Below are 144,179 nucleotides of genomic sequence, written 5' to 3' on the forward strand. Positions count from 1 at the left end.
GAGAAGTCAACGAAGCAATAAAAGACCTAAAAAATTGGAAATCACCAGGATCAGACGAAATACCAGCTGAACTCATTAAATATGGTGGAAAAGAGATGCAAAACCTCCTCTTTAGGTTTTGCCAGAAGATCTGGAAAGATGAGAGTATGCCAAGAAGCTGGAACGAAGCCATAATTATTCCGATTCACAAAAAAGGTGATAAGTCAATTTGTGAAAACTATAGAGGAATATCACTGCTTAACTCAGCTTACAAAGTGTTTGCCAGAATACTCTTAAAACGGCTAACGCCGTACGTAGAAGAAAACTTAGGCAGATATCAGTGCGGATTCCGAAAAGGGAAATCAACAATAGAACAACTCACTATCATAGGCCAATTAATAGAAAAAAAGTATGAATTCCGCCAAAACATCTGGCAGCTATTTGTTGATTTCAAAAAGGCCTACGATAGTATACACCGACAAAGTCTCTACAATATAATGGAGGAGTTCGGGATCCCACAAAAATTAGTGACGCTAACAAAAATGTGCATGGAAAATACACAGTATAAAATAAGGGTTGAATCTACGGTGTCAGAAGCCTTTGAAGTAAGAACTGGATTGAAACAGGGAGATTCGTTATCACCTTCCCTATTCAATATAGCTCTAGAAAAAGTTATAAGAGAATTGCAATCAGAAACAACTGGAGTGGAAGTCGGTCAGCAACACATACAAGTATTGGGATTTGCAGATGATTTAAATATACTAGGAAACTCCCTAGAGGAGACAATAAAAGCAGCCCAAGCCCTTGAACAAGCAGCTAGCAAGATAGGTTTGAAAATCAATGCAGAAAAAACCAAAGTAATGGAGTTGCTAAAAAATGGAGACAACCCTGACACGGGGCCCCTAACCTTCGAAAAAGTAGATGAATTTCGATATTTAGGAGCTATGCTGAGCGCTAAAAATGATTGGTCGAAGGAAATAGGAGTGAGGATCGCCAAGGCGGAAAGAGCGGCATTTGCCTTAAATAAGTTCTTAAAATCAAAATTATTTTCAAAAAAGACGAAAACTAGACTATATACTGCAATAATAAGACCAACGCTCACCTATGGCTGTGAAGCTTGGACTACCACCAGCACAACTGAAAGAAGACTTAGGACCTTTGAAAACAGAATTTGGAGGACAATTTGTGGACCAATTTATGATAGCGTTAATTTAACTTGGAGAAGAAAATACAACAAAGAACTACAAGACGAATTGGGAATTGCATCAGTTATCAGCTTTATAAGAGGGCAAAGGATCCAGTGGTTAGGACACGCGATGCGAAGAAGTGAAGAGGATATAAGTAGAACAATCCTAAACTGGAAACCAATGGGGAAAAGACCGCGAGGAAGACCCAGGAAAAGGTGGTTGGATGTTGTGGAAGAAGACCTTGAAAGATTGGGAGTACAAGAGTGGAGGGAAATAGTACAGGACCGTGAAAAATGGAGAGATATTGTGATGGCGGCCAAAACTCTTAGAGAGTACTAAGTGCCAGAGGAAGAAGAAGAAGGAGATTATCCATTTTTTGGATTGCTTAATTTTGGTTATTTAAATGATTTTTTTTTAGCGTTTGATTTGAGGTTTCTTTTAGCCTTGAACCCTGTTCACGACAAAATTCCTCACATTTTATACTGATATTATTATGAACTATTAAACAATTTTACTTAAATAAGCCTAGGACTATGAAAAACCTATTTCAAAATGATGATACAGTTTAATCTAAATGTTCGTTTTGCAGTTAATATGCAAAATATGAGTAAAGATAAAACATGTATTCAAAAAATTAAAATAAACTTTTCGATCACCCCAAACTTAAAAAGCAAAATTTAAAAATGGTGTTAATAATATTCTAACTTGAATTTAGTACTAATTATTATTTGGTGACAACACCAATCATTGACACAAATTATTTAGTATTTAATATCATTATGACATTATACAATGTAGCACAGTAGACTAATGTTTTTGGATGTTTAAATTATTATATCTATTTTGCTAAAGGACTTGTCCGTAAAAAAAAAAATTTAAAATAAAATTACTATTAATCACATAGCCACCTAAAAATTCTTAATTTGATTTAGGGCATAATCTACATATTAAGCATAAAATATATATATCTACATCTATGTATATTATCTTAGTATTATATATTATCTTATTTAAGTTGTAATGATTGATGTTGTCACCTAATTTAAATTATTTATAAACTAGCATATAAATTATAAAGCATTAACATTAGCACAATTTTTGGTTTTCGATACATTATTTTATTTTTTTTCATTCCAAAGATCGGTTAAATGATTATTGATGTTTCTCTCCACTTAAATTCATCTTCAACTCCCAGTATGTTCCTATTCTGATAGCTTCCATCACTTGCTTCAGAAATGGAGTTCTAGGCCTTTCTCTTCCAGGTTTCTTCCTTATTACGTGTCCGATCCATGCTTTTCTTCTCAATCTTAGCATATTCCATATTGATTTTTGGGTATTTATTCTCCTGAAAACCTCAACATTTTTAATTTTTTCTGTCTATTGAAATTTTAGTGTTTTCCAACACCATACTATAAAAGCTTCTATTTTGGCTTTCTCAGTCTTCAGTATTGTCCAAATCTCTGTTCCATATAGATCTAAATTCCACACAAAGCCTTTTATAACTGATTTTCTGCTGTCCAAACTTATTCTATTTGAGGTAAAAAGATTAATTTTTTTATAGTAGGCCTGTTTGGTATGCGCTATTCTACATACTGGATCTGTATGACTTTTCCCATCGCTTGTGATTGAATAGGTATGTGAAGCTTAAGTGTTCTTTAAGCATGTCGTTCATTTTTTCGAACATGTTAGTAATGTCTTTTTCACTTCCTGCGATTACAACAACATCATCTTTTCAATAAATATCATTGGTAATGTGTAGTTATAGTCCAACTAGATTTTTTCTACTTCTTTGCAATTATCCTGATAATCTAAAATATTTGTATGTCTATATAATAATTAAATAATATTACAGTTAAAAATATTAATACTTACTTAATTTATTTTGTAGTGTGTTGAAATATTTTAATTGAATATGTATAATAAAGATTTTCCTGATTTACATATTTCATAGTGAAATCTACTATTAGACAACATTTTAAAGACCCAGTTTATGCTTCAAATCATCTGTCTTAATAGACTATCAATATGCCACGTTTAATTGTGCAAGTAAAACACTAAAGCAACTCTCAGGTACATCTTAGATGGTTGTAACTATAATTACTATAGTAATATTTATTTTTGTGTTTACTAAGTACCAGTGTTTCATTGGTTAGGTAGAAATTTGAACAAAAATTGTATAATATGTATAAATGATCGAACTGAAATCAAAATGTCTTAAGTTAATGCGATATATTGTTTTATTAATTTTAATTTTCGCAACTACCAACCAGTAAAACTTACCAATAGGTACTTTGCAAAGTATCCAATTCACGTGTGACTAACCAATTTAGGTACTTAAATGTTTGATTAAATTACTAAATAAAATACAATATGTGGTAAATATTATAATTTAAGTATAAACAAGAACTAATAATATTATAAATTCACCATCAATATTTGAACACTTAAATTTGTTAAGTATTAAAAAATAAAATACCCTTTTAGTTATTACTTATTACTTATTAACGACTCACGATTCAAATATTGTTCTTATGACTTATCAGTTATCTTATAAAATTATAACCTAAATTATAACCGTTTATTCACTCCACATATATTGTTAGTATGTGATTAACGTTAACCAGGTATAGGATTTACTTCCATATCATGTGACCATGGAACCATGATATCAATATAATAGACTTTAATCGTCCACAGCGAACAAAACAAATAACAGCTGATCAAAATTAGTTTTACGGTTTTACCCACGATTCACCTAATCGCAATTCAGCCTAATAAATCATATCGTATTACCCGTATTGTTCTGTCTTCTCTGTCCGTAGGTAGTCCGTTACGGCGTACTCCATAGGTAATGAGTGGGTCGAGGGTATTACGCGGGGATACGTGAGTAGGTATGCCACCACGACAGATACTAATGGTCCGATTACTTAAAATATGACATTATGACAATAAGTTAATGTAGGGAGTAGGTACAATGATTATCATTTATCACTATTAGCATTGATTTTATAATATACAGATGAGCCATACTATAGGAGTTATTGGAAACATGTTTTTAGTTAAATTAAAATCCGAGAGGTATCGTTATTATATTTGTAAACAATTATATTTTATTTAATAAGAAATCTATTTATATAAACGATAGACGCCTTGAAACTTGTGCAGGTTATACCGGTATGCCACTATTTACGAATTGGCCGGCTTCGCGTATTATCAGTTTATTACAGCCAGTAATATTGTGTAAACAGGAATAATAACACCAATAAAAGATATAGAATACAAGTAGGTTATTTATTTTTCAAAAAAATTACACATAAATCAATTTACAGTATAATTTGTTGTAATTTGATATTTTTATTAAATTACAAAAGGTACAATAATAAAATACAATTTACTTTGCATAATTATAATAATAATATTAATAATTACGCTTAAACTAAAAATTACTTTCAATTTATAATTAAATAACAATAATTGTAATTTGTAGGTATATAAAAAATATTGATAGATTGCGTTAAATAATATTGTCATTTATTTAATAATAATAATATATATTTATTGCATTTAAAGAAATATACAGATACAATTTAAAGAATATTATACAACCAAATATAAAGTTTAATTAAATTAAATATTACCAACATTAATTTTTATAAGTTTACAAATTATGTACACAATTTAAAATTACAATATAATAAATCTAAAAATATGTATTGTATTATTACAATGTTTATTATAAAATAATAATAGAATATAACTTTAACAAATAAATAATTTAAAAAAATATATAAAATTTAATTTTTTTAAACATGACTTAAAATTTTTAATTTTTCAATCTTTGCTAATTTAGATGTTGTTGCATATAGTTGAGTTTTTTTAAATATTTTACAAATTAAAAGTAAGTGTATGATATATAATTTATGATCAACACAATTAATATTAATATTAATCCATGTATTTATAATATCACAATTTTGAATTTTTTTAGTTAAATGTTGCCTAATTTTTTTTCTATGCTGTAGATTATCAAATTTTTTTTCAAAAATATTTAATATTCTATCAATTATATGATTGAAATCTTTTGTCGGAGCCTTAAGTCCAGTGTCCAAAGAAGAATAGTTTTTGTTCAATATTAACAGTTGATTTTTTTCATCTAATAATTTTTCAGTTATTAATTCACATTCACAATATTTACAATTAAATTTATTAATACATTTATATGCTAAATAGCCAGCAAAATATGTAACGGAACAATCTTCTAAACTCACTGTCGATTTTGAATATTCTTCACTTGATGAATTTAAACTGGATGTTGAATTTTCAGAAATTGAAAGAGATTCTTCAGTATCTGAAGAATTTTCATTTATTTTCGACTGGTCTGTATTTAATAAAATCAACTCATGATGGTTGTTTGGTTCTTCTTCGCCATCATCAATATCTTCGCAGTTCGCTCCTTTAGAAGTACACAATGAAAAAATGCAAGTACTTCTAATAGATGTTCTTATTGTTCTTGCAGTCGGGTTTTTATTGAAACCACCTTTTTGTCTTATTACACTAACCAAATTTTCCAATGCGTCTTGATTTAATCTATTAGTAAAAATAAAAGTTACTCCATTACCCAATTTTTCTTCTTCAAAAAAATATAAAATTCCATTAATTGTCTGTGTAAGACCTTTAAAACATGGAGGTGTCGTTTTCTTTCCGTTTTTTACTTTTTGTGTATTTTGAAAATATCGTCGGTTAAAAGGCTATTTGCTGTAAGCGACACTTTTGTTGTAAGCGACACTAGGTACCCAGCGTTGTAGACGACGTTCTATCGGATCCATAGATAGTTTTCATGCAGTGATATCATTATTTTATATCGTGTTATCAATGATCAAACTTTATGCTGTAAGCGACAGGTATGAAAAAAGTGCTGTGTAAGCGACAACATTTGATTTAGGTGACATTCTTATTTATTGAATGAGCAGTAAACGACATAATAATTATGTGTTAAACGTCCAATTTTTTTTTAGTAATGATGTATACGCCATATTGTCGCTTATAACAGTTTAATTTGTCGCTTACAGCATTGTTGTTGTATAAACAAATGCGTGGTATGTAATAGATAAGAAAAAAAATGCGGTAAGGGATATTGATTTTTAGGTTAGTTCAATTTGATCATAATAATCACAGATAATGTAAGACAGCTGCTGTATAATATTTTGGAGGTAGTATATTATAACGATTAAAACCGCCAAATAATTTATGATAATAAATAATAATTATTATATTATTGTTTATATTGATGATAATAATAAAGTAATCGTCAAGTTTGTTGAAGAGAACGTGGATAGTGGATCCACTATCACATAAGATAATATTTTATTATTACCTATTAGTGTTTGTGTCATTTAATTCGCTTTTAACACACGAAGGGTTTCAACTATTTTTCGGTAAGTACCTACACCATAAAATACCTATTGTTTTCAATGCATACTTATAAATACAGTACGGTATTTGAAGCCGAAAACTTGATGTAGGTACCAAATGAAACCACGTATAAATAAACTTATTGAGATCGAATATTTATCTACATTTTTCGATGGCGCTTGAAGCATTTTATTAGTAAATAACGTAAGCGACAAAAGTACAAGTAAGCAAATTAAAATGTGGCAAACGCCAAAAATAAAATGTAGGTATTTACTAAAAAATCAAAAAGTTATATTACTCTATGGAATTAGATTTATCTTAAAGATAAATATAATACGTATATGTGAAAAAAAAATTGAAGGATTATCTATAAAACAAAAAAAGTTATACCATTTTGAAAATAAAAAAAAAGATAAAATCGTTTTTGGGTTCTCCTTAACAGTTTGAAATGTGTCGCTTACAGCAAATAGCCTTTTAACCGACGATATGTTGATGCTTCAATTAAAAATGATTTTACAATACCTGAGTCAGACAATGCACAGTTGTATGGATTTTTACTAAATAATGTTCTACTATTTAAACAGTCAAATAATTTATTAACAAATTCTATAAATTCTGCTGTGTTGTTTGCTGTTGTACTTAGTAATTGGTTTGTTCCAATACACGTTCGTATAGTGGATGCCATTGTGTGACTCAGTAATTGAACAGCTAATTTTACTCGCATTTTTTGGAATGAACTTGGATTGATATGAGCATCCGTTATTTTTAAAAGAGCTCTACTTTTTGTATTTTTTTTATCTATTTGATACGTTTCCGCTATATCACTGAATGAAATTATATCATCGCCCTTTTTAAAACAAGAACTAATTAAGTTGTTTCGAATACTCTTGAATAGGTGTGGAACGTCAAAAATTGAAAATATTTTATGTTCTTCGACGAAAAAAAATGGTTTATTTTCATTGATTCCTAATGATTTTAATGCACTTTGGTTATTTGTGCCTTGATCACAGACTAACATTTTTGGACATAAACCTATTTTTAATAATTCACTTATGACATCAACTATTAAATTCTTTAGCAATTTATGATTTACCCCTGAGTGCGCTAAAAAATAAGCTACTGAAAATTTCCATGAGGTATATATTCCTCGAGCCATGAATACCATCACCGAATTAGCGGTTTTTTTTGATCGACCGTAATGTCCAAAATCTTCGAATCCTTCGATAAAATCGTAGTCTTTCGAATACTCCAAAAATTATTTTATATATATTTCATCAAAACTTACACTGCATATTTTATCGATGGTTGATTTATTTTCAAATTTTTTTTGTATATGACTAAAAAATGATGTACTAAATCCAGGTAAAAATTTTGACTCGCCTATCCAACGACGAATTGTAGATGGACCGGGTAAATTAATATTTTGAAGTCTTAAAAATTTGTAGGCTGCAGGTGATTTATAAAATAAAGTTAGAGCTAAATTTTTTTCTTCTGATGTCCAAGGAGTTCGTTTTTTTTTTAAGTTGCATTGTAACTATTGCTCGAGAATTTTTGGAATGGAATTTGTGTGAATACATGAGACTTCGTAATGTGTTGCGTGTTTTAAATCGAGTTACACGCCCTTTTAACTTGCTTATTTGAACCATTTTATTGCGCAATTTATTCTTCTGTTCATTTATTATTTTATTTTATTTTATTTTCCTTGGGGTGTCATCATTTGTAAACATAATTGTTTTTGAACATGAGCTAGGCATATCTATTATGTCATTAATTCTAGTTCGTTTTGGAGTGTCACATATAGAAGACGGGCTAGGAAAAATAAGTTCAGCAACATCACTTCTAGTTCTGTTGTATATTTTAGTTGGAGTAAGTGTTTTTAATTGTAAATCTATTTCATCTATATCTTTATTTTCAATAACTGCTGGTAAAATATTACCTATAAAAAAAAAAAAAAAGAATTGTATTAGTATTTATATTTTATTTGCATTTTATCTCACAGTGATTTTTATTTATTAATCATTTTTAAATTATTATATATTATTAAATCTGATTTTTTCAATATAGGTACAAATAAGTTACAATTTTTCATTTCATATTAGTACCTATAATAGGACCCTATAAACTTAAAAAAGCGAGGTCAAGTGGGTTACTGTAATGGATGGAATTAAATTTGAATCCAATGATATATCATTGTATACGAAAAACGATTCTGAGCGGAGACGGTTTATCTGTAAGGTTAGGTTAAATCTAGTGAATCTTGGCTCAGAGATGATTAATTTAATTTGACTTTCCAGTGGACATTTCTTTTATTTTGCAACTGCAATTGTAAAAATATGTTAGGAGCCTTGTATTAAATTTTTAAATCTTAGAATTAAAAAGAAAACTTTAATGAATTTCTATCTAAGATAATTTGAACATTGCCGTAATTTTTACGTATTTAGTCAAAATTTGAACTTTAAATACTTATAAATAAAAATTTTGACAATATATTCCTTTTATTTTGCAACTGCTATTGTAAAAATATGTTAGGATCCTTGAAATTAAATTTTGAAATCCTAGATATAAAAGGAAAATTTTTTATGAATTTCTAGCTTAAAATAATTTGTGAATTTTCGTGATTTTTACATAATATGTTGTCAAAATTTGAACTTTAAATGCTTATAAATAAAAATTGTGACTATGTATTTCTTTTATTTTGCAACTGTTATTGTAAAAATATGTTAGGAGCCTTCTATTAAATTTTCAAATCTTAGAATTAAAAAGAAAAACTTTTATGAATTTCTATCAAAGATAATTTGAACATTGCCGTAATTTTTACGTATTTAGTCAAAATTTGAACTTTAAATGCTTATAAAAAAAATCGTGCCTACGAATTTTGAATATTTTTTAACTGCTATTGTAACAATATTTTAAGATGTATTAAATTTCCAAGCTTTTCTGCCTAACAAATAAATTTTTATCGATATTAATTAAAAAACTAATAATGATCGAAAATTTCAAATGCCTATGAATAGTTCAACTTAAGTCAACATTTTTTGAAAATTGCATGGTGGATAGAATATACTTATATAAACATTCGGTGAAAATTTCATGTATCTATGGTCATTCGTTTTAATGGTACATCAAAAACCAAATTCGATTTTGTCGAAAAATGAGTGTGCGTAAAATTTCCCGTTTTTCCCTTAATTTTTAGTTTGTTTTTCTCGATTATTTAGAAAAGTATTAAGAATTTTTTACTTTTGACCCCCCAAAGTACCAACTAGATTCACTTTCTGATCGAACGAGGTACTGAAGTCAAAAATCGAAGCATTTTTTACTGCCCGAAAACGTGATGACAGACACAAAAAAAAAAAAAAAATAAAAACACATCATGGTAAAATCAATACATTCATCGCTCATCCGCTCAGAATCTAAAACTAAAATAAAACGAATATTTCAAATGCCTATAAATAGCATTAAAATAAGCGAAATATTTTGAAAATTAAACCATGTAAAAAAAATGTCTATCCTTATAACTGATGAAAATTTCAAGTATCTGGGACTTATACTTTTAATAATAACAAATATTTAAAATCGTTTGGAGATAAATTGTTATCGTTACGCAATTTCGTATAAATTTTAAATTCAAACGCACATACAATTTTTCCTATAATTATGTTTCGAGTTTTCTTTATAGCTATTTGAAGAAAAACTTATGAAAAACTTGGTGTTGAATTTTTTAACCTTAGATATAAATACAAACAATTTTATGATTTTTCAATTACAAAATTACTTGAAAATTTTCGCGATATTGACATATTTCGTAAAAATTTGAGCTTATAAAAAAATTGTGACCATCGATTTTTGATTTTTTTTTAACTATAATAAGAACATCTCATGAGGAACCTTGTATTAAACATTTTTTGGCAGCAAGAAATTTTTTTATCAAGACTTCAAAAAAAAAATCGAAAAATCGAAAATTTCAGTTATCTATAAGTAGCTCAAATAAAGTCAAAATATTTTGAAAATTTAACCGTGTACAGATAACGCTAGTATAAACATATGGTAAAAATTTTAAGTATTTATAGTGATTCGTTTTTGAGTTACAACAAAATTTTAACAAAAACTGGTTTAGCGTATAAATTTCCGTTTTTCTGTCACTTTTTTTTGTATTTTCCGACTTTTTTTAAAACTACTGTAAAATTTTTAGATTTTACCTCTATAATGCACTATGGATATTTACTTTGCCATTGGAAACTACCCACCGAAATTTGAAATTGAAGCATTATTTCGATAAATTATGTTGTACACACACACACACACACAAAACACAAATCACTTCGTTCAGAAAGGATTTATTAGGTATGAAGCATTTTTTATAATTATTGGGCATTTTAATATTATTATAAATTATTAAAAATTTATAAATCAAACTTCTAAAAATATAGTTTTTGAATGTTCTAAAAAACTATCATTCATAAATATTAAATACCTATATATTATTATCAAATAGTGAAAGACTAAATATATTACATTAAAAACAAATTTATTAGAATAATAAAAATCTCTTACCAGATGATGTAGATGACTGCGGTTGTTCAGAATTATGTTTATAAGGGTGTAACAATTATAATATGTTACATGATACCTAAATATATATATATATGTACTACACGTCTACACACTTAACATTATGTACGATGAACTGCTGACCAATACAATAATATTAACACACACTCATAACTGTAAGACCTATGGTCAATACACACCATGTATGAAGTAAGTTAGTTCACTATGTACCTTAGACCTCAACACTCAACAAACATCGAACTCCGTATAACTACGATACAGTCAGATAGTTGGATAGAATATAATTTATATAGCTTGTGAGTATTATTATTTGTAAGTGTTTAATCTATAATAAAACTTAATGATAACTGAAACGGAATCCTAGTTATTTAAATATATTTAAGATCCTGTTATATATATATATATATCTACCCCTGGCTACGGTAATTATATCTATAGAGTCCTACGACTCTCACTGGATATCTTATATTTAACTGGTCGTTCCCCCGACCACGTTACAAGGGATTGCCGTTGGTTTCAAATTTTTATTTGAATTATTCATGAATGACTCTGGAGAAAAATGCTCTTGACATATATATCTATTATATAGCTGTGTCTTGTCTAAAGACAATAAATTTACGTTTCCTATAAAATATTATTATAATATAATTAAAATATTAATACTTTAAAAATAAATATGTATAGGTATATATTTTATGCAATTTATTTCTTACCTGAATTAATTATCCATGTTTGATGTCTTTCATCTTTTGGAATCCGAAACATTGATAAATTAGGAAATTTTGTTGTTGTTTTAAAACAGTTAAAATATTGACATTTATTGCCAGGCATTTTGTATATAAAGATAATATACTTTAAAAGTGCCAAAGTAAAATAATGTAATCGTAGGTACACTATTCAATATATTATAACAAATTAAAACGCTAATGCAATAATTTTATACACTCGTAGTAGTCGTAGTTCCGTACACGTATACGCAATGACAGATGAACAGGGACTAAAATTTGGTCAGGATAATCGATAAAATGTATTAAGCCAATATACCTACCTATTTTGTATAGCTACCTATATTAAATCACCTCATTGGCATTCCTTTTCGGTTTGTTTGGGTGTCCAAAGTCCCATGTCCTAAGCCCAACAAGTGCCCTTAACCATAGCTATGTTCATGCATTGTTATAAACATAACAGAATAGATCACAAATACGCAACATGTACACAATATACATGTAGGTACACACGATGATGTATGGTGTGTTATAGACGTTAGTTGTTTAGAATAAGTTAAGATATATTCAGATAAAATTATAAAATGCTCAAATTAAACTATTTTTTTACGGCTGGTATTGGTAGAAATTTATTGATATGAATGTATACATCATGCTATTCAAATATACTAATTTCATAGGTACTTAATTTTAAAATATGTAATACTACTACAAATGGTACACAAATACTTTAAAATGGTTATAACTTATAGGTAAGGAGGCCCATAACTTATTTTTTTTGTTTCTGAAATTTACCAAAGTAGTTAAAACTAGTATATAATTCAAAGAAATAGATTTTCATTGATTTTATATTTTTCAGGGAGGCATATTGTCATTATTGTCCCCCTTGCCAATTATTTTGCGCTCATCGTGAATAACAATATCAATATTATGCAATATGTGTTTTTGGTAATAAAATGTTACTATATGATCCATCTACTTATTTATAAGCAGCTAATTACATATAACATTAATTTTAAAATATGTTTTGCATAAATTATATCTTGGCATCGAAGAAAATATACTCTATTCAGAATAAGAATTCCCACTCGCTTGACGAAAACTCGTTTCGTTCGCGCATGTTTGTTGCCACCAGCTGGCGTTCATGTCGGCAGCCCCGCCGCCGCCGACATTCCGCAGATGTATACGTAGTGAGCTATAATATCACATGCGTCTATGCCACAAGTGGCTTACACGTTCATTCCGCAACATACCAAAACACCGCGCACCCTCCGATATTTGCTCTGTTTTTTTTCTTAGTATATTGTGAATTATTTATCCAACATGGCAGACAGTGCTAGTGAGGATAATCCTGAATATGGCCCATCACCAATTAAAAAGGGAAAAAGTGGAAAAGTGAGTATTATATAATATAATATATAAATCTGTTATAATTCTCAATTTCAAATACGCAGACTTTGGTAAAATACTTTTAAAAAGTATTTGGAATAAATACTCAAACACTTATGAAAAATAGTATTCTGGATAAAGTATTTTAAATACATCAGAAATATTACAAATACTTTTTAAATTTTTGTTTTAAATATTAAAATTAAAATTTGTCAATATATAAATATATATAATTTTAAAATGTGTATGGTAGTGTAGAAATATCCAGGAAAACAATAAAACAATTATTATCGTAGTTATTCCGAATACTGTCGAGAAAAGTATTCTAAATACTTAAAAAGTATTTCTGAATACTGTATTTGCAGGAACACATCATTCAGAATACTAGCCAAGACTGCAAATACGTCCTCCAAGACAGCAATTTTATTAAGACTTATATTTTTAAATATTTTTATTTCAGATTATAAGTGAGGATTTAAGAATCCGTGTTATAAATATGTACAAATGTATTATACAAGACGAACCTAACATGTCCATGAGAAGAATTCGAGACCAAATATCTGAAATATTGTGTATTAGCGACCGTTCAATACACAACATTATTAAGACGTACAAGGAAACAAACACTGTGCCTGTTCCAAAACAAACAAGAAAAAAAAATCATTTCGTGATCTTTTTGATGATTTTGCAAAAAACGCGGTACGTAGGCATGTTCACAGCATATGGTTTCGCCGTGAAATTCCTACGGTTGATAAAATCTACCAAGCCGTATCCGCCGACAACAGTTTGCCACCGATATCGAGAACAAATTTATTTCACCTTATGAAAGACTTAGATTTCCGGTATAGTAAAAGAAGTAGGAACAGTGCTATGACCGAAAAAAATGAAATTGTCGTGTGGCGAAGAATGTATTTGGACAACATCAAAAAATACCGGGAAGAGGGTCGACATATTTATTTCCTCGACGAGACATGGGTGAATGCTGGCGACTGTACTACGAAAACGTGGGTCGACGAAACAATCAAATCTCACCGTGACGCATTTCTAAAAGGTCTATCGACAGGTGCTGTTAATCCATCGGGCAAAGGAAAACGGCTCATTGTACTCCACATCGGCTCAGAAGACGGTTTTCTACCCGGAGGTTTGCTGTGTTTCGAATCAAAAAAAAACACAAATGACTACCATGATGAAATGAATGGGGACACATTTCGTGAATGGATGGAGGGAATTCTACCTCGCCTAAAACCGAACTCCGTTATTGTCATGGACAACGCTTCCTACCATTCAGTTAAAATCGACAAAGCCCCAACATCAAATACAAGAAAGGCGGATATTATAAAGTGGTTAGAGGATAAGGGAGAAGTCATAGACCGATCTATGGTTATCCCTCAACTATTGCACATGGTGAAACGATTGAAGCCACTACATACTAAGTATGTTATTGACGAGCTTGTTAAAGCAAATAATCATACAGTGTTACGAATCCCGCCATACCACTGCGAGCTTAACCCCATTGAGCTCGCTTGGTCATCGGTGAAGAACCACGTCCGGATGAATAATACTACATTCAAGCTTCCAGACGTCAAAAATTTATTAATAGAGGGCATCAATAGAGTTGACGCAGAAATGTGGAAAAATTTTATAAGCCACACCAAAAAGGAGGAGATTAAGTTTTACGAAGTTGATAATATTATAGACGAGGTCTTGTCGGCGGAAAAAACGGATTTGTTGATGACCATTACGGGAGACACGTCATCGTCTGAAACGGATTCAGATTCTGATTAGTAATTTAAAATGTACCTTAATTTTTGTAAATAATTGTTTTGAAATAATAATTTTAAAAAATATTAGTTACTTTTGTATATATGAATTTGTATTTATTTATTAGTTTTAATTTCCTATTTAAATTATATGTGTTGGTATATTTGGTCTGATAATAATTTTATGTGACTTAGGCATTGTGTCTGGTGTAGAACAATAAGATAAAAGTACGAAAAAAAATGGTAAAGAAAACAAACTATACATTATAAATTTATAACATAATAATATGTAATAATTATTACGATCTTGTTAGTTGTTTTTATGATCATCTGTATACACGGCGGCAGCTGTCGATGGCGACGGGTGACGGCAGACGTCGACAACTGGCGACCAATCACAGCGCGGCAGTAACTCGCCAGGGGGGTTTGACGGATGCCGGCGGCTCAGTTGCATGCGCGAAAGTGGGAATTCTTATTCTGAATAGAGTATAGAAATAAACAATTTAAGGACCAAAATAGTAAATTGTATGCACCCATGAATTAATAAATCAGGCGCTGCAGTAGGTAATATAGAAACATTAGAAACTATTAATCATTAAGTATTCTATGGCAATTTATGTATAATAAATAATAAATTAATAATATTAGAGAATAAATTACCTTATATTTTTCAATAACAACATAGGCTTCACAATAAACAATAATATTAACGTTAAAGTTTTGTACTTTTTTATAATCGTATTTTTTCAGTACAAAAAAAATGTGCTTTTTAAAAAGTCAATAAGTTCTCATTTTTTTAATGATATTGAATTTTAATTCTACAATACTCAAGTAAAGAAAAATACAAATTGTATTTCCAAACAGCGACAAAAGTGTTTAAAGAACAAATTTTATGTCTTGCGTCCTATTAAATAATATTGCTTATTTGGTCACACTTCTTGAAAGCGGACCACTACTCTCTCCTTACCAATGTATGATGGAGCTAACCCCCCGTGACAGCGACTGCTAGCCTTCTTTCACCCGCCTTTCATACCTATGACGGGGCCTAACACCGCGTGACAGCAGCCGCCGACAGCGCTCTGCAGTGGTCGCCAGCAATTAGCTGTTACCGGTTTTTTCTACGGTATGGCTTATCTGTATATTATAAAATCAATGCTATTAGGTATATCTTGTGTTCGAACTATATCGAATTTATTACTTTTAACTTCTGGTCTTTATATTAGATAAGTATTATTATGACCAGTGGCGAGATCACATTCAGTGGGGCGAACTGCATGACACCCAGTCAAATGGGTATTATAAAATACATTTAGGGGCACGACTTACGCTTGCTGTACCTACTACTTGAATTAATTTGAAAAGTGTAATATCTTTTACCTTGACACATAAAAATCCTGATAGCGGGGTATCTACTGACAAGGTATAATACATTTACACACAATAACTGCCTCCCAAAACCTCCCAACTTTAGGCAGCTATAACTCGCCAATGGATTAACGAAAATGAAAATTTAAACGTGATAATTCATAAAAAAATAGCTTTGTTAGTTTATAACAATTTTTGTATGGGTTGCTATTTGAAAATCAAAACTTGATAGTGGTTTACCTAATAAATATAAGGGTGTAAAAAATTTAAATGTTATACAATTGTAGAAATGCATGAATCTAAAAATTTGAAAAAAATTAATTACTTTTTGAAATAATGAGTGTTCAACGATAAAAAAATCACCCTGTATAAAAAAAAAAAATGTTAAGTTGTACAACCCGGATTTAGCCGAAATATAAGTTAAAGGAAATCAAAATGATTAAAATAAGTATTTATTCACGAATATTTTTTTTTTCCCATTATAATTTTTTTATTTATTAAAATTTTATATTATATAAGAAACACGTGGACTAAATAGCCCCTATGTTTCATTTAAGTTAGGGGGTGTTAAGAACCACTGTTTTAGCTAGTATATGTATATGTTAATATTAGTATAATATGTATATGTTAATATTATTATATGTATATGTGTAAGCCGTCGTCGGGTTCAAGGAATGTGCTGATGAAGCCATCGAGACAAATACACAAAGTTAATCAGTCCTAAAGTGTTTGTGAATTTATTTGTGAGGACATCTCAGGATCGTCCATAATAGTAATAACTTATTACCAAGCGACAAACACGTGGTGCTTGGGCCCCTCTATTATCGCTTATCACCTTTTATAATATGGATAATAATATTATGAGATTTTTTTATCAAAATCAGTTACAGTTGTGACTGCTCGGGAATATTTCTCATGCACCGAGAGTCAAATGGCCGCCTTAAACACTTCTCACGGTCGCCAAACACGGACCGAGGCTCGAGAGCCGGAGTGCCGTGGATTTTTAGTAATTTTAAAAAATAAGATAGGTAGTGTGCTTGGACCAGTAACATGGGTGACCGGCAATAAAAAAACAAACCTCAATTTAGGGAAAAATTATAGATTTTATTTTATTATAGGTATATTTGTTTTTTTTTTTTAAGTTGGGCGCCGAGAAAGCCCATGGTCGGTCAGAAAAGAAATTTATAAAAATAATAATAATTGACCCATAATAAATAATGATCAATAATAATAAGAACAATAATAATAATAATAATTGCACACATTAAATGCCAGCCGGTTCCGACATAGCGGTTACCGGCGGTTGATATAATATTTAAACCAATATAACACACATTATAATATATATTATAATAAATAAATACCTAAGTACCAGCCACGGTGAAACCATAATAAAATAATAATCAAAAAAGTAAAACGTTACAATACCAATACTTCGGTCTGCTCAGGTGTCGCCCTTCGGCGCATCTGCGAAAGCGGGGTCTACTCGTCGCTCATTTAGTTACGACGGGAAAAAATGGAGTGAGTTCCGTTGCTCTGTCGGCCGACCTAACCTAACCAAGCTATGGTGGTTGGCACGAACAGGCGGACGCGACAGAGAGGGTCAATGATAGGTTTAATAATAATAGGAGTGTGTGAGAATGTGAGGTTTTTTACACCCCACAAACCACCCACGGTTCCAAGGGGCATTGAAACCGTGACCTGCAAGCCGTACCGCGTGAGACTTACATCGGTAGAACTGACAGGTTTTGATACACGCATCGACAAATGAATGTCGAAGATTAATAATATAATGACATAGGGTACCCTGAATAAATAATTTAAAATATGGCTGGGATTTCGGTAATAAAGAATAATATATTTTAACATAGCACATTTGAATAATAAAGATTACATTTTTTAAAGAATAATAATTAGTATTTTGGCAATAAGATACAGAATAATATGGGGCACATGACAGGTAGACAAATAATAAGAATACAACTTGGAAAATAATAAAAGGACAACATTCGCAGTGACGCTAAGCGATAATACGTCATAATAATAATAATGTGTCTTTCGATCACATCCGACCAATAATATAATACTAAAAATTACGCAGCTCCTGCCAGGTTCGCGTCAGAGCAAGCCGCTCGTGAACCGGCCATGCCGTCTAAGCATGTGAATAGTATAAATATGGAGCGCGAATAATAATAATAATATTAGGATGTTTTGTAATAATGATAATAATGTTAAACAATAGACGTTTGCAAATATTGCAATTGAGGGAAATGAGAGGGAAAAGGGAAAAGGGGAATTAAATAATAAATACGATACATGGTCACATGGTTGTAGTATACAATAAGAAGCCGGCGTCTTCGGCCCATGACAGTGTCCTAGCCCATCATGGCAGTTGAAAACCCAGTTTGGTGGAAAAAAATACGAGTGATGTCGGTTGACGGTGCCAAGTGGTTGGATAAAAACGAGTGATGTCGGTCGACGGAGTAAAGAATGGCGACTTCGGTTTTTTGTGCTCGGCTTATTGCTCAGTGTGCGGGAAGGGGGACTTTTTGTACGATGTAATATAATAATTGGGTTACAGGTGGCTTTGCCTCTGACGGCACGGCCGCCTCGACCGACAGTGCAAATCCGGGCACAGCTGTTGTTGCGGGGACTGAACCTTGCGGAGGGGAAGAGGTGGGGTGTACAGGTGACATAACATTGTAGTCCAGCAGGTTATTGTCGCGCGCAATGGGCATTATATAATATAATAACAATAAATAAATAGGTGAAAAATTCTGTGACGTTACAAGTAGCTGATACTGGGGGTCACATGGTATGGTGATTGTCGGTGTGAGTTGACCTTTGTATTTCTACCTAAATCATGGGTACAAGGAGAGGAGCATGTGTGTGCTACTGCCACACATGCGGTGTGGTCATCGATCAGCGGAGACTGAGGTACGCGGGAAAAGTTGTCTTATCGCACACCGCGCTCAATGTACCTGTAATACCTAAATAATAATATTATACCGTATAGGATATTTGCGTAGGACGTCACACAGTATAATATATTTTATTTACTACACTAAAGAATGAAACAAAATCAGAAGGTAAGCATAATAATAATATATATTAATCATTAGTAGTATTGAAGTTTAATTATTTTATGCCTGCACATTTCACATAGATTGTTATGTTTGTGACACACATCAATATTGTACACTTTAGTCAGAATCAAATAATTAATAATTATTACCTAAGCATAATAATTTTTATAAATAATATTGTAATTCTTTTACATAGCTTTAAATAAATACAGAAAAAAGTGTTTTTTTTTTAAATGTATTACCTACATTAAATGAATTTGTATTAAATGTTAAAACAACATATTGATATAATATTTTCAGTGAAAAATCCCTTTAGAATCTAGCAAAATTTTAAATTGTATTTAGTGTTTGTTAATAACTATGATAATAATTTCTGTAATCTAAATTTAAAATTATCTCTTAAAATTTGGATTGAAGCAAAGTAAAGCTGCAATTTTACTTTATAACTATTTATTTTATTAATTTTAGTTTCTAATATACATTTATTTTATTATTTATTATTAGTTACTCAACATTTTAAAGGTTTGAAAAAAAAATAGGTATTTATTAAAACTAATGATATTATTATTGCTATTTAAATAAGGATACAAGCACCCTTCATTGCATATGAAAAAGCAAAAAAATCAGAGCTAAGAGCCAAAAAGTGGTAAGTTTTAATAAAATTAATTGTGTTTAAAAATTAACGAGATATTTCAGTATAACTAGTATCAAGCCATCAAGATAGCATAAAATCAAATGAAAATATACAATAACCTCATTCCTAGAGCTTAATTAAACACCAAAGCCCCAACGCCAAAGTTGAGAAAACATGAAAATTTTGTTTTTGCACTCCTGAAAAGTTGTAAAAATGTCGCTTGGCACCTTTTTTCTTATATAACAGTCGATATATCTAGTATCAGGTCATGCATAGAATTAAACGTTATAAAACGTAGTTTAAGGTTGATATTTAATTTTTTTTTTTATTGATATAAAGCCCGGCGACTAAGGTTAGGTTAGCTATACGCCTATACATAGGCCATTGGGTGTGAGGTGGTATGGTAGGGGTTCATTTTGTGTATTGAGTTTGTAGGTTTATTAAGTGGGTAGGGTTGTAACACGTGTTTGTGTATGTGTGGCAAGGTTATGTTGCTAAAAATACCGGGAAGTCACCCATCCGGGAGCTTGCAACTTCGGCCAGTACGTACACTCAGTGCGTTTCCATAGATAGAGCGTACGACCACGCCTCACCAAGCTACGAAATATTTAATTATAATAGATTATAACTAACAGTAAACATAAGATTAAACTTCAAACATAATTTAGATGCAAATTATAAAACGTGTCAAATTAAATTATTATTTAAAATTAAATCATCATACTATTTGCTGTAATAAACGGATATTATCAGATAATAATTAATAAGTGTATAATATATTTTATAATTATAAAATATTCATCAAATGTTATGATTAAAGTGGAAAATCAAGTGATTTATTTGAAATTTTAAGAATTAATTTTCAAGGTTTACAGTAGAATATAAATTTCAAAACATAGTAATTAGTGAAAAATATCATATGAACTTTAGTTGAATAGAGTTGTTCGCACTAGATGCTCCTGTCTCTGCGGTTGGCACCTAGAACTCGCACACCCTGGACCTTCAACAAGAGCTAATATAAATATATATACAAGATGGTTATCACAATACCAACACTGGTTTATTACACATGAATAACGGTATTAACTCAACCGAGGTGATCAGTCTCTAGTGAGCTTAATACAATGACAAATATTATTAATTATCAAAGAAAAACAATATATTAATACAACAATAACATAATATGGCTAACTGGTCAGTACAATAGTGAAAAGGGGGTTAATGACTTGAAATGTTGAGCTGCAGTTGTCGAGCTGACAAGGCGACCATGTAGTTTGATCCGAACTGGATCTGCTAACGGCGATCTGCACTTAAACTTGCGCACAGTATGTGTAAATTGTGTCGTTCACGAGCGCGATTGAGAAAGATCAATGAATATAAAGACAACGAGCTGTTTCAGTTGACCTTATTATAATACTCGATCGGAGTATATTGTGACAACGAGCTGTTCAAAAAAAAAATAACAACAGTACGGCTGCATCCGAGTTGGGTCCGAAAATAATACTAGTTTTAAATTTTGTACGAATTGGGTCCGTGTGAATAAAATGTTTTGTCTGAATTGGGTCCGGGCATATCAAATGATGCGTTTAAATTGGGTCCACGTATTCATTATACGTATTATGAAGTTATAAAGTACGAATATATAAAATATAAAATAATATAAAATACGAATGCGAATCCTTTCACTCACACTTCAATTCTATATTTTATTCTGCTCACCCAAATATATATCAATTTATACACGTTTTAAAAAATATTCAAATAGATGTTTATATTAAAATGAGAAGTCCAGAGGGAAAAAGAAGAAACTGTATAATATCTAAGGAAGAATTCGTAAAAGAAAAAATGACAGAAAAAAAATTAATTGCTACGGATTCGTAAAAACTATGTCTTATAAATTTCAATCCTTAAATTAAAATATTATTTATCATTAAAAATCAGATGGACGACAATGACGACGACGAACGATTGTAAATCAGGAAAAAATTAGAAAAAAAACATTTTTAATCATACCTGTAGTGACTATAGATGTTATTATAGACAGTCCTAAATCTGTAAAAATGGGAAGGAAAATGTTTTTTATAGGACCCAACTCGTACAGTAGGCTATTTTACACGGGACCCAACTCGTACAGTAGGATATTTTACACGGGACCCAATTAGTGAACAATCTGAATTATGGGACCCAACTAGTATGTGCCGAACAGAACAACACACAACAAAACTGTGTTCTTACGAGTGACGAGCGGTCACGTACACCTGTACACACACACCTTCGATGATAACAACATAGTGACCGTTGCGCGCCTCATATAGACGACCCATAGACCTATGAGACAACCGGTCGAAGAAAAGTGTCCCTTCACCAGTGTTGCCAACCTGGGGTAGTGGGACTGGTGGACGTAGAACAGATTCACGAAGTCTGAACAAGAGTTCTTATTTATAATATATTCATATTTTTATGTCTAATGTCAGGCCATGCATAGAATTAAAAATTACAAACACGTAGTTTAAGGTTAATATTTAGTTATAATAGATTCTAACAAATGGCTTTATTTTTTTAGAATGCAGATATTTAAAAAAAATCACCCTACTTATTGAAATTATGTTGGATATTATATAAACATAAGATTAAACTTTAAACATAATTTAGATGAAAATTGTAATTTGTGTAAAATTAAATTATTATTTAAAATTCAATCATCTTACTATTTGCTATAACAGACAGATATTATCAGATAATAATTAATAAGTGTATAATATATTTTATAATTATAAAATATTCATTAAATATTATGATTAAAGTGTAAAATCAAATGATTTATTTGAAATGTTTGTAATGAATTTTCAAGTTTTTCGGTAAAATATAAATTTCGAAACATAATAATTAGGGTACAAAAATCATTTGAACTTAATTTGAAATAAAATTCTTAGTTGTAAGTGTTCGACATATTCAGGGTGTTCGTGAGGATTTACCCATTGCGATATCTCCCGAAATAATGGTGATATCGAAATTCTGGTTTTGTAATAAGACTCACAGGGATAAGAACTAAAATTATTTCATATTATAATTTATTTTAATGTTTTGATAAAAAAGTTAAAAAATATATTTTTTTATTTAATTATTTCAAAAAAAATTAAAGATGGCCATTTTGTTGAGTTTATTTTTCTGAAAATATTGGCGTTTCAAAATATTATTTTCATTAATTTCCTGATTTTTAATATTTTTTTTAGTTTCAAGAAAAATTGCGACTTATTTAACACCGTAATGTAATCAAACATGTGACCCGCCGCGCCACGCGCATTCCCATACAGCCGGCCGAATACTTTCCGTGTACCTAATAGTAATAAATTTATAATCATACTAGCTGCCTGTGTAACTCGATTCCGGGCATTGTGGAAGCCGCCTCCGGCGCCTTCGTGGTGGTCAAGCGAAAATCGTTTCACCGGAAATTCAAAAAGAAATTAAGCCAAACCGAAAACTGTGACTTTGAGTGGCTAGCGGTCTTTCTTCTTCTGGTGTAATATACTAATACCGTGTCCTTTCGCATGCCCGGTTCTGTTTTGACTGTATAAGCAATTAGGAAATGCGAATAATTGTATTCGAATGTCTAGCTATCAATCATCACTGTATGCAAATCTTTGCGGGATATGGCATCCACGTATGGCGGATTGCATGCATGTCCCGTCGCATGCAAGATGTAAGTGAAAATCGGGGGCCTGTGGCTTTGAGTGGGTACCGATTTCGGTGCAAGTCTTTTGTGATAAGGATTATAGGGAACAAATGCAGTTTACAAAATTATCAAGTATAGTGGCTCCCTTCACCCGCCGGCTCCGGTCGCCAAACTCCGGAGGACCTCGAGTTAGATGGGGATCGTGGGGGGGGGCGAGCATCCCTGCTCTTCGGGCAGACGGGTAACCTAACTTCACCACCCTTATCCCTTAACTTAACCTAACCGGCCGCCAGATTCAACTGCCTGTTAAAGTAACATATTAAGTATTATTATATAGTGGCTACCTCGTGATCGATCCTAGTAATCATAAATCATCAAACAGTAATATTTAAGGTTAGGTTATTTAAATTAATATTTAAAATAAAACATTATCAGTTCTATTACCTTTTGAAAGTCGTTAATTATAATAATCTTAATAATAACAAAATAAAATAACATAATTAATAATAGGCGACAATCCAATACGAAAACGTAGGAAAGCAAAGTATACAGCGTTTGGCGAATGCATGGGCGTAAATGCGTAAATGCGTAAAATCGTAACCTCTGGTAAGATATAACTTTCAAAATAATGATTTGCGAGAATTTTGGAATAAGACTTTTGTATTCAGTGCTTTAAAACACACATTTGGGGGGGGGGGAGGGGAATCGAAAAAATCGCGTGGGAACTAAACTGCATTTAAACCGACTGAAAAATTTGTTACGTTTGTCTGCTGCTTTTGGTTGTTGAAAATTGTAGAGTCGATAGCTGTATTTGATTGTCTAGCTATCAGTCATCAAATCACTTAGGTAGGCAATCCGATTGCGTCGGATTGCAGACAATGTGCGAATCCTATAATATCCGGTAGGCAATCCATTTGCGATGGATTGCAGACCCTGTTACAGAGCCGGCCTTAGGGTAAAGCGAGGCCTAGGGCAATTTTTTTTAGATGAGGCCTATAGTAAAGACTTTTTTTTTATTATTTGTAAGTCGACAAACAGTAATTATAATGTTTTAGTTGGTAAATTGTTGAGACCGTCTCCGCCCAATAATAATATGGTGCTTTTGGCATCAGAATCTAAATAATAAATAATATAATACATCATTAAAAATTATAATTTCAATAAATATTTTATTATTAGATATTAGTTTATTTAAAATATTATAATATTATACACACTAAAAAGTAAAAATACACTGAACGTTGACGCTTATAGCTAAGTTAAACAAAGTTCACTTTCCTTGCTTTATTTCTCGCAAATTCATTTATTATTTCATTGTAGTCCAAATTTGAAGCTATGTCTTCTTCAATAGATAATATTGCAAGTGAAGTTAGCCTTTCTTGAGTCATTGATGTCCTTAAATATGATTTTATTAGTTTTAATTTAGAAAGAAACATAGAAGAACACAGAAGGAACCCACGGCTATTTTTCGGAAAATGCAGATCTATCAAGGAGGGTTTTAAAGCCAAAACCAACATAGTTAAAGATGCTCATGGCTGTTTGATTACTGAGGAATCAAATATAGTTGAAAAATTCCGGAAACATTTCAAAGAATTACTGAGTACTACTAACGAGGTTGTACACTCAGAGGAATATCAAGAACATACCACTAACTACTCGGTACAGCCAGAATTACCAGAACCAGAATATGAAGAAATAACACAGATAATTAAATCTCTAAAAAACAATAAGGCACCGGGGGAGGACAATATCAATGCGGAATTAATTAAAGCAGCTAACCCAAAATTAATATCAAAGATTTGGCTATTGATCAAGGAAATATGGGTAAGTGGAAAAGTCCCGAACGACTGGAAAACAGCGATCATTTGCCCGATATACAAAAAAGGAGATCCGATGGAAACATCAAACTATAGAGGAATCTCACTTTTAGACACCTGCTATAAAGTTCTGTCGAAAGCAATCCTGCGAAGGCTTGAAGTCTATACTAACGACATAATTGGAGACTACCAAAGCGGCTTTATGAGAGGGAAATCTACAACATATCCCATTTTTAGTACCAGACAATTGTTAGAAAGGTACTATGAGTATGGTAGAGAAGTGCATCTTTGCTTCGTGGACTTCAAACAGGCGTACGACAGTATTATAAGAAGAAAACTATGGGAAGCACTGGAGGAATTTGGTATACCAAAACTAATCCAGCTGATAAAAGAGTGCAATACCGAAACAAAATGTAGAGTAAAATTTGCAAATACACTGTCAGAAAGTTTTGAAGTCAGGGCTGGCCTAAGACAGGGAGATGCGCTTTCTCCAATACTTTTCAATTTGGCTTTAGAAAAAGTAATTAGATCTCTCCCTGCTAGACAAAATATGGAAATTCTGGAACAGAACACTATTTTAGCATACGCAGATGATATCGTAATAATTGGTAGTTCTCGAATTGATGTGGAAATGAGAACTGCAGACCTAATCAAAGCAGCAGAACCTATAGGATTAAAAGTCAATCGAGAAAAGACCAAATACCTAGTAGTATCAAGAGAAGAGAGGGCTCTGGATGATATGCTAGTGGATGGATATGTTTTCCAACAAGTAACAGATTTCAAGTATCTAGGAACTAATATAAACAACCGTAATAATATGCACAACGAAATCAAATTGAGAATTGCATCAGGAAACAAGGGATATTATGCACTTGCGAAATTGTTTAAGTCGAAACTTTTGTCCAGGAAGTCAAAGGAATATTTATATTCCAGCTTTTTACGACCGGTCTTGACGTATGGCTGTGAAACCTGGTCGGTAACTAAGGGAGATGAGGAGAAGTTAAACATATTTGAAAGAAAAGTACTACGTCGAATATATGGCCCTGTAATTGAGAATGGAGAATATAGAAGAAGAACTAACCAAGAAATATACCAAATGTTCAATAAACCCATTATAAGTTCGTATCTAAAAAGCAAAAGGTTAGAATGGGCGGGTCATATTTGGAGATCGGACGGTATTGCAAAAAATATTTTCGTTGGAAGATTAAACGGTAAAAGACCTAGGGGCCGACCAAGACAAAGATGGGAGGACAGAGTGAAAACGGATCTCACGGAAGTATCAGAAGAATTAATAAGGATTGAAGATAGTGAAGACAGAGATAGGTGGAAAGATGTGGTTGAGGCAGCGAAGGTCCTAAACGGACTGTAAAAGCTAAAAAAAAAAAAAAGTTTTAATTTAGAAAAAGATCGTTCTGCACTGGCTACAGTTATTTAAGATTTTAGAACTATTATTTACTATAATTTAATAATTATCATATTTGTATAGTATTACACATATAATATTAATATCAATAAGAATTAGTACTTAATAAATGACGAAATGAAGATTCTGATTACTAGAACGAATGCGCCACGCAAAATGAACGATTTCCTAAATGTCAAATTAAATTTTATCCGAGCGGCATAACGATTAATATGTGAACTTTGGAACAGATATAAGCCGGGTTTCGTGATATTGTCACAATAACACGATAACATTATAACAATATAATAAATTAGTATTGTTTGAAATCGTTTTCGTTGACAAAATGATTTTATTACAATAATATACGTATTACGTATAGCATCGGAATCTCCAACACAAGTATACATCAATCGATAAGTCAATCAATAATGTATAGTATATGGTATAAACTAATAATAATAAAACTCATAACGACATCTGTTTCTTTGTTTACTGTATGTAATCTGTCCATTAAATTTAAATCGTATATTTTTTTATTTATTTTTTTTTAATTTCGCCGAAAAATTATAGTATAAAATAATGAATAATTTCATTTACGCGAGGCCCAAAATGTCATACAAAAGCGCGAGGCCCGGGGCAGGGGCCCCGCTAGCCCCTGCCTAAGGCCGGCACTGCCCTGTTACGTGCGTAGGTATAAGTGAAGGAAGGAAATAAAGTTTATGGTCAATATATATTATGTACCTAATAATAATAATGATAAAATCCGCGCGAAAACACGAAAAGTGATAGCGGTAAGAAGGAGAAAAGAGGTTAGGTTATAGTCGTGGTGGTCAAGTGAAAATCGTTTCACCGGAAATTCAAAAAGTTAAGTCATACCGAAAACTGTGACTTTGAGTGTCTAACGGTCTTTTCTCATCTGGTGTAATACCGTGTCTTGCTGCATGCCCAGTTCTTTTTTGAATGTATATACAATAAGGAAACACGAATAATTCAAATAATTGTAATCGAATGTCTAGCTATCAATCATCACTGTATGCAAATCTGTGCGGGATAGAACATCCGCGTATGGCGGATTGGATGCATGTAACGTCGCTTGTCTGGTTCTTTTGTGCGTGCAAAAAGAATAAACGCATAACGTAAAGTATAATTGTGTGTCTAGCTTTCAGTTATCAACCGGTAAAAATGTATACGTGTGCTGGGCATACCTCCTAACGTCGATAGTCTGATATTGTATTATTGTAGGAAAAAATGTTAAAGCCAAATCTCAAGTGAATAAAAAGGTTAAGGCAACCAGGTATTTAGGTGTCTGGTTGCGAACGACGTGTGCGTAGTAAGTATAATTGAAGTGTTCCATAAACTTGATAATAAATGCTATACATTATTTATATAGACACCTGGTTAGGTGTATCACAACATTATTATTGTTTATAGGTAATTAAGTACATAGTTGTTAGATGCATATAAAATGTAGCCTATAAAACATCAATTAAATGTAATGTATCCTATTGCTATTATATATTATATAATATTATATGTGTGTTGTACACATGCTTATAGTTTTTGGTTTTAAAATATTATCAATCACAATCTTTTACAATTTTAGTTTTAATAAGAAGTACCTACTACCTAATAGAATAATAATAATAATAATAATAATAATAATAATAATAATGATAAATATGATCATTGTTGATTTGATAGACATTTTGAACAATATTAAAATACATAAATTAAACACTGTACTTAACGTTGCAATTCTTATAGTCATTAGTTAGGTACCTATATTTAAAAAAATAAAAATAATAATTCTAATTAATTAACCAACTTGTGCGTTGACAGCAATACATAGAAATCAATCATAATATTAGACATATACAATGAAATTGAAAATCAGTTACATCGACCATAGTAGCTTTTGAAATTATAATAATTTGTGTATGAAACTTACTATATTTTAAGATACCTAACAAAAATTAGTTATTTAATCAATTTGAATTTATATATATACATATATGTATATGCATGTGTGTGACATCAGTTAGAAATTCACGATGAATAATAATAAAGTATTAAGTGAATTAAGAAATTAATGAATATCACAAATAAAATGGTGTGCATGCCGTGTAGAAATTCTTATGATTAACAGAGTATGGTTTAGTCACAAATTAGTAATAAGTATTAATACAATGATGATTTTTTTTATTGTGTTTCTGTTACATTTGCATTGATGAAATGAGTAATATAAAAGATATTCCTTTTATATATGTGTTTTTCTTCAAGGTGTTCCTATATAATAAATTTTTTTTATATACCTATATAATCGAACCTAACTTATATTAAAATTATATATGTCATCATAAGTTCGAACAAATTACTGCTGGTAGTTGTGTAGCCTATAGGTTATTGAATAATACTGAAGACAACATATTGTATGTTTTAAGGAATTGGAATTTATTTAGTGTAACCAATGGCTTATTTTATATACTACTATATACTATTTTGTATACTAAACAGTATACACACACATAGCTTAATTAAATGGTTTTTTTTTTTTGAAAACGGTTTATTATGGAAGACGGTAAAAGATCGTAAATGGTTAGGTACCTATCAATTATCATTTGTCGTCGTCGTGGGATATCCAAATACCTAAAGGCATATAGCTGTAATTGGTGATCAGTGATGGTGGAGCAACCTTCACTAAAAAAAGAACTTAGTAATAATATAACAAAAAATAATAAAATACAATTTGAAAAAAATGCAAAAGATCTCAGGTGGCTATGTTGAATTTAAATGAGCCACCGCAATAACTTAGCTACTCCTACAACTAACAATTTTATTATTAATAATAATTAATTAATAATATGATGTACACGTAGATATAAGATGCGGAGTGATTAACGGTACTAAGCGATATCCAGAGACCACAGTTTTTCAAAAACACTTTTATCGATATCAATAAATAGATCACGCGTAGTTATTATTTGTAATAATGAAATATAACAGACTAAAAACACGGACTACCTAGTATTTAAGTATTTATTGTAGGTATAATATGCAACAGTAATTCGGGTGACAAAATATGATCATTAAAACATTGAAAAATTACGTAAAAAAAAAAAAAAACGAAAAAAACTGGACGGTAACCAGGGACACGACAGTGTATAACAATCGGTATATTTATGTATTTATTGTACATTTATACAACAATAACATAATCATTAGGACATCGGGAAATTAAAAAAATAGGTACGAAAAAAAGAAAAAAGATCAATCAATTATTATTATTATTTATATTTTGTTGTCATTACTACTCCTCTTTACTTACGCAGTAGGAAAAAAATCTATCAAATTAATTATTCTACGCCGCCGGATTCGAACCCTATGCCCTAACATCTAATGCCTAACGCCTAACCTACTGGGACTTCCTACCGAAAAACTTCAGCATTTAAACCGTTTTTATTTAGCGGCAATTAATACTAAAAACGTTTAAACGTGTGAATTATGTGTCAGTTAACCTTATAATATAGTAGGTATGTTTGTTTTTAATCGATGTGTTTATACTATTTGTCCATCTATGATTCTGTTCATATTGTACTAAGTTATGTTTCTATTCACTGCTTAGTCATAACATTTAGTAAACCTACCATTATTTTATTGCATATTGTAATTAACAAAATTAATCAAGAAGTCATGTGAATACAGCATTCATACAGCCGTTAATAAATAAAACTGTCCATATTATTACCAAAAAATATGCTACTACTGGTGTAATTTAGTAATTAATTAATTAATTAATTAATTAGTAATTAATTAACTATTTAATTACCACAAATTAATAAAAACTACATTACCTATAAGTAATGATATTTAATAATGCATCCGTAGCAGTACATACTCACTTTTATAACACCGTCAATGAACTACATTATTTACATTACCACCAAAATATTCTTTCATGGTATAACCAAGTAGTTATTTAATCAATTTAAACATAAAAACCCTAAAGAGATTATATATGTAAAGAACATATTATAATTCTTTAAATTGTATTTAACCGCGCTCTGCACGGTTAGTGTGGTTATAAGGTGATTAGTGATAACAATAATAATGATAAGCAAGATATGATAAAATAAATTAATTGTAATTTGTAATAAGATATTAAGATGTAATAATATTATGAAATATGTAATATGAAATATTATGAAATATGTAATATCTAGTTAGTAGTTATAATATAGTAGTTTAGGAATTGACATTTAATTGAATAACAAACATTTATTGTCGTTTCTTTATATTTAGGTAAGTTCTGTATATAATATAAATAATATGTAAAATAATAATAAATAAAAACTTTATATTTAGAGCAACACATTATTGGTTTGATTTGTTTGTGGTCAATTCCTGAGTAAATAAAATAGAAGTCTTATAAAACGACAATTTCGTTTAAGCAATATGAAGAAGCTACAATTTGAATTTATGATAAAACCATCAAGCGATGGAAAATCAAATTTGATGACCATCACCTCGATTACCACTGAAGCTAAAGAAACATATGCCATACCGGAAGAATTACAACAAATAAGTTTCCATAAAGAGGTGAGTACAACTACTATGTATAATATGGTGAAAAGTGCATTAAAAAAAAGACACCAATTCAGAAAAGTTTGGATACCACTGACTGAGGAATTAAAAAAAGTTTACATGGATGACTATGATAACATGTTATTTGCTGGCCAGTGCTTAGAAGAAATAACAGGTAAACCTGCTAACACTATGATTCAAGAAGAAAAAGATAGTTTCAATGCTTTAAATTTAAATACTTTAAAACTATTAGAGAAATTAGTTGGAAACGCACAGATACCAAGAGATCAAAATTTAAAGACAATTTCAGAAAAATTTGTGCTTGAAAAATTTACAAGCAAGGACATAAATGCAAGTCATTGGATAAATAATTTTGAAAAAGAATGTATTCACTTTGATGTTAACGAGGATCACAAAAAAATTGAAATACTCTGATTATTTATGGACAAATCTTGTACAGATTGGTATAGCTCTATGATAATAAAATTAACATGTGACTCAGAATGGAAAATTTGGAAAAACAAATTTTGTGAAACATTTTCAAGCAAAGGTTGGAACCCAGTAACTTATGCATTATTATACAAATACAGAGATGGTTCGTTACTGGACTATGCAATAAAAAAAGAAAAGCTTTTGTTGGATATGAGAACAATTGATACAGGTACCTTGATAGATCTTATTGCAGCTGGTTTACCAGAGTTTATACTTAATAGAATTGATAGAGAGGTATTGAAAGACACTGTGGATTTGTTTAGTGAAATCAGCAACTATGAACACATGGTAATAAAAAAAAAAGTTTTTTTGAGAAAAAAGAATTCCAAGCATGACCCATAAAGAAAAAAGTGAAGAAAAAAAAACCATGTAAAAATTGTGAAAAACTTAATAAAGGCACTCGTTACCATCCTGAATCAGTATGTTGGTTCAACACAAGAGAAAATGATAGAGAGAAAAAAAATTACATCAAACATGTAAATAATTCAATAGTTGAAGCTGAATTAAATGACACGGATCAAAAAAACTAATTGTTACACCATTAATTAAAGTCAAACTGCTATTAGATAATAAATTAGAAATATTTGGTATATATGACTCTGGGTCTAATGTTTCATTAATAAACTCTAAATTATTAAAAATAAAATACAGAAAAATGAATAACATAAAGGCAAGAAAAAACCAAAGATTTATCTGCTCGATAGAGTGTCATAAAGCATTTGAAAATATAAAAAAATACTGTGCTCACAACCAATTTTAGAAATTTTTGATAAAGATTTACCAATCAAGATTTACACAGATGCATCTTTGGAAGGTGTAGGAGCAATTCTCAAACAAACACAGCTTAATGGAAAAGAAAAACCAGTGGCATACTTCTCAAAAAAACTGAATGCAGCCCAAAGAAAAAAGAAAGCAATATATTTGGAATATTTAGCTATCAAAGAAGCAGTAAGATACTGGCTTATAGGTAAATCATTTACAGTATATTCTGATCACAAACCGTTAGAGAACATGAACATTAAATCTAGGACTGATGAGGAGCTAGGGGATTTCACCTACTACCTGTCACAATATGACTTTCAAATTAAATATGCTCCAGGGAAAGACAATTTGGAGGCAGATTGCCTAAGCAGAAACCCGGTATTGGAGACAAATGAGAATAAAGAAGAGCAATTGAAAATAATAAATCTAATAAAACTGGATGATATTCTAACAGATCAAAAAAATAATGAAGAGATAAGAAAAAAAAACAATCTGATAAAAAAAAACAATGTATATTTTAAGAAGTATAGAAATAGAAAAAAAATTATGTTATCAGAGGAGTTCAGCATTAAACTCATAAAGAACATACATGAAAACCTATGCCATATTGGTATTAAACAAATGCAAAAGAAGATTGGTACAGTATACACAGCGAAAAACTTGACAAAAAACATAATACAATTTTGTAAAAACTGTGGGATATGTATGAAAAACAAATCAAGAGGAAATGACAAATTTGGTTTAATGTCTCATCTGGGTCCAGCCACAAAGCCTTTTGAGATAATCTCAATAGACACGATTGGTGGATTTGGAGGTTCGAAATCCAAAAAAAAATATCTATATCTTCTAGTGGATCATTTCACAAGATACGCATTCATTTTAACATCAAAAACACAGAGTGCGAATGATTTTGTAAATTTAGTCAACAATATAGTAAACACAGATGAAATAGGTATCCTTCTCACCGATCAATATCCGGGAATTAATTCAAAAGAGTTTAAACGTTTTTTGAGTGAAAAGTCGATACAGATGGTTTTTACTGCCATAAATACCCCTTTCTCAAATGGAATAAATGAAAGACTTAATCAAACACTGGTAAATAAAATTCGATGTAAAATCAATGAAAAAAATAAAAAATTAGCTTGGACAACAATAGCACAAGAATGTGTAAATAGGTATAATGATACTGATCATTCAGTTACGGGGTTTGCGCCAAGATATTTGCTATATGGTACAGATGTTTCAATATTGCCACAGGAATTAAAAGAAGGAAACAAAACAGAAATGGATTGGAAATGTGATAGAAAAATAGCATATGAGAATACAATAAAATCAAATGATTATAACAAAAAGCTATTTGATAAAAATCGGAAAGACATGGAATTCAACGTAGGAGATATGGTTTATGTGGAAAATGGAAACAAACTATACAGGAGAAAACTGGATGAACTGAAGATTGGACCGTACAAGAGTATAGAGAGGATTTCAAATTCAATCTACAGGATTAACACAGGTCACAAAAAAACGGAATCAAATAATTTCCATATAACGAAACTTATTTCGGCTTCCGCATTGGATAGAGTAGAACCTAGCTGGTTAGGGACTTGCCTTCAAGATGAAAATTTTTATGGAAAATTGTCTGCCCCAGTGGGGGAGATGTAAAGAATATATTATAATTCTTTAAATTGTATTTAACCGCGCTCTGCACGGTTAGTGTGGTTATAAGGTGATTAGTGATAACAATAATAATGATAAGCAAGATATTATAAAATAAATTAATTGTAATTTGTAATAAGATATTAAGATGTAATAATAGTATGAAATATGTAATATGAAATATTATGAAATATGTAATATCTAGTTAGTAGTTATAATATAGTAGTTTAGGAATTGACATTTAATTGAATAACAAACATTTATTGTCGTTTCTTTATATTTAGGTAAGTTCTGTATATAATATAAATAATATGTAAAATAATAATAAATAAAAACTTTATATTTAGAGCAACACATTATTGGTTTGATTTGTTTGTGGTCAATTCCTGAGTAAATAAAATAGAAGTCTTATATATATACCCAGATACTACCGTTGTCGATTAACCACCGTCGTAGACTATTTATTACACCTATCTCACCTATCGACAGCAATTAATATTAAACACCTTATCCGTAGCATCATATGATTACGTTCTTTGATCCGTCGACGAACAAAAGTGTAAATAATCACACAAACAATAATACATATTATTATATCACATGTAGTCGCAGCTTTTATGTGCTGTTTTAAATATTTGGCTACTAACCGAGTAGCCGTTTTTGTAATTTATAAAAAGTAGGAACACTCGAACACCGTCGACATGAGCTTAAAATAAGGATTTCGAACAGACAAAAGACAGAATTAAACGTATTTAAAACAATATTTATTGAATCAAACAAAAACAGTATAATATTTATTATTATCAGTAAAATACATCAAATCCGAGTCGTTTTTAAACGCGATTTCGAAGCGTACGGACCGAATCGGTGCGAGAACCGCACGTCTACGGGTTCGAAAATAAGTATACTACGCGAAAAAAAGAGCAGTTGGCGCTATTAAAGACGAAAAAACCGATAAAAACGAACGTCGGCCGCGTCGGAAACGGAACGGAAAGACGAAGCGTTCGGGGGGATTTCGAGTGAAAACCGATTTTAAAAAAAACACACTACACTTTTAACAGTTTAAACGTAAAAAAAGGCGACGGAAAAGGGCGTAAAAGTAGAAAAATCGAGTAAAAACGTTGATTTTTTTTCGAAAACGGTACGAACGTACGGATTCGATGTTTATTGATAACGATGAATAGTATATAGAAAAATAAATGATAAACGCCCGCCCGGCGAGGAAGTAACGCGATTGGCCGGTCTTAAAGAACCCGTAGAACAGGGGTTCTTAACCGGTGGTTCATGGACCCCTAGGGGGTCCGTAGATGGTTAGCCGGGGGTCCACGGACTGATATGCATTTTTGTTTTTTTTTTTTTTTAAATACACAAAATTAAATTTATGTAAGAGTAATTCAAATTATTAAATGAATCAAGATTGTCGGTTGATGTAGAAATTATTTTATTTATTTTATACATTTTAAATTTCAACCGTAAACTATTTAATTTTTCCTATCGATGTATAATATATTAAAAACCACAATGTTTTATTTGCGGAAAAGTCCTTGCAAATGGAAGCATGAAACCAGCTAAACTCAAAGAACATTTGGTTTCATTGCAGAAGTTTCAATTATGGACGCAGCCGAAAAAATAAGTTCATTTGTAAATAAAATTCCTCTGTGGAAAAGAAGATTGCAGTCGGATAATTTACCAAAAATTGAACACGAACTTTCAAAAAACAATATTATTTTGTCCAGCTCCATAAAAATACAAATTTGTGAACATCTTGATAAACTTAAAAATTAATTTAACGATTATTTTAATCCTAAATATTCAAAATCAGACATATGGTTACGTAATCCTTTTTGTCGTGGACTTAAATTCAATTGATGATTCCGACCTGGTAAAAGACGAATTAATTGATTTAAGATCGAAAGAAATAACACGTCAAGATTTTCAAACCAAAAATTTAATTTAATTTTGGTGTACATTGACGCAGGCTTATCCTCGAGCTGTATCCAAGGCAATGCAATTTTTGATTCCGTTCGCCACTACATATCTCTGCGAGTCTGGATTTTCTTCAACGATCACAATCAAAACAAAATCATGAAACCGATTGGACATCAAAGATGATATGCGTATTGCCTTGTTCAATATAGTCCCAGATTTCAAAAAAATAATTCTATCAAAACAGCAACAAACCTCACACTAATCTCTCTTATGTATCCACTATGTCAGTAAATATGTACGTATGTAACTTAAAGTTTTTTTATTATCATTAATATTATAATATTAATATCATAATATCAAAATTATTAAAATGAAAAATGTAATTGTTTTTTTTTTGTTTTTTAGGGAGGGGGGTCCGTGGTTATACCTTTTACTTGAAAGGGGTCCATGGCCCAAAAAAGGCTAAGAACCCCTGCCGTAGAAGAAAAACGGAATTCTTCTATGGGTGGCTTAGAGCGATATATATAGGGATTCACCTTTTATTATATAAGAGACTAGCCCTCCGTGCTAGCTGGGGGAGACCCCCAGACCCCCTTGGTCAGTGGAAAGTGGGTACCGATGGCGGACGTAGAGTCGTTTGAATTATTAAAATCATTGCTGTACTCGCCGGTCAATCAATAATCAAAAGTCGTAGCAGGTGATAACGATTTATGATGAGGCGTGGAGGTATCGTTTCGAAAGCGGCAAATTTGAAATCCCAGTTCAACAGTCGATACGGTCCAGTCTTGTGCTGTTATGAATGTCGAAACGAAAAGCGTAAAGCCGAATGCCGTATTTAAATGTCTAGCAAGTCAGTCACGTCAAGTGAATACCGATTTCGGAGACTATATGGTTAGAATTATGTACATAGCGCCTGTAATGTTGCACTACCATAATGGTAGACGATATGAGTAGGTAATACGATTGACGTCGCGATATGTGGATTTATAATAAAAGGTTTTTGTGGTAACCCATCGAAGGCGGCAATATTTGAAAACCGTGTTCGAGCGTCTATCAATTCGTATTAGAGAGTCGGTAATCAAAAGTCGACCCACATGAAACGTAAAATATAATATCATATACAATATCTCAATATCATAATTAATCAATTAATCAGCCACACTGTCATTTTTGTCGAGTGCACTAAAACAATACAAATTAAAGGATAAATGTTAAAAATTACCAATAACAATGAAATGAAACCGACGGACTACTTGTGTTGGTAAGAATGAACGTAAAAATGTCCGACGTGCCAATGACATAAAGTGAATTACACACATACCTTCTTCTTCTTCTTCTTCTTCTTCTTCTTCTTCTTCTTCTTCTTCTTCTTCTTCTTCGGTAAACTCGGCCCTAGGACCATCCCGACATACATCCTTGCCTCCAGTTTTCTCTATTCGATGCCTGTAATCTCCAATCTTACGACTTTCTTTACTACTATATTAAATAAGATTGGTGACAATGATTGGGTCTGAGTTTGTATTTCCAACCTTAACTTTGACAAATGTATCCAAAATGCTTATCCCAACCAATTTTATAAGCTTGTCCTGGAAATGGAATTCTCTCAAGATGTTTATTAAGCTTTCTCTATGGATGCTATCATACGCCTTCTTAAAATCTATGAAAAGAACGTGTATTTCTCTATCGAACTCCCAGATTTTTTGAAATATTTGTCTTAAAATAAATATCTGGTCTGTGGTCGATCTTCCCGGTCTGAAGCCACCTTGGTAATTGCCAATAATTTGCTCTGCTTTTGTTTTTATTCTTGTTAATAAATTGTTAATAAAAAATTTTATACGCCACGTTTAAGAGGGCTATCCCACGATAGTTATTGCAGTCTTGTTTACTTCCCTTTTTATGAATTGGACAGATCACCGCTGTCTTCCACTCTTTAGGCATTTTTTCAGTTGTCCAGACTTCGTGAATTACCTTCCATAACCACATTACCATTTCCTCTCCGCCTTCCTTTAAGAGCTCTGATTGAATGTCATCCTCTCCGGGGGATTTGTTATTCTTTAGCATGTTTATCTGTAATTTTATTTCTTCCAAGGTCGGTTCTTCACAATCCCGTGATTCTTGGATTTCCTGATTAAAATTAAAATTAAAGGTTTCATTCGGTTCTTCACAGTTTAGCAAGTTTTCAAAGTAGCTAGCACATTTCTTTGCCAACTCTTCATTTGTAGTTATCATCCCTTAGAAATCTTTCTTTCTTTTTGTATCCACCTCTGAGATCATTCACTCGCTTATACATATCCCTAGTTCTGTGTGTTTTATAATCGAGTTCTGCTGTTTCTAATATGTTTTGAACGTATTTTCTCTTTTCACATCTCAATATCTTGCTGGCTTCTTTTTGGCGAGTTCTAAATCTTCTCAGTGTTACTTCGTTGTTAGTGTCAATTAACCACTCTTGTCTTGCTAATTTTCTTCTTTGTACAGCTTCTTCACAAATCGTATTGAACCATGGTTTTGTTTTCGATACTTTTTTTCCCAAGACTTTCGATGATGCTTCATTTATGCTTTCTTTTACATGTTCCCATGTTTTATTAACATTTAAGTTTCTTTCTATATCTAGTTGATTACTTTTAATAATATTCTGAAAGCACTCTACATACTCTTTGCATATTTGTTTGTCCTTTAGTTTATTTATATCGGTACGTCCTTTGTTTGTTAGATTACCTTTCTTATACTTCTTAATTTTTACTTTCATCCATATATCAACCAATAGGTGGTCCGAGTCCATATCAGCTCCCCGTAAAGTTCTTATATTCAGGATACTATTTTTGAATCTATTATTTATTAGGACATGGTCAATTTGGTTTTTATGTCTCCCATTCGGCGAGATCCATGTATATTTATGTATGTCTTTTCGTTGGAACATAGTACTTTTGACCACCAAACCCTTTCCTAAAGCGAAGTCGATTAATTTAGTACCATTATCGTTGGTGCTGGAATGTAGGCTGTAGTTTCCAATAGTCGATTTGTAGCACTCTTCCCTTCCTATTTTTGCATTGAAATCACCTAGTACTAATTTTATATCACCTTTTGACGTGCTAAACGTATCTTCTAGTGTTGCATAAAACAGCTCTTTTTCTTCTTCATTCTTATCCTCAGTTGGAGCATGCGCGTTGATTAATACCATGTCAAAATTGTCTGTTTTAATTGTTAAAGTTGTAATTCTCGGATTTATATCTCTAAACTCCTTTACTGAATGTATAATTGATTCGTGCACAGCAAAACCGGTTCCCAGTTTATGACCTTTTTCGCATTTTCCGTTAAACATACCTAAACAATACCTACATCATCAAGAGTGTATAGTGTAGGTACATGATAAATACCCACGCATGGAACGCCATCGACACCGTCAACGTTTATACAGATCACACAAAGTCGAACCAAAAGTGACATTTTAACATTTTAAAAGCAAACAGAAACAGTTGTTTTTAAATATTATTTGTACATGGTACATTATTATTATTATTGCATTACTATTATTTTAACGTCAAAAGTAACATGACATCATAATATTATGGTGGTATAGAGAGTGGAAAATAACTTCTAAAAGGCAGTGATTGAAAAATATATGTGAGGGGCTGAAGGCCTCCCAATTTTTTTACTCTAATTGCGTCTATGTGCAATACAATTGAAGTACGGTTAGGTTAAAATACAGATATAAGAAGATGAGTTGATTAGTTTGTACATTCATATTTATAAAAGTAAGTGTAGATACTATAAATTATATGGTAAGTCTGAGCCATCTGAGGTGAATATTTGTATCATGTGAGTACTATGTAATTGTATGAAAGAAAGTCCATTATAAACTATACTGTGAAAATGTATAAGTGTTTTGTTCATTTGTTAAAAGTACAATAACTGTAACTCTATCTTTTATTGAGTGCGTGTGTGAACTATGCAATAGAAACATAGTTCAATATCAATACGGTCAAATTATTCAATTGTATTTTGTTTTGAGCAGTAAAACAAAAAAGAAGAACTACTTTTTTGACCACTGATAACTTGCTTTATCTTACATATAAAATCAGCAATTTTCACGGCGTATATAGTAATAAACGTTATATAACAACATTAAGTTATATGTACATTATACATTAAACATTATTTTTTCAATTCTTATCTTATAAATGGCGTGTTTAAGACAACAAAAAATACAATGTGAATAATATATTGTTATGAAATATGATATTAATATGTTAATAGCAATTCATGGTGATACATAATAATAAGTTAACTTAAGCATATACGATGTACAGTTAGTTCTAAAGTATAGGGAGCATTGATAAGAGTATAGCATGTGGAATGATGAAATCCGTAGTACACATCTTACAATTAATAAAGAATTCAGTAGAAAGCCATTTAGCAGAACTCAACTGTTTGTAGTTAAAATACCTAGGTACCGATGTGTTATGTATGTAGGTACAGACAAACAACTGTTTAAGAAAACATATAAGTATAAGTTGATATAGTTGTGAGTTGTAACACATTTAGTGTAGGTGTAAGTGTGTGTGTCTGTCATAGGCGCTGTAATGGGGGAGGGGCTGTAGGGGCTAAGCCCCCTAAAAAACATTCAAAGTCCCCCTAAAAACCACGCAAAGCTTTATATTAAAAAAACAATAAGTGATTACCATTGAAAAAACGAATAATAGAAAACTTGTTAACTTTGAAGGATCATCATTACTTATAAATCAATATTTGTTTGAAGTTATACCTTATGAATTGAAATGTGAGATGATTGTTTTGAAAAATATGATGATATGAGTTACTATAATATATCTAAGAATATAAAATGTAAAAACTGTATTAAATCTGTTACCTATACTTATAAAAGTTCATTATTTTTTTATTTTTTATTTTTAATTTTTACTTGCCTGGCAATTAGCACATTTTTATAGAGGATAAAGGATAACTTCTGATAGTCAGTGATTGTAAAATATATGTGAGGGGCTGTGGTGTGTGTGTATGTTCGTATGTACACAGTTTTACCTAATTAACACTAATACAATCATAATGTTGGTTAATCTACTTGTGACAGTAAATTTGAGACAAAAATTGTTGAATGTTCTCATGTGTTGTTAACTGTACAGTATAGTCTATACTATATGCATTAACCCTTTCCAGCCCAGTGATGATTTTATACATCATGACATTTAGCCATTTTTCTGTTTTTCTGTGATAACCATGGATTATTGTGAGTTGCATAATTAAATAAAGTAATATTATTACTTATAACTGGCACCACTGTTATTTAGTGTATGATTTGATTTTCCCTCGAAAAAAATAATTTCTTATCACTCATTATTCAAAACACCCAGCGTCCCTGATTTTGAAACTTTGGCCACATTTTAAGGTAAGTAATTTTAATAATACATTAGAAAAAAAAATAGTTACGTTTCAATTAGTTGTTTATCTATCAGAAAATATTATAAGCATATAATTTAGTTTATGTTTACGATTTTTACAAGGTCTTATATCATATGACTCAAAAAATTATCAATAGGCATATATGAATTATATCGTTTTATGTTTACTATTACGTAGACGCCCAATGATACTTTTATGCATCATCAATTTATTTTATTAAAAATATTTTTTTCTAGTCTAAAATGAATAATTTAAACGACGAACAAATTGCTGAGCTACTTGTGGGTGATGTGTCTGATATTGAAGAATTAAATGAAGAAGACGAAGATGATAATTTGGATGAATTTTTTAATGTTGTTGAACAAAATTTCCATGATGAAGTAATCCATTTTTTAATTTTTTTTTTTTGTAAATAGACTCAAAAGTGGTTAAGTTAGTGAATAAAAATTAACTTTAATTAGTAATGTTTAGTCAACCTTTAGACAGTTAAACTATAAGATTATAAATAATAAAAATGAAAACCATAATACAATTTGGAACTTTGATGAATCCCAACAAAACAATTTCTTTAACTAGCTAAGTTATCAAGTCAATAAGAAAATTAACTAACTAAAGAAGTTGAAAAGTTAAAATAAATTAACTTTTTAACTTAGCTTTCAATTGTTGACTAGTTTGCACATCTTTGAATAGAGATACTCAAATATTATATTATATATATATATGTATATTTTTTGTTGTTGTTTGTATAGGTATTGCATTTATATAATATTTTTGATCTAAAATAGGTCAATAAATAATATATTATTATATTTTATAGTATGCATCTAAAACCTTTTATGTAGGTATATGTAATAGTACATCTACTATTTATGGATATAATACTATAAATTGAGTACAAAAATTTAGTTTTAATAAATTTAAAAATAATTAAATGTAATTATTTTCTTTATATTATATGTACTTTTCAATTATAATATATTATTTACTGTATGTCTTATACTGTAATTTATGCATTAGATTTATTTCTTATTTCTTATATAGGTAACAAATATGAACCAAACTGAAAATAACGATGAAATCACTTTGGATATGCTTGATGAAGCCTTAGAAAGCAATTTAATTGATGAGGTATTTGAATTTTCAGAAGGTACAGTAAGTACTAATAACAATGATGATGATATTGATTTACAAATTCCTCCTGAAGTTTTTGGAAATGATTTTGATGAGACTATACCTATTAGAGATCCAAAATGGGAAGATACTGATTGGATTGAAGAAGATGTTACATGGCTTGATAAATTACCTGATCCCCCTGATAGTTTAAAATCTCCATATTCTTATTTCAAAATGTTTATAGATGATGCTATTATAAAAAATTTAAGTGAACAGACTAATTTATATTCTGCTCAAAATAATGGATTTAGTTTAAATACCACACCACAAGAAATGGAACAGTTTCTTGGCATACATTTGTTCATGAGTATTGTAAAAATGCCTTCATACCGTATGTTCTGGTCAAACCGAACTAGATTTAATCCTGTTTTTGAAACTATGTCACGGAATCGGTTTGACAATCTTCGAACTAATTTTCACATATCTGACAATGATTTAATGCTTCCCAGAGACGATCCATTGCATGATAAATTGTTTAAAATAAGACCGTTCATTAGTTCTGTTCAAAACAATTTTAAGAAAATTCAAGCTGATGAATTTTGTGCAATCGATGAAATTATAATTCCATTTAAAGGACGATCTCAAATGAAGCAATACAATCAAAATAAACCCCATAAATGGGGTATAAAAGTTTTCGCCATTGCATCTATTAGTGGTTTTATACACGACTTCGAAATTTATGTGGGTAAAGGTACCCTGCCTGCAACAGGATCGGGCTTAGGTATTAGTGGTGATATTGTTATACGTTTATTAGAAACTGTACCTAAATTTAAGAACTATAAAGTAGCAACTGATAATTGGTTCAATTCGTACAATTTACAATGTCATTTAAAATTTTCTGGGATGTTGGGTATTGGTACAGTTCGAACAAATCGACTGTCAGGTTGCACATTTAAAAATGAGAAAGACATGAAGAAATCAGGTCGTGGAACATATGACACCAAAGTTGACACTACTAATAAAATTGTTGCTACAAAGTGGTATGATAATAAATTTGTCCATGTTGTTTCCAATTATAAAGGCATTCAACCATTAGATGAAGTGGAAAGATGGTCTACAGCAAAAAAAGAAAGAGTTGTTGTACCTAGACCAGCATCAATTAAAGAGTACAACAGGTTTATGGGTGGTGTTGACTTGCACGACATGCTCGTTGAGTTGTATAGAACTGATATTCGCGTTCGAAGATATTATTTACGTATAGTTTTTCATATTGTTGACATGTGTGTTGTTAATTCTTGGCTGTTATATCGAAGACATTGCGCTCAAATAAAACAAAACAAATGTATGCCTCTTTTAAAATTTAAAATGGATATTGCTTATAGTTTACTCCTTGCTGGAAAAGTTAAACCTTCTTCAAAACGAGGAAGACCTTCTAAAACACCATCACCATCCAGTAAAAAAAGAAGGCTTTTTGCTCAACGACCAGTAGATGAGGTTCGGTATGACCAAGTAGGGCATTGGCCAATACCAGTTGAAGTATCCAAACGACAACGCTGTAAGCATTGCATTAAAGCATATACAACAACATCATGCTCAAAATGCAATGTTTTCTTGTGTTATACGTTGAATAGAAATTGTTTTGTTGGATTTCATCAAAGTTCCTAATTCATTTTATTAATTAAATTGTTTTTCATTTTTATTATTTATTTTGTATATTGTTTAAATTATAATTTTTAAAAGAAATTGTTATGTTGGCTATCATCAAAGTTGATAATTTTATTATGTTTTTCATTTCATTATTTAAATTGTTTTTCATTTTTATTATTTATATTGTATATTGTTTAAATTATAATTTTTAAAAGAAATTGTTATGTTGGCTATCATCAAAGTTGATAATTTTATTATGTTTTTCATTTCATTATTTAAATTGTTTTTCATTTTTATTATTTATATTGTATATTGTTTAAATTAAAATTGTTAATTAAACAAAAGGAAATACATTGAAAATAAATTGTATTGTTGACTATCATCAAAGTTGATAATTTAATCATGGTTTTCATTTTATGGTCCATAATGTTTTTCATTTTAATTATTCATATCTTATTATAATATTATTGTTTTTAACTAAACAAAAGAAAAAAAAATTGTTATAATAACATCTTATGTAAAATAGAATTATAATTTTTTTAAGTTAAGTAAGTTGCCTATTAGTAAGGGGCAATGTTGCAAAATTAGTTCATTGATGCCCAATGATTCATTTATACATCATACATTTTTTAGAAAGATGTATTTAAAAAAAATTTTATATTTTGATAATTTTCCCTTAATTTAGCTATTAGAAGTAAGGTTCAAGCAAAAAAAAATTTTTATTCAAAAATTATAAATACGGGCTTGAAAGGGTTAAGTGGGTAAGATTTATGTTTTGCAGAATATTTATATCAGTTACTTGTAGTATCATGAGAGTACCTACAGTGTACTTATATGAAAGAAAGTCCATTTTAATATACTGTGAAATGTATAAGTGTTTTGTTCATTTGTTAAAGGTACATTTAAAATAAAAGTGAGCTATAACTTATAAATAACTGTAACTCTACTTATTGTGTGTGTGTGTGTGTGTGTGTGTGAACTATGCAAAAGAAACATAGTTCCATACAGTTATACCTCAACAACATATTATTAGGTACTTTAACAACATACAATTTTCAATTGTATTTTATACTGAGCAGTAGAACAAATAGAAGAATGTTTAATTGGTGTGTTCATACATACATATTCATAATCTTTATAATAATTTACTTATAAGTGTTTAATATGCCTATGAGTTTTGCAGAAACAAAATTTGTTGTTGACTCTACAACATTAAGTGTAGGCACCCATATGTAGTGTTATGTAATTAACTTTCAACAGTATGATTGGAGTGAGAAATGTTTATGTCTTGAGTACAGAATTTGGAATTATGAAATCCCTAGTACACGTCTCACAAATAAAGATTTTAGTAGAAAGCCATTTAGCAGAACACAACAGGTGGTTTTAACTGTTTGTAGTTAAAGTACCTATAGATACCAATGTGTTATGAGTAACATTAAAATTGTGTAACACTATTTAATGTAGATGTGTATGTGTGCGTTAGTATGTACAATACAATTAAAACATGGTTTTACCTAATTAACATTAATGCAATCCATAGCCAAAACTGCTTGAATATTCAATTGTATATTGTTTTGAGCAGTAGAACAAAACAGAAGAATGTTTAATTGGTGTATTCATACATGCATATTTATAATCTTTATATTAATTAATTTATGTTGATTAGGCTGAAACAATAAGTGTTAATATGCCTGTGTGTTTCGCAGTTACAAACGTGTTGTTGACTCTACAACAGTAAGTGTAGGCACTGATAACTATCGACTGCATGATCTACATTTATGTTTTAAACAAAGTTAGTTGGATAGATTGTTTTGACAAAAACATTATTGCAGCAGCATGTTAGTGTAAAACTTACAAATACAGAATTTAAAAGTGTCAATTTGGAATAATTGTTAAGCAGTAAAAATGAAATGAAATTGACATAATTTATTATTTGTGTGACTTGCATTTGAATAACGAAATACATTTGAAACCACTGCCTAGATGATAATCTTGAATAATAATTTATTAAACTTTATGCAACCGAGTTACCGTGGTAATAAGTCATAATTCTATAAACATTTTCAACCGATTTAATGATATACTTATATGGTATTATATATAAGACGTGTGTCACCCCGTGATGTAGTAAATGCAAAAATTTAGCCCACAGTACAATAATTATCATTTATGTTTCCATTTCGTCGCGTTTTAAACCCGGCATAATAATGTACGGTAATGTCGTACACGCAATATATTATTAGAAGACGTAGGTACGATATGGATGGCTTTGAAACAGACTCGCGGCCAATTAAATATTTTTTTTTTAAAACGTTTCCAATGAAAAATTCGAAAAATATCGAAAAAAAATGCAAAAATACACCGATCGCACGGTTATCATTGCCGCCGCCAAATCGAAGCTCACGGTTTCGTTCTATACACCTACGGATTACTATGCCTAACGCTTAACGGGACCTACCTACAAATTGAGTTGTTAATGTCTGTAGAAACTACTACTGTTAAGCTGTTGTTTGATGTAATTAATAATGAATCATATTATTCCATTTAACCCATTAAAATCATATATTCTTACCTCTCGTGAATATATATATATATATATATATATATATACCGTTGTTTTCATCAATTTATGTGTACTCAAAACACTATAAATCATTGCATAAATACTCGATGCGAATATATTGCAATGTCCTGATGTGTTTAATAAAGAATAAATGTCATGTACCTGCTACTATTACTACTTTAACAATATATAAGAACAGTGGAACATTAACGACGCTTACCAAATGAGTACACTATGAAATCCAGAATATTACAGTAGAGTTTATGTACCGTGTTTGGGTGAAATCATATCACAGACAACAGAAAGCACATCAAGCATAAAAAAAACCTGACATGTCATAATAATATACCTAGTAATATGGTGATGGTCACTGGCCAGTTGTTAGGCATCATTTATTATATATATATATTGTATTTTATTCGTAATGCACCGTGCGTGTGTTAAGTAAAACAGAATTGAGTAATTCTACAACGATATACAGCTGTTAAAGTAAGAACAATTTGTTATGTTAAGCTGTGTACGTTCATTTGTATTCGGTGATGTACGATGTATCATATCACAGAATTGTGTGTAGGTAGGTACATCAGTTATTACAACGTACAATAATTACTGTTACTTATAATGCTTTATTTATTAAAGTTATTATTCTACCGACAGTATCAACCCATAGGTATGGTACGCGTTAATTATGCAGTATGTTTGTAACAACACACATTATATTGATGTAATTTATTGAATTCAAAGTTCAAACAAAGTCGTGTACAGGCGTAGGTAAGTAAACGCCCGCGGGGAAGGCTGCGAACCGAATTCGAACGAAAACCGCACGCGCGCGGCTCTGAAAAGACGTCGGCCGGCGAAAAAAAGCACGCGCGGCCTTTAAAGAGACGAAACGGATCGGGGAAAAACAAAAACGTCTGGAAATCAGGGCGACGGACGACGGGCGGCGACGGTTCTGGCGATCGACGTCTCGGCCCCGTCGGACGGCGGACGGGAGAAGAGCGGACCGCACGGACGGTAAAAACTCGCGGGGAACGTCAGACGCGTCGGAAACGGAACGGAAAGGCGAAGTGTTCGGACCGATCTCGAGCGAAAACCGTATACGGACGGATTTTAAAAGAAATAAATAACACTTTAAGAGTAAAAAAGTCGACGGAAAAGTCGAAAAATCAAGAAATAAGGTAATTTTTTCGAAAAACGGTACGATAAAACGGATTTTGATATTTTGATAACGAAAAAAGGCTTGATAACCGGACCGGCCCGAGGAAAATACCCGATTGGACGGTATAAGAAACCCGTGGATGAAATAAGAATCCCGTGGAAGACACGGCAAAGTTCCTAAACTCCAGGTAGCGCCACACATTTAGCGTTTTATAATATAAGTAGATAGATTTTATTTCTTTAAAATTAGGAAAAATATTAAAAATCGGGAAATTAATGAAAATAAAATGTAGAAACGTCAATATTTTCAGAAAAAATAAACTCTACAAAATGGCTATCTTTAATTTTTTTGGAAATAATTAAATAAAAAAATATATTTTTTAACTTTTTTACCCAAACATTAAAATAAATTTAAAAATGAAATAATTGTAGTTTTTATGTAAATCTTATTAAAAAACCAGAGTTTTGATATCTCCATTATTTCGTTAGATATCGCAATGGGTAAATCTTCGCGGGACACCCTGTATGTCTACTATCAAACCATGCATAGAATTAAGCATTATAAACACGTAGTTTAAGGTTAATATTTAATCATAATAGATTATAACTAACAGTTTTTTTTTTAAACTCATAAAATGGAACACCTAACCTAACCTAAGTTTTTCAGTAGAATATAAATTTCGAAACATAAAAATTATAGTAGAAAAGTCATTTGCAATAAATTTGAAATGGAGTTCAGAGATATAACATTTTCATACTTATATCTCACTATCAGGACATGCATAGAATTCAACATTATAAATACGTAGTTTAAGGTTAATATTTAATTATAATAGATTATAGCTAACGACTTTTTTTTAGAATCTCGGAAAATTGAATGCAGATATTTAAAAAAAAATCACACTACTCATTGAAATTATGTTGAATATCATATAAACATAAGATTAAACTTTAAACATAATTTAGATGTAAATTATAAATCGTGTAAAATTAATAATTATTTAAAATTAAATCAACTTACCTTGTACTATAATAGACATAGAATACCCAATAATAATTAATAAATCTATAATATATTTTATATTTATAAAATATTCATAAAATGTTACGATTAAAGTGGAAAATCAAATGATTTATTTGAAATGTTTGCAATAAATTTTAAAGTTTTTCAGTAGAATATAAATTCCGAAACATAAAAACTATAATAGAAAAATCATTTGAACTTAATTTGAAATAGAACTCTTAGTTATAAAATATCCATACTTATATGTCTACTATCAGGACATGCATAGAATTAAACATTATAAATACGTCGTTTATGGTTAATATATAATTATACATCATTGATTATAAATAATAGTTTTTTTTTTTTAAAACTCGGAAAATGGAATGCAGATATTCGAAAAATAAAATCACACTTCTTATCTAAATTATGGTGAATATTATATAAACATAAGATTAAACTTTAAATATATTTAATATTCATATTATAAATCGTATAAAATTAATAATTATTTAAAATCAAATCAACTTACGTTTCTCTATTAATGACAGAGAATACCCGATAATAATTAATAAGTGTATAATGTATTTTATATTTATAAAATATTCATCAAATGTTACGATTAAAGTGGAAAATCAAATGATTTATTTGAAATGTTTGCAATGAATTTTTAAGGTTTTGGTAGAATATAAATTTCGAAACATATAAATTAGGATAGAAAAATCATTTAAACTTAATTTGAAATAGAATTCTTAGTTATAACTTTTTAGTATTACAACATATTCATCATTATATGTCTACTATCAAGCCATGCATAGAATTCAACATTATAAACACGTAGTTTAAGGTTTACAATTTGTAATTCCGTTGAAAAATTACATTTTGATGCCAGATTCTTTACTCTTCCTCCCCATTCAGCTACAGTTTCGTCTGGTCTCTGCTTTGCATTGTAAAATGCGTGTCTTGATGCGAAGTATGATTTCACTGGCTTGTAATAATTGTTTAACAAACCTAATAGTAGGTCATATGTCTGAACGTCTGGTTTGGCTGGAACGCATAAACTGAATAATATTTTGTGAACTTCTTCACTAATTGAAGATAGTAGTATAGCTCTCGTCTGGACTTCGTTACTTATTCCATTTGCAACGAAAAAATTTGTAAGTCTTGATTCAAATATTGTTATGTCGTTTCCAGGTTCAAATGTTCCCAAAGAACCTATTATATTATGGAATTGAGTTATATTTTTGTTATCCTAACCCATTTTATAAATATTTTAATTTAATATGAGATGAGTTTAAAAATTTTCTTTGTCGCCAATTTGTTGGATCGTTGCATTAATATAAATTCAGCAATTAAATGTTAATCAGTATAACTACAGTATATAGGTATGAATGATTATGACGTGTTTATTGTAGAAACAACATACGCAATCTAAAATACTATATGTCGTGCGAGACATATACGTCGCGTATGGTAGGACAATCCCCCACCATATATATATAAACATTATTTAATACGTAACAATATTCATCAAATATTATGATTTAAGTGGAAAATAAAGGGATTTATTTTAAATGTTTGCGATGAATTTTCAAGTTTTTCGGTAGAATATACATTTCGAAACATATTAATTAGGATAGAAAAATCATTTAAACTTAATTTGAAATAGAGTTCTTAGTAATAACATATTCATCCTTATATGTCTACTATCAAGCCATGCATATAATTCAACATTATAAACACGTAGTTTAAGGTTAATATTTAATTTTAATAGATTTTAGAATCTATCCTAACCTAACGGGGGTTTTTTTTTTTTAGAATCTCAGAAAATTGAATGCAGATATATGGTTTTTTTATCATGAACCACTCATTATTTCAAAAAGTATCAATGTTTTTGAAAATATTTTTTTACAAAGTTTTTATTGAAAAATTATGTTTCTTAATATTTTTGATCCTTATATTTTTTTAAGTTTTTTACTTTTTTTAATGACAACCTAGAGTTTTAATTTCATATTCCCAAGCAGAATATTTTCCTAAGTATTTTGATATGTAAAAATCGAATTAAGTTTATAGAAGTGGAGGAGTGGAAAAACATTTTGCGGGGTAACCCCGTACCACTCCAGTATACCAATCTAAACTTTAAATACTTATAACTCATAAGCTACTCGTCCAAAATTTGATTTTTACGTATCAAAATACATAGAAAAATATTTTGGTTTGAAATATAAAATTAAAACTCTAAGTTGTCATTCAAAAAAGTAAAACACTTAAAAAATTATAAGGATAAAAATATTAAAAAAAATAATTTCTTAGTAAAAACGTTACTTTTTTAACAACAGACAACTTTGTAAAAAAATATTTTCAAAAACATTGATACTTTTTGAAATAATGAGTGGTTCATGATAAAAAAATTAACCTATATAAAAAATAAAATCACACTTCTTATCTAAATTATGATGAATATTATATAAACACAAGATTAAACTTCAAACATAATTTAGATGCAAATTATAAAACGTGTCAAATTAAATTATTATTTAAAATTAAATCATCTTACTATTTGCTGTAATAAACGGATATTATCAGATAATAATTAATAAGTGTATTATATATTTTATAATTTTAAAATATGTATCAAATGTTATGATGAACGTAGAAAATCAAATGATTTATTAGAAATGTTTGCAATGAATTTTCAAGGTTTTCGGTAGAATATGAATTTCGAAACATATTAATTAGGATAGAAAAATCATTTTAATTTGGAATAGAATTTTTAATTATAACATATTCATCCTTATATGTCTACTATCAAGCCATGCATAGACTTAAACATTATAAACACGTAGTTTAAGGTTAATATTTAATCATAATAGATTATAACTAACAGTTTTTTTTTTCAAACTCGTAAAATGGAATGCAGATATTTAAAAAATAAAAATCACAGTTCTTATCTAAATTATGTTAAATATTGTATAAACATAAGATTAAACTTTAAACATAATTTAAATGAATATTATAATTCGTGTAAAATTAAATTATTCTTTAAAATTAAATCATCTTACTATTTGCTATAACAGACAGATATTATCAGATAATAATTAATAAGTTTATAATATATTTTATAATTATAAAATATTTGTTGGATCGTTGCATTAATATAAATGCAGCAATTAAATATTAATCAGTATAACTACAGTATATAGGTATGAATGATTATGAAGTGTTTATTGTAGAAACAACATACATAAACTAATATACTATATGTCTATATGTCGTTCGAGACATATACGTCGCGTATGGTAGGACAATCCCCCACCATATATACAGGGTGATTCTTTTATCAAACAACACTCATTATTTGAAAAAGTATTGACTTTTTTCAAATTTTTTTTTTTTCAAAATTGTAGATTTATGCTGTTCTAGAATTGTATATCTTTTTTATATTTTTCACCCTTATATTTATTAGGTAAACCACTGTCAACTTTTGATTTTCAAATGGTAACCTATACTTAAAATTTCATAATTGAATAAAACTATTTTTTTCATTAATTAATACGTTCTAATTTTCATTTTTCGTTAATCCGTTGATGAGATATTGCTCCTCAAAGTTAGGTGGTTTTGGGAGATAGTTATAGTGTGTAAATGTGTTATACCACTTATATCTTGTCAGTAGATACCGCAGCTATCAGGATTTTTATGTCCCAGGGCAAAAGATATCACACTTTTCAAATCAATTCAAGTAGTAGGTACAGTAAGCTTAAGTTGTGCCCCTAAATGTATTTTATAATACCCATTTGACTGGGTGTAATATAGTTCGCCCCACTGGTCATAATAATACTTATCTAATATAAAGACCAGAAGTTAAAAGTAATAAATTCGATATCATTTGAACCCAAGATATACCTAATAGTGATAAATGATATTAATTGTACCTACTAACTCGCTACATTAACTTATTGTCATGATGTCATATTTTAAGTAATCGGACCATTAGTGTCACTCGTGGTGCCGTGGTGGCATACCTACTCACGTCGTATACCCCCGACGACCCCCCTCCATATCTCTGGAGTACGCCGTAACCATAGACATAACATTATGTCTATGGCCGTGACGGACTACGGATAAGAAGACAGAACAACACGGGTAATACGATATGGTTTATTAGGCTGATTTGCGATTAGGTAAAATCGTGAGTAAAACTAATTTTGATCAGCTGTTATTTGTTTTGTACGCTGTGGACGATTAAAGTCTGGTACCATGGTTACATGATATGGAAGTAAACCTTATACCTGGTTAACGTAAATCAAATGCCAACAATACGTTGAGTGAATAAACGGTTATAATTTAGGTTAAAATTTTATAAGACAAGTCATAACAACAATATTTGAATCGTGAGTCGGTAATAAGTAATAACTAATAAAGTATTTTATTTGTTAATACTTAACAATTTTAAATGTTTAAATTTTAATGGTGAATTTATAATATTATTAGTTCTTGTATATACTTAAATTATAATATTTACCACATATTGTATTTTATTTAGTAATTTAATTAAACATTTAAGTACCTAAATTGGTTAATCACACGTGAATTGGATACTTTGCAAGTGCATTTGTACAATGTACCTATTGGTAAGTTTTACTAGTTGATAAATGCAAGCAAAAATTAAAATTAATAAAACAATCTATCTCATTAGCTTAAAGAACACTTAAACTTCACATACCTATTCAATCACAAGCGATGAGAAAAGTTGTACAGATGCAGTATGTAGAATAGCGCATGCCAAACAGGCCTACTATAAAAAAATAAATCTTTTACCTCAAATAGATTAAGTTTGGACAACAGAAAATCACTTATAAAAGGCTTTGTGTGGAATGTAGATCTACATATATGGAGCAGATATTGGGACACTACTGAAGACTGAGAAAGCCAAAATAAAAGCTTTTAAAGTATTATTGTTGGAAAACGCTGAAATTCAATAGACAGAAATGATAAAAAAATTTTGAGGTATTTAGGAGAATCAAAAATCAATACGGAGTACGCTAAGATTGAGAAGAAAAGCATGGATCGGACACGTTATAAGGAGGAAACCTGTAAAAGGAAGGGCTAGAACTCCATTTCTGAAGCAAGTGATTGAAGGTACTAGAATAGGAACATACTGAAAGTTGAAGAGGAATGTAAGTGAAGAGGGACATCAAAAATCATTTAACCGATTTTCGGAAATAAAAAAAATAATGTATTGAAAACTAAAAATTGTGCTAATGTTAAAGCTTTATAATTTGTATGCTAGTTTATAAATAATTTAAATTAGGTGACAACATCAATCATTACAACTTAAAAGATAATATACATAGATATAGATATTTATTTTGTGTTTAATATGTAGATTATGTCCTAAATCAAATTAAGAATTTTTAAGTGGCTATGTGATTAATAATTATTTTATTTTTATTTTTTACGGACAAGCCCTTTAACAAAAAAGATATAATAATCAAAACATCCAAAAACATTAGTCTACTGTGCTACATTGTATAATGTCATAATGATAAATACTAAATTATTTCTGTCAATGATTGGTGTTGTCACCAAATAATAATTAGTACTAAATTCAAGTTAGAATATTATTAATACCATTTTTAAGTTTTACTTTTTAAGTCTGGGGTGATTGAAAAGTTTGTTTTAATTTTTTGAATACATGTTTTATCTTTACTCATATTTTGCATATTAACTGCAAAACGAACATTTAGATTAAACTGTATCATCATTTTGAAATAGGTTTTTCATAGTCCTAGGCTTATTAAAGTAAAATTGTTTAACGGTTCATAATAATATCAGTATAATATGTGAGGAATTTTGTCGTGAACAGGGTTCAGGGCTAAACAGAACCTAAAATCATCAAATCAAACGCTTAAAAAAACATTTAAATAATCAAAATTAAGCAATCTAAAAAATGGTTATTCTCTCCCTAGTTTTTGTTAGTGGTTATCACTTGCATCTTATTAAAGTAGAAAATATACATTAAAAAATTTAAAACGTGGGGTGCTATAATATTTTATATTTTAAAAACATTAAATTGAGGGTATTTCACTATAATAATGATAGTTAAATCTAAAAAAACAAGAGGTGCTAAAGACCCTTTTGCACACTCTAGTTGCGCCAATGGTCTCAAACCCTGTTCGCGACATTGGAAATATGATTTTTTTTACATAAAATATAATTATATAAATTGATCAGTGCCATATATGTATATTTGGACGTATGTCATTGTTTATTTAAATAGCTACATATTGATTAAATTCATGTGATTGGTCAAAAAGACCTAGTCCTACAACGTATATTACAACTATTGAAGCGATGTATGGTGAATTATTTATATTATACTAATATTTGATTTGAAATTGTAAATGTATTAAATTGAAATTGTAAACATAAAAAAAAATGTTGTTTATACTTAATATTAAATTAGTTCAGAGTATTGTATTTCCAGATTTGTAATAAACATATGTACCATAGTGTTATGTACTTGTCTAACTTCTTTATTCAATGTGCATGTGCTCAAATGATACTTTATATGAGAAGAGGTACAATATTTGATTAATTGTTAAAAAACAAAATTATCATTAAAAAACTTAAATCCTAATAGGCATTTACATGTTCAAAGTATCCATATGGTAAACAGCATTAAATAGATATATTAAATCTATAATAATAATTAACACATTATTTTGTATTAGTTAAATCTACCAAAGCTATACACAGTTATATGTATATTATATGTATAAAAAAATAAATTAAGTTACCTATTAAGTTAATTTATTGTTAATATTATGCCATTAAGGTCCATTATTAGATATGGTTATTATATAATATATTGTACATTTATTATTAATTGTTATTGCACTCATTTATCATTGAAAATACCATTGGTTATTACCAATGACCATAGAATAAAGGTTATTACTTTTGATAATACCATAGAATACCTAAATAACTAAAATTAATTTTGCCAATAGTGTGTGTAGGATGGTAGGATGGTAGGATTAATAAGTTTGAAGTCGTATTCAGAGCTTACTGTTTAGATTTTTGTTTTTATTATTAATTTAAAAATCTTAAAATTAATGAACTAAGCAAGTTCGTTGGGGTGTGAATGTTTGGTGTGGGATTATTGATGAGTATTTAATTGGTCCATATTTTTTTGAGGAAAATCTTAATGGCAATAAGTATCTTGGTTTTTTGAAAGATGATATACCCATACTATTGGAAAATATTTCACTTCAACAGCGCTTGAATTTGATTTGGCAGCAAGATGGTGCACCAGCACATAATACCTTGGCTGTACGTGCATACCTCAATAAGATTTATGGAGACAATAACTGGTTTGGAACTCACAGCCCCATTATTCAATGGCCACCTCGTTCCCCCGATTTGAGTGTTCTTGACTTCTTTTTTTGGGGCCATCTAAAAAATGAAGTGTATAAAGAAAAATGCAATAGTGTGGAGGAACTTAAACAAAGAATAAGAGATTGTTGCAACAAAATTGAAAACTCAATATTGAAAAAATCTACTTCCTCTGAAGTATTAAAACATTTTTGTTTAACTGAAGATGGCAAGCAATTTGAACATAAGCTAAAATATAAATAACATGTATTTTTTATTCAAATTGTATACAAATACATACATGTATATTTATGTATGTATGTTACATTTTTTCCATTCTTAACCAAAGTTTGTTAAAATTTATATTTAATATGAATTCTTATACTTACGAACGAATGAATTTTTGGTAGGCACATGTACATCAAGTTAATAAATTGGTCTTGGAATTTTATTGAAAATAACAAAATAAGTAAGTTGATAAATTAAACATATTTAAATATTTAACTAGAGCTCCAGTTAACTAGATCAGCTAGTTCGTTAAAACTACAAAGGCACAGAATAGTATTTATTATGATAATATTATTGTGAAAATGTGAAATTTATTAAGTTTACTACTGTAGACTGTAGTACACAAGTAATTAGTACTTGGTAGTATCGGTCGCTGACGCCATAGCACCATGCTATAAATTATACTGACCAGTAACGAGTAACAGACAACGGAAAATAAATTACTGTACACTACAGCAGTGATTTAAAACAGTTAACAGTTGTTACAACTGTAGTACAGGCTGTCTACTAGAGTAACAAAAACGGGATTTTATTTGTGACATAAATAAACAGTAAGTTACTATTTATTTTGTAAATACTCATATTGGTAACACTGTATTTTCTTTATGATAGACAGTTGTATTAGTTGTAATGATAAACCATGGACAACAGTAACTTTTATGGACTAAAATAATTCTGTATTTCCGTATGTTATTCTATGGTGTGTTGGAGCATAGAATAGAGGTGAGATCGTGATCGACGCTACAAACAGAAGCAGACCAATAATAATAGTAATATTATGATCGTGTGTTATTGTATGTAGGTATTATCGGCGATCAGGTACAAAGATTATCGCCGCTATATCTTGGGTTGAACGATATCGAATTTATTACTTATAACTTCTGGTCTTTATAATTGATAATAATTATTACGACCACTGACCATTGACGTAATCACCTTCGTGGGGTGAACTTCGTGTCTCCCTGCAAAATGGGCATAATAAAATACATTTAGGGGCTCTAAGTACTTTATGAACTGATTTGAAAAGTGTGATATCTTTTGCACTGGGACATAAAAATCCTGATAGCTGCGGTATCTGCTGACGAGGTATAACACATTTACATATTACGATAACTATCTCCCAAAACCACCTAACTTTGAGGAGCAATATCTCATCAACGGATTAACGAAAAATGAAAATTAGAACGTATTAATTAATGAAAAAAATAGTTTTATTCAATTATTAAATTTTAAGTATAGGTTACCATTTGAAAATCAAAAGTTGACAGTGGTTTACCTAATAAATATAAGGGTGAAAAATATAAAAAAAGATATACAATTCTAGAACAGCATAAATCTACAATTTTGAAAAAAAAAAAATTTGAAAAAAGTCAATACTTTTTCAAATAATGAGTGTTGTTTGATAAAAGAATCACCCTGTATATAAACATTATTTAATAGGTAACACCTCTTTCCTTATAAGTGAAATTTGATTTGTTATAAAAATATTTTAATATTATACAATTCTAAATTTTTTTTTATTTATGATTTAAATTTACAATGTATTCTAATAATTATGTATTTCAAACTAATCTATAACATTGAATAATAATAATAATTATTATTATTATCTGCAAATGCATAATTCATTATTTATAATTAGAAGGAGAATAACGTTGAGTGGTGTTTCTTATCCTGGAGGGTCTAGGAGTTTGTATATCAATCGATGCGATATTATGTGTTGGTGATTCAGATTTAGTAGAATCATTATTGGGTAAATCTATCATACTGGTTGCAGGGGACAGTGAGATGTTTATTTGGTTGTGTGGCCATATCTGATCAGTGTGTCTTATCGATTCTGAACCCTCGTTTGGTATGATTTTATGAGTGTTTTGACTAATGTTTTCTGTTATTTTTCCTTTTTGCCAATTTTCATTTTTATTTCGATAATCCTTAACGAATACCAAATCACCCTCTTTTACATTAATATCTCTTTTTCCAGAATTTTTTATTTGTGTGATTTGGTTATTAATAACTACTTCATTCGTATTTGGGATTAATAAATAAAAAATAGTACGTGTTGAGCGGCCAGACATAAGTTTTGCTCGCGTTTCATTTGTGGTTAAGTGTACAGTATTTCTATACATCAATAAAAATTTATTCAAATGGTGTAATGATGTTGAACATTTATTAAAAAATTGCTTAACTATTTTTACTCCAGATTCGGCAAATCCATTTGAGGCTGGGTGGAAAGGTGCCCCTGTAAAATGCCTGATACCTAGTGTTTTGCAATATGACTGGAATTCATCGCCATTAAAACATTTTGCATTGTGAGTTGTTATTGTTCTGGGAATACCAAAACGTGCAATTAACTCAGACAGTTTTGTTATGACCGTTTGTGCTGTCATCGAATTTACTTGAAAAACTTCTAACCATTTTGTGGTTTCATCGACAATAATTAAGAATGTTTTGTTTTTGTACGGACCTAAGAAATCGCAACGCACTCTCGTCCATTGTATTTGTGGCCATTTCCACGGAGTTAGTACTGACTTAGGAGGGTTAGGTCTTGCATTTATGCATTCATTGCAGTTTCGGGCCATATCCTCAATTTCTTTATCTATACCAGGCCACCAGAAATACGAACGCGCAATGCTTTTCATACTCGACATGCCAATATGATAAGAATGCAGTTCAGTTAGAATTGACTTACGAAATTTGGTTGGTATGATTATTCTATAGCCCCAAAATAAACAATCTTGTTCAGCTGTAATTTCGATTTTGCGTGTATTATATGAGTTTAATTCGGAATTTATTGAAAAGTCATTACTCCATGAACCTGTTTTTGTAGCGTGTAATACTCTAGAGGTAATTGGATCTCTTTTCGTTTCAATTTTGATTTTGTGTCAATCTAACGGAAATGGTAACTGTTCGTGAATAAAATTAATGTGGGCGTCATCATATTCATTAATATTATTGCTACATTGGTTTGAATTAATGCGTGATAAAAAATCAGCAGTATTTCCTTCTGATTTAATATACTTAATTTCAAAATCAAATGAAGAAAGAACGTATGCCCAACGTTGTAAGCGATTTGCCGCATAAATTGGTATTCTTTTTTTTTGCTCCAAATATGTGGATTAACGGTTTGTGATCAGTAACTAATGTAAATTTTCTACCATATAAATAATCGTAAAATTTTTGTATGCCAAAAATTATGGCTAGACCTTCTTTTTCGATTTGTGGAAATTTGCATTCACTGTCTAATAATACTCGTGATGCATATGCAATCGGTCTTTCTGAGTGGTCAGGATAAGTGTGCGATATGGTTGCACCTAGTGCATATGACGAAGAATCAACCGTGAGTTTTATGGGAAGTTTTTGGTCATAATGTGCTAACACAGGACTTGAGATAAGAATTTTTTTTATGTTATTATATGCTTGATCACATTCTGGTGACCATAGCCATTTTTTTTCTTGTCTCAGTAATGAGTATAATGATTTTAACATAGTTTTATTTTCTGGAACCAGGGCAGATTGTATTGCATTTATGTGCTTAGTTAAATTGTGCAAGCCATGCTCATCAATTTTATGGCCTAAATATTCAATTGGATTTTTGAGGAAACTACATTTGTTTTGTTTAACCCTGAAACCAACTTCGGATAAAACGTTAAGTAATTTTTTTAATCTATTATTGTGTTCTTCTACCGTTTTTCCCGCAACTATTATGTCATCTTGAAATATACCAATCCCTTCTAAGCCTGTGGTTGATATTTCCATGGCTTTTTGGAATTCCCCAGCTGAGCTTTTTATTCCGAACGGATTTCGAGTATAACTAAACAGGCCTTTGTGAGTATTTATTGTAGTGTATTTGCGATCACTCTCTTTAACTACCATTTGTTGATATGCATCTTTGAGATCTATTTTAGAAAAATATTTTGAGCCACTTATATTCGCATAAAGATGTTCTATTTTTGGTAAAGGATACTCAGTTCCTTCCAATACGGGGTTGATTGTAATTTTGAAATCTCCACAAATTCTAACTGTACCGTCGGGCTTAAGAATTGGAACAATTGGAGTGGTCCATTCGCTGTAGTTCACGGGAGTTAAAATATTATTATCTGTTAAACGATCAATTTCCGACTCTACCTTAGATTTTAGTGCTAAAGAAATTGACCTTGGCTTGAAAAACTTGGGTATTGCCCCCTTTTTAATGTTTAGCGATATTTGGTATATATTAAAGGTGCCAATTTCATTTTTGAACAAATGCTCGAAATTTTTTAATATGTTCTCTATATGGTCGTCTACATTTACAGTGTTATAAATGGGAGAATAGTTTATTATTTTTAAATAATTTCTGCCAATTAATGGCGGTCCTTCATTTTTTATTACGTAAATACACATTTTAAAAGACTTTTGCAAATATTTAGCATTTGCTATTATTTTTCCTATTGGGCTTATGTCATTTCCGACGTAATCGCGTAGTGAAATATCGTTTGGTAATAAAGTTAAATTATTAAAACTTGTATCATATAATTGTTTTGACATTACACTATGTACAGCCCCCGTATCTATTTCAAATTTTATATATTTGTTTTCAATTAATAAATTGATAATGTACGGTTTTACTTTATTTTGAAAGTTATTTTCAATCATATGGAAAAAAGTGTCAGATAAATTGTACGCGATTGCGTCATCATGAATATCTTCATTCGAGCTATTACCTGCATTTTCAGATAAGAATTTATTGTGTGAGCGGTTATCATATTTTGGTTTATTATTCTTACTTTTACACATAGGTGCCAAATGACCTTTGATATTGCAAATATTACAACTGTATTCCTTGTATCGGCATTCTTTTTGTGTGTGGTTTGATCGACCGCATGTTCCACATTTTGATTTTTCCGTTATTGACTGCTTGGCTGATTTTGCTTGCTGACTTTGTTTTTGATATTTGAAGTCAGCTTCTTCCTTTATCCATCCGGCTTTACTGTTGATTGTAGATTCTTTTGCAGCAGAAATTTCCATAAGGTGCGAATACGTGGTGCTTATTTTTGAAGCATCTTCCTCTAGTAATCGATCTTTAATTGGTCCCGCGTTCATACCCACAACAAAAATGTCACGGATTACAATTTGTAATTCCGTTGAAAAATTACATTTTGATGCCAGATTCTTTACTCTTCCTCCCCATTCAGCTACAGTTTCGTCTGGTCTCTGCTTTGCATTGTAAAATGCGTGTCTTGATGCGAAGTATGATTTCACTGGCTTGTAATAATTGTTTAACAAACCTAATAGTCATATGTCTGAACGTCTGGTTTGGCTGGAACGCATAAACTGAATAATATTTTGTGAACTTCTTCACTAATTGAAGATAGTAGTATAGCTCTCGTCTGGACTTCGTTACTTATTCCATTTGCAACGAAAAAATTTGTAAGTCTTGATTCAAATATTGTTATGTCGTTTCCAGATTCAAATGTTCCCAAAGAACCTATTATATTATGGAATTGAGTTATATTTTTGTTATCCTAACCCATTTTATAAATATTTTAATTTAATATGAGATGAGTTTAAAAATTTTCTTTGTCGCCAATTTGTTGGATCGTTGCATTAATATAAATTCAGCAATTAAATGTTAATCAGTATAACTACAGTATATAGGTATGAATGATTATGACGTGTTTATTGTAGAAACAACATACGTAATCTAAAATACTATATGTCGTGCGAGACATATACGTCGCGTATGGTAGGACAATCCCCCACCATATGTATATAAACATTATTTAATACGTAACAATATTCATCAAATATTATGATTTAAGTGGAAAATAAAGTGATTTATTTTAAATGTTTGCGATGAATTTTCAAGTTTTTCGGTAGAATATACATTTCGAAACATATTAATTAGGATAGAAAAATCATTTAAACTTAATTTGAAATAGAGTTCTTAGTAATAACATATTCATCCTTAAATGTCTACTATCAAGCCATGCATAGAATTCAACATTATAAACACGTAGTTTAAGGTTAATATTTAATCATACCTAATAGATTATAACTAACAGTTTATTTTTAAACTCGTAAAATGGAATGCAGATATTTAAAAAATAAAAATCACACTTCTTATCCAAATTATGTTTAATATTATATAAACATAAGATTAAACTTTAAACATAATTTAGAAGCAAACTATAAATCGTGTAAAATCAAATCAACTTACCTAGGTCTATAATAGACAGATAATACCCGATAATAATTAATAAGTGTATAACATATTTTGTAATTATAAAATATTCATCAAATATTATAATTAAAGTGGAAAATCAAGTGATTTATTTGAAATTTTTGGAATGCATTTTCAAGTTTTTTGGTAGAATATACAATTTGAAACATAATAATTAGGGTAGAAAAATCATTTGAACTTAATTTCAAATAGAGTTCTTAGTTATAACACATTTTTACTTATATCGAATCGTATAACGATTGCTATTTAAATAAGGGTACAAGCGCCCTTCATCACATATGAAAAAGCAAAAAAATCATAGCTAAGAGCCAAAAAATGGTAAGTTTTAACAAAATTCATTTTCTTTAAAAAGTTAACGAGACATTTCAGTATCACTTGTATCAAGCCATCAAGGTAGCATAAAATCAAATGAAAATATACAATAACCTCATTCCTGGAGCTTAATTAAACACCAAAGCCCCAACGCCAAAGTTGGAACACTTGAACATTTTGTTTTTGCACTCCTGAAAAGTTGTAAAAAGTTGCTTTGTCCCTTTTTTCTTATATACCAGTCGATATGACTAGTATCAGGTTGTAACAACTCGCACGAGGCCATACCCAGATTCGGCGTGGAGTGTACATTGACGAGGCTGGTAAAGGTCGCCCACCCACAGACGAGATTCGAAAATCGGAGCATGCGGGATTTTCTTTATATAAATAAATAAACAAATTGGAAAAGGGAAAAAAAATTAAAACATCGTTATGGGGGTTGGTTTTTTAATGTATACCAGAAAATAAAAATTTAATTTATGACCAAGAAAAGCCATACGGCATAAAAACTTGGCCGCAATTGAAAGACACCGAACAAACAAACATAACGGATAAATATAAATCATAATATAATAATATGGAATGGACGATATGCCAATTCCAAACACGGCTCCGAATATTGGTTACCAGTGTATGTATAAATAAATAATAATGGTATATGAATATAGTAGATATATATACACGAACGATCAGATTTTATAATATTAACTAACACCAAAATGTCAGAACCTATATTAACAATTAATAATATTAATTCACCGGCCAAGGTGTGACTGTATGCGGATTGTACGTACTACGTACAACGTTAACAAAACCATATTATCATCTTTATTTGCTGTTGGACCGTTGAGCATCGTCCCGAAGACGCCCCCGGCGATTTTATTCTTCGCTACTCGACCATGATGTTGTCCGTTGACGCGAAGAAAAAGTAATGAACAAGAGATGGCCGTGGCTGGGCGTGTTGTTCACCGAACAGCATTATATAATTCATCGTTGCATAATTTAGTTAGAAATATGATTGGCCGGTGTACTTTACACTTTTATATTATTATAGGCCGTTAATGAGGTCGAGGTGTTATTATTATATAGTGTCGGCCGATCATCCGAACCACGGGTACTAGGCATACGTGATGATGATGTGTGTGTGTGTGAACTCGGTGTCGCCTATGAGCGGTGGCAGAGGGGATCGTGGGACGGAGAGCGCTATCGCATAGTGGTTTAGAATATTATAATATTAATTACAATTTCGATCGTTACAAGGTCATGCATAGAATTAAACGTTATAAAAACGTAGTTTAAGGTTAATATTTAATTTTTTTTTTTATCGATTTAAAGACCGGCGACTGAGGTCATTAGATATACATAGTCCATTGGGTGTGAGGTAGGGGTTTATTTTGTGTATTGAGTTTATAGGTATTTTAGTGGGTAGGGTTGTAACACGTGTTTGTGTATGTGTTGCAAGGATATGTTGCTAAAAATCCAGGGAGGGCATCCATCCGGGAGCTAGCAACTGCGGTCAGTACGTACGATCAGTGCGTTTTCAGAGATGCAGCGTATGACCGCGCCTCACTAAGCCACGAAATATTTAATTATAATAGATTATAACAAATAGTTTTTTTTCACCTCAGAAAATTGAATGCAGATATTTAAAAAATAAAATCACACTTCTTATTTAAATTATGTTGAATATTTTATAAACATAAGATTAAACTTTAAACATAATTTAGATGTAAATTATAAATCGTGTAAAATTAATAATTATTTAAAATTAAATCAACTTACCTTGTACTATAATAGACATAGAATACCCAATAATAATTAATAAATCTATAATATATTTTATATTTATAAAATATTCATAAAATGTTACGATTAAAGTGGAAAATCAAATGATTTATTTGAAATGTTTGCAATAAATTTTAAAGTTTTTCAGTAGAATATAAATTCCGAAACATAAAAACTATAATAGAAAAATCATTTGAACTTAATTTGAAATAGAACTCTTAGTTATAAAATATCCATACTTATATGTCTACTATCAGGACATGCATAGAATTAAACATTATAAATACGTCGTTTATGGTTAATATATAATTATACATCATTGATTATAAATAATAGTTTTTTTTTTTTAAAACTCGGAAAATGGAATGCAGATATTCGAAAAATAAAATCACACTTCTTATCTAAATTATGGTGAATATTATATAAACATAAGATTAAACTTTAAATATATTTAAGATTCATATTATAAATCGTATAAAATTAATAATTAATTAAATCCAAATCAACTTACGTTCCACTATTAAAGATAGATAATCCCCGATAAAAAGATTAATAAGTGTATAATATATTTTATAATTATAAAATATTCATCAAATGTTATGATTAAAGTGGAAAATCAAATGATTTATTTGAAATGTTTGCAATGAATTTTTAAGGTTTTCGGTAGAATATGAATTTCGAAACATATTAATTAAGATAGAAAAATCATTTTAATTTGGAATAGAATTTTTAACTATAACATATTCATCCTTATATGTCTACTATCAAGCCATGCATAGACTTAAACATTATAAACACGTAGTTTAAGGTTAATATTTAATCATAATAGATTATAACTAACAGTTTTTTTTTTTAAAACTCGTAAAATGGAAAGCAGATATTTAAAAAATAAAAATCACACTTCTTATCTAAATTATGTTGAATATTATATAAACATAATATTAAACTTTAAACATAATTTAGATGCAAATTATAAATCGTGTAAAATCAATTCAACTTACCTAGATCTATAATAAATAGAGAATACCCGATAATAATTAATAAGTGTATGATATATTTTATAATTATAAAATATTCATCAAATATTATAATTAAAGTGGAAAATCGAGGGATTTATTTGAAATGTTTGCAATGAATTTTCAAGTTTTTCAGTTGAATATAAATTTCGAAACATAATAATTAGGGTAGAAATATCATTTGAACTTAATTTGAAATAGAATTCTTGGTTGTAACATATTCATATTTATATATATCTACTATCAGACCATGCTTAGATAAACATAAATATAAACATTATAAATATTTAGTTTAAGGTTAACATTTAATTATAATAGATTATGACAAACGGCTTTTTTTTTTAGAATCTTTGAAAATTGATTTCAGATATTTTAAAAAAAAAAATCACACTAATTATTGAAATTATGTTGGATATAATATAAACATAAGATTAAACTTTATATATTATTTAGATGCAAATCATAAATCGTGTAAAATTAACTAATTATTTAAAATTAAATCAACTTACTATAATCTATTACAGACAGAGAATACCAGATAATAATAAATAAGTGTATAATATATTTTATAATTATATAATATTCATTAAATATTATGATTAAAGTGGAAATCAAGTGATTATTTGAAATGTTTGCAATGAATTTTCAAGATTTTTGGTAGAATAGAAATTTTGAAACATAATAATTAGGGTAGAAAAATCATTTTAACTTAATTTGAATTAGAGTTCTTAGTAATAACATATTCATACTTTAAGTCTACTATCAGGCCAAGCAAATAATTAAACATAATTAATACGTAGTTTAAGGTTCATATTTAATTATAATAGATTATGACTAACGGTTTTTTTTTTAGAATCTCGGAAAATTGAATGCAGATATTTAAAAAAAAATCACACTGCATATTCAAATTATGTTGAATATTATAATATAAACATAAGATTAAACTTTAAACATAATTTAGATGCAAATTATAAATCGTGTAAAATTAAATAATTTATAAAATTAAATCAACTTACAAGGAACTATAATTGACAGAGAATTTCCGATAATAATTAATTAATTAAGTGTATAGGTACTATATTTTATAAATATAAAATATTCATCAAATGTTATGATTAAAATTTAAAGTGGAAAATCAAGTGATTTATTTGTAATTTTTGCAATGAATTTTCAAGCATTTCGGTAGAATATAAATTTCGATCCGTGGTTTTTTATCCTGTCCAGCATTACAATATCAGCGCGACGGTTTTGGGTGATACCGTCATTTGTTGTTTCACAGTGAACTTCCTCATATAATTCGAAATTTTTACTCTGGAATAGGTCAGCTATTGCTGAACGAATGCGATGATGAGCCGCGTTTCGCAGTAACTCAGTCTTTGTACAGGAGCCTCTAATGTGTGGTAGTGATTTAACAATATTATTCTCATTGCATACTTCGTGTCTGTAATGGCGACTACCAACCACGCTACGACCACCTGTTCCCCGGTTAGACATTGAGTTAATCGATGCTTTTATCGCGTTTGTCCATTCACTGCTCAATAAACCACCTTTGTTTGATACCCAGGCGTTTGTGAGAGGGCATTTATCATACAGCTCTGAGCGGTTGGCCTGTGCATTTTGACCTATTACGTTACCGAGACGAATACGACACTTGGCTATTTCATCTGGGAGATCGCAAACTGCCTTCAGATGTCAGTCATTTATTCTAGATAACTTCTGTGCACTTGCCAGGTGCTGTACAGAAGCTTCCAAAAAAGTTCGTAACATACCCAAACCACGGACTTTGCGGCCGCTGTAAAATACTGGAATTGGGGTATCAGCTGGTATTCCGTCACCTTGGTGTATTAGCACGTCTACACGTTCAAGAAATGATTGATGGAGAAGATCCACTGGTGTTGTTTGCAGAGGATAGATTAGTTTTGGGTAGACATATTGGTTGAATTTATTGAGTTTTTGGTCACCTCTTAACAATGGTGAAGTGACTAAGTTTCTTAAGTCTTTTTCCAGAATTATTAGGAATTCTTGTTGATTAAAAATAATCTCATATTTGAAGTTAATTCCCAAGTATTTTATGCGATCTGTGTCGTCTAGTTATGGAATTACGGAAGAATCTAAAAGAGTAATTACTTTTGGCATAAGATTTCCGTTTTCTATATTGATTGCATGGGATTTCGATGGGTTTATTTGCATTCCCACTGAAGAGAACAGGTCTCTAGCCATATCAACCAGTACGGTGGCGCTTTCTAAGTCTTTGACTATGATAGTTGTGTCATCGGCAAATCCTATTACTGAGATGTTGTCTAGATTATCGTTTAACTGGAAACCATGTATGCTAGCTACTCCTGGGTCGAAAATTTGTTTTAGGACGAAGTCTTGACAAATATTGAATATTGTAGGAGAAAGCGGAGATCCTTGAGTTACACCTCGAAGCATGTTAATTGGTTTAGACGATTTCTTGTTCACTTCGACGGTTATTGCCGGAAATAAGAGAGAGCACTAGGTTGCGGAGGTTTGGTGGAATCGGTAGTAACTCTAAGGTCTGTTTGATATGATTGTGACCAACTGTGTCGAAGGCTTTAGCGATGTTAAGAAAAACCACACAACTAGAAGATTTATTTGTTTTAGCCGTTTCAAGAACGCCATTGACTATTGATGCGTTGATATTTGTGCCCGGTATACCGGTTAAAAAACCCCTCTGATGACTAGTAAATTGAATGTGATTACGCAGTTCCTGGTCTAAACTTCGTTCGATTATACGCCTAAGAACGCTGAATATGGTAATTGGACGCCAGTTTCCGACATCGGATTCGTGGCCTTCCCTTTATATATCAATATTGTCCTACCAGTACGAAGTTTAAGTGGAACGTAGTTCCATTTGAGTATTTTGTTCGCGATATTACAGATAGCGCGAGCGCCATGTACGTGTCTTATTGTTCGTAAGACAATGACGTCTACTCCAGGTGACGTATCAATAGCGATAGATTTAATAGATTTTTCTATTGAGTCTAGTGTAATCGAGATAGGTGTCAAGTTTTGGTCGCCTCCTGGGTCATACGATTCGCGGACGGAGTTGTTGGCGGTCTCAAAGATACCTCGGAAGTGATTCTATATCGTGTTTAATTCGATGCTCATGTTTACCTTGTTTAATGAGTTTAGAAGGCGGTTTGCCGCCTTCCTCTTTTGGTTGGCGTATTTCCATTGTGCCATGTCGTAATTGTGTTTATCGTGGGTTCTTTTGGTTTGGCGCTTTGTTGCGCGTTGCGGGTTTGATGATTCTCTGTACTGGCGATCCATGACATTGCGGTGACCTTGCTTGCACTTCCGGTAGAATACAACTGTTGGATTTTGGGGGCCTGGTAGTCGATCGTTGGCTTCGAAGAGGAAAGTGGAAAAATTGGCAACAAGTTTGTCAATTTCGCTAATAGAGCTTTTGTTCGGATTGAGTACTATGTAAGATTCAAATTGATTGGCGAAGAAGTCTGCTTCCTGAATAAAATTTTGAGATATGTCGGCTACCAACTTCACTGATTGTGGATTCATGGCTTGGATAATGCGGATGTTGGTCTTTACTGGATTGCTGCTACTTGAACCGGATGTCGCTGGAGTTGTATCGATTAGTCTTTGGGCTCTGATTGCTGCGCAAGGCACGGAAGCTTTGGCCAAGTGTCCATTTAAAGAGACAAAATCCTTTCCACACCCGGGACATTTGGGTTTCGGTTTTGATGGGATTAGGTTGTGCGGATCTACTAATGATAGTTGAGACAGGGTTTCGTTTTGAAAGGCCATTTTAGAAGGGGCGTGCCCCTTAGTGTGCGTGTGGCGGCTACCTAACCGCGATGACGCCCGATTACGGCACTACTTGTTCCCCGTCTCTTCTTTGCGTGGTATCGGTTCTTCCCCGTAAGCAGACAGCTGTTCCACGGAATTCCCGTTTCAACACGGATGGCTTTGGGCGGCTGTGTTGGGTATATGAAAAAAAACAAAGACGACTATAACTCACCCGTTAGTTGTCGGACCTCGAAAGCGGAGGTGCCTGTGGATTCGTCTTGATGAGCTGCGTGCGACCAGCTACCGCGCGGGAACGTACGACGTGCCGTTCGTCGGAAATCGGGCCTCCAGCTGTAGGGTGGATGGAACGGGATTTCCCGTAAACGGGGGGGCCTAGCTAGACGCGCGGTACGCCAAGCCATGGGAGGGGGGGGGATTAGGTTAATCAGGTTGACTCAAAACCGACACCGAACCGAACGCGCACATTTAGTACAAAACCGGGTGAACGCGTAACACGGTAGCACTTAGGACGGTAGATCGGTAAGATCGAGTTTCCTCAACGAGAAATTGACCAATTTACGCTTGGTTTTCACCGATCGCTAGAGGAAGAAATAGAGCGATATTTCACGAGAAAAAAAGCGAAAGCACCCGGGAGCGGCGCATAGACACGTTAAATAACTAAGGTTAGGTTAGCTATACATAGGCCATTGGGTGTGAGGTGGTATGGTAGGGGTTCATTTTGTGTATTGAGTTTGTAGGTTTATTAAGTGGGTAGGGTTGTAACACGTGTTTGTGTATGTGTGGCAAGGTTATGTTGCTAAAAATCCAGGGAGGTCATCCATCCGGGAGCTAGCAACTGCGGTCAGTACGTACGATCAGTGCGTTTTCAGAGATGCAGCATACGACTGCGTCTCAACAAGCCACGAAATATTTAATTATAATAGATTATAACAAATAGTTTTTTTTCACCTCAGAAAATTGAATGCAAATATTTAAAAAAATTAAATCACACTTCTTATCTAAATTATGTTGAATATTATATAAACATAAGATTAAACTTTAAATATAATTTAGATGTAAATTATAAATCGTGTAAAATTAATAATCATTTAAAATTAAATTATCTTGCTATTCGGTATAATAGACAGATATTATCAGATAATAATTATAAATACGTAGTTTAAGGTTAATATTTAATTATAATAGATTATAAATAACAGTTTTTTTTTTTTTTAATCGGATAATTGAAAAAAATTATTTAAAAATAAAATCACACTTGTTATCTAAAATTATGTTGAATATTATTTAAATAAAAGATTAAACTTTAAATATAGTTATCATGCATATTATAAATCGTGTAAAATTAAATCAACTTACATTGTTCTATAATCGACATAGGATATCCGATAATAATTAATAAAAGTATAATATATTTTATAATTATAAAATATTCACTAAATGTTATGATTAAAATGGAAAATCAGGTGATTTATTTGAAATGCTTGCAATTAATCTTCAAGTTTATCGGTAGAATATAAATTTCGAAACATATTAATTAGTGTAGAAAAATCATTAGTAATAAATTTGAAATAGAGTTCATAGATATAACATTTTCATACTTAGTCTACTATCAGGCCATGCATAGAATTAAACATTATAAATACGTTGTTTATGGTTAATATTTATTATAATAGATTATAACTAACAGTTTTTTTTTTTAAAAACCCGGAAAATGGAGTGCAGATATTTAAAAAATAAAATCACACTACTTATTGAAATTATGTTGAATATAATATAAACATAAGATTAAACTTTAAACATAATTTAGATGTAAATTATAAATCGTGTAAAATTAATAATTATTTAAAATTAAATCAACTTACTTTGTACTATAATAGACATAGAATACCCAATAATAAGTCTATAATATATTTTATAATTATAAAATATTCATCAAATGTTATGATTATCAACTTACGTCGCTCTATAATTGACAGAGAATACCATATAACAATTAATAAGTGTACAATATATTTATTAATTAAAAAATATTCATCAAATGTTATGATTAAAGTGGAAAATCAAGTGATTTATTTGAAAGTTTTGCAACGAATATTCAAGAATTTGGTAGAATATAAATTTCGAAACATAATAATTAGGGTAGAAAAATAGAGTTCTTAGTTATAACATATTCATCCTTATATGTCTACTATCAAGCCATGCATAGAATTAAACATTATAAACACGTAGATTAAGGTTAATATTTAATCACAATAGATTATATCTAACATTTTTTTTTTTTAAACTCGTAATATGGAATGCAGATATTTAAAAAATAAAAATCACACTTCTTATCTAAATTATTTTGAATATTATATAAACATAAGATTAAACTTTAAACATAATTTAGATCCAAATTATAAATCGTGTAAAATCAATTCAACTTACCTAGCTCTATAATAGACAGAGAATATCCGATAATAATTAATAAGTGTATAACATATTTTATAATTGTAAAATATTCATCAAATGTTATGATTAAAGTGGAAAATCAAGTGATTTATTTGAAAGTTTTGCAACGAATATTCAAGAATTTGGTAGAATATAAATTTCGAAACATAATAATTAGGGTAGAAAAATTATTTGAACTTAATTTTGAAATAGAGTTCTTAGTTATAACATATTCATACTTATATCGACTGGTATAAGGCAAAATGTATCACGTCAATATTGTTCGCCGAAAATAGTTCGCGCGACAGTTGCTCGCGCGTCTATGTTCGCCTGAAAATTGTTCGAATACGAAAATTGTACGTGCATGAATTATTCGTATGTTGACATAACCTTAAATAAAAATAAATAAATAAATAATAATAATAATATACTAATAATACATAAAAAATTAAATATAATGTTGAGTATTTTTCCACGTTTGTGGATGTCAATAACATTAAGTACATACTTTTTATATTTGTAGTTGGAAATTGTATGCAACACCAACTGTTACACGGTTATTATGATCTGCACATATTTTTTTTTAATTTTCACTTTTATTTTTATACATTTTTTTTGATGGTGGTTCTTGACCCGCGACATGCTGAATTTTTAAAGTATTAATACTTTCTTCTTTTTGGAGTTCATGTATAAATCTCCAAATTGATGGATGTTTGGATGAATTAAGTGTAAACAAAAAACAATTGTGCCATCCTTCAACTGAATTATTAGTTTGTGGAAGGTCTGCCGCTACTAAATTGTGGCGGTCCTGGACGGATCCCACAAAGGTGAGCGTGATGGTGGTTAAACAACAAAAAAAAAAAATTAAGCACACGTTGTATTGGTCACAGAGGTGCGATGCTTAGTTTTATTTTTTTTTACAAAAAAAAACTACTACGACAAACAAAAAAATGAATGCGCGATAACAAAAAAAAACACAATGTATTGTTTGGTGAGGTGTGTGCGACACGGCGAGGACGGTGGGTGCGTGTCACTCTTAGCGCGGTCGTAGAACTGACTTGCTACAAGCCGGTTCGCGGTACCGGCGGTCGACATCTCCAGGCGCGCTTATCGCGTGTCGGTGTCGACCGCCGTCGATTGGCGGTTGACAGAGAGAATAGACGGCGCGGATTTCCGCGCACAGGCCGTTTGAATTCAAACGGCTATTACGCGGGACCGCGTCATACTCCCCCCCCCCCCAAACCGCCAACGACGGCGGTGTGCCAGCCAGTATCGGTGGTGTGGTGGTGTGGGTGTTGGAGTGTGGTTGTGGTGGACACCTTGTCCGCGGGCACGTTTTCCGGCTGATTACCGCGGACGTGACCCGGCGGTGTCTGGCGAGTGATTGCCGATGTCAGCTGTGGGCACTTTTCCGGGGTTCCGGCACGTGTTTCCGGCTGGTGATAGCGGACGTGGCCCCGGCGTGTCTACTGCCGCCGAGGTGACGCCGGGAGACTATGGAACGTGTTATCGAACACGGTCTCCATGTCTCCCTCGTCACCAAGGTGCGTGTCCGGCCCGTCCAACAGTTCCGCCTCCTCTTCCGCTGATATTTCCATATCAACGGGTTGTGAGAAGGCGGTGGTCGGTTGCTCCGTGGTCCCGGCTGTTCCGGCAGGTATCACTACCTCCGGTACCGTGGTCACGGTGCGGGCCGGGTAGTTGGTTGGGGGGGCCGTGATTGGTGCCGGTTTTTCCAGGTGGAACTGCTGGGACTCTTGTTGCTTTTTCGCCCGATGGTCCCGCAGGCGCTGCTGGTTCCGGCGTTGACGGGCGTTCGTCGAGGCTGGTACGGGTGTTGACGTGGAGGTGACGGCTGTTGGCGTCTGCGTGGTTGGCGCGAGACGGCTGCCTACGTCGGCCGTTGGTTGTTTGGACAGCCGTGGTGCGGGTACCGGGTGCTGTAGCAGCGGCCTGATTGGTCGTGATGTTGTTCGCGTCGTTGCCGGTACTGCCGCCCGTCGGGGACTGCGTGACCTGTTTGGCCGTAGCACGGTTGTGGGGGCGCCGCTTGTTGCGCTCTTAAATACCTCGGTGCGGTCCTCGCACCCCCGTGTGTAGGCGGCCCACAACACCGGATCCCGCTGCAGCTGCGCCGTTGACATCCGCCGTACCCGTTACGCCGTGGTGGTGTTGGTCGCCTCCTCCATGCTGGCCGCCTTCAGTAGTTGCTGGCTACGTTCCAGCAACTCGGCCGCTTGTTGGATGGCGGTTGGCGGTGTGGTCGGCCGTTGTTGGTCCATGGTAGGGCTGTTGTTCCGACTAAAATTTGTTAGATTTAGTTATGGGTTTGTTGGTGGGTGGGGTGGTGTAGGGTGGGGTTATGCTGTGTTCGTCGCCCGTTTGAGACAGGACACGTGGATTTTGCGTGCGGGTTGTTGGTCCGTGAGGAACACGCCTTTGCCCACTCGTCTGTGTAACTTCACCGGTCCCCACCATTTCGGTGCGAAGCTGGCGTGAAATTTTTTGTGCGCGCTCGACAGGTGGTGTGCTTTGTAGTACACCATGTCACCTGTTCGGTATTTTGTGTCCGTCTGGCCCCCTGTTACAGGTGGTACGTCCAGTACGGCACTTTCCCGTTTCGCTCTGTCCCTATCTGTGTGCTCTATCTGGTTGTCCGCTGTCCGAGTCAGTGCCCAGTCCCCGGGTCGCTTGCCCTCTCTGCCGAGGACAAGTACCGACGGTGGGTATCCTGTCTGGTCGTTGCGTCTATTCCTGATAGAGAACAGTATGGGGGCTAACTTGGTGTCCCAGGTGTTGTGGTTCCCGTCGATGAGTAGCGCGCGTAGACCTTTTTTTATTTCCTGGTTGCGGCGCTCGACTGGGTTGGCCCTCGGATGGTATACCGGAGTTGTCCAGCCCTCGGCCCCCCATCGTTCGATTGCTTTGCACATGTCATTCGATACGAACTGTGGGCCGTTGTCGCTTAAACACACACGGGGATATCCGAAACGTGAAAAGAATTCTCTTTCAAGCGTTTCGGTTATTGTCTTTGTAGTGGCTGTACCGAGCGGGTATGCTTCGGTCCATCTACTAAACAAATCCGTGGCAACCAGTAAATATTGTTTTCCCCTACTCGTACGCGGGTAGGGGCCCATGAGATCTATGCTGATTACCTCCCAGGGGTGTCGCGGTGTTCTGGCGGCGATCTGGTCATCTGCGCGCGCGTTCAGTGGTTTTGTACACGCGCAAATGTGGCACGACTTGACATACAGTCGGACGTCGTTTTTTTGGCCGTTCCAAAAAAAAACGCTGTCTTACCGCCCTGTATGTTTCTTTCCAACCTGGGTGGTTTGCGAGGACGTGGTTGTGGTATATCCAAATCACCTTCTGTGCTTTGTCGTTTTGTTGCAATGGCCACAAGGTCTGAGACCACACATATATTGTTTAGAAAGTATTCACAGGATGTACGTGTTGTACATGTACAAATGTATCACGTAATGAACACAAGGAAAAGTTAGTTTCTAAAAGTATATCGAAAAGCCCACTGCGAATACTCAAGTGGGACCTTGTAGAAAGACAATGCATTCTGACTGTTGTCTTTCCTATATAAAGACGCTCGTAGGGCGATCTCGACACACTATTTCTGCGTGACGACTAGTTGACAGTATTCATGCTAGAGATATTTGTCTTAAGTTGTACATTACTCTGAGTGTTTAGAATAAACTTGTTAAAAATACTAATCTGTCAATAAATCTATAATAATATTTAAATTGACTACTGTGTTAAATTCATTTGATTCGACCCTTGTCAACCGAGCTCCATAACTGGTTCGCAACAGTTTGGTACGACTACGGGTGTGTGTTCACCCAGCTTTTTCCGCAGAAGGCCGTCGGTAAAAATGTATTGGCTATTCTTTCTCGTGGCGTTTCTGGTGCTGTGCGCCGGCTCGTCCGGTGTCCCGTTGTCCACTATGTCACGTGTTTTGGGGTCGTTGGCCTGCCAAGTTGCGAGCATAGTGTGTGTGATGATGTGGTCGTTGTTTGGTTTGTCCGGGTCCGTAGTGGCGAACAGATTGTCGGCCGGTGCGCTAGTAGTGGTGTTGTGTGGTGGTGTGGGTACCCCTACTAGTCGCTCCTCGAGGTGTTCCTCGTCTACCGGTGGCCCGGGTGCCGGGTTCCGTGATAGCATATCCGGCGCCTCGTTCTGTACGCCGGGTACATGCGTGGTGTGGTAGTCCAGGTTAACCAGTTGTAGTGCCCACCTGGTTAACTTGGAGTTTGTGTTCTTTGCTCGGTGGAGCCACGTTAGTGCTGCGTTGTCCGTGTAAAGATCAAAACGGCGAGCTTCCAAATATGGTCTGAATTTGTCGATTGCCCAAATTATCGCGAGACACTCGCGTTCAACCGCGGCGTACCGTTTCTGTGTGTCACTAAACTTCCTGCTTGCGTAGGCGATTATCCGTCTTTCGTCCGGTCTGTCACCCCGTTGGAAAAGGACGGCACCTGCTCCTATTTCGCTAGCATCCGTTTGTAGGCAGAACGGTTTTCCGTAATCCGGTGTCGACAGTTTTGGCGAGTCGTACAAGGCGCGTTTTATTGTATCGAATGCCGCCTGTTCGGTCTCGCTCCATGACCATTTGGTACCCTGTTTGAGCCGGTCTGTTAGTGGCGCTACGGTGTCCGCGTAGTTGTCGACAAATTAAATGTACCAGTTGCAGACGCCCAGGAACTTCCGTAGGTCACTAACTTTGGTTGGTGTTGGGAACCGCATGATGCCTTCTAGTTTTTCCGGTTGTTTGTCTATGCCGTCGGAGGTGACTAGGTGTCCGAGAAATGATATTTCGGTTGATCCGAAACTGCATTTTTCGGTGTTGCATGTTAACCCGTGTCTCTGTAGACGTTCCAGAACTTTGTCCAAGTGGCACTGGTGTTCGTCCGTAGTGTTTGAAAACACCACTATATCATCAAGATATACGCGGACGAACTCATCCAGGTACCCTCTCAGTACTTCGTTCATTAAACGTACAAAGGTCATGGGGCTGTTCTTAAGGCCAGAGGGAAGGACTCGGAATTGATACAGACCCCGACGCGTCCGGAATGCCGTGTAATTTCGAGCGTTTTGGTTAAGTGGTACTTGCCAGTATCCCGACTTAAGGTCCAAAATGCTAAATATTTTTGCGCCTCGCATTTGACGTATCAACGTATTGAGGTCCGGCATTGGGTAAGCGTCGGACTCAGTGACGTCATTGAGTCGTCTGTAGTCGATGCACAGTCGTGGCGATCCGTCTTTCTTTTTTGCTTAGACGACGGGTGCGGCCCATGGTGATGTGCTTTGCTCCACAAGTCCCTGTTGTTCCATATCCTGTACCATGGTGTCGATTGTGGCCTGTTTTGCCTGCGGTTAGGGATATGGTTTGAGCGCTGTCGGTGTTTGGTTCTTCAGGAGTATGTCGTGTTCGATTAATCTGGTGCGACCCACGTTGCCGCTGAAAACGTCCGGGTAGTTGTGAATTACTTCGGTTATTTTCGCGCGCGTGTGTATGTCACCATGTATTACCAAATTATCGATGTCTGGTGTAGGGTGGTGGTGGCTTTTCCGACACTTCCAGCATGCCGTTTTCTCCTATGTGTACCAAGGTGGATCGTGCTCGTTGTGTAGTCCCAGGTGACTTCGTTGTGTACGAGGAAGTCGTGTCCTAGGAGCATGTCGCAGTATAGTTTGTCCAGAATGGCTGCAGTGAAAGTGACCGTTAGGTCTCCGATCCTGGCTACGAATGTGGCGGTACCACTTGTCATTGTGGTGTGTCCGTCCGCCATTCGTACGTGTGTGGATTGTCCGTGGTGTGGTGTGCCAAATGTGTGTGCAATGTTCGGGCTTACATATGACTTTTGTGCTTGTGAATCGAGTAACGCTGTTACGATGCCTGACCTAAATTCGAGCCGCGGGGGTCGGAATTTTGTCGGGGCATGTTCGTTTTTCGTTCCTCGTCGTTGGTTGTGTACTGTAGCGGGGCAACTGGTTCTGAACCGCGTTTCCGGTGCTATGGTGAGCGGTTTGCACCGCCATTATCAGAGCGTCCGTTTCGGTTGCCTCTGTGCTACTTGTATGTTCCAACGGTGCACGCGTGAATTTCATAGTAGTGGTCTGTGTGTTTGTGTGTGGTGATGACGACCTACTACTTAATGAAATTTTGTGTGTGTGGGCGGGTGATATATCTGATGACGCCGAGCTTGTTGATGCGCGTTTGACAGTTATATCCCCGTCCGTAATGCCGAGTGTTGCTGGTGGTGGCGTTGTTGCGTGTGTGTGTGTGTGTGTGAGACGGCGGCGCGGACAAATGTCCGCCGACTCAGTTGCCGTTTCCCGACGCCGGTGTGGCGGTGTGTACCCGGGGCAGTCACTGTTCCAGTGAGGCCCTCCGCAGTATTTGCACGGGTTGGGCGGTAGTGGCTTTCCAGCTGTACCGTCCCGTGCTCGCTGCTGGTTTGTCCGCCGTGTTGCACGGGCTTGTCCGATTTTTTTATATTCCGGTTTCGGTTGCGGTCGAGATAGTGGTGGTGGTGGTGTCTCTTCCGGTGTGTAATCCAGGATGCCAGCGATCCGGCGGAGGTCGGCGAATGTCGCTGGTCTTTGCAGCCGTATGTGCGTGCGGTATTCGTCTCGCGTTAATCCAGTTATCGTACTGACTAGCTGTGGTTCAGGTAGCCCGGTGTTGATGCGGCGCGCGAGTTGATTTTTTTTAATCACGAATTCCGTCAGTGACTGCGTCGACGTTTGTCTAACCGATACTATCTCGGCCCGCAGTCGAGATTGTATGTCCGCGTTGTTGAACTTTTCTAAAAATTCGGCGCGGAACTCATTCCAGGTGAGGTCTAGTAACCTGATGGTGTCCCACCATGTCCTGGCTGTGCCCTTTAACTGCGGTTCAATAATGTTTGTCCAGCCCGACCTATCTATACGTGACTGGTATAGTATCGATTCCGCCTTATGTATGAACCGCACCGGGTCCTCGGGTGTGGTTCCGTGGAACTCTGGCAGTGAAAATCTCGCTGTACGTACGTCGTCGTACGGTATCAGTATAGACTGCTGCGGTTCATATGTGTGGGTTGGTGTTGGAGCATTGTGATGACACGCCGTGTTTTCAAATTGTACTGACCGGTCGGGTGCGTGTTCGGGTCGTTGATAATCCGTGGCACGTGATTCGCGTGTCGCGGTGTAACTTGATCCGTGGTCCGTGGTGGTCGACGTGTTTGTGTGTGTGTGTGCCCGCGCGAGTGTTATCGGTCGCCGATGTTTCCGGCGTGCTCCGGTGTTGTCCAGATAACATCGTGCTGTGGAGTCGGGACGGTGATGGTACCTCCGGTTGTTGTTCCGGTGTTTGTTGAGACATGCCCATCTCCAGACGTCGCATCGTCTCTGCTATGCGACGCTGGTCGTCACCAAAACGCATCATGCAGCTCTCGAGCATGGCCAGTCGCGACTCCAAACTGTCTGCACGCGTCGGTGTCGTTGTCGGTTGCTGCGCCTCCTGCAGTATGCCGCGGGCCCGCCTTATCAGGTCCGTGACTTGTTGATTGTTTTGTGTGGGCGGCGGGTTGGTGATGTTCTGCGGCTGGTGGTTGTCCGTGTGGTCGTCCGCTGTGTTCTCGGTTTGTCCGGCGTGGTGCGTCTGACTCGTGTCCGAGTCACTTGCGGCCGACCTCATGGTCTCCATCGGCTGAAACCGGATGGAGTTAGCCTGCAGATCCATGTCCGCGAAATGCTGGGTCACCCGGATTTCGAGGGCGTCTTTCGCGCCCCCTTCCGGTAGCCCGCGCTGTTTACATTCGTAGCGGAGCTCCGCAACGGTCAATTCGTTTATGTATTTTCCCGACATCTCGTCCGGCTGTGTTTCCGGTGTTGTTGATGGGGAAAATAGTAAACACACTATACAGCGATTGTTGTTGTTGTTGTGCTGTTGACCACTTATCGGTGCTATTTCCGTCCGAATGTAGGTCAGTGGGTCTGTTGTCGTTGTGCGCGCCGGGGTGATTACACTAACCGGTTTTCGCAGCGTATGTCGCGGTTGCGCGTGTGTGCGCTGTCCGGTCGACTATCGCGACTACGAATGCGGCGGCAGTTATTTGTATCTCCGTCCCGGGTGATCGCGGATGACGTTGCGGGTGGTGGTGCTTGGCGGTGGTTGTGTGACTTTGTCGCGCTCTAGCGTTCCTACCTATCCTACTCCGTGTGTTTGCGGTGTCGCGCGCGCTGAGATCGGTGCGTCCGTAAGTTGGGCGGCATGGTCGGTCGGTCGTTACGTGCTTTGTGGTTATGTTACGTAACGCCGAGTTTTTCCGTTACCGCCTGCAAACCACGTTTGCGTCGTATGGGATCGGGGATTTTTCCGCGAGTTGCACAACAGGGAAATGTAATGGGGGTAGTATGGGGTAAGTTAAGATAAACAGTGTTTACTTACCGGTGATTCCTGTACGGGGAGTCAATTTTGTGGCGGTCCTGGACGGATCCCACAAAGGTGAGCGTGATGGTGGTTAAACAACAACAAAAAAAAAATTAAGCACACGTTGTATTGGTCGCAGAGGTGCGATGCTTAGTTTTATTTTTTTTTACAAAAAAAAACTACTACGACAAACAAAAAAATGAATGCGCGATAACAAAAAAAAACAATGTATTGTTTGGTGAGGTGTGTGCGACACGGCGAGGACGGTGGGTGCGTGTCACTCTTAGCGCGGTCGTAGAACTGACTTGCTACAAGCCGGTTCGCGGTACCGGCGGTCGACATCTCCAGGCGCGCTTATCGCGTGTCGGTGTCGACCGCCGTCGATTGGCGGTTGACAGAGAGAATAGACGGCGCGGATTTCCGCGCACAGGCCGTTTGAATTCAAACGGCTATTACGCGGGACCGCGTCAAAATCATAACAATTCCATACACTAATTGGGATGATCGGATAGTCTTTTGCCTCTACGATGCAAACGGCCAATCCAGGTGCCCTCAAAGTAGTCTATAATTGACATTAAAAGTTCTTCATTTTCAGAAAAGCATTCAGAGTCTAAAAGTTTTTCATAGTCTTTTATAACTTTGTGTTGTGGCACAAAAGTAAGAGCAGGTAACATACGAATATGTAAGGCAAATTCAGAATCTTGTATGTAATTTTTTTGTAACCCTGCTTCTTGTAAGTGGCGCCAAATACATTGTGATAGGTGTAAAAAACATCCATTTATTGAGGTATTTGGAAATTCAGATTTAATAGCATTCATCGCTGCTTTTTCAAAATCCATCATAATAGACTTGGAATTTAAATTTTTGTTTAATGATTTAAGAGCTTTAAACATTTGTATACATGTATCTTCTTTTTTGTCGAGTAGAAGAGCGTAAGCAGAAGGGACAACATTTGAATAATGTACAGCGTGAATTGTATATAACTGTTTAAACGGAATAGGTGAACAAGTAAAAGTGCCATCGCAAAACCAATAAAGGCAATAATTATTCATTAACTCCAAACTATTTTTCGTCGAAAACAATAATATTCTTTTTGTATCCGATTTGTTATTAAAAAGTAGAAAATCGTCGCCATTTGTCGTCTTTGTAAATTCTTCAGGAATATCAAAACCAAAGTTTAAAGGGTTTACAGGAGCATTTAGTTTAGTTCGAAGAGCACGTTGTATTGTTCTTTTCAAACTAGCTACGCTGGGTAATTGACCTGCAACCGATAACGGAACCTAAGAAAAATATAAACGTTAACGTATTGCTTTAAATTTCAAATAAATGATAAGTTTTTTTATTGTAAACCAAACTTATGGAAAATTTTGTATTAAATTTTCATTGTTATAAATATTTATAAAAAAAAAAAAACTAAACAAAAACAAATACAAATACAAAATTAAATAAAATGCAAAAAATGTACCTTTCTTTGAAATAGTTCTAACATGACATGTATATTATTCCTATTTCCTTTAAAAATTCAGTCTAAAATTCAAATTCTTTACGCATGTTTCGAGCACTTTTTTATAATTTTAATTTAAAATTCAAAATATTTAGATAATTCAATTTACCTGACTTGCTATGTTTCCAATGACTCCATGACTTGTAGCAGCAGAGGTTTGTGCATCGTGTTTCATGTTATACATTAATTCCTCTGTCTCCACTTGAGCATTATCTGGTACATGATTATGTTCATAACTTTTGACAACTTCGTCATTTTCCACATGAACACGACCACCACACTTATATTTTTTATACAATGAACATTTCCAAAAAGTCTTTTTTTTCCGTTTGTTTTGTTTTTCGTGGTAGAACATGTAACTTTTATGTACGATTATAATCTGTACCACGATCACTTTTTACGTATTTTAAAACCATAGTAATTAAATACTTATTGCGGTAAAATAAAATTGGATGGTCAAAATTACTGGTTGTACTGTTGTTTGATTTTTGTGACAGGTATGTGTTAGTATTAGTATTGTTATTAGTAGATACCTACTATTCCAGAACACATTGAGATTTTTGTGCTCATTATATAATGTTCGATAACGAGATACGTTATCGATATGGTTTTAAACTTCACACATTTCACACTAAATCAAATAGTATGTTATTTATACCAAGGGTTTGGACACTTAAATTTTATAACATGGTAATCATACTTATCACACAAAAAGGTAGCGGCCATATTCTTATTTATGAATCAGTCTGTCCTCAAAATGGAAAAAAAAAATATCTACAATTATATTGTGTAATTATATAATGAAACTTAATCACAAAATGATACGGTTCAACTGGTTCAAGTTAAACTTAAAATTTTTAAGTCTAACTTTTTGAAATTCTGGCTTATTTTTAATTAAATAGTACCTAGGTATATTATTCAATTCAATTATAATACAATTTAATTCAAATTTAATATATTATATCTATTTCCAATTGTTGTCTATTTATGCTGATTAAAAACTTTAGTTTTTTAGAATAACACTTCCATAAGTATCATTAGTTAAATTAGGACAATAATAATATGTAATTAGGTATAACAAATAGAAAAAAATAGTGATTCAACAAATATTTATTTTAATGTACAAGGTAATGTTACAAATGTTTTATAATTGCGAGTTTTCTATTTCTACGATTTATTTCAGTCAGGAGTTCTCTATTTAAAAACTTTAAGGGTGAAAAAATTCTAAATCTTACATATACTTTGATTAAGAATGCATGATCAAAATATAGACAAGGATAAATAAATGGTACATTGAAAAATGCATTTTTCATTTTAATGCCTACATTTTTGTCTACAGCTAAGATAGGAAATTGTTCAATAAATATATTTTCTAGTTCAAAAATAAAATCGTGGAAGTCATTGTGTGGTACATTAAGATGTCCAAAGATGGTCTTATTTTTGTCTTCATATGATTTAAAGTGGCAGAAAATAAATGATTTGTCTAAGTCCTTTTGACTGTGAACATATTTGATACATTCATCACACGTATGATTTTTTAAACATTTCATATACAAATATAATTTAATGCATTACTTTCAGGTATGTTAAGGTATCTGTAATGAACATCTTCAATTTTAAAATAAGGCATGAAATTGATTGGATTTGCTGTCTGCTTTGGAAGTATTACCGGTGTGTTGCAATTGCAAATTTCCATTCTCTTCTACATTTAAATGACTTAAAATGCTATCCAAATCTTTTAAGCAATTTGCATTAGGTGAGTGTTTAAAATAATTTAAGCAGAATAGTTTTTTGAAGGCACAGTAAAACTGAACAGGTGTCGGATTTAAATTATTCCCATTTTGAAGTCGAAACATACCAAAAAGATTTTCGAGACGATCTGAACTTAAACGTGATGTATACAGAACAAAATTACAATCATTTGTGGGATTCATGTTACTCCACAATAATAATAGTTCATTTATTGATATCAACCAGTCATTAATGAAGTTCATTCGGTTAGGTTCATTGCTGCATGAAGTTTTCCTCGTTTTTTATGTCAGCTAACTTTTGACTCAAAGTGGTAATAGTTTTTTGTGCTTCAATCCTTGCCTTCTTTTCAAGTCTGTACTTTGATTTCAATGATTTTTTTCTAGGTGTGTCATCAGACCACGATTTCAAGGTTTGAACAACTACTGGCGATGCTAAACAAATAATAAAATGTGTACAACCAAGTAATAAATGCTTATAAAAAGGTATTCAAAATGTATGCATTTGAATTTTAAATAGCACATAGTTAATATTATTATTATACATTATAAACCTAAACATGAATTGAATTTAAAATCAATATATTAACTATACATAAATTTAAATAGGGTTTTCAATTGCATAAGGCTTAAGCACAAAAGATTTCAAAAACAAAAGTGTGCGGGATATTCGTTTTCCACCCACTACATACAAATTTATCTGATACAATTCAAAACAGTCTAAAATTAAATGTTAACTAATTCATTTTATTGTTCGATTGGCTTCCTAATAAGTCAACTGTGAAATTGATGAACAGCAATGAATTATTATTTGTATATTTAAATTTGTAACGCCGAATGAATAATAAGCATTATAATTTATAGCATTGTATGATAATACAGTGAATTAGCATTTTTCATATTTTTTTTTGTAATAGGAAATTTAATAATAACAGTATTTAATAATATTAATAATTGTATTTTAAAAAAAGAAAGTATTTAAATACATGCATACAAATAACTTAGAACATAATATAAGTAATTATACAATATAAAATGTTGAATTTTATTCCTTAAATCATAATATATTTTCAATTTTCTATGCCTTTGTCGCACAAGTGTTCATTTATCAGCGTTCATTGGACATAATATAGCACTCTTGGTGGTGATAACTGTCCGTTGTAAAATTTTCAAGCAAGCGTTAAGCACAGAATAGATGAAATGAAAAATGAAACAACCTCATTCCTGGAGCTTAATTAAACATCAAAGTCCCAACGCCAAAGTTGAGAACACATGAAAGTTTTGTTTTTGCACTCCTGAAAAGTTGTAAAAATACCGCTTGGCCCCTTTTTTCTTATATACCAGTCGATATGTAAAGTATCAAGCCGTGCATAGAATTAAACGTTATAAAAACGTAGTTTAAGGTTAATATTTAATTTTTTTTTTTAATTGATATAAAGCCCGGTGACTAAGGTCATTAGCTATACATAGGTCATTGGGTGTGAGGTGGTAAGGTAGGGATTTATTTTGTGTATTGAGTTTATAGGTTTTTTAAGTGGGTAGGGTTGTAACACGTGTTTGTGTATGTGTGACAAGGATATGTTTCTAAAATTACCGATAGATCACCCATCCGGGAGCTTGCAACTTCGGCCAGTACGTACACTCAGTACGTTTCCACAGATTGAGCGTACGACCGTGCCTCACCAAGCCACGAAATATTTAATTATAATAGATTATAACAATAGACATATAAAACAACTAGATAGGCGACTGTGAATTACATTCCCATAAGAACGTTGAAGTCGGGCCGCCATATGCCAACAGGGCAATGTTTACATAAAAACTCAATAGATAAGATACCTATTGCTATGTACTGACGTCCCGCTGAGACATCTAAACACGCATATAGACGTAGATATATATAAGTGACTCTGGGGCGTATGATTTCGCCAACCAATTCTATTGTGTAGGACCTCAATAGCTATATCGAAGGCCAAACTCCTAGCCTTTCCAAAATATCACCATAGTTGGAATTATATATACAAAATATTAAATATAAAATCGTAGTATTGACAGGCGTATCTAGAGATATGATTAATGTCGTCGGGTTAATGAAATTACGTATCGCGAATAACCAGGACGTGGACCGACCGGTCGCATGGGCGTGGGAAGCTGCGATATTAGAATAATACACGCGTACGCTTTTGCACGACTCGACCATGGACACATCATACGTATCTTATCGATAGGAGAGAAAACGCAGGGAGTAGGACTATCTGGACTATATAGGAGAGCCCCGATTAGACCCAATTCAGACGTGAGCCACCAGAGTCAGAGCAAGCACCTTCACGCCAGACACCAGTCCAATTTAATTATTCGGACTTAGAATATTTTACAATTAAATCAGTTGTGCAGTAAAAAGTGTTTTATTTACATAGTAATCAAATAAATATCTAATAAATTAATCACAAATTAAGTTGTTATACTTATTACACTCAATCCATCTACCTCAACACCAGTCGTTTGTCCTCCTGTATGCTGGGACGCTACACTAAATTGATAAGTGATAATAAATAATAATTCAAATATTGAAAAAACGAATTTCTTTTCATATTCTATAGTCAAAATCTCAACTACAAATTAAATTACATAAAGTAGTAATAAGTACATAATATACTACAGTACAAATATTTATATTAATTTTGTTATCATTAATAAATATTCTTATCAACCATGCGATTTTGTAAACATTGCCCTGTTGGCATATGGCGGCTGACTTCAATATTATCCTGTAGTCGGCTATCTAGTTGTTTTATATGTCTATGATTACCTATAACTAACAGTTTTTTTTTTTTTTTTAAACATCGGGAAATTGAATGCAGATAATTAAAAAATAAAATCACACTTCTTATATAAATTATGTTGAATATTATGTAAACATAAGGTTAAATTTAAATATATTTAAGATGCATATTATAAATCGTGTAAAATTAAATAATTATATAAATTTAAATCAACTTACGTTGCTCTATAATTGACAGAGAATACCCGATAACAATTAATAAGTGTACAATATATTAATTAAAAAATATTCATAAAATGTTATGATTAAAGTGGAAAATCAAGTGATTTATTTGAAAGTTTTGCAACGAATATTCAAGAATTTGGTAGAATATAAATTTCGAAACATAATAATTAGGGTAGAAAAATAGAGTTCTTAGTTATAACATATTCATACTTATATGTCTACTATTTGGCCATGCATAGAGATAGAATTAAACATTACAAATACGTAGTTAAAGGTTAATATTGAATTATAATTGATTATAACTAACAGCTTTTTGGTTTTAGAAAATCAGAAAATTGAATGCAAAAACCCTAAACAGTTAACCTAGTCGGCCAACCTATCTTTGAAAATAATTATACTTTTTGTTTTATGGTGTCAATAAATGAACCATTACTAAAATTATTATTTTTCCATAAGTACTCAATAATTTTCAGGCTTTTATATTTTTTTTACAATTTTAATTTTTTTTTTGTCAATAAATGAATGTGTTAGGATTGGTTAAAAATTTTCAATTTTCATAATACAAGATCCGAAATAAATCGATTTTTTGCCATCTATTTAATAATATGATTATTGATTATCTTTATTTTTTAATTTTGAACGTATTGAGAAATGTATTGATTTTACATGTTACATTAGCTCTGCCATCTCGTTTTGGAGTAGAAATAATGCTTTGATTTTTGACATCATTAACTCTTTGAAAAGGGAAATTGATCTAGTTGGTAAGTATTTGGGTGGTCGAAAGTAAAAAAAGTAGTTTTCAAAAGCTTCTGTAAAAATGCTAAAAAAGTAACGATAAAACGTGAATTTTCATGCATAATCAGTTTTCGACTTATTGATTTTTTTATTTTACTGTAACTCAAATACGAACCATTGTAAATACTTGCAATTTTCACCAAATGTTTATATCTGCGTTATCTATTTACGATTGAAATTTCAATTTATAGACAGTTGAAATTTTTGATTTATATTAGTTTTTTTTTACAAATGCCAACAAAAATAAAACTGGCTACCCAAAAACTCTTTACTATTTTATTAAGTAGATATTATATATAATTTATTATAAGATATGAATAATAATATAAGTCAGTAACGACATTAACTATTAATATTACAATATAAAGTATAGTCTAGAAATTAGTAAACTCCAATAATATTTTTAAATTATAATTATAACTAAAATTGTTTTTCTGTTTGTACAATTTTTAAATAACTCTTGAAGCAGAATTAATTACTTTGTATTAAACGTTCAATCCTTAGTTATACATTTTAAACGTTTCATACATCTTTAATAAATAAAAAATTTATAAATCTTCAATTAAATAAATTTTATCAAAATTTGAACTTTAAATGGTTATAAAAAAAAACGTTCATAATATGTATTTTAATATTTTCCAACTACTATTATGTAAACTTATGGGGAACCTTGTATTATAAAATTGTAACTTATTATTTTTAATATTTTTAAGTGTCATTGTAACAATACATATATTAGGATCTTTGTACTACATTTTGAAGCTTTTTTAGTTTAAGTTAGCTTTTTAAGTTTTTTTACCCTTTTTTTATTTATAAAAAAAAAAGAACCAAAAAGATCGAAATTAGAACTTAATTTTTTCTGTTTTCCTTGTACTTTTGAAAACTACTAGGAATTAAATTTGACCTCCTCAATGCACCAAAAAATATAAACTTTTCAATTGGGAAAGCTACTGAAGTTTAAAATCGAAGTATTATTTCGATAACTTGTTGTGTACACAGACACACAAAAAAAAAACACATCATTGTAAAATCAACACATTCATCTTTCCACTCGGCTCCATGTCCCCGGCACTCCCACCTCAAAGTTTTTAAATTCGAATTGGCCCATTCTTTTGTGCTTAGTTTGTGCTTGTTTGTGATCTTCATACCGACGTTTGTGCTTTCGTCGTTACCAATATATCGAACTTTCCAAGTGGGGGTGCCGGGAAAATGCTCAGCACCCCCACTTCAAAGTTTTTAAATTCAAATTGGTCAATTCTTTTGTGCTTGTTTGTGCTCTTCATACCGACGTTTGTGGTTTCGTCGTTACCGAGATATCGAACTTTCCAAGTTGACTCTGTATTTATTTTTGCATATTTAAATGCTACGTAACATGACAATTTTGTCTGTTCATAGAAATGTTCATTTACAACATTTGTCCATTTGTGTGGTTTTAATATTTCATAAGATCGATTGAAATTTTTCCCATCAGAACGTTTATACTTGACTGGTTCATAAAAATTTTATCGACACTTAAAAATTTTCAGAAAATGCCAATCTAAATACCTGGTAAAATTTTTCAAATATCTATGACTTATAATTTTTGAATAATAACAAATGTTTAAAATTGTTTGAGGATAAATCGTTATCGTTAACGCTATTCCGTAAAAATGTAAAATTCAAACGCACTTAAAATTTTTCCTATAATGATGCTTCGAGTTTTCTCTATAGCTACTTGAAGGAAAACTTATGGAAAACTTAGTTTTGTATTTTTAATCCTTAGTTATAAACGCAAAAAATTTTATGATTTTTCAACTTAAAAATTACTTGCAAATTTTCGCGTTTTCGACAGATTTCGTAAAATTTTGAACTGTAAACGCTTATTAAAAAAAATTGTGACTTACGATTTTTAATTTTTTTTAGCTACAATAAGGACAATTCATAAGGAACGTGTATTAAATTTTCAAGTTTTTTTGGTAGTCCAACATTCTTTTACAGACACTTCAAAAAAAAATTCTCAAAAAAATAGAAAATTTCAGTGGTCTATAAATAACTCAAAAAAAGTCAAACATTTTTGAAAGTTAAACTGTATATAGATAACACTAACATAAACATTTGGTGAAAATTTCAAGTATTTACAGTGATTAGTTTTTGAATTACAACCATATAAAAAATCGATTTGGTCGAAAACTGATTTTGCGTAAAAATTCCTGTTTTTCTGTCTTTTTTTTTTTGTTTTTCTCGATTTTTTTGAAAACTGTTGGAAAATGTTTACTTTTGACCTCTATAATGCACCAAGGATCTTCAATTTTACATCGGAAACCACCCTCAATGTTTGAAATCGAAGCATTATTTCGACTAGTTATACTAGACACACACAAAAAAAAAACACACATCATTGTAAAATCAATACATTCATCACTTCGTTCAGAATCTAAAATAAAAATAATATTATATACTATATTATGTTTAACTACAGTAGATTCTTAATATGTCGAACGTCGCTATCTCAAATTTTTCGTTATCTCGAACTACTTTAAATTCCCCTTGAAACTACTGTTACACTTAATAGTGTTTTGCTCTCGATAACTCGATATAAAATTAATCGTTTTTCGTTATCTCGAGTTCACAAATAATATTTTTATTACGGTTAAAACAGGAATTGTGCAGTACATTGCATACATTGTGCAGTATAGCGATTGTGATTTAGCACGTTGGTTGTCACGTTTGTAGTCTTTCGTAGTTCGTTTATTCGTTTGTAGTGAAATGGAAAAGAAGCGTAAATTAAATGTTCTTTCAATTTCGGATAAAGTTCGTTTAATACAGTTAGTTGAAAAAGGTGACCGTAAAAAATGTGAAATCGCCAATGAATTCAATATTCCACCAAATACATTGTCGTCAATCATTAAACAGAAAGAGAAAATAATGAAGTTCAATTGTGGAAATATGAAAAAAATGAGGATGACTCCTTATTTGAACATTGATGAATGTTTGCTAAAATGGTTTACTCAGTGTCGAGATAAAAACATACCATTAAATGGAACAATTTTACTTGAAAAAGCAAACGAATATGCACAAAAATTAGGACACACTAATTTTAAAGCTAGTAGTGGATGGCTTACAAATTGGAAAAAAAGACACGATGTAGTTTTTCGAACTATTTGTGGAGAAAAAGCTTCAGTAGACACACATTGTTGTTCAAATTGGATTAAAAATCTTCCTGATGTCTTAGCAGATTATTCTTCTAATGATATTTTTAATGTCGATGAAACGGGCTTATTTTTCAAATGCAGAATAATTTATTCAGTCATTTTTATGTATTTTAGGCATTCGTATTATTTATTATTCTTATACAACATACATTTCTATTATTTTTTATTTTTTAATAAAACTCGATATCTCGAAGTTTTCGATATCTCGAACTTTTTTCTGTTCCCCTTGAGATTCGACATAACGAGAATCTACTGTATATACTATAACAAAGACAGATATTATATTAATTCAATTCTATTATTAAACATTTTATTTAAATATTGAAAATATGGATTATATTTTACATTATTGGAAAATCCAAATTCAAATCAACACTAATAATAATAAAGTTATTTATATAAATGTAGATAAATGTAAAACATTTCAAATCTATAAGATGTCAATGTTAGGTCTGTATATCTACGTGGAGATAATAATAAAATATGGGGAAATATTACAAGACAAAACCATAAATGTATATTATTAGGTATTGAAATATTTAAGTTATAATAGTTAATAATTAAAAAAAGTCAAAATATCAATTAGGTATACCTATATATAAATTGTAATATTGTTTTTTTTTTTTTTTTTAATATTAATTTTAAATACTTTATGGGACAAATGTGTTAATTTTGTATTTGTGATTTGTATCTGTAGTACCATTAAAAATCTATCATATAATGCATGCGGCCTTTCATGTACCACCATGGAGTCTTTCGCGTACCACACTTTGAGAACCGCTGATATAATGTATAATTTAATTTATTTTACATAAATTATATCATAATTTTAAAAGATTTATTTCTACAAAGTATGAGCATAAATGCATATTTCTAAGGTTTTAGTGCATATAATAAATCCGAGTCTAGTTATAACTATCAAAAATGGTTTTTAATTTAAGTGAACAACGATGGGTATACAAATATATTTTTTCCTAATAGGTATCTTTGAAAACTACCAACACATGTAGGTATTTGCAATATTAACAGTAATATTTTATTGCCTCTATCATTTTTATTCCAAATATACTTAATTTTAATTTCACTAATAATAATATATTCTGTTTTGAATTTACTTATCTCTATTAATATAGTTATTAATCATTAATCATTACTATATAATGTATAATGATCAAATAATCTTAGAATACCTAATAAATAGAGCAAGGACTATTATAAAGTAAAAAATCATCAAATATGCAATTAAATATATCACTGCGGGCCGGGAGTTAGTCCGAGCGATTCTGCGAGACCCCCGGCCTCTTACAAGCACAAACCTATTCACCCACAAATACCCACCACTCTGAAATTTTTTTCATCTGCTAACTTAACCCCCAAAAATCTACCCCCACTTGGAAAGTTCGATATCTCGGTAACGGCAAAAGCACAAACGTCGGTATGAAGAGCACAAAAAAGCACAAACGAAGCACAAAAAGATGGGCCAATTCGAATTTAAAAACTTTGAAGTGGGGGTGCCGGGGACTTGGAGCTGTTCCACTCAGAATTTAACACTTATCGTGACATTACACTTAAAAATATGTGAAAACCATCAAATCTATTTCGCTGTGTCTATATATCCCAGACAGTCAGGTCTTTATTAAAGACCCGACAACTTTGATAAGAAATGCCCGTGATAACAATATAACAATGATAATGCGATAGCCGATAATTATTTAGCAGCTTTTACAATTTGTTTGCACCATAATTAAGATTAAATTATTATTAATATATAGTATCTTAATTTTTTTTAGAAATAAATTATTCGTGAATTATGTGAATATTAATAAATATTGAATGTGGATATTATATACATACATTTAATAAAAAAAAAAAATTATATATTATAAGGACATTTTTTGTAAACTAAATAAAGAAATAATGATGAATAGAGAGATATGTGTAAGTACCATTTTTGTGTTTAACAAAAATTATTATAATCATTTTATCGTCTGAAATCTAAAAAATAATAATTCAGGTTTTCAATTGAAAATATAAAATTAAAAATGTTAATCATTTGTCACTAAAAAATATAAAAATAAAAATGTCCACAATTTGTCACTTAAAAACATAAGCTATGAATTTCAGTCATATAAAAGTCTTTGCTAAACAATCTAAACATAAAAAAATTTGAAATAATTATTTATCAGTAACAATTTTAAAGCTAGTAAACAAAAACTTTTGTTAACTAACTGACTTTTGTATAATAATTATAACTTTTTCTATAAACTAACATATTTTTTGCTAAATACGTTTCCATTTAAATATGATTATTTATAATAACTATAATTAAAAACGCGTCCCTTTTTCGGGGACGCGTTAGATTATTTTATATCTATCTTTTACTATATTTTTTATAATCATTTAAAAACTCTAAAAAATGAATTTTTGACATCTAATGCCTATGATATTATTATCATTTGTATTTATCCAAAACTATTTAGAACTATTTATAGCTATTTAAAACTTAAACTGACGCGGTCGAATTATACGACTGCGTTAAAATTAGAAATAAATATAAACATTAACTTTATTATTTTAAATAATAACGTGTCCCTTTTTCGGGCACGCGTTAAAGTTATGATTTCAGGATTAAATAAGCAACAAATTCAATATTTTTTATTTTATTGCCATCTTGATCAGAGATAAATAATTTAATATATTTAAAATGTTTTACATTCAGAGGAATATATTTTAAATCATTAGCTATATATTGTCCTTCAACATCACATTTGATTACAGATGAGATATATCACCGTCTTCATGCAAATATTGTTCAGCTTTATGGTTAGAAATGGATTTTTCAATTATATTGCAATGTATTTCCAAAAGTTTATTTACAAAATATTGACCATGTATACTATCCGACCCAATATGATTATAGACATATTTATCATCAAATCCTAAACTAAGCCTTAGATTTTCATCCAATAAATAATAATCTTTAGATGTAATTGTTATATAGTTATTTGTTTGTTGGAATTTTATATTAAATGGTAGTAATTTATTTAATTGATCAATACTGTAATTTTTCTTTTCTATTACAGTTTTGATATCTTTTGTTTCAACAATCCCATTTATATCTTTTAAGAATCTTTGTGTGTAAAATGTTGGATGTTTTAATCCTATTTCTGTGTAAGCCATGTCTGGTGCTGTATACTCAATACCAAATTCTGTTCCTTTCCCTTTAGGCCATGTTTTATTTATAGGAATCGTCTGTTTTTTAAAGTCACCAATGTAATCAAAACCTAAACGATTTGATAAATATTCATCAAAACATAGATCGATTAAGGCTGTAATATTTATAAAACCTTCAATTAATTCAAGACTTATTTTAGGAAAATCAGCCACAAATTTAGCTCCGAATGAATTAAATACATTTTCAATTTCACTTAATGAATATACACCTATAAATATTGTACCTAACGGGATTTGACCATTTCGACCTAATCTAAATTCACATTGTTTCTCTATATTTATATATTTTTCATCTGGAGTAGGATAGTAAATCATTATTTTGTTACTTGTCTTTATAAAATGTAGATCTTTAAAACCCAGATATTTTTTTAAGTTTTCATCTAGATTATAGTAACAAGGGGATTTAATTTTAACCTTTTTATCAACAAAAGATATAACTAAGGGACTGATTAATTTATTTAGTTGCTCTTTAGTATATTGGCCATTATTGATATTAATTATGTTATTGTTAATTGTAATTTGTCAATATTTTTCAATTTTAATTAAATTATTAGAACTGGCAAACCAGAAAGCATAAAGTCCAATAGACATATTTAGATTTTCATTATGTATATAATGTTCTAAATGAATAGAACCATTTATGATTTTAATTAATTTCATTTATTAGCGAAAAAATGTTAATAAGTTATTCAAATTCTATCAAATCGATTGATTTCCCATTGCCAAGAACTTTTTTCCCTTTATATATTATACGAGTATACATTTCACCATTATATCTATCTATATCTTGTTCAGAGATAGTATTAACAAATCTGTAAGGTAATATAAGTATATGTTTATTATTTAATAAAACAGAAACTCTTTCTCCATATTTTGTAGTTATTTTTTTAAAGGATGCTATTCTATTTTTTTCATTGATATTTAGATCAGATAATTGTATATATTTGATAAATTAAAAAATTGATCAATTGATTGTTAGAGATAATTCTTAAATATCTATTTGGTAAAAAGATTTTATATTTATTATCCAGTATTACAGAGATTTTTTTCATTTTGATTAGTGTTAATAATTTCAAAACCAGTAACTTCATACTTTTTGTTAATTTCCAATTCTGATAATTTAATTTATTTATATTTGTAACCCTGTTTATTTAAACGTACTTTTAAAGGTATTGCGTAAGACATTTTCAATTCAGATATTTTTATTTTTTATATTATATTTAGTAAGAGAAAAATTTAATAAGAAATTTAATTTTTAAGCTTATATTATTTTTCTATATTAAATGGATAAAAAATATGAAATTACATTGTTTCATTTAGATGATAATATTATATCAGAATCAATATTTCCAATACCTATGAGATGTTTAATTATAGGATCGTCCGGGTCGCATATTAGCATTCTGGGTTCGGTCTCGGCACCTTTTATAATTTTAGCCTTCTGATTGGTCGTTTGGTTTTACCGCGCTTTTAGAAAATTTAAACTTTATTCTATTATCTAATTAAATAATACCATACAATATACAATGATACATGCTAACGTATTAACGACGAATTTTTAAACACTAATATAAGTGATTGCTTCAACTTCTAAATTGGTATGACGGTAAAAAACCATTATGCATCGATACCTAGTGAAAGAAACCAAATATGCTTTGGGGGTTGTCAGGATTCGTATACTAAAATGATGAAACATGGTTTAAAGTATCACTAGGTTTATTTAGTATTCAGAACAAACGACGCCGGGGCGTAAAACAACTATAATATTTAAAAGAGACGAGTAACGGCGGTTCGACCGAGAGCACATGCGTCATGCTCTACGGTATCGGCGAAACAGGACGATGCACACGAAGTCACGAAGTGCAGCGGCGGGGACAGACTGGTTGGCCGACCGATAAGTGCTGCCCGTGTATACAAAGAAAAAGATCGCTAACATTCGGCCTTCCTAACTCACGGTCCGTCTTCGGGCCGTTTACAAAGTTGAAATTTCAAATTTACAAAATAAATAAAATTATCGCACGATTCTAAGTTAGTACTCGCGGCGCGAGCGATCCGAATTCGCGTCGACATCGACGGCGAAGCTCAATATTAATAAATAATAATACAAAAGGCGCATCGCGTGCGGCGATTATAAAACACGAAAACAATTACGAATACATTATAATAAATAATTGTTCGCATCGACATCGATGACCAGTAGTCGGCGGTGATTCGTGCCACGGTTCTATCGACGGCGAAATGACCTCCGTGGTCGTGAATTTCGATAAAAATCCCTTTTCTCATTGATTTCGGTATCACCAGCAACGCGCATCCCTTATATCGGCGATATAAGACACCCGAGGACAGTTCGTAATTTTCGACCTCGTTCTTCTCCTGCTTGGTGAGTTTACCGTTGACTTCGAGGAGTTCGATCAACCTGCGCGATCGTTCGTCAGCTTGCTGCATAAAACGAACTCGTTCTTCCTTAGTCAGAGCGACGCACACTTCGAGTCGCTCAGTCAGCTCTGCGTCGACGGATCTCGACTCCGTCTCGTCGTCGGTGGCTCGAGAAAGGGTGTCGACGTGGGCCATGCGTGTTCCCGGACGATATCTTATTTCAAAATCGTACTCGTGGAGCACCTCGTACCAGCGGGCTATTTGCGGCTTAACTGTCTTATGTAGGTTCAGGTAGACCAGAGCCTGACAGTCAGTGTACACAACGAACTTGACACCCAGTAAAAACTGACGTAGACGGTTGAGGGTCCAAATGATCGCGTATAATTCTAGGCGGGACGAATGGTACTTTGACTCGGCGGAAGTCGTCCTCTTACTCACCGCGTATACCATATGTAACGTCGCCGCGGTGTCACCTTGTAACAATATGCCGGACAGCGCGTGGCTGCTGGCATCCGTGTGTACTTGAGTGACAGCGGCGTTAAGATCGTACATGCTGACCACGGGCTCATTACACAGAGCTTCCCGGAGGGTGGTAAAAGCTTCTTCCCGATCCTGAGACCAGTCGAATGGCACGTCCTTACCAGTCAACTGCGTGAGCGGGGCTGCGATCTGGGCGTATCTCACTATAAATCTCCTGAAGTAGCCAGCTAGACCCAAAAAGCTTCGGACTTCGTGAGCATCGGTTGAACGTGGAAACTCGGCGATCGCGCGCACCTTGCGACCCGGCTTTACGGTCCCTTCAGAAATGCGGAAGCCCAAATAGTCGAGTTCACGGGCGCCGAACTTGCACTTTGATGGGCAATGAAATCCAGGACGGTAAAAATCACGCCGTGAGACAGTGCACCGAGCTGCGAATCCACGTTGGGCATTGGGTACGGCTGGTTCATGGTTTGTTGGTTCAGGCATCGGTAATCCACACATAGTCGTTTTTCACCCGACGACTTGCTGACGAGGAGCACTGGGCTGGCGTACTGGGAGGTCGAGTCGCTCACGATACCTGCTTCCTTCCAATCTCGAATCGTGTCGCCGATCAAGCGGCGGTCGGAGGGCGACGTTCGATACGGCTTGAGATTAACCTGAGCGCTATCAGGAACTTCCGTAATGTCCATTGAAATTACATTCGTACAGCCGAGCTCCTTAATATTTTTCGCGAAGGCGTAGCGATATTCGTTTAGTAACTCGATCAGCGATTCGGGTTGGACCTCCGTCACGTTGGTGTCGAACACAACGTCGTCGACTGTGATGGGTTCCTTCGTGGGCGGCTGCTGTTTGGTTTCCGCGACGTAGATTTTGTCGTCGCCGGCGACATACGTCTCGGCGAGTGCGTCGAGCGACACGCAGCTGTTCGATTCGAAAACAATTTCACCAGCTTGTTTTGAGTAATTTACGTGCGGGAGGTTAAGCCAAGTGCGACCAACCAACACGTCAACAGGTATCGCATTGTCAGGCACCACCTTCAGAACGTGGTCCGCTCCTAGCACCTCGTCGACGGTGACGTCGGCGAAGCCTTCGCCGATTGTCGTTGCGCCGGGTTGATCGGTGTTTCCTACCGTGTACAGTGGACACACGGCATCGCGTACGTCGATACCGCACTTGCGGGCTATCGATGAACGTATCAACACCGCGGAGCTGCCCGAGTCGATCAAGTCGGTCGCGGCATGTCCGTTAACTAACACGGTTTTGGAAAACGGATTTTTCGGCCTCGTGCTCGAATTTGCGTCGACACGGTACGCGTGATCGGCGGCGGACGCGCCTTCAGAACGTTCAGCGGTTTCCGGGCATCGGCCACGTGTGTGCTGATTGGAGCTGTAGTTAGAACACTTCATTGGTCGTCTTGGTTTCGGGCAATCTTTACTGATATGTCCCGTTCCACGACAGTTATAACAACAGATCGTCGGACGGTCTCTCGACGCGTCCGTTTTCGATTCGGGCTCGGACGTCGACGGTCCAGCGACCGTACCAGATGTCGTTTTCGGCAGAATGGCTGGTACGACGCTAGTCAATTTCGCACTTGGCTGTTCGGTGGTAGCCCTCGGTTTACGGGGTTTGGAAAACGTCGGCCCGGGCGCCTCGAACTTTTCCTTTCTCTTGGCACGCATACGTTCCCAATCTCGAATGTCCGATAGGAGGTCGTCGCGGTTGCAGTGAGTACGGCCGTAGGACCCAGTCGGTCAGGGCTTGCGACCTCAGTCCCTCGATGACGTATTACCGCGTCAAGTCGAGCGAGTGGCACAACCCGAGTTTTGCTTAAAAATAGTCGATGGTGAGTTCGTTCGGCTCTTGAATTCGGGCTTCAAGTTCACGCCACAGGTCGGCCTTACGCAACGTGCGTACGAACGTGGTTTTGAACCGTTGTACGAATGTGTCCCAATCCCGGAATTCTTCCAACAGGTACCAACTCCGTGCGGCTTGTGAGACATGTGATCGGACGTATTGCAAACGGTGACGCAAAGCTACTGGTTGACTTGAGCCATCCCGTCAACAGAGCTAATCCAGTTTTCTGCTTGGCTGCTCGACTCGTGTCCGGTGAACGACCAGATGGACGTTACCACATCCGGGAGTATGCAGTAGTCCACTGAGACGGCAGCTGAGGGGACGTTATTTTGTAAAGGCAGCTGTTGCGCAGAGGAGGCACTTTCGAGCGCCTTTCGGTTAACGTCTGCACCACGTCAAACAATGTGTTGTACAAAGGAGCTTTCGGTCCTGTATGGTCGTCCGTCATCGTGCAGACGATCGTAAACACTGTCGACACACGAAATCGATATCGTCGCGTTGCGATAACGTCGCGTAGCGATAACGTCGCGTAGCGATAAAGATAAGACTGCGCTCACGGTCGCGGTAACGATTGCGATAAGACTGCGCTTACGATCGCGGTAACGACTGCGATAAGACTGCGCTCACGGTCACGGTAACGATTGCGATATGACTTTAACCTCCAAAATCGCAGGGTCGAACTTCGGCACACGGCGGCACGTAAAACACGTGAGCACGTGAGACGGATTTTCACGACGCGTTACTTTTCGGCACTTCGCGATTTTCACGACACGTTAATTTTCGACACTTCGCGAAAACGACGACGCGAACTGCGATAGACGCGGTGGATACGATCGACTCCTTGCGCTCAAAGAGTCGTATCCCACTTCTGATGTGAAAGAAACAAAATATGCTTTGGGGGTTGTCAGGATTCGTATACTAAAATTATGAAACACAGTTTTAAGTATCACTAAGTTCATTTAGTATTCAATAAAGTTAGATTGAAATTCTAAAATTGAAATATACAAATAACATAGGTAGTTGACATTTTATTACCTATATAATAAATAATAAATAATAATAAAGTCATATTAAATGCTAAAGTATATTTTAAATTGTAATAGTTATTTAACTGGAAGTTAATAACATAATATATTTAATAGTTGGATACAATATTTTTAAAAAATACCTTAGGTCTCCAAATAACAATACATTAATGAAAAATTCAAGTTAGCACAATTTTACATTCTATGTAATTAGGTATAATATTTTGGAGAAAATTTATGAATGTTTAATAATAAATTTAGGTATTATTATTATTATTATTATATAATTATATAATATGTACATCATAATAATAAAAAATATGTGGTATAAGATTTGATGAAAATAGTAATTAAATAATAGTTAGATACTAGTCATCGTAGTTAATGACCTTTGGCATTTGGGACATTCTTCCTAATATTTTCGGCTAAATTTATTTTTCTTTTTATTGCATTTCTTTTGTTATTGTCTGTCTTCACTGGTCGCCCTACTAATAAACGTTTACTACCTCTTGTGACACCTGGCTTTCTTCTACTTATTGTGGTAGGCTGCACATGAATAGTTGAACGAGATCGATGCCTTAGTGATATAGTACTACCAGCAGTACTCAAAAATGATTCCCAAGTAGCAACTGACTTAACCTTCTTCAAACGATCTAAACATTTAGTGAGTACTGAACCTGAAGTATTCCTTTTAAATTTTTCAAAATTTGTTTCAATTAATTCTTGAATCTGGTTAACACATTCATCAGACTGTTGATAAATATTATGATTATTCAGATAATCATCAGTTTCGACTAATGTATTTGTTATTGGAGATGATAATACATTATTTTCAATAATTTCTATTTTTTCTTCACTAAACTGATTATTTGATTTTTCAATATGAAGTGGCTTATAAAATGATATTTCAGGTACATTTTCTCCAAATGCTAATTTAGCTAGCATATAGCGAGAATCAACAGTAATAGCTGGTAAATTAGGCATTGCTTCGTTATAGTAATGGTATACTGCTGCCTGATGCTTGCAAAAAGCTCCTAAATTTCCTTTGGAACATGTAAAAAACCCATGAGTGACATCTACTTCATAATGACCACAATCGGACCCTGATGGTACTTTAAATGTATTGTTAGATAATTTTTCTATCGAATCTTTATTAATATAAATAGCTATTTTTATTTGATCTTCAAATAGTAATCGAGCTGAGTCATTTCTACCATTAACAAAAGTCCTTAAGTGTCTTAAGTAGTAATCTTCTAGGCCAGTACAAATAAAATCAACCAGTGCAATGGCGTTATATGCCTTATTTCTAGAAAGTACTATGTCTTTAAAAATCCGTACATTAATTTCACTAAAATTATTGGTCTGATTACCATGTACAGTAGAATCTCTAAAAGCTAAACATCATAATTCTTTTCTCGTCCAATAATTATTAATATATTTCACCCATTTTTCATACTTAAGTGGTATAATTTCATCACCTATGCTATTATTAATAGTTTTTGTCTTGCCAATAGTAGTAATATAGGCTTTGTGAGCACTATTATAATCTGGTGAAATTAAAATACAGTGAAATAATTTAAACAACAATTTTCTGTGTTCGTTTTTGATATTATGTTTAGCGTCCCATAACCATCTCCATACTGATTGTAAAACGTGGAACCTACAAAGCAAAATATTTGATTGTGGCCAAATTGATTTTAGTGCTTGCCTTCTGCCTTGCTATCATCAATTATAAAATATCTTGGAAAACCTTGGCCATCAAAACTGTTAGGAACTTAATCATTCAGCATGAAAATGTATACACAATAAGAATATAACTATATAAGAAAACTTATTGTTATATATAATTATATAAAAATAATTGTTATTTAATTTATGAAAACTACCTATGACAATAATTTTAATTAATTTCTTAAATTGATCAGAATTGGTGGAGTCAATAATACAATTGGACGGTGTTTTGGAGAAAGGGTTCAAGTCCATTATTGGTCATTTTGATGTAAATAGTCGATTTTGTAGGAAATTTTGTGCCCCATTGATTGGTGAAACTGTAATAGACCCATTTAAGTTCAATAAATTATAAAATTATATACATACTATGTTGACATTTGAATAATATGATGCTTAAAAAAAATATCAATATTGCTTTATTCCTTAAAGGAAAATATAAATATAACATAACTTTAACCGTGGTCCTGAGGTCTCATAATGGTTATGATATTATATTATACTAGCTGACCCAGCAAACGTTGTTTTGCCTAATTTTTTTTTTTAAATTCAGTTGACCCGGTGAACTTAACGCCTTCAAATAAAGTCTATATTGATAATAAAATTCACGTATTCCATTGTAATGAATTGTTACAGAAATCAATATATTGCAAATTGATAAACAATGTTTTCGTTTTGTTTTCTGGTGCAAAAATAAACAACGATGACGGTTTTCCAACACGTGAACTGGCAACGTACAGCTGCCCGTGCGAAAAACATGGAAATTCCAAATTGATCCCACAGACTTCCAACGATTGGCCTTGTGATTTATTGATTGTCATCGCAAAAGCCAATCTAACGGGAAACTGAATCTGCTTAAACTGAAATGGAAGATCTGTTGGAATGATCGGAATTCGTGGGATAAGGACTTCCTCCCCTTTGAAATTGCCCTTGATGATCGTTGACTGTATTACATTGTTCATCAGTTTCTTGACGGACAATCGTGTACCATTACACAATTTAGGAAGATTTAGATTCCGCAACATAATTATGATCGATCCTACTTTTACCTGTAAATTATGCGGTGGAGTTAGGTTAGGTTAGGTCGGTTCTAAATCGAAAAAAAAACTATATAACTATAATATAACGCTATTCTTATACTAAAAATTAATTTCGCCGTTTAAATATTTCACGATACCAATGGATACTGGATGGCATTGGTGCTCATTTATTTGACTATATAATAAAATTAAAGGATTTAATGTATATTAAGATAATTATGTATGACATCATAAACTATCAACCATATTTATAATTTTCAATATTATTTTAAACCACTTAAATCAAAACAATTAAAGAATAGTTTCCTATCAAATCAATTCAAAGGCACAAATGTTCAGTTTTAAAACATTATACATAATAATTGTATTTTGTTCAATATTTGAATATTATAGAAAAATATATACTGCATCTAAAATGGCATTTATATAGCTACTCATAATATTTTATTTCATCAAACCCAAACCAGCGAAGGTCGTTCGCTTAGTAATAAACTTAATAAATAACGAATTACTTTTAATCAAATTTATGTTAAGTTAATTTATAAATAATTGAATAATAAATAAAATACAATTATTATTGGTAATGCAAATTGCATAACCATTCCTTAAAATAGGAAACTAGAAATATAGTTAAATTCATTTCTTGTTCTAGAATCAGTAAAATTCTTCAGGAAAAATGAACTAGGTAAATACATTTAGATATAGCAATAACCCAGGGGCGTAATTAAGGGGGGATGAGGGGGATATATCCCCCCCAGAGCCTATATGATGTGTATATTTATAATATATTAATTTGAAGCTTGTGGAATTATAATATGTTTTATCGTGCTGACATCACGATGAAATATATTAAATAAAATTAATATCAAGAAATCTATAAATTATTATTTAATTTAAAAGTAAATTTTAATTCTAATATATTCAAAATTTACATTTTGAAGAAATTATTATAATATTGTATAGGTACTAAATTGTGTAGAATTTTAAAGCACATTTATTAATACATTTTGTGTACATATATATTAGTTTAAGAATTTTTGATGAAATATTGTACTTGAAAATCTAAGTATTTTGTATGGAAAAAAATGTTTATCCTCCCCTAAGACAAATTCCTAATTACACCACTGCAATACCCATATGCCCATAAGTAAGTATATGTATATTATTATATTTAATATTATAATATATAAGCATATACAGGGTGATTTTTTAAGCATGCTCGCCCCATTTTTATGCTTAAATTATGCATATATTCAAATTTTGATTTTTGGAATATTTAAGTGTAGTTAAAGGCGATATTTTTGAGTACTTAGATTTTTCACAACTTTTGAGGAGTATCCTGTAGCGATACCAACTTTGGTTTTTCAAATGACAACCTATATGCTTTAAAGCAAAATGTGATTCAGATAATTTTTCTGAAAATTTTGACATATTGCAATCAAAATTCGAACGAAAACTTCCAGAGTTATTCTACTTGAAATACTAAGGAATAAGGATAAAAGTCTAATACTTAAATGCCTACGTTGTAAATGGATACGATAATTATAATTCGGTATACAATATAAAAATAAAATATTTGTTAATAATCACTACTTATTACTAAATGGCCAAATATTGCATCTGACAATTTTCAAAAGAAAAGAAAATATGAATAAAATAATATCCTTTTTATTTTATCCATGTTACCTATACCTTATAGGCAACGTTAATATTTGTATAGCATAGGTATACCTACTTATAATAAAATACCGAACAATAGTGTACAATAGCACAAATGCGAAATATGTACGTGTATCCATTTACAACGTAGGCATTTAAGTATTAGACTTTTATCCTTATTCCTTAGTATTTCAAGTAGAATAACTCTGGAAGTTTTCGTTCGAATTTTGATTGCAATATGTCAAAATTTTCAGAAAAATTATCTGAATCACATTTTGCTTTAAAACATATAGGTTGTCATTTGAAAAACCAAAGTTGGTATCGCTACAGGATACTCCTTAAAAGTTGTGAAAAATCTAAGTACTCAAAAATATCGCCTTTAACTACACTTAAATATTCCAAAAATCAAAATTTGAATATATGCATAATTTAAGCATAAAAATGGGGTGAGCATGCTTAAAAAATCACCCTGTATATGTATATATATACTATTTATAATACTATAATATGTACATATTTTTTTTTTATGTAGGGGAAACCCGCGGCAACAGGCCATTGGGAGTGGGGTGGTACGGTAGTGGTTATTTTTGTGTATTTGTTTGTAGGTTTTTAAGTTGGTAGGATTGTAACATGTGTTTGTGTATGTCTGGCAAGGATATGTTTCTAAAAATCCCGGGAGGTTAGGTGACCCATCCGGAAGCTAGCAACTGTGCGGCCGCGCCTCACCAAGCCACAAACATGTTTTTCTTTTATTATGAACTCTACCACGGATGCATGTATACTTTAAAAAATAATATTTTAACCATAGTTTTTTTCTGAACAAGATTTTTTCGCTGCTTTTAGCGTTCTGCAGTTACTAATGCCAAAATCCATAAATTTTGCATTTTTGTAATCAATTAACGCTTGTTCAAATTGCTCAAAAGAGTTGAATTCGTCTCCTATTTGCAGAGCCTAAAAAAAGGTGGCCAAGATAGATTTTCAATGCATTTAAATTTAATAAAAAATTACCTCAATGGCAACATCTTTACAGATTCATCTCATTCGCATGTTTACCTTTATATAGTATAAATATTAATTATGATATGATTTCTAAATAAAATGTATATATATATATATATATATGAATGAATAATGTAATATTATGATTATATGATTCTAATATTGTATAATTAAGAAAGATGTAAAATAATTATCGCATTATCATTGTTAAATTGTACCTAATCAAAGCCATTTCTCACGCACTCACATTTCTTATCATAGCTAGTTGTCGGGGACATAGACACATCAAATATATATTTTACAATTACTGTTTAGGTCTTCAATAATATAAATCAGCGGTTCCCTGGTTCCCAACCTTTTTTTCCTTCTGTATCCCTAAACTTAATATTTTTCTAGATTGTACCCCAATGTAAATAAAAATAATTTGTGAGATCCTTGAGCTCTAGTCCTAAGAAAAGCATAACCAAACTCGTATACTACGAGTTATAATATTAAACATTTATACTATCATTAGGTATCATTTTGTAGAGAATAAATAACACAACAACACAACACACATACATTAATTGTACAAATTAAAATTAAAACTAAACATTTTTTTCAAAATAAATTTATTGAAAAATATTATACAGTACATAATTGCTGTCAATCACCGAATAAACCTATATATATTTAATTATACACAAATATATAAATTATGTTTTACACAAATTGTCTATCTTAAGTTATTCTTAACATTCTTAGTTTTTCTATCAAAAATAGTAATAATAATCTAATGACTTTTATCTTTATATTATTTGGTAATTTCGCTGCAACAGAAAGTATATGACCTTTATCAGAAGGTATACGGAGTTTATTAGAATTAACCAGAAAGTATACCGCCATATACCATCCACTACAGCACTGTCCTTAACCTTGTTTCAAATTACATAGTTTTTTAATATCAGGTTCAAATGATGCGAGATATAATCTTAAATCTGGAGCTGCGTTTAGTTTATTTCTATACTTATTTTTAATAAGGTTAGGCTCTTTCGACCAACTCCGTACTAGTAAATGGCAATAGGAACTCAATTGCCTTGTCAGAGAATAGCTCATATTTGTTTCTAATATCTACCCAAAAATTAATAAGTTGTTTACTTTTAAACTAACTTTTTAAAGTTGTGTCACATGAAAGTTCTATCAAGTTTTCTTTTCCTACGATCGATAAAGATAAAGCTTTTTGAAAGAATTCTTCATTAATAAGTTTTTTTTATTCATAAATAAGAAAAGTTTTCATTCAATAATCACAGTTTGAAAGCAATCGACATACTGATTCCAATATAAAATTAAGTTTTACTCGTATGTACGAATGTACGATAACAATATAAACCGGACGAAGTTCAATACACACCAACCCCGCAACCTACCATATAATAATATTATATAAATATATAATCTATATTCTAAAATAAAATAGTATTCTATGTACTATGTAGTATTCTATACTCTGTAATCCACATCTATAAGATAAGAAAAAATTGTTATTTCAATAGTTTTAAATTAACCGAATTCAATATTTTTCCGCCATTACTCAATTTTTTTTCGCGTACCCCTCGAGATCATTGCGAGTACCCCCGGTTCGGGGTTGGTAAATTGAGTGACCCTAACTCGGTAAATTGAGTCCCGGGGAAAAATAGGTAGTAGTTGAGTCCCAGATAAAATAAGGTAGTAGGTAATTTGAGTCCCAGGGAAAAACGATTTATATAATGCATTTAAAATTTAAAAATATGCACTATAAAATTTTTATTTGTGATTTGTAGACATTCATTGACTGCATGTGTACGATTTTGAATATAGCAACATGCATTTTTATTAATTATGTAATTATTTTTCATGCAATAAAAGTGCATGTTGCTATTTTCAAAATCATATACATGCTGTCAATGAATGTCCACAAATCACAAATAAAAATTGTATAGTGCACATTTTTAAATTTTAAATGCATATAGATCGTTTTTTCCCTGGGACTCAAATTGCCTACTGCTTTATTTTTTCCGGGACTCAACTTACCTACTACCTATTTTTCCCCGGGACTCAATTTACCGCTTTCAAAATGTACCAATCTTATCTCGGACTCAATTTACCTAGCCCCCCCCCCCCCCCCCCGGGTTGGTAACCGCTGGACTATAATTAAACGAATTTTGAATTCTAATTTTTTTTTTTTTAATGCTTAAAAAAAAATATTTTTTTCAATTTTATTAATTTGTAATGAAGGTGCATAGTTTTTTATACATATTGCTATTTTTCGTTACCTATCTAACTATTTATTTTTTATTAAATCACAATGTGACAAATACAATTAGTTTTACTGTCTCAAAACAGATTATATTATCGTTGACACGTCCACGCTCCTGTCAAAATCTAATATTGTTAATGATAAATTTCATTTAAAAAACATAACCAAGTTTCTTCTTTAAATAAAAAAAAAAAAATACGTACGGTTCTGGACTGTAAATGATAACATTAAATTAATTTCTAACTATGAAGATACATAATATTTTTCATAAATAGATTACCAGCATACTATGATTAATGTAATGACTAGATATTTGGGGGAAAAGTATTTCGATTGTTGCAGATGTTTTCTAACTTTTTACTGGTTATAGTTATCATTTTTTATTTTATTAAATAGTATGGTGCAGTTTAAATAGACAAATTAATAAATACTACTGTTTTGAAAAAGTCACAACAATATCTGGATTAGTACAATACCTAGTAATAATTATAAACAAGATATCGAATAATATAACAATATTACTTTTATTAATACGAGATATGATGCTAATCATTTTCAAAAATAGATACCTTATTAACCATGGATTTAAAATTGTTAGACATAACAATGAAAATATATTTTATATATTATCGCAATACATAGACTAACAGAGAGTTAAATGAAGAAACAAGAAAGTTCATTATTAGATGTGTCCGTAGATAAACATTTCAAGCAACATATTATGATTTGTATACAATTTTATTTAAGTATTGAAGTAAAAAAAGAGAATTATAGGTTAGGTAATTCAGAAGTCAACCATTCAACGGTTGACGTTTTTAAGATACCTATTCTAATACTGTATCTACAGAGTACCCCACGGGGATCTGACAAATGAAATAACTTTTGTTCTAATCAATATTTAAAAAAAAGAACATTTTTAAATAGTTACAATTTCAATTTGTTTTAATTATAATGTTTCATACATAACATAAAATAGATCGTAATTTACTTAAGAAGAATATTGATATTTAAAATTTTTTTAAAAAATCAACCATTTGACTTAGATAATTTTTTTTACCATATAAATTGTTCTCTTCTAACCTGACTATGTAGGTAATAAAAAATAACCAGTCGAATTTCTGTAGTTATTAATCACTTTAGAAAAAAATTAAACTATGAGATATTTTAGTCATTGTCAAGTTTAATTATACTTATGCAAACGTTGTTGCATATTATTAGTAATTTTAATCATATACAATGCAGTGATAAAGATAAAACGAGTCTGAAAAAACTACCAACAGTGTATATTATATCCTAGTTAATTTTAGATTTATTATCTGATCATTAAGAAGAAGAGAAAATACAAATAAGACAATAAACATAAAATATACTTACTAGCAAATTCTGTATAAAATATACATAATATACAATTAATCATTGATAAATAAATTATATTAAATTTGAAATGTTAGTATCATTGCAGGTTTTATCACATATACTGATAGTGAAACAGTATAATATATTAATTACGTACGATATGTGAACATTCATAATATTATATATATTATGACAATATTATTATATTTCTACGTTCATATTTTCGAGTAATGTTAAAAATAATGTTGACTTTATTTTAATATGCTTCATATTTGAAGGGTGAAGCACACGTAACCTGCAACTGAAATAAGTTGCGTCCCAACCGCACGAACCACACATAGGTTCCTACTATTTTAAATTTTTTGTGACGATGGATAAATTAAAGTCAGAGTGAAGGGTTATTCTTGGAAACACAGAACGGATCTTTATAGATGACGCGAAAAAATATAAGATGTAACCTGCAAAAATGTATGTTTTGAAAGGACCGTGGTATAGATACGCTTAGAACTTTCTGGGATATCCACATTACCACTAGATACTTTTTGAAATTTCTACTTTACTACCCGTCACTTTGGGGTTCTATGAACTTTACCAGCAGTGGACTGAAAAAGGTCGCTTTTCAACGCTTTAAGCGTTATGGAGAACTTAACTAACTTTCAATGCTGGCGTTATAAAAAAATACTTAACTAACAACATTATGTTGTAAGAACTCCAATATTTCTGAACTTCAATTTTAATACGTGCAATAATATGCAATAATACACAGGTAAAACCTAACCTAACCTATGGTATTTAATATATATTTATCTATAAATTAAATTTACATTGAAGCTTATTTATGAAATAATAAATACAAATAAAATATTTTAATCTCAAACAGAATAAAATACTAATAATCAAAACAAAATATACGTACCTAAAGTGACTAGAAAAATATACATAATAATAATAAATTAGTTGCTATAGAAAACTGTGTTCAATAATTTCATTGCTGGACTTTCATTTTAAAATTAAGTAACAATAACAATCATTTCTTTCTAATATTAATGGCGATATCGCAACATTTACTAAAGCTATAATTATCAATTTAGCAAAATAATCCAACCTACAAATATCATATTCACATCTAGGATTTCCAAAGGCCGTTATTGCATTTATCTTTCAAAAAAAGAATTGGTTGATCAACTCATAAATAATAACCAACACATCACCATCGACAACTAGTTAATTAAATTAAGAAGACAACATAATCTCAAAAAATGTATCATACCATTTTAGGACCTTTTGGCCTAATAGAAGGGTGATAGAATGTTCGAAATAAACAAAGATCAATTAGTGCTTAATAAAAATAATTTATTGCGTATATTATGTACAAAGAGAGTTTTACAACGTGTGCGCGCATACGCGAAAGAAAAGCGACTGTTTGTGCGTCTAGTGTGTGAGGACGGACAAAAATATAACTATAGAAGAGAACGCGAGAGGTTAGGAACAACAACGGTAGACAAGTCCGGTAACTCGCGGTGATGTCGGTAGTCGGTAGGAGCGCGGTAGTGGTAAATATAGTGATAAATATAGCTGTAAATATAGTGATAACAAAAATATAGTGATAACATATTTGTGTGACTATACTCTATTCGCCGTAAATTGACCCACTAGCTCGACGAAAACCGGTCGTAGCTGCGCAGGCCAACGCGTATTCGGAGCGCTAGTGTTGATCGTTGCCACCGCGTATTCGGAGCGCTAGTGTTGATCGTTGCCACCGCACCTGGCGTATACGTAGTGATTTGATTATCTTCACGACGTATCGACACTATTTCCGCGAACGCGCGCTATTATATTGATATAATTCATAACAATTATTTTGTATATCATTCTGTATGAACGGCGGCAGCTGACTACTACGACGAACACCGCCGATTGCGGAACACCACTGACCAATCACAAACCACCTGTCTCCGATGGGGAGGGGGGGGGGGTTCTGAACGTTCCGGCGGTTCATACGCGCAAGTGGGTCAACTTACGGCGAATAGAGTATAGGTCACCACAGCCCACATTACTCCCCCTCGGTAGGTAAAAAACGGACTTGCTACGGGCATGCGCCTGCTGTGGATGGTAACACGGATATTTCGGCACCGAAATCGACGAGAAACTGTTTGCCGGTACGTGTATCGCTGACGAACAAGTGGCGAGTCCTCCACCGCTTCCACTAGTTTTTCGAAAGGAAGCAACAAGGTTCACAGCAATTTCTTGCCTCGTTCCCGAAACGGTCGTGGTATAGCAGAAATCTTTGTTCCGCGTGCGTGATTGCAAGCGGTTGCGTGAACGTGAACCAGTTTGGCAATTGCAGTCTTAGCCATACCCACTCTCCGTTTGATTTCCTCTTCCGAAACACCTTTATTTGATAAAACTGCACCTAGATATATTACACTGTCTTTACGGTCCATATCGGGTATGAGGTTAAACGTGGGAGGTAATGTTCTTGTCCTATCAACAGCGATTATTGAGCATTTTTATCTATTTAATTTTAGGCCTGCCTCATTGATAAATTTCTCCACTAGTTCTAGAAGGTTGGCCATTTCCATTTCTGATTTTGCTAAAAGCACCGTATCGTCAGCGTATCTTAGATTGGAAATTTTCTTGCCACCAATGGACACTCCTCCATTCCATTCTTGTGTAGCGTGTCTCATGATCCATTCTCCATATATCTTAAAGAGCAGCGATGACAATACGCAGCCCTCATTTTCATTAATCTCAAATTCAGATACATTTTCAAAATAAAAATTTGAGTATTTTTGTGTATGTTCTGTTTAAATTAGAATTGTATCTCCAAGTTGTAAAAATAATGAATTTATGGAAGTCGTGTGCTGCCGGGATGGCAGGTGGCTAGTCGGGATGACTATAGCGGTAGAGTGCTAAACCCATATCTCCGACCCCCGTCACCCTCAACACCATCATATATAGCGTTACTGCGCCGGTTATCTATCACGGTCGTTCTCGGTTTATAAATACCCATATTTCCAATAAAGACGTAATATAGTTCGTTTTTAACACTGGTAAACTCAGGCCACTAGATTATTCAGTATATGTTACATTTGACAATCACAGTCAATAAGTTATTACAGTTAGTTTATAACTAAAACGAATCGTTGGAAACACAAATATTATTAAATGTTGAAAAATATTTGATGTTTTAATAGGTTTTGAATATATTTTTAAGTAGTTAAGTTTTTACAAATTATTCTATAAAATATGCAATTATTGTTGGTAAGAATTTTTTTTGCACACTTTTTTAAAAATTAAGAAAAACCAAAAAAAAAATTCGTTAACACTAATTTAAAAAAAAAAAACGATTTTCGTGTTGGATTATTTACCTAATACTTTTATACATCATTATTACTTATTAGTAATTAATTACATTAATTATCAAAATATTTAAAATAATTCTAAACTATTTATAATAAGAACCTATTCAAACTATTATCCAGCACTTCGCTATGCGTCATATTATCTACATTTTAATTTTTTTATCGTATTGGTTTAATTAAATATAAATATATAATATATATATTATTATATAGATATATCACAACATCTATAATGGTAAATTATTATTTTTTTTCTGTGTCTATATTAGTAGTATAGATGTACCATTCCTGGCGCACTTTTATTTTTATCAGTAAAAGATCACAAAGAAAACAATGTGTAAAAAGATCAGACAATTGAAATGCAATAATTATTAAAATATTTTTCATAGAACTTATGATATTAATAATTTAAAATTGAAATGCAATAATAATTAAAATATTTTTCATAGAACTTATGATATTAATAATTGAAAATTGAAATGCAATAATTATTAAAATATTTTTCATAGAACTTATGATATTAATAATTGAAAATTGAAATGCAATAATTATTAAAATATTTTTTTTTTTTACAAAACTTATATTATTAATAATTAAAATTTTTTTTAAAAACATATATTTAAACGCATGCCCAATGCAGGCACACATTATTATTATAAACATTTTTTAATAGAACAATTCTATTAAAAATATTTTTCTAATCTTTTTGATTTTGATTTCTAATTAGTGTATTCAGATGGTTTACAAAATCATTTCTATCTATGTTTGTTTTATAATGTCCCCAAGCTAATGTATCAATACCATTGTCCAAAATAAATCTTTTATCATCATAAACACTTAGAGCTTTTTTGTTTTGTTCTACAGTAAAAATATCATGTTTCTTAGTTCTAAATAAATTTTGTTTAACATATTTTGATTCTTTTGTTAGTAAACAATTTTCAAAATCATTAAAACATATTTTATTTTCCACAACATTTTTTTTAACACCTTTAGCTTTTTTAATTTCTTTTTCAGTATCTAAGATTCGATGTGAATATAATTTGGATCTTAAACCTATAAATTCAGTCATAATTTTTCCATTTAACTCATCTTTAAACTTTCCTAAGACTTTTTTGTTAACTAAAGGTAAACCATAAATATTATCTTTTGAATAATCTGAAGTGTCAAAATGATCTAACATAATTTTCATATCTTGATAAAAATCATTAGTTTTTATTTCTAATATTAGTGAATCTGTATCTGTATATAACAATCTAACTCTATTTCCATATTTTTTCTTTATAATATTATAATAAAAATCATACATTAACATTTTAGATAAATCTAAAATACACATTCCTAGATATATTGGTTGTTTGAAAGATATTTGTGTTCTTTTCATATGTACTGCAGCTAAATTTTCTGTAAAAATTGTCCTTCTATCAAAATTTGGTTTTGCAATTAATTTGTCTAAGCTGAGTGCATTAGAACATAATCTTATATCAACATGATTTCGAACATTCATCATAGTACGTCCATAAACACTATTATTCATTAGTTTGAAATAGTCTTTTTCAAACTCATTCTTAGCTTCTGATCTGAGATTAGTATTAAAATCAATATACACTTTTAACCAAGGAGATTGACTAAATTCTAACACTCTATGAATTTTCTCTATCTTTAATCCTAAATTAATATATAATTTTAGTGTTTCATAATGTATTATATATTTTTTCTTATCATACAAAGTTGTTAATAATTTTGGGAGTTGTTCGTTATCAAAATGTTTTTCTGGTGCTAAAGGAAAATCTGAATGTATATCATGAAGTTCTTTAGGGTAAGATAAATCTACTTCTAAAATATAACCTTTACATGATTTATCAGAAATATTCATTACATCAAAATTCTTCACATTATCAACCCATTTGAAATCTCCAGTAGGTAAATATTTACTCATTGCCCACCCATAAAGATTATTTGCATCCAAATATTGTAAAAATATTGACTCCTCCTTTTTTTTAAATTTATCTCCCATGTATTTATTGTTTGCTTTTGAATATCTTTGACTACATTGAGATAAACCACCTCGAATTCCAGATTCGAACATCAATATTTGATCTATATCTGTTAATAAATCTAATTTTACTTTTGTCATTCTTAACATACAATCCCATGCAAATCCTGGTGTTGTGTAATACCACATAGGATCTAATTTATATTTTTTTAAAGAAATATCTCTAAAATTTTCTATTATATCTGTTGATAATAAAACATCGATCTTATTATATAAACTAGTGAATTCACGCATATTTTGTATATTAAACACTTTCCAAATTTTCTGTGAGTTTTCATATTCCTCTTTAGTTATATTTTTATTAGTAAGAGAACTATAAAATTTTTCAATAGGAGGTAAACATGTTTCATTAAATTTTTCTTCACAATCCATATACTCATAGGGATAAGCTAACTTTCTAGTAACTAAATCTAAATGTTCTTCAGGAAAATATTTACTAAGTTCTTTAAATTTATTTTTTAAATTTAATTTTGAATCATTTCTTAAATTATTTGTTAACTTGTCTAAAGAACTAGGTAAAAATTTGAATGAATCAATAAATCTTAATTCTGTATAAATTTTTATTTCTTCGCCTTTCCTAGTTACTTTACGTGGCATCATTTTTGAAAAAGAAATATATTTTTCCTCATTATTTGCGAGTAATTTTATTTTTTCATTATCATTCCCAAATTCTTTTATAAATAGATGGGCATCATAACCTGAAAGATTATGAAAAACAATTGGAATAAAACGTGGATTTTGATAATTAAGATTACAGATAGAATGTGCTGCTCCTCTATATTCTCCAGTTAAGTGCTCATGATCCCGAACTTTTCGCATATTTTTAAGTTTATCTTCATACAATTTTAATTTTTTAGCATCATCGTCTTCAACTATTTTAAAATTTTTGTAATATTTAATTACATCTTTAATTATTTTAAAATTTTTTTTATATAATTTTAATTTTTTAGCATCATCACCGTCTTTAACTATTTTAAATTGTTTGTAATATTCAATAACATCTTTAATTATTTTAAATTTTTTCTCTAGCATTGGAGGTAAATCTGATAAATATCTTTCACAAATATGACATTTATCAGATTTATTATAATAATTATTTAATTGTTCTGCATTCAAAGTTTTCATAGGAACTATTTTATCATACATTTTTGAAATAAGTATTTCTTCATTTTTCATACATTCATAAAATTTTTGAGCAACGTTTGGACCAGAATATTCTACAGGAGGTTTATAATCATCATTACTATATTTAATATAATAACAAAAATTATTAGGTATATGTTTCTGATAGCATTTTGTAAAAGATTCTGTATCATTTGGTTGACAAGTATATATTGGTTTAAGTGTACATTCAAAGTCAGCATAAATCACAAAAGGGACTCTTAATGAATGATTATAATTTTGAAATTCTAAAGTTTTATTATAGGCTTCTGGTAGAACTATTTTAGCAGCTTTATTATTAGCACAATAAATTTGATGGTCATTTAACTTATTTTTTGTATCAAAACTATTTAAACACATTTTACATATAAGTCTTTTATGACCATCTTTTGTCATTTGACTTCCACAAAGTTTCCATAAATCCTTAATCCAACAATAATGACCTTTATTCTTATTATCCTTTCTTAAATACATCAAATCTATATGATTGGTTTTTTCTATAATAGTTACTTCTAAAGGTACAATTACTTTTTTATCTAAACAATAAATATTAATAGAAATATCTTTTGTTCTTTTAACAAATTTTGGAACGTCTGTGGTTTTTACTGGAAATTCAATACCTTTTAATGCATTATCAAATTCATTTTCAAAAGGAATATATTTAGTTACTCTTTGCGCATCTTTTTTAGCAGGATGTAAAGCAGAGAGTATTGCCCAAAGAAAACATTTATCATCTTTATTTTTAACATTGATAATAGCTTTTTTATCTCCAATATGTTTAGGTAATGGAATATATGAAGAACCCTTAAAAGGAACATATTTATTTATATTTATTCCCAAACTTAAAATTTGATGAAGTCTCCATTGAGAATCTTTCATTTCAAACACTTCAATTTCATTTAAAATTTTAATTTTTTCATTTGTATAATAATCATTTAAGTCAGAATTTGTAGTTAAAATTTTATTTGTTGTTTTAAAATTATATTCTTTATATTCCATATTTTCTTCATTAGTACCTCTCTTATATATAGCAAGAAATATAATATTAACTTTTAAATTTTTCTTCTTTAATGCATGTTTAAGTTGTCCTATTACTGAATTATCTAAACGATTTAAAAACACTTGAACATCTTTAATACCCATATTATTATTTTTAATAACATAAGTTTTTAATCTACTTTGAAATGCTGTTTCTTCATTTTTTTAAAATAGGGCGAATCATGTTGTTCTTTTCAAACATTTTTGCACTAAAATTGAAAACTCTATGTGGTTTGGGTATTATCTCTTTTTTTGTTCTTATTTGTTTTTGTTATTTGTTTTTGGTATTTTCTCTTTTTTTTGTCTTATTTGTTTTGTTGTTTTACCTTTGTATGTTTTATTAAACTTAGGTTTAATTGTTTGATCTACATCATTTGTTTGATGACGAATAGATTTCAAATGTCTAGACCAATTTTTGTAAGTAACTGTTAAGTTACATTTATCACAAGTTTTGTTAGGATATGTTTTTTTGTTATCCATTTTATTAATATTAACATTTCCTTTAACTAAGGAATCAATTTTATTTAAACTTTCCATTCTTTATTATAGAGGATATTATTTTTTTTTTACATTCAAATTTTTAATAGAAATTATTCTATTAAAAATACATTTTTTAAAAACAGATAAGAGTTGACCTACTTACTATCCCACCTCTCATCTGTTGTATTATAGATATCACTTCCTTTAACTCATGTCATTTAAAAACAATGTGAAACATATAGTCGATTTATTTAATTTAATATTATTTTAATATTAAGATCCCATAAAAAATTTACACATTTTAATATTTCCTAAATCTTGAACAACCTTAACATCTTCTAGAAAACGATGTCTATAATTACCTGTTGTAATTATCATATCATTGGCTATTCTACAAAGTTCTAACCAACTTGGTGAATGTAATAGTTTAGAAATATAAGGATTTCTAGTATTATCATCTTCTTGATCAATAATGAAAATATTTCCATAAATTGGAATTTTATGTAAATTATATTTAATTATTTCAGTATTATCATGATATTCAATAGCACAAAATTCAACATATAAATTATCTTTTTTTGAAAATTTTTTCATATATTTTTTTATATCATTTTTCATTAATTTCAAATAATTATATTTGTTTTGTTTTTCTTGATTAATTGGTAATCCTTTGTATGTTTTATTATATCTAAAAGGTACAATTGTTTGATCTATATCATTTGATTGATGACGAATAGTTTTCAAATGAGCAGCCCAATTTTTGCTATCAACTGTTAAGTTACATTTAACACAAATTTTGGGAGGATATGTTTTTTTGTTATTCATTTTATTATTATCAATTTCTTTAACTAAGGGTTCAGTAATATTTAATATATTCATTTTATTATTGTTATCAATTTCTTTAACTAAGGGTTCAGTAATATTTAATATATTCATTATTTATTATAAAAAATATTATTATTTTTTAGATTCAATTTATTAATAGAATAATTTCGATTAAAAATAACAATACATAATATCTGGAGACAATAATATAGAAAATTTATTAGAATTTATGTAATTTATTAACATTGATCCTCTACGGGTTAAAGTTAATAACTTACATAATTCTGTTTTTTGCATCTCTTCGTTATAAAAACTCCCTTCAACCTCTTTATTGTTTAAATCTATAATTTTATAGGTTATAGGATTTGTGTTATAGGATTTGTGTTTAAAATTTCATTAACTATAAATATTTCTGTTGTCCAATTTTTACTATATTTATTAGCAAATGTTTTTTTATAAGCTTTTATTCTGACTCTATCACCCACGCTAAATTTTATTTTTAATTTAGGTTTGTTTTTTGTAAAAAATAATTTGCGTAGAACAAGGTCTTCGTTAGATTTATTTACTTCACAAGGTTTCATACCAATAGATCTATGTATATCATCAAAATTATATTTATCTATTAAAGATTGTAAAATTTTAATCCATTTTTTAGATTTTTGAACTTCAAAATATATTCTCATTTTTCCGTTTAATGTTCTATTAAATCGTTCAATAATTGAAGATTTTTCTTCGTTTTGAGTATGATACATATGAATATTATATTTTTCCAAAGTTTGTTTAAAATGTTTATTTACAAACTCCAAGCCTTTATCAACATGTAGTAATTTTGGTGGTTGATGTTTTTGTGATTTAGCTTGTTTTATTATTTTTTCAAATGTTTTTGAAACACTAATACCATCTTTATTTTTGAGTGGTAATGCCCATACAAATTTTGAAAAAGTATCTATAACAGTAATTATATAACAATAACCTTTATTTTCATTTGAATAATTTCTCATTATAACTAAATCAGCAGCCCATAGATCATCAATACCTTTAGTGTTAATCCTTCTTTTAGGAAATCTTAATCTGACTGGTTTATGAAGTTCTTTAGCTAATAAAAATTTGTCTGTATTATTTGAAATATTTTGATTTATAGATTTATTGGTGACGGGTTGTTCAATTTCAGATGATGTTGTAAATTTACTTTTATTTGTTTTACAATCCAAACATTTTGTCGAAATTCTCCATCGACCATTAACTGTTTGCATTTTAATAGGATTTAAATTTTTTGTTCTTTTTTTACATTTAAGACAATGTATAGTTTGTAATAATTCATCGCGTTTATGAAGTTCTTTAGCTAATAAAAATTTGTCTGTATTATTTGAAATATTTTGATTTATAGATTTATTGGTGACGGGTTGTTCAATTTCAGATGATGTTGTAAATTTACTTTTATTTGTTTTACAATCCAAACATTTTGTTGAAATTCTCCATCGACCATTAACTGTTTGCATTTTAATAGGATTTAAATTTTTTGTTCTTTTTTTACATTTAAGACAATGTATAGTTTGTAATAATTCATCGCTCATTTTATATTGCAAAAATTTTTATTTGATTTTTCCAAAAATCTTTGGAAATAATTTTAGACTATCAGACTATGAGGGGGACTTAAAGAGAATTAAAATTAAAAATGTTTAAAGCAAAAATGAACTTTCTAACATAAATATTACCGGAGTTATACTTAAATCAAAAATATGAAGTGAGGGGTAAACTTTTAGTATATAGTGTAGATAAGTATATAAATAATATCTGTGCTGTTCCGACTTAATAATATCAATTATTAAATGAATTATCAGACTTTAAAATATTTAATAATAATAATAACAACAAATATTTTCAATTGAAAAAAAAAATCTGAAAAAAAATGCAAAAAATCGGTAAAATCATTCCCAGCTTTACAGATACCCGTTATGAAAAAAGGAGGCCGGAACTCTTTTACAGATATCTGTAAAGCTATCGTGGGAGGGAGAAATTATCCAAGTGTTGTTGATCGTCAACTACAGTTTTTCAGTAGAACTAGATAGGTGGGCGCCTACACCTATCCAATTTACTGTAAACGTCTTCAAAGCATGATTAAATTAGCAGGAGAATATGCGGCGCCACACATTCCCCACTAATTACGATCTTACTAAGAACACATTTAAAACAAACGCATTAACTGACCAGGCTACAACACTTGGACATGTATAAATGATATTTAAACACTATTTAAAGAATTCGATAAATAAAAACCTCATAATATATATATATATATATGATAAGATATTCAATACCGGATGTTAAAAAAAAATAATCAGTCTAGCTACACAAACGTTGATATATTATATATTATTATTATTATACGTAAATATTATTATACGTAATTATTCATCTTATACTTATACAGTTATACGTAATTATTCAACGTAGTTATGTTGTTTTTTCATTACCTACTAATTTGATCATCGAATGTAAACATGAAAATAAACAATGTCTACGTGAAAATGGTAAATATGATAGTGATAGTGATTATAATGAATATAATATATTTAACCTGGTATTATCTCAAATCGAACTACGTAAAAAACAGTGTGAAGAATATGAACATGAAATCAAGAAACTTAAGAAACTTAAGAATATGCTTTATTTCCGCAATGTGACAATAAAGATAATAGAACAACGTGAACATGAACGTGAACGTGTACGTGAACGTGAACGTGAACGTGAACGTGAAAATCAACAACGACAACGTGAACATAATTAATTGATTTACATAGTTATGTTGTTATGCTTAAATGTATGTTTTAATGTTTCGATGTTTAAAAATTTTTATTTTTATTATAATAAATAATAGAAATGGAAAATTTTAAAGCATCTTTAAATAAATGCGACAACACTCAATATGATTTTGTAAAATTAGATACATTAGAACAAGGAAAAAAATATGAGGTGACTTTTTTCGAATATTTTGATACAGAGCATGGTAAAACAATAACTGTTGTATTAGATAATAAAATTAGAGTATTTTTACCAAATAGATATTTAGATAATGATGAAATGACAGATGAAAATATATCGTTATATAAAAATTCGAAAACAAAATTTAATCTTATTTATAAAGGAATGAAAAAATTAAACAAAGGAAAATCAATGCATTTGATTGATTTTGAATAAATTAGAAAAAAAAATATATAAACTTTTATAAATGGTATTTATAAAAGTAAAAAAAAATGGTTATATTCATTTACCACAACCAGAATTCAATGATAATAATAAATTCAAAATAGGTCTCGAATCAATGTATTTAAAAAGTTTAAATTTGATTAATATTGAATCAGATTGTAAAATAGAAATTGAACATAGAGAAATATATATAAAAAAAGGTATATATAGCATTTCATATTTAAATAAATTAATTGAACCGGTATTCTTATCTTATAATAATAAAAAAATTCAAATTGAATCTCCTTGTTATTATAAATTAGATGAAAAATTTAAAAAAAATTTAGGATTTGAAAATACAGAATTTGATTTTTCATTAGTTGGTAATACTTTAATGTATTGTCCTACTTCTGAAGAAAAATATATAAATATAGATCAAGAATGTATAATTAGATTAGGTAGAAATGGTGAAATACCGAAGATTGAAATTCCAATAGGAATATACACAATAAATGAAATTGAAAATTTAATGAATTGTTATGATTTTCCTAAAATAAGTCTTGAATTAATTAATGATTTTTTAAATATTACAGCCTCAATCGGTCTAAGTTTTGATGAATATTTATCAAATTGTTTAGGTTTTGATTATATGGGATATTTAATCCCTATAAATAGGGTATGGCCTGATTCATGGAAACTAGGTCCTGATATTGAATATACAATAACAGGATCAAACAAACCAATTTTTTATACACAATGTTTTTAAAAAAATATAAACGGTGTTATATTTAGCCAAACAAAAAAATCTGATAAAATATATAAAACTAAAATTGAAGGTAACTATTCAATTGATCAATTGAATAGTATATTACCTTCAAATATCAAATTACTAAATGATAATAATTTTATTAAATTAACTTCAAAAAATACTTGTTTGATAGACGAAAATTTAAAATTAAGTTTAGGGATTGATAATAATTTTTTATATAAACATGTAGGAGATTCTGAAAAATTAGATAGTAATATAAATAAACAATTGTTAGAAGTACATTGCAACATAATTGAAAACTCTGTTTCATCTATTGATGAAAAAGTTATCGAAGAGGAACTTTTGTTTGTTTTTTATTATGATTCAAATAATCCTTTTATAAGATGTAATCCAATAATGTACAGACAAGTAAATGTAAGAACAATTCAAATGATAAAAATATATATTCTTGATCAAAATGGTGATATTGTTAATTTTGGTGATGATTTTATTGTTTATCTTGATCTAATTGAAGAAAAACAAAATAAATATTAAAATTATTTTTCAATAGAAAGAAAGGGCTGGGTGTATTGGACCCACCCACCCCTCATTTCCTACTAAAAAAAACAAAATAAATATCAAAATTATTTTTCAATAGAAATATTTCTATTGAAAACACAAAAATTTATTCCAGAAAGAGGTGGAGTACTATTATTGTTGTCAGAAAGACATGAAAATAATTCTCTTAAAAGAAGTGTAAATCTATTATCTAATTTAATTAGTAAAAGATTCTTCAATTGTTCCTTTTTCAATATCAAATAAAAATTCATCATTTCTGATGAAAAATACATAACAAATTGTACTTTTAGGTAAATCTTCATTGAAATCCACATGTAAAATAATATTTTGTTTAGTTGCAGAAATATTTGTTGGTTGTCTAGTCATGTTTACAAGATATATTGTTCTAAATGTTTTAAAATCGTTTGGATCATTATACATCAAAGGAAGTTCTTGATGAGTTTTATGAAAAGTTTTTTTATAATCCATTAAACTATCATAAGCTTCACAATATTTTTCATTCTTAAAATCTAAATCTTGAGTTTCTTCAGGATAACGTCTTCCATTTATTTCAAACCTAAAATTTTTCACATCACAATGATCAAATTCACAAGGATCATGTTCTTGAGTATTTAACTTGTTTGTTTGAAATACCACACCCGCAAACAAAGGACTATTAAGACTTCGATATTGAGTTGTTAAATCGAGTTTTATAGTTTTTCCTGATATATTTCTTTCTTCAATACATTGCCATGATTTAAAATTAAAAATATATTTTTTTTCTTGAGAAATTGTTTTTAAATCATTTAACAATAAAACTTTATACATAGGATTGAATTCTAAAATTGGAATTTTAATTGTAAATTCATCAATAATAATTTTTCCATCTTCTGTACCTGTAACAACTTTTTTTATTAACGCATCATCATCTGTATTTCTCGTAAAACTTATTTCCATATCACCTTGGAAAACAGGATATATTTGGTCTTTAAACCATCCTAATCCGAATTGTGATAACTTACCCATTACATTAAAACGACCTCCACCTTTATATTTACTTGAAAATCCTGAGTTTATAATTGGTCCGTTTGGATCCACAGAAAAATCTAACACACCTTTAATTGTACTAGCAACTCCTGGATTTTCGATTTCATCCAAGACTTTACCATATTTTTAACTTCAATTCTAGTAAATAAAAATGCAGGAAAATTATCAATTAGTTGTATTTTTGATTCTTTAGGATAATCTTTTCCATCTTTTTGCAAATATCTACCATAAATATAAAACTTTGCATCTTTAATGCTCAGAAAATCATCCATATTATCTATTCTAAAAATTGTAGTTTTATTAGGTGTATTAAGTTGTGAATTATTCAAAGGTAAAAAAGTTTTATATTGAGATCTTTCATTATATTGATCGTATTTTTTAAAAATATTATACATTATTATTTATAATAGCAAATATATATATTTTTTTTTATATAAATGGATAAATTAATGGTAAAAAAATATATTGAAGATGATAGTAAAGAAAAATCTTTATTTGAAATACCTTCACGAGTTTTAGTGGTAGGAGCATCTGGCTGTGGTAAAACAACTTTGTTGTATAATATGATTATAAGTTATTGGATTCCATATAAAAATCTATATATTTTTACAAAAAATATTGATCAGCCAGTTTATAAAAAATTAAAAAAAATATTTGATGAAATATCTTCTATAAACATTCATTTTTCTGATGGTGATATAATATCTGTTGATGATTGTGAACCTAATAGTGTAGTGGTTATTGATGATTTTCTTTTAGAAGATCAAAAGTTGATAATGGAATATTTTATAAGATCGAGATCAAAGAATATTAGTGTTATTTATTTAACACAAAGTTATACTTCAGTAGATATAAAAACAATAAGAAATAATTTAACTGTTTTAATTGTTTTTAATCAATCAAATTATTATATTAAAAAAATATGGTCCGATTTTATTAGTAAAATTATACCATTAGACAAATTTAAAGACATTTTTAGAACTTATTGTAAAACATATGATAAAAAAAAAATAAAATAAAAACATATGGTTTCATAACAATAGACATAATAAAAAATGTTATCTATGACAATAAAGGTAATGATATTTTAAGTATTGATGAACGATAAAATTTTTTTTTTATTTAATAAATGGATATCAAACAAATTCAAAATGAATTAAAAAAAAAAATTAAAAAAAATGTAACATTTGAAGATCAAAACAATTCCAAGGTAGGAAATAACTTAGAAAACGAAACAGACAAAATGAAACAATTAATTCATCTTAGACAAAATTTACAAAAAACTTTTAAAAAATCAGATTTAGAACAATCCGAAAAAAATTTAAATTTTATAAAAAAAGATGAAGATGAAGATGAAGGTGACAACAATAACGCGTCCCCTATTCTCGGGCACGTTGAATATACACCAAAAAATAATTAATCTTAAAAAAAATTTACAAAATAACTATAGAAAAACAGTTTTAAACGATAAATATACATCAGAAGAAAAAGTAAAACATTATGAACCAATATTAAAAGCCTTATCAAATGTTGAATCATCTGTTAATGATGTTAAAGAGGTTGCTATTAAAACCGATAATGATATTCAAAAGATGATAATACCTACTCCTTATAAACCTCGTAATCCAGAATTATTACGATTAACAGAAGATCAAGATAATATGAAAACACCTAAAAGTTCTCCACTAATAACAACAAATAAATCTCCTATGCCTAAAAATATAATAATATTAGGTGAAAATGCGCAAAAATATTTACCAACTTTACCAAATGAAGCTAAAGGTGTTAATCCATTTGGAATATATTATATAAGTAAAACTGATGAATTCATGATCGGAAAATACCCTATAATATTTGACTTTGATGATATAATTTTAAATGGAAAAAAACATATACTAACCCCAGGTATGTGGAGATTATTAACTCATACAGATGTTACAAAATCAGAATTTTATACAAAAGAAGATTTTGAAAATTATGAAAAAATATTAATTGAAACAGATTCAATATACCAAAATAATGATATTAACACAGGAAAACCTAAATCAAGTGGAAGTGCTAAATATAATGAAATGATTAAACCTATTTGGGAAAAAATTAAACTAACATCAACAAAAACTAAAGAAAGTAAACCAAAAACATCAAAAAAAGATAAATCACCAACACTGAAAGAATCACAAAGTTTACCCAAAGGAGAAGGTTTAATAAAATATACAAATAATCCTATTGAATTTATTTATATCGATAATATAATAAAAATAATTGACAGACTATATTTTATATTAGCAGAAGAAATAGCGGGAAATTATGGTTTTCATAATGAAAAACTTGGTATTGTTCATTTGTTTAAACGAAACATGGAAACACTGATTGATACTCCCAAAAAAGGTGTTGAATATTTACTACAATCTTTGTTAAATTTACCAAAAGAAACAACAAATAAGTTAGAATATAATATTAAACAATTAATTGACAGACTACATGTTATATCATCTGCAGAAAGATCGGGAAAAAACACTTATCATGATGAAAAACTTGAAATTCTTAATTTTTGTATTAAAAAAATAGAAAAGATAATTGATATTCCCGTTAAAGGTGTAGAATACTTAATGTCGTATATTTCACATTTACCAAAGGATATTATAAAAGGTTCAGGGTTTTTTAATGATTTTTTAAATTGTTCAAAATTACCTCCGATACATTGGCCTGGATATAATTATCTAGGACCATTTACAAATTTAGATAAAAATATTCCCCCGATTAACAAGTTAGACGAATATGCAAGAGAACATGATTATTTTTATAAAGATCATAAAGATACTAAAACAAGACATATCGCTGATAAAAATTTACAACAAAAAGCAATGGAAAGATTTTATGCTTCTGATAGTTCTTTGAATGAAAAAATTGCTGCTTTGACAACTGCAAATGTAATGAAAACAAAAAGATATTTAGGAATGAATTTAATATTTGAATAAAATTTAATATTTTGTATAATAAAATGCATTTTAAATTAACTGAAAACCATAAAAAAAAATTGGCTGAAGCTCATAAAAAAAATTCTAATGCAACAATTCATATTGCTAGTGATAAAATATATAAAGGAGAAAATAAATATTATTTAGATCAAAATCAAATAGATAAATTAAAAAATGCCAAGAAAAAAAATTCTGGAGTAAGGTTGGAGATTACACCGAAGCAAATTAAAGGTGGATTTTTACCATTAATTTTACCTTTTCTAGAAGCTGCAGCAGTAGCTACTCCAGCTTTAATTGCATTGTATGATAGTTATAAAGATACTAAACATAAGAAAAAAATAGAAGAGGAAATAATTCGTCACAATAAAGAAATGGAAAAAAATAAAGGTTCTGGATTGAAGACAAATAAAAAAAAAAAATCGAAAAAATGATTAATTTCGATATATCAACATTTAGAAAAAACATTAAAAATTATCCAGGTTGTTATACAACTTTTTGGAGTAAAGTTAAAAATATAAATATCGAACCGTTAAGTAATTTTGATATAATAAAATTTGGAAATAATATAAAAAATTTTAGAGGTTGTTTCATGATAAATGAATTACCTGAAAAACCTTGGTTAAATGAATGTGGGATATTTAATTTAAATAATTCTACTCAAAATGGTTCTCATTGGGTTGCATGGAAAAAAATAAAAAATTATAAAATATATTTTGATTCATTTTCGAGTACTCCTCCTCCTGAAATTTTAAATTATTTAGGTGATGATAATCTGTGGTATAACAATGACAAGTTTCAAAACTATGATGATCCACCTATATGTGGACATTTATGTTTAGAATTTATTGACAATTATAAAAAATTTATTTAAATATAATTTATTAAGATATTTTTAATAGAAATATTTCTATTAAAAAATGATGATTATTTAGTTATATTCTAAGCAATTTGTGATCGGAATCTGTACCTCCCATGCCAAGACAACAAATTTTAATATTTCCTAAATCTTGAAAAACACAAATATCATGAAGATATTTGAATAAAAAAGTACCTGTTGTAATTATCATATCATTGGCTATCTTACAAATTTCGAGCCAAGTTGGTGATTCTAGTATTTTAGAAGCATAAGGCTTTCCATTTCCAGAAATATTGTGTCCATTATCGACGATTATAATATTTCCTTTAATAGGGATTGCATTTAGATTATATTTCATGATTTTAATATTTTTATTATTAGTAATATAGTATTCATATTTACAAAACTTAACTAATATTTTATTATTTAATATTGATTTTTCTATTTCATTTTGCATTTCATTTTCTTGTAATTTATTAAAACCTTTGATAGTTGTATCCATTGTTTTATTATACATTTCAATTCCTTTAACTAAGGTATTCAATTTCTTTTTAATAATTATTATATTTCAATTTTAATTACCAATACCATAAGTCTTGTAAAAAAAAAAATATTTTAATAATTATTGCAATTCAATTTTTAATTATTAATTTCATATTTTTTGTGAAAAATATTTTTGGGGAAATATTGCATTTAAATTTTCAATTATTAATATCATAAGTTCTATGAAAAATATTTTAATAATTATTGCATTTCAATTTTCAATTATTAATATCATAAGTTCTATGAAAAATATTTTAATTATTATTGCATTTCAATTTTAAATTATTAATATCATAAGTTCTATGAAAAATATTTTAATAATTATTGCATTTCAATTGTCTGATCTTTTTACACGTTGTTTTCTTTGTGATCTTTTACTGATAAATATAAAAGTGCGCCAGGAATGGTACATCTATACTACTTATATTTAATTATATTAAAGTACACAGTAATGTTTCTCAATCACCAACATCGTTATCAGTATTATCAGATACCAAAATACATGGAGAATTAAATTATTTCTTAACCGAAGATGATATTGCTTTAGCAATCCCATTGGATAATGTAAATAGTCAAAATTCACGTTTAGAAATTAACTATTTATTAGCCAGTTGTTCATCACCTATCGATAACCAAAATAACGTGACGTATTCCTTTATAAATACTGATATAAGTATACACCGATAGACGGATCATAAATATCTTATTCTACAAATACCTCTACTCAATTCCAAAAATGTCCTAATTTATGCAATTCACACTCTCCCATGAAAAATAACACAGAAGAAATAAAAATTTCAGGTAGAAGAATTGTAAATATTTTTCATTTATTCGAAGAAATTAAAAATATAGGCAGTCATCAACCATTTGATTGTGGTTTTAAAAATATGTATATTATTGGTGAGAAACGACTTGGCTATAAATCTATATTCACCTTCAAATGCAGTATGTGTAAAATGAAGAAGAGCTTGGTAACTGAAAACAATTAATTTATGCCAATCAATACATCAGCGGTTGTTGGAGCGATAAACAGTGGTTGTGGTTATAGTCAGCTTCAAGAATTAATGTGTGCAATGGAAGTACCGTCTATACATATAAATACGTATCAGGTTGAACACGAACGTATTTGCAAAGGGTAGGTATGAAGAAACTGCATTGAACTCAATGAAAGAAGCAGCAAAAGTAGACGCTGAATTAGCTATTGCAGAAGGATATGTCGATGTTGACAGGACGCCATTAGTTGCTATTGTAGGCTGTAGCTGACGGAAACTGGTGCAAGAGATCATACAGGACAAAGTGAGAGCATGTATGGAATAAGGTATCACAAACTAATTGCGGATGGGGACAGTAGTAGACAATACAATACTCATAACATAGTTAAGATAATTAATAATTATTTATTAACTATTAATTAAAAATAATTAAAATTATAATTAACATAATCAATAGCAGTTAAAAAATAAAAAAAATTCAGTCACAATTTTTTTTTATAAGCATTAAAATTTTGAATTTTGGCAAAATACGTATAAATCACAAAAATTCGCAAATTGTTTTAAGCTAGAAATTCATAAAAAATTTTCTTTTTAAATTTGAAAATGTAATACAAGATTCCTTACAAATTTGTCAATCTTTATCACCAAAAAAATTTCCACCGGAAATTCAAATTAAATTTTTATTAGCATTTGAATTTCAAAGATTGACAAAAATTCGTCAAAACCAAGAATATTTGAAAATTATTTTGTAGTTCAAAATTCATTATATTGTTTGTATTTATATATGTTACGGGTAAAGTACAAAATATGGTTAGTGTTCACATTATCCGGGTAATGTGTACACTACCTGTACCTATTGGATAAAGTAAAAATACTATTTATAAAACGTTTATTTCGTACATTACTCGGGTATTTTACACATTATCTACGACTGAGTGGGTAAAGTACTTTGATAAATCAAATCAAAATAAATACCGAACTTCTTCAACATAGCAAACACAACACAAATCCAAACATCATCATCTCAAAATTTTATGAAATTATACAAGACCAGTACCCACACTTCACCAAAGTTTATACTGATGCATCAAAATCCTCCCACGGTGTCGGCTTCGCAATCTCAGAAATTAATATCACATTCCTCCACAAACTCCCACCTGAAACCAGTATATTCTCAGCCGAAACTCAAGCCATTTATGAAGCAACCATATTAGCCAAGAAAATCACCTCAAACCACATTTTAATTCTAAGCGATTCACTCAGCGCTCTAACAGCCCTTCATAACCCACTACCGTCAAACGAAGTCACGCAACATATCCAAAAAAATACTGAAATCAACCTAAAAAAAATTGAACTTATGTGGGTACCATCTCACATGGGAATAACTGGCAACGAAATAGCTGACAAAGCAGCAAACCTTGCTACCAGAATTATCCCTCACCCTACAATTTCCGACCTACCGATCAACGACATACAATCATCACTCAAACTCAAAATATATTCTAAATGGCAACATTTTTGGGATACCGTTCCCCCCACCAATAAACTCAAAATAACAAAAAGGGATACAAAGAAATGGAACTCACCTTATCACCTTAACAGACGGCAAGAAGTCACAATCACTAGATGTAAAATCGGACACACATTCTCTACTCATTCCTTCCTCATCAACAAAAGTTCCCCACCCACCTGTGATGAATGCCACGCTGACCTCACTGTCCAACACATAATTTTACATTGTACAAAATACCGCCTCATAAGAAATCACCTGGGAATACCACAGAATATTGAAGAAGCGCTTAATGAAAAAAATATCAACAAAATTATCTTATTTCTAACTAATACTAACCTTATAAATAATTTTTAACATTGTATAAATCCTGCTCCGTATTTTTAAGACCCTAAAATATGAAAAAATTTTAATTAACCTTTTTTATTTTTTATTCTACACAATCTTTACTTATCTCTTTTACACTGTAAACCTACTCCAGGCTAATGACCGGCGATGTCGAAGCCTTATTTCTAATAAAAAAAAAAAAAAAAAAAAAAATGTATACGATAAAATAACGATTGTTAGACGACACAGTTAGAGTCAAACTACCAGAAGTAGACAGAAATAAGGGTAATCCACAGAATGTACTCTTTGCGGTTGTGTCTATAAGTGATAATCAATATTACGAACTCGGTAATAAAAATGGCACTTTTCATCAACTTTATTCCAGAAATCAATTCACTGTATGCTCTGAACTTTTAATAGATATTTTAGAAGTTTTAGCCACAAAAAAATCTTTGCGTGAAATAGCTAATGAACAATCTTTTTCCGGTGGTCAAGGTTTTAAGAAGTGTTTGTGTAAAACTAAATGCTTAACAAATAAATGTAAATGCAAATCCGGGGGAATACTTTGTAATTCTAAATGTCATTCAAACTCAAATTTTTCTAATAAATAATTGTATTTCGCTTTTAAATTTTAATTAAGTAAATAGTAAAATTGTTCAAATATATAATTTATAGTTTAATAGTAATAATAATAAATAATTTTTTTTTTTTTGAATTAGTATAATTTGGTTTTTGTTACTATAATCTGTACCATTTTAAGTGTTTGATGCGTTGGTCATGTTGTACCGAAGTTATAAGTTTACGATTATAGTTATACGAATACATTATCCACAGCACACCAGGTAATGTATAAATTGATTGGATACTACATATTTAAGATGGATAATGTATACATTACACTGTTCGTATGGATGAGGTTCACATTACCCGGGTAATATGTACACTAACCGTTTTTGTACTTCACCCGTAACATATATATACAATTCAACACTAAGTTTTCCATAAGTTTTGCTTCAAATAGCTATAGAGAAAATTTGAAGCGTCATTATAGGAAAAATGTTTTGAGCGTTTGAGTTTTAAATTTTTATGAAATCGTGTAATGATAACGATTTATCCTCAAACCAGGTATATGTATATCTATGATAATATAAGGTATTATGAATTATGATAACTACATGCAATGTTTTTGGAAAAATTGATTAACCATGCCTTATGCAAAATGCGTCTTAATTGAAAAATAAAATATTTGTTTCAAAATAGAATATATGACAATATTTAAATATAATATATCCTAAACTGACAAATCATCTCCATTCAGAATTGTTTTTCGTATACAATGATACCTATAATTGCATTCAAACCTAACCTACCCTAGTCAGAGGTCCACCCCACCACCTAATGTACAGCAGAGCGACATCCACTTACCCGCTTATTTTTTTCATTTTTTCTCCAAACAAAATAAAATGTATACTATTCACCAGTCAATGAAAAATAGCCAAATCGATAATCCAATTTGAAAATACAACAGTTGACTACTGCAAAATTGTTAAAATTCTAGGCTTAACGTTTGATAAAAAAGACTCAACTGGTACTAACACATCAAACAATTAAAAATTCGTACGCTCAAATCAATGAAAATATTAAAAACATTAGCTTACACTGAATGGGGATCCAAATCAACCAAGTACATATTAAAAATAGCCAAACGTCAAGAAAATCCAGTGTAAAACAAAATCATTAAAAAAAGCTACCAGGCAAAACCAATAAATGCATCTCATCTCAGACCACTATATGAAAGACAATAAGATTTCGTTATAAAAAACGAAACCTTAATCAACAATAAAATTCTAAGCACTGTATTAAACGTACCTCTAGGTATTTTAATAAAAATATAATAGAACACTATTACACTACAAAAATACTACAGATAAAAATATTTATAAAGGTCTTCATTACGAATTGCTGCAGTCTTACCCGAAACACACAAATATATACTGACACGTCGAAAATCGAGCAAAAGTCAGGATTAGCCGTGATATCAAATTATATAAACATAAAATTAAAAACAAATAAGGTATGAAGTATTTTTAACGTAGAAGCACTAGCGATACTCACAGCCATTCAAATCATTCACTATACTAACTATGAGAAATATCTAATAATGTCCGATTCTTTAAGCAATCTAATCAGCATACATATGCAATTTAAATATGCAATCAGTTATTTGCAAATCATTTATGAACTCAATGAACGCAAAAACAGTATATCGCTGGTATGGATCACGGGACACGTCGGCATAATAAGTAACGAAAAACCTGACCTAAAAGCAAAAGTAACAAAAGGTACCTCCGCTTTTGAAGTATGACCCCAAATATTATCTGACCGAGACTTGATAAAATCAACCAAATTCTAGTACATGGATGAATAGCAAAACTTCTGGGCTAAATGTAACAATAATAAGCTCAGAGAGATAAAAAATTCTATATAATATATATTCTACCTAACCTAACCATGGCACAAACCATTCGAGATGTCCAAAAGGGACGAAGTAATTCTCGTCCACCTATGTATAGGCCACACTCGCATGACTCACGGATACCTCATGACCAAAGAAGCCTCACCATTATTCCCGACGTGCGGAACAATCATTACAGTCAAGCATATACCGACAGAATGTCGACAATTCATTGAAAGGCGTATCGAACTGAAACTTCCGGAGACACTATACGAGATGCTAGCACCTACTCCCGAGATGACCAAAGACTTTAATTTTATCAACACAGCAGTACTGCGTCAACTGATTTAAATAAGTAGAACTTAAGGTAAAAATGTACTTATGTTAATATAGATAATAAGTAAAAATTAAGGAACGTATGTAAGCAATTAATGTAAATTCAAAAAAAAATGTAACGATGGCTAATAACCTCGTTATTGATGCCGAATACAATTAATAAAAAAAAATACTAAGTATGAATTGGCGATATAGAAGAATTTTTAAATATTGTTGGTCATTACTTAAGAAAAACAAACTTATTTTAAATTATTATCGATCGATGTTTCTACTAATAATAAGGAAATATAATGTTATGTTTTGACATTTTGACTTTTTGAACTTGACAATTGTAATTTTATAGGCATAAGAAATAATTATCAAATGAAATAAGTATTTAATAAAGAAATAAATAAATAATTATTTAAAAATGTTTTTGTTTTTATAAATAAAAATTTATATTTATGGAATTTCAATCAGACAATAAAAATGTGTATTGCAATTTTTTTCAAATAGAATTTTTGTCCTCTGACTTTTCGTCCGAGATTTCACACAAATATGTAATGCTATGTAAAAAAAAACACAAAAATAACGTACTTATGAAATATTGTTTAGATGCTTCATCTATAAAATATTAGAAATAATATTTAGTTGACAGCATATTAATATGCGGTATATAAATAGGTAGAAAGATAACGCAGATATCTATGCAACAACCATACTATTCCACGAAAACAACTTCATGAAAGAAATATTATTTTACTTTGTTATAACGACCTTAAGTTATCACAGGGGCGTCATTTCAGGTTTTTTTTGGGTGTGCGAAGTTCAAGCAGGCCATTTTGAAATTTAACTAGGCCATATAAAAATAGATATACAGACGTATATGTATTATATTATATATTATATACATGTATGTATATTATCCTGCATTCAATTATTTCCATACATTATAGACCAGGTATTACAATTTGATTTTAATCATATAAATAATTATGCATTCGTGGCTCGTGCATTATTTTAGGCTTCAGAAAGACGCAGGCCAATTGTAACATTCTAAAAGTAAGGGGTGCAACAGCACACCCTGACCCCCCCCCCCAAAAAAAAAAAAAAAAGTTAGTTATAATCAGGTTAATAAACTTATTTGTTCAACACTTTATGTAAGAATAGCAGTAATAATGCTTCTTATTTTATATAAGCAGGTCACGACACCATTGGTTTTTTTTGTTTTTTATGGGTATTTTCTGTGATGGTTAGACGACAAGGAAAGTTAGATTATGGATTAGCTTGCTATTGAATCGTTTATAGTGAAGCTTGACTAATTCAGTGAAGATGGATAAATTAAGGTCAGAGTGAAGGGTTATTATTGGAAACACAGAACGGATCTTTAGAGATGACGCAAAAAAATATAAGATGTAAACTGCAAAAATGTATGTTTTGTTAAGGACCGTGGTATAGATTTCAGTACCTGGTTGAGCAAGCGTAACACGCTTAGCACTTTTTGGGATTTCCACATTACCACTAGGTACTATTTGAAATTTCCACTTTACCACTCGTCACTTTGGGGTTCTATGCACTTTCACACCCGGTGGACGGAAAAAGCTTGCTTTTCAACGTTTTAAGGGTTATGGAATACTTAACTTTCGATGATGGCGTTATAAACATATTTTACTAACAATATAATATTGTAGGAACTTTAATGTTTCTGAACTTCGATTTTAATACGTGCTAATTGATCAAAAAACACTTGCTCGCAAACGACAATTAATCGAAAAACTAACATCTACGACGATACACGTTCATTAGCTCCACCGATTTTTATGCAATAATACACAGTTACAACCTAACCTAACCTATGGTATTTAGTATATATTTATCTACAATAAATTAAATTGACATTGGAGCTAATTTATGAAATTATTAATACAAATACAATATTTAAATCTCAAACAGAAAAAAATATTAATAATCAAAACAAAATATACGTACCTAAAGTGACTAGAAAAATATATATAATAATAATAAATTAGTTACAATAGAAAACTGTATTCAACAATTTCATTGTTGGACTTGCATTTTAAAATTAATTAATAAAAACAACCATTTCTTTCTAATATTAATGACGATATTGCAACATTTACTAATACTTTAATTCTCACCACTCACTCAGCAATAGGTAAAAAACAGATGTGTTACCCTGGCACCCCAAGGTCAAAATTTCGACTTGAAAACTGTTTGGTATTATGTAATTTATTATGTAACATTTTGTAACCACATCGGTGCCCCGGAAAACGGCGTTACAAGTTCCGGGTGCCAGGGTAACGTTACCCCAGCACCCCAAACATTAAATAATTAAAATTTTGACTTGAAAACTGTTTGGTAATATGTTATTTATTATGTAACATTTAGTAACCGCAAAAAAAATGTTGTAACCACATCGGCGCCCCCGAAAACGGCGTTACAAATTCCAATAAACCACAAAAAAATGTTTAACGTCACTGGTACCTTAAAAAATTGTGATTTAATTAATTAAAATATTTAAGTATACAAAATATCTAGCATGGCTTTATCGTTTTTATTATTTATTATTTTTTTTTTTTAATACGTTCCACATTAAACGTGAAATATACATGAAGTGTAATGTAAGTCTTATAAACAAATATCAACTGGCTTACTTATGAATCAAAAATAAATTTTAACGAAGCACTGTGAAAGCTCCATGCACTGTATCGATGCACAGTGTGTACGTTTATGAATATGTATAATAAAAAAATGTATCGTTTAAAAATGATAAGTATACAGTATGCATACACTACAAACCTTAAGAATTACAATATGCATTTATTTGTGCCCTAAAGGATTACAAAATATGCTCTCAAAATATGCATTTAAAAAAGCATATTTGTAATAAATAAGACTATTTGAAGATATGATACAGAAATAAATAAATTTGATTATATGTATAAATAAATTTGATTAATTATCTAAGATAATTATTTTATTTATATTCAGGTTTGTTTTCATCATATATTGAGTTTTAGTATATAATAAAATATATAAAATAATAAAATATATAAAAGTAAGTGGCGGTTTCTAATGTCCTTATGATCTCGAAAACTACCCGACTGATTGACTTGAAATTCAACATAGATATTCAGCTACATCTGAGGAAGGTCAGAACCGACATGAAACCCCACTCGATGTCTTTCTCGGTCACCAGGTCGAGATGACTTATATATGTTACGCCGAATTTATGAAATTGCCGATTTCATGAAATCTGCAACGCTGTAGCCGACAACGTGTAATCGGCAACTATGCCACCAAATTCACAAAATCGGCAAATTTTGATTGCTAATTTCATGAAATAGGCACACTTTTTTCTGCCGATTTCTTGAATTCGGTAACACATTCCAAATATGAAATAGTGATACCTATATAAATAATCAAAATTTCACGCGTGTTCATTATTGGCATTACCAAGCCATTATCTTTATTCCCTATGACGATAATACGATGCCATCATATATAGGTAAGTACAAACATTTTATCTTAGCTTGTATTGCTTTGATAAAAGTATAAATATAATATGAATATAAGTAGTAAGTGGGGCACTTGAGGACACTTTTCCTAAAAATATCAGGAAAAGATCACAAGATTGATTTTCATCAGAAAATCATCAGAAAATGTAAACTTTATCAGAAACGCTCGCTTTATCAGAAATAGAACACAAAAATGAAATAAATCATAAAAAGATCAGTAAACTGTAATAAATCAAAAAAAGATCAGTAAAATGTAATTAAACATAAAAAGATCAGTAAACTGTGATTAAACATAAAAAAGATCAGTAAACTGTAATAAATCATAAAAAGATCAGTAAACTGTAATTAAACATAAATGATCAGTAAACTGTAATTAATCAGAAAAAGATCAGTAAACTGTAATAAATCAAAAAAAGATCAGTAAAATGTAATTAAACATAAAAAGATCAGTAAACTGTGATTAAACATAAAAAAGATCAGTACACTGTAATTAAACATAAAAAGATCAGGACACTGTAATTAAACATAAAAAGATCAGTAAAATAACTTTATTCATAAAAAGATCACAAAATGAAATAAAATCCTCAAATGCAAAATCTTTCAAAAGAAATTGAATATCTTATTTAAAAAAAAAAAAATAAAAATTATAATAAACAATGGCAAACATAAATTCTATAAAACATTTAAATAAACTTCGAGAAGAAATGAGAAACTGTGTAGACAAATTTAATAAGCTACAAGAAAATGAAATGCAAAATGAAATAAGAAACTCTATATTAAATGATGAAATCTATGTGAACTTTTGTAATCACGAATACTATGAGGATAGTGGATTAATTAAATATAATCTAAATACAATTCCTATTAAAGGAAATATTGTAATTGTCGATCATGGAAACAATATTTCTGGAAATGGAAAGCCTTATGCTTCTAAAATACTAGAATCACCAACATGGTTAGAAATTTGTAAGATTGCTAATGATTTATTAATTACAACAGGTACTTTTTTTTACAAATATCTTCATGATATTTGTGTTGTTCAAGATTTAGGAAATATTAAAATATGTGTCCTTGGCATGGGAGGTACACACACTAAAACCAAAATGCTTAGAATATAACTAAATAATCGTCATTTTTAATAGAAATATTTCTATTAAAAATATTTAAATAAATTTTTTATAATTTTCAATAAATTCTAAACACAAATGTCCACATATAGGTGGATCATCATAGTTTTGAAACTTGTCATTGTTATACCACAGATTATCATCACCTAAATAATTTAAAATTTCAGGAGGAGGAGTACTCGAAAATGAATCAAAATATATTTTATAATTTTTTATTTTTTTCCATGCAACCCAATGAGAACCATTTTGAGTAGAATTATTTAAATTAAATATCCCACATTCATTTAACCAAGGTTTTTCAGGTAATTCATTTATCATGAAACAACCTCTAAAATTTTTTATATTATTTCCAAATTTTATTATATCAAAATTACTTAACGGTTCAATATTTATATTTTTAACTTTACTCCAAAAAGTTGTATAACAACCTGGATAATTTTTAATGTTTTTTCTAAATGTTGATATATCGAAATTAATCATTTTTTCGATTTTTTTTTTTTATTTGTCTTCAATCCAGAACCTTTATTTTTTTCCATTTCTTTATTGTGACGAATTATTTCCTCTTCTATTTTTTTCTTATGTTTAGTATCTTTATAACTATCATACAATGCAATTAAAGCTGGAGTAGCTACTGCTGCAGCTTCTAGAAAAGGTAAAATTAATGGTAAAAATCCACCTTTAATTTGCTTCGGTGTAATCTCCAACCTTACTCCAGAATTTTTTTTCTTGGCATTTTTTAATTTATCTATTTGATTTTGATCTAAATAATATTTATTTTCTCCTTTATATATTTTATCACTAGCAATATGAATTGTTGCATTAGAATTTTTTTTATGAGCTTCAGCCAATTTTTTTTTATGGTTTTCAGTTAATTTAAAATGCATTTTATTATACAAAATATTAAATTTTATTCAAATATTAAATTCATTCCTAAATATCTTTTTGTTTTCATTACATTTGCAGTTGTCAAAGCAGCAATTTTTTCATTCAAAGAACTATCAGAAGCATAAAATCTTTCCATTGCTTTTTGTTGTAAATTTTTATCAGCGATATGCCTTGTTTTAGTATCTTTATGATCTTTATAAAAATAATCATGTTCTCTTGCATATTCGTCTAACTTGTTAATCGGGGGAATATTTTCATCTAAATTTGTAAATAATCCTAGATAATTATATCCAGGCCAATGTATCGGAGGTAATTTTGAACAATTTAAAAAATCATTAAAAAACCCTGAACCTTTTATAATATCCTTTGGTAAATGTGAAATATACGACATTAAGTATTCTACACCTTTAACGGGAATATCAATTATCTTTTCTATTTTTTTAATACAAAAATTAAGAATTTCAAGTTTTTCATCATGATAAGTGTTTTTTCCCGATCTTTCTGCAGATGATATAACATGTAGTCTGTCAATTAATTGTTTAATATTATATTCTAACTTATTTGTTGTTTCTTTTGGTAAATTTAACAAAGATTGTAGTAAATATTCAACACCTTTTTTGGGAGTATCAATCAGTGTTTCCATGTTTCGTTTAAACAAATGAACAATACCAAGTTTTTCATTATGAAAACCATAATTTCCCGCTATTTCTTCTGCTAATATAAAATATAGTCTGTCAATTATTTTTATTATATTATCGATATAAATAAATTCAATAGGATTATTTGTATATTTTATTAAACCTTCTCCTTTGGGTAAACTTTGTGATTCTTTCAGTGTTGGTGATTTATCTTTTTTTGATGTTTTTGGTTTACTTTCTTTAGTTTTTGTTGATGTTAGTTTAATTTTTTCCCAAATAGGTTTAATCATTTCATTATATTTAGCACTTCCACTTGATTTAGGTTTTCCTGTGTTAATATCATTATTTTGGTATATTGAATCTGTTTCAATTAATATTTTTTCATAATTTTCAAAATCTTCTTTTGTATAAAATTCTGATTTTGTAACATCTGTATGAGTTAATAATCTCCACATACCTGGGGTTAGTATATGTTTTTTTCCATTTAAAATTATATCATCAAAGTCAAATATTATAGGGTATTTTCCGATCATGAATTCATCAGTTTTACTTATATAATATATTCCAAATGGATTAACACCTTTAGCTTCATTTGGTAAAGTTGGTAAATATTTTTGCGCATTTTCACCTAATATTATTATATTTTTAGGCATAGGAGATTTATTTGTTGTTATTAGTGGAGAACTTTTAGGTGTTTTCATATTATCTTGATCTTCTGTTAATCGTAATAATTCTGGATTACGAGGTTTATAAGGAGTAGGTATTATCATCTTTTGAATATCATTATCGGTTTTAATAGCAACCTCTTTAACATCATTAACAGATGATTCAACATTTGATAAGGCTTTTAATATTGGTTCATAATGTTTTACTTTTTCTTCTGATGTATATTTATCGTTTAAAACTGTTTTTCTATAGTTATTTTGTAAATTTTTTTTAAGATTAATTATTTTTTGGTGTATATTCAACGTGCCCGAGAATAGGGGACGCGTTATTGTTGTCACCTTCATCTTCATCTTCATCTTTTTTTATAAAATTTAAATTTTTTTCGGATTGTTCTAAATCTGATTTTTTAAAAGTTTTTTGTAAATTTTGTCTAAGATGAATTAATTGTTTCATTTTGTCTGTTTCGTTTTCTAAGTTATTTCCTACCTTGGAATTGTTTTGATCTTCAAATGTTACATTTTTTTTAATTTTTTTTTTTAATTCATTTTGAATTTGTTTGATATCCATTTATTAAATAAAAAAAAAATTTTATCGTTCATCAATACTTAAAATATCATTACCTTTATTGTCATAGATAACATTTTTTATTATGTCTATTGTTATGAAACCATATGTTTTTATTTTATTTTTTTTTTATCATATGTTTTACAATAAGTTCTAAAAATGTCTTTAAATTTGTCTAATGGTATAATTTTACTAATAAAATCGGACCATATTTTTTTAATATAATAATTTGATTGATTAAAAACAATTAAAACAGTTAAATTATTTCTTATTGTTTTTATATCTACTGAAGTATAACTTTGTGTTAAATAAATAACACTAATATTCTTTGATCTCGATCTTATAAAATATTCCATTATCAACTTTTGATCTTCTAAAAGAAAATCATCAATAACCACTACACTATTAGGTTCACAATCATCAACAGATATTATATCACCATCAGAAAAATGAATGTTTATAGAAGATATTTCATCAAATATTTTTTTTAATTTTTTATAAACTGGCTGATCAATATTTTTTGTAAAAATATATAGATTTTTATATGGAATCCAATAACTTATAATCATATTATACAACAAAGTTGTTTTACCACAGCCAGATGCTCCTACCACTAAAACTCGTGAAGGTATTTCAAATAAAGATTTTTCTTTACTATCATCTTCAATATATTTTTTTACCATTAATTTATCCATTTATATAAAAAAAAATATATATATTTGCTATTATAAATAATAATGTATAATATTTTTAAAAAATACGATCAATATAATGAAAGATCTCAATATAAAACTTTTTTACCTTTGAATAATTCACAACTTAATACACCTAATAAAACTACAATTTTTAGAATAGATAATATGGATGATTTTCTGAGCATTAAAGATGCAAAGTTTTATATTTATGGTAGATATTTGCAAAAAGATGGAAAAGATTATCCTAAAGAATCAAAAATACAACTAATTGATAATTTTCCTGCATTTTTATTTACTAGAATTGAAGTTAAAAATATGGTAAAGTCTTGGATGAAATCGAAAATCCAGGAGTTGCTAGTACAATTAAAGGTGTGTTAGATTTTTCTGTGGATCCAAACGGACCAATTATAAACTCAGGATTTTCAAGTAAATATAAAGGTGGAGGTCGTTTTAATGTAATGGGTAAGTTATCACAATTCGGATTAGGATGGTTTAAAGACCAAATATATCCTGTTTTCCAAGGTGATATGGAAATAAGTTTTACGAGAAATACAGATGATGATGCGTTAATAAAAAAAGTTGTTACAGGTACAGAAGATGGAAAAATTATTATTGATGAATTTACAATTAAAATTCCAATTTTAGAATTCAATCCTATGTATAAAGTTTTATTGTTAAATGATTTAAAAACAATTTCTCAAGAAAAAAAATATATTTTTAATTTTAAATCATGGCAATGTATTGAAGAAAGAAATATATCAGGAAAAACTATAAAACTCGATTTAACAACTCAATATCGAAGTCTTAATAGTCCTTTGTTTGCGGGTGTGGTATTTCAAACAAACAAGTTAAATACTCAAGAACATGATCCTTGTGAATTTGATCATTGTAATGTGAAAAATTTTAGGTTTGAAATAAATGGAAGACGTTATCCTGAAGAAACTCAAGATTTAGATTTTAAGAATGAAAAATATTGTGAAGCTTATGATAGTTTAATGGATTATAAAAAAACTTTTCATAAAACTCATCAAGAACTTCCTTTGATGTATAATGATCCAAACGATTTTAAAACATTTAGAACAATATATCTTGTAAACATGACTAGACAACCAACAAATATTTCTGCAACTAAACAAAATATTATTTTACATGTGGATTTCAATGAAGATTTACCTAAAAGTACAATTTGTTATGTATTTTTCATCAGAAATGATGAATTTTTATTTGATATTGAAAAAGGAACAATTGAAGAATCTTTTACTAATTAAATTAGATAATAGATTTACACTTCTTTTAAGAGAATTATTTTCATGTCTTTCTGACAACAATAATAGTACTCCACCTCTTTCTGGAATAAATTTTTGTGTTTTCAATAGAAATATTTCTATTGAAAAATAATTTTAATATTTATTTTGTTTTTCTTCAATTAGATCAAGATAAACAATAAAATCATCACCAAAATTAACAATATCACCATTTTGATCAAGAATACATATTTCTATCTTTTGAATTGTTCTTACATTTACTTGTCTGTACATTATTGAATTACATCTTATAAAAGGATTATTTGAATCATAATAAAAAACAAACAAAAGTTCCTCTTCGATAACTCTTTCATCAATAAATGAAACAGACTTTTCAATTATGTTGCAATGTACTTCTAACAATTGTTTATTTATATTACTATCTAATTTTTCAGAATCTCCTACATGTTTATATAAAAAATTATTATCAATCCCTAAACTTAATTTTAAATTTTCGTCTATCAAACAAGTATTTTTTGAAGTTAATTTAATAAAATTATTATCATTTAGTAATTTGATATTTGAAGGTAATATACTATTCAATTGATCAATTGAATAGTTACCTTCAATTTTAGTTTTATATATTTTATCAGATTTTTTTGTTTGGCTAAATATAACACCGTTTATATTTTTTAAAAAACATTGTGTATAAAAAATTGGTTTGTTTGATCCTGTTATTGTATATTCAATATCAGGACCTAGTTTCCATGAATCAGGCCATACCCTATTTATAGGGATTAAATATCCCATATAATCAAAACCTAAACAATTTGATAAATATTCATCAAAACTTAGACCGATTGAGGCTGTAATATTTAAAAAATCATCAATTAATTCAAGACTTATTTTAGGAAAATCATAACAATTCATTAAATTTTCAATTTCATTTATTGTGTATATTCCTATTGGAATTTCAATCTTCGGTATTTCACCATTTCTACCTAATCTAATTATACATTTTTGATCTATATTTATATATTTTTCTTCAGAAGTAGGACAATACATTAAAGTATTACCAACTAATGAAAAATCAAATTCTGTATTTTCAAATCCTAAATTTTTTTTAAATTTTTCATCTAATTTATAATAACAAGGAG

General features: G+C 30.7%; 3 protein-coding genes and 3 pseudogenes across 3 annotated transcripts; 2 read left to right on the forward strand and 4 right to left on the reverse strand.

Annotated features, from left to right (window-relative positions):
• LOC149059119 (uncharacterized) overlaps positions 1–1,505 on the forward strand; it is a 2,711-nt pseudogene extending 1,206 nt beyond the window's left edge.
• An 11,573-nt stretch (positions 1,506–13,078) lies between these two features.
• Positions 13,079–15,125, forward strand: LOC149059120 (uncharacterized). Its single transcript, XM_089216159.1, has 2 exons — positions 13,079–13,267; positions 13,722–15,125. Exon 2 carries the CDS (start codon positions 14,084–14,086, stop codon positions 15,044–15,046), a length of 963 nt encoding a protein of 320 aa, XP_089072285.1. The 5' UTR covers positions 13,079–13,267; positions 13,722–14,083; the 3' UTR covers positions 15,047–15,125.
• Positions 15,126–38,633: 23,508 nt separating this feature from the next.
• LOC149059121 (uncharacterized) lies at positions 38,634–39,740 on the reverse strand. The gene has a single exon (XM_089222795.1). The coding sequence runs from the start codon at positions 39,738–39,740 to the stop codon at positions 38,634–38,636; it is 1,107 nt and encodes a 368-aa protein (XP_089078921.1).
• Positions 39,741–70,162: 30,422 nt separating this feature from the next.
• Positions 70,163–81,849, reverse strand: LOC149059122 (uncharacterized; annotated as a pseudogene).
• LOC149059123 (uncharacterized) lies at positions 74,001–74,816 on the reverse strand (annotated as a pseudogene).
• Positions 81,850–93,973: 12,124 nt separating the features above from the next.
• Positions 93,974–98,970, reverse strand: LOC149059124 (uncharacterized). Its single transcript, XM_089222817.1, has 4 exons — positions 97,656–98,970; positions 96,679–97,608; positions 94,261–94,530; positions 93,974–94,179 (listed from the first exon to the last, which is right to left on the reverse strand). Exons 1-4 carry the CDS (start codon positions 98,968–98,970, stop codon positions 93,974–93,976), a joined length of 2,721 nt encoding a protein of 906 aa, XP_089078943.1.
• Positions 98,971–144,179: the final 45,209 nt, after the last annotated feature.

The sequence above is a fragment of the Diuraphis noxia genome, unplaced genomic scaffold, assembly GCF_037042655.1.
Source record: "Diuraphis noxia isolate RWA-SAM2 unplaced genomic scaffold, SU_Dnox_SAM2 contig0001, whole genome shotgun sequence".
In the NCBI taxonomy this organism is placed as follows: domain Eukaryota; kingdom Metazoa; phylum Arthropoda; class Insecta; order Hemiptera; family Aphididae; genus Diuraphis; species Diuraphis noxia.

Coding starts and splice junctions, on each gene's coding strand:
- LOC149059121 (XM_089222795.1), bottom strand. CDS start 39,740: ATGTTTAACGGAAAATGCGAAAAAGGTCATAAACTGGGAACCGGTTTT.
- LOC149059120 (XM_089216159.1), top strand. CDS start 14,084: ATGAAAGACTTAGATTTCCGGTATAGTAAAAGAAGTAGGAACAGTGCT.
- LOC149059124 (XM_089222817.1), bottom strand. CDS start 98,970: ATGCGTGCCAAGAGAAAGGAAAAGTTCGAGGCGCCCGGGCCGACGTTT. Junction 97,609..97,655: donor CATTGCCCATCAAAGTGCAA/GTTCGGCGCCCG, acceptor GCATTTCTGAAG/GGACCGTAAAGCCGGGTCGC. Junction 94,180..94,260: donor AATAGAAAAGAAAAATTACA/GTATTGATCAAT, acceptor TTACATCTAAAG/ATTATTATTTATTGGATGAA.